The sequence below is a fragment of the Acartia tonsa genome, chromosome 4 (assembly GCF_053477335.1).
Source record: "Acartia tonsa isolate MP-2025a chromosome 4, ASM5347733v1, whole genome shotgun sequence".
In the NCBI taxonomy this organism is placed as follows: Eukaryota; Metazoa; Arthropoda; class Copepoda; order Calanoida; family Acartiidae; genus Acartia; species Acartia tonsa.
The window spans coordinates 44169107-44313285 of NC_137263.1; the positions used below are offsets into that span (position 1 = coordinate 44169107).

The 144179-nt window shown below is 33.8% G+C and overlaps 5 protein-coding genes and 2 long non-coding RNA genes across 9 annotated transcripts; 5 read left to right on the plus strand and 2 right to left on the minus strand.

The window, feature by feature from the left end:
* Positions 1-6242: 6242 nt before the first annotated feature.
* LOC145317365 (uncharacterized) lies at positions 6243-41487 on the plus strand. The gene is made up of 10 exons (XM_080158413.1): positions 6243-6430; positions 11525-11710; positions 12827-13612; positions 13807-13863; positions 24941-25065; positions 30476-30581; positions 32801-32967; positions 38589-38762; positions 39146-39284; positions 39665-41487. The coding sequence occupies exons 1-10, from the start codon at positions 6317-6319 to the stop codon at positions 39800-39802; spliced, it is 1992 nt and encodes a 663-aa protein (XP_080014539.1). The 5' UTR covers positions 6243-6316; the 3' UTR covers positions 39803-41487.
* Positions 41488-42389: 902 nt separating this feature from the next.
* LOC145317366 (uncharacterized) lies at positions 42390-46753 on the plus strand. Its single transcript, XM_080158414.1, has 9 exons — positions 42390-42568; positions 42947-43029; positions 43484-43552; positions 43781-43871; positions 44031-44162; positions 44814-44935; positions 45188-45354; positions 45747-46055; positions 46496-46753. The coding sequence occupies exons 1-9, from the start codon at positions 42422-42424 to the stop codon at positions 46705-46707; spliced, it is 1332 nt and encodes a 443-aa protein (XP_080014540.1). The 5' UTR covers positions 42390-42421; the 3' UTR covers positions 46708-46753.
* LOC145317367 (uncharacterized) lies at positions 46747-51162 on the plus strand. The gene is made up of 9 exons (XM_080158415.1): positions 46747-46780; positions 46977-47056; positions 48029-48129; positions 48352-48487; positions 48791-48831; positions 49289-49659; positions 49900-49980; positions 50528-50692; positions 50984-51162. The coding sequence occupies exons 1-9, from the start codon at positions 46750-46752 to the stop codon at positions 51145-51147; spliced, it is 1170 nt and encodes a 389-aa protein (XP_080014541.1). The 5' UTR covers positions 46747-46749; the 3' UTR covers positions 51148-51162.
* A 971-nt stretch (positions 51163-52133) lies between these two features.
* Positions 52134-53133, plus strand: LOC145317369 (uncharacterized). The gene is made up of 2 exons (XR_013878978.1): positions 52134-52269; positions 52710-53133. It is a non-coding gene; the product is annotated as an uncharacterized LOC145317369 (long non-coding RNA).
* Positions 53134-54882: 1749 nt separating this feature from the next.
* Haspin (haspin) lies at positions 54883-74232 on the plus strand. Of its 2 annotated transcripts, none has more exons than XM_080158416.1 (20): positions 54883-57976; positions 58900-58972; positions 59763-60003; positions 60263-60653; positions 61082-61145; positions 61724-61840; positions 62412-62545; positions 62848-62952; positions 63206-63313; positions 64519-64661; positions 65504-65666; positions 66599-66698; positions 67318-68044; positions 70113-70215; positions 70579-70743; positions 71297-71355; positions 71729-71809; positions 72177-72391; positions 73239-73347; positions 73905-74232. In XM_080158416.1, the coding sequence occupies exons 1-20, from the start codon at positions 57877-57879 to the stop codon at positions 74019-74021; spliced, it is 3315 nt and encodes a 1104-aa protein (XP_080014542.1). In that variant the 5' UTR covers positions 54883-57876; the 3' UTR covers positions 74022-74232. The 2 variants fall into 2 exon arrangements, with proteins under 2 accessions (XP_080014542.1, XP_080014543.1); XM_080158417.1 differs by having other exon boundaries at positions 54885-57976; positions 60263-60650.
* An 8185-nt stretch (positions 74233-82417) lies between these two features.
* Positions 82418-117246, minus strand: LOC145317371 (uncharacterized). Of its 2 annotated transcripts, XM_080158419.1 has the most exons (16): positions 117074-117246; positions 106745-106811; positions 106288-106368; positions 95655-95746; positions 95305-95381; positions 94478-94526; positions 94360-94401; positions 92817-92910; positions 92216-92306; positions 91717-91810; positions 91292-91359; positions 91013-91080; positions 84789-84893; positions 84070-84290; positions 83296-83418; positions 82459-82862 (listed from the first exon to the last, which is right to left on the minus strand). In XM_080158419.1, the coding sequence occupies exons 1-16, from the start codon at positions 117199-117201 to the stop codon at positions 82790-82792; spliced, it is 1473 nt and encodes a 490-aa protein (XP_080014545.1). In that variant the 5' UTR covers positions 117202-117246; the 3' UTR covers positions 82459-82789. The 2 variants fall into 2 exon arrangements, with proteins under 2 accessions (XP_080014544.1, XP_080014545.1); XM_080158418.1 differs by lacking the exon at positions 94478-94526 and having other exon boundaries at positions 82418-82862; positions 94360-94450.
* Positions 117247-134817: 17571 nt separating this feature from the next.
* Positions 134818-139536, minus strand: LOC145317372 (uncharacterized). Its single transcript, XR_013878979.1, has 3 exons — positions 139134-139536; positions 138287-138373; positions 134818-136535 (listed from the first exon to the last, which is right to left on the minus strand). It is a non-coding gene; the product is annotated as an uncharacterized LOC145317372 (long non-coding RNA).
* Between the last annotated feature and the right edge of the window lie 4643 nt (positions 139537-144179).

Below are 144179 nucleotides of genomic sequence, written 5' to 3' on the forward strand. Positions count from 1 at the left end.
TGGTTGACAAACTCCCCCCACCTCCTCCTCTCATTAAAATTTATTCCCTTTCTACCTCCGACCATCCATCAATTTGAGAAAGGGAAAGGAAGTATCAGGGGGGGGGGGGAGTTAGAGAGGAAGCGCTCTGAGGGATTTTTCTCCCTGAGATAGAAAACCACTCGAATCCCCCCTCCTCCTGCTACCACCTCCTAATTCTTTACCTTCTCTCTATTTAAGTGAATCAACCCATCCCCCCCCTCCCCTTCTCTATTGATTCCTTCTTACTCTACTCTCTTTGGTTTTTAGACTAACTCTACACCGTTTAGTTTAGTTTAGTTCAGTGAGTGTCGCAACGGAGAACGTCACATTTGTGAAAAAACGTTCTTTCTTTTAATTTTGTGAAAAAGCATTCTTTGTTAAATTTAATGTTCTTGATTTTTTATTAACAAGAAAAAAAATAAATGATTAATAAATAAGTTGTGGAAAGTTTTTTTTGTGATTTGAGTGAGAAAAAAAATATTTGGGGCACATCAGCATTTCTTATTGATGAAACTCTGAGAGGTTGCATTATGTTCCCATAATGATGCTTTTGCCTTAACATATATGTATCTTTATGTGTGTGTGTGTGTGTGTGTGTGTGTGTGTATGCCTCTAAAACTCATGGGCCAAGTTTGTATGATAAATTTTTGATAAAGTGAGAGGTTTAGGCTTGATCTTTTTTTCTCTTTTGAAAAAAAACATTTTCGCTTTAAACATATAGTTTAAAGGTTGAAGGAATTATAGTTTTTATTCATGAAGTTTTCTTGTAAGATATAGGTATTTTTGTTTTAAATTGAATTTAAATTAATAAATTTTAAAAAACCATGCTAAGACAAATATGAAACTTCCCAAGAAAGTACAATTCTGATACATAAAATGATGAAATTACACTTGTGTGTTATTGTTTTGAAACGTGGTGCATGATAAAATATTTCATTGATTTTTAACAGATGGCAATATTGCTACTTATTATTAAATATTAACAATATACAAATATATGTAATGTATTTTTACGTTTGTTTTACTTTAGTTTTATACTAGCGGCTTCGCCTCTATAAACTAGAGGAGCATGAAAACTAAAATTAAGGAAAATATAGTCTAAAACCATCCTGGGACCTATGTTAGGCCTTCCTAATATGAAGAATTCATTCAGTTCAGTGACTAGCGAGACATTAATGGACAAACAAAAAACCTTACTACTTTATATAACAGGTTTTTACTAGCGGCTGCATATCTAGGTTTTAGGAGCTCTGTGTTAAAAGGGGCAGGGAGATGGTAGAAAAAAAGCCAAAATTACTCAAGACCTAGACTTAAAATTAAGAACCATCCCGGGACCCTTGTGAAGCTTTTTCGTATTGGAGAACTTAATCAGTACATTTATGAGTATGACCCATCACTTTAACACAATTTAGAAAAATCTTTGCTAAGATAATACAAAACTTTAGGTAAGATTTAGATTTTTAAGGGACATACGGACAGACATTTTTGAACTTTTGGGTAGGTTTTATAGATATTTAAACCCCTTTTAATTTAGTTGTTATCCATATTAGCATGAAGATTATTTAATTGAGATAGATGTATATCAAGGCCTTTCTTTCAAATATAAGATATGGTTCATGCTTTCAATTTTGTAAAGCTTTTCTTTAGTTAAGTAAAGGTTTTGGCATTAGCTTTAAAGCCAATGTATGAACTTTATTGTCAGCTTTTTATTTACAAACTTGATAATAATTCCTCGGATTATTAGACAAACTATTTACAACTTTTTAATTCCACTAGAGGACAGTAGTATTTGATTTAAACGTTATTTAAATTAGTGCTTGTTAGTTTTTATGGATGTTGTCATCCTTGCTTGCTATGTATTTTTTTTATAATATTAATTTTTGCTTAGTCGTCAATTAATTTGTTTCAACTCGATTCAAAAAAATTTTTAAAATCAAAATTAATTTAAATTAAAATGTGAAACAAAGAGATAGTGTATGAGAAAAATGAGATAATTTTGTTTTATTAACAAGGATGCCAACATCCATAAGTTGCATAAGTTTTAATCTCTTTCGATGGATATAAACTTTGTGGATTTTCATTAGATCTTAATTGGTTGGATATATCTTATGTGTCTAATTTTTACATCAATTAATCGTTCATTGTCTTAACCTTTAAGATCCCAGTGAGAAGTTTGTCTGACTGAAGAGGATATAAACTGAGTTATAGAGTATCTACTCCACATTGAACAAAGGATTATATAAAGTTACAGTTAATACTCCTGTCTCCGTTTACTTAGTGCAAATATTTCAGACAAATTCATACTTTTTAAATAAACGACTACCGACTTAAATTTACATGATACGAATATGCATCAATTTTTAATTTTAAAAATTAAATTGCAAGGAGGAGGGGTATAAGAAATTAAGTTGGTCATCAATTGAATCGAGTTTTGATAATAAACTTTGATCAAAGGGACCAGCAGGGCAAAGATAACGCTCATTTTATAGGATAAAATGAAAATATAAGCAGCTACTTTAAACTGTTCAAAAAAGCATAAATGGTATTTTCTCACTATATAGAAAATCAGGGATCAAAGAGTATGTACATATTTGCAGAAAAACTCTATTTTGACTAGGTAAAAAAATTTCTTTCAAACTAAATAAATCTGTAAAATTCAATGAAAGTTGGTGTACTAAAGTTTTCTTTACAGATGAATTATCCCTTTTCCCTGATGGTTATAAACTGGTGCAGTGGTTAAACTTTGTATGCTTCTATGCTTCATCTGTTTGTTTGGTTTTAGTTTGCTGCATTAGGTTTGTTTTATTATATTGGTAGGTATTGTTCATAATTTACTTTTCTGTAAAATACAATGTCTTAGACGTTAGAGTCGTGTTTTGAGTGGGATGGCTCCCAGCTTCGGTACTAGCTTTTACTATTGCTGCGATTAGGGGTTAAGTGTTTTTCTCATGATTTAATTTAGAATTTCGACACCTAAATCTCTCCACAAAATAGCTTAAAACCGACTGAAGACTGAAGTTGTTTTGATGAATCATTTCTTGTTATCTTATAAGGAAACTTTACATATATACATACACAGGGCGACCACTGCATACTATATATACTATTTATACTATATAGGATGAGTTTGGATACTATATCATACTATATGACAAAAATTTACTATATATACTATATAATATTACCTTTATTTGACCAAAATTTACTATATATACTATATGATATTAAATTTAAATAACAATAAACGAATATTGTCAGTTTTGAGACAACGCCTCTGAAGGAGCGTTTTGTCTTATTTTTACAGTAGGTTTTCTCCTATTTCTAGCCCCTGCGGGGGGCTTTATCTCTGATGGGCAATAATTAACCTTTGACTTACCTAACCTAAAAATGCATAAAGCTCTACAGTAATTGAGAAAATCCTGAAAATATATTATTGTTTGTGATTATGTTTTCAATATCAGTTATTTTTCATAGAATTAACTTAACTGGGGAGGGAAAAGTTTTGCCACTTTCGCTTACTCCGTGATTAATATTAAGGTAGGTATTAATGTGAGACTGTAGGTTAGTTGGGATAAAAGTTTACTTTTGGGTATTAGTTCACTTTGATTTATTTATTTTTTGGATAGGTTTCCAGGTTCAGGTGATGCAGGCTGGAAGGTGGTTTTTGGACAGGTAAAAGAATTTAAAATTTTTGTTTGAAGATTAAGAGATCAACTTATATTAAACAAAATATGCACCTTTCAGGATGTTATTAACATCTGAAGAAAAAATTAAAATTAGCCTCCTTGGTCAAGTCCTGCAGGCCTCCAGGTTTACTCTGGACAGGTAAAAAATAATTTTTTTTATTTTAAGAGTTAGAGGTCAACTTTTAAAACAGAATATGTGTTTTTGTTCTTATTAACATATCTGAAGAAAATGTATAAATCTGCCTCCAAGTTTAGGTCTTGCAGGCCTCCAGGTCCACTCTGGACAGGTAAACAATCAAATTTCTTATATGAAGAGTTAGAGGTCAATTTATATAACAGAATATGCATTTATTTGGATAATATTAACATATTATATACTAACATAATATTTTACCTGTCCAGAGTCCATCTGGAGGCCTGCAGCACCTTAACCTACATGGAGGTCGATTGTCATTTTTTCTTTAAAACACATAAATAGTATCTAAAAAAGATGCTTATGTTGTTTACATGAACTATCAACTCTGGCCGCAGCGCTCAGCTCCCTAGCCTGCCTAGCCGCAGCGCTCGGCCCCCTTGCCTGCCTAGCCGCAGCGCTCGGCTCCCTAGCCTAAAACCTAACCAAACCTAAAATAGTTGTTTGTCTTTGTCAGGGGGGGGGGGGGGGTACTCAAATTTTCAAAATTGAAAAAAAAATTTCTAACGCCAACTAACCTTTAACCCCTTTAACTAACCTTTAACTCCGGTACCACCGTCATATTTTATTCAAATATTTTTTACTGACCTACCTAAAAAGATTTTGTTTCAATATCTTTAAAAGCTTAGAAGAGGCACTGAATGTAATTTATATCTTAATAAACAAAAATTTGAAGAAAATAATGACCAAGTCCCCCCGCAGGGTTGGTTATAAGGGAAAAAATTTTTGAAAAAAAATAACATGGTTTTTTTTAAAGATACCAAAACTTTGGGTAATTAGTGACCCAGCCCAAAAGATTTTACCCAATTATCTTTAAAACTAAGTGAGTAGCACCCAAAATAAAATTGGCGGTATGACGTGGCACGAGTCACCACATTCCCCCCCCCCCCCCTTTAAAATTTTGATGTTATACCTGTCCTGAGTCCACCTGGAGGCCTGAAGCACCTAAACCTGGAGGCTAATTTTATTTTTTCCTTAAAATATATAAATAATATCAAAATATAAGCTCATTTTGTTTAACATTAAATGTCATTTTTTTCTTCAAATGTGTAAAAAATATCCAAAAAGATGCATACTTTGTTTTATACGTTGACCTCTAACTCTTCAAACAAGAAATTTGAATTTTACCTGTCCAGAGTGGACCTGGAGGCCTGCAGAACCAGATCTTGGAGGTCGATTTTAATTTTTTCTTCAGTTATGTTAATAACATCCAAAAAGATGCATTTTCTGTTTTATAAGTTGACCCCTAACTATTCTAATAAGAAATTTGAATTTTTCACATGTCCAGAGTGAACCTGGATGCCTGCAGGACCATAAATTGGAGTCTGATTTTAATTTTTTTTCTTCAGATATGTTAATAACATAAAGATACATATTTTGTTTATTAAGTTGATCTCTAACTCTTCAAACAGAAATTTAAATTTTTTTTTACTTGTCCAGAAACCACCTTCCAGCTAGCCTGCAGCACCTAAACCTGGAAACCTATCCAAAAAATGATTAAATATACGTGAAGTTCTACCCAAAAGTAAACTTTTATCCCTAATGACCTATAGACGAATATTAATACCTAGCCTAATAATCAAAGAGTAAGCGAAAGTGGCAAAACTCCCCCCCCCCCCCCCTTATATGTGAAATTTCTTTGATAACAGCTTTGCCTTGTGTTATTATTGATGATTTATATACTATGTATTACTAAATAAAACAAAGTCCGATACTATATCATACTATATGAGTAAGAAAAAATATACTATATGTACTATATGGATTTTAAAAATATACTATAAAAATACTATATTTATTTGGTTTTGGAGTGGTCGCCCTGCATACAAATATTTTAGTATCTTAGTAATTTAATTATTGGTCTTATAGTTTCTATTTGCTGATTAAGATTGAATGATATCCTAGTACCTACCCAAGACTAGGACGAAACTTCTCTAAATGATACAACACGATTTGTTGCATCTTATTATATTCAGTGAAAACTATAATTATGTTCTTTAATTAATGATTATACTCTGGGTAAAACCTCTTTAATTTTCTAGTATTTTTCTTTGAATAAGGTAATTGAAATTTTAGCATAATAATATCTGTAAAGTTTATGTTTGCTAACCTTAAATTAGCATATACTGTAAACTTTTAATTATAGCTGGATTTATAATTTGAAATTTGTTAGAAATTACTTGCATTTGTCAAAACTGAAGTTTAAAAAATATTAATTTAATCAGGAAAGAATTGTATTAAATAAATGGTTATAGGAGTTAAAAAATAACCCATTTTTGTAAAGGCTTAGTAGTGTAGAAATTGAATCATTTATCTTAATTTTATTAATTAAAGCTTTTTTCAGACATCGTTATGATTAGGTTATAGACAATATCTTAACAATTTTTACCACAAAAAAAAACAATTGAAACAAAAAATGGATTCCCGCAAAGTGTCAAGCCTGTCTGTGAAGAGTGATGGTAGTGACAGCTCACTCCCGCGGGGCTCAAACCTAATCTTGGAGGAGATTGGCAGCATCCCCATTACAGAGGTAAGATGCCAGGAAAATAAGGCGAACATAAAACTTTTGCTAATAGATTTCAGACAGTTAACAAAAAAATTGAAATATTGATCATTACCTGAAATTTTATAGTGCCTATAAAAAATGGCCAATGAAAATGTATACTGGCCTGCTATTGGTAATTTAGTCTATGTATTTGTCTATCATTGGTCATTTGTATTGTATGACGTCATTTTTTAATAGGAACTATACTGAGCTTCTCATTGCCTAGCTAAAGGTTAGAGGACATCAGTATTTTCTTGTAATTCAATCACTACTGGTATAATTCTAGTATTTTAAGCCCTCTCCTGGGATCAAACCCTTGTTAAAGATAAGTAAAGCTGAATTTCATTCATACAATAAATGATTTAAATACAGAAAAAAGGGTCAATTGGCTGTTTATTACAAAAGTCCTGGAAGTTTTATGATAACCTTTTCTTATTTGTTGGCTTAACAACTTTGGGGACCCTAAAGGAATTTTGATTGCTTGGTTTTTAAGTTGAGTGTCCAAACGTTTTAACCACTTATTCTAATCTACAGATTTTGTGTAAGGGGTAATTTTGTGTTTCAGAATTGGATCAATTTATCAACCGTTGTCTTATCCCTTTTTTAAATAACTAAATTTCTATACCTTTTATCTTTTGAAAAATAGAACCTAATCTATCTCCATTTCCAAAAATGCAATTTCTCAGTTTTGTGCATTTTTTCTACCCTTCCATTCCCCACGCACACATTCAAATAAAAACCTTTTTAACTTAATTTCCCCCCCAAAGAATTGATTACAAATGAATGGGTTGTATAATGCATTATATATTAAGTGGCTTTCTTTTTAGTCACATGAAATAAAGGGATAAAAAAGTTAGTTAAAATTTTGTTTCCATTTAAAACATGCTGATTTTTTAACATTTTGACAACTTTTGTATGAAATAATTAGGTATCCTATTCATCTGATTTTAAAATAATAATTCATAGGACAACAAGGTACAGTATTATAAGCAAGGCATCTTTATAATCAAATCCTAAAAATGAAAGTATGTCCTTTTACAGTATCCTATATTTACGCAATTTTGCAACATAGCCATGAAAAATTTCGTTTAGACTTAGAAATTAATGTTCTGTTTAGTAACTTTTGACACTCTACAAGTGTTATTGTTCGCTTGTCTTTCCTTCTGATTTTAGCGCTTCGCTTATATGGATCCTTGCCTTTAAATATGCCTATCCCTATGTTTCTGTTACCATTTTTGCAGTTTATTTTATGTAGTTAGGTAAAAGTATACATACATATGTTACTTTTTTTAACAAAAATATTTGAAAAGGCAAAAGAAAAACACAAAACTGTGCTTTATATGATTTTAAAAGCATTATTGATGAAATAAAAAACGATATAATGATATTGTTGAAGGGCTGCCGTTTTACTACCTGCGGTACATTGTCTACTAACTTTAGATTTTAACCGTTTTGCAGCAGATACGGTGGAGGATTCCGTCCATGACACTCAAACATCAGGTCCAACAACCCAGGATAACCTTGGGGAGCCAAATATCTCCTTTTCTGTCCAAACACCCGGGGTATTAGATTAAGTAACACCCACCAGACCATCTCTTTGATGTAAACTGTGCATGGTATTGAATTGCACCTGTTTTGGTCCAAGGTATTCCCTCTACTCTAACTATTGATATCCCGCATCTGATAAAGCATCAGTAGGAACCATTTCTAAAGCCGAGATTCGAACCTTTCACCTCTCCGATGACGCGCGGATTCAATTTAGCCGATCTGAAGCCAAATTTCTATGAAACAAGTGGATAAATAAAGTTATATGAATTGGTTGCATGCCAGCCATACTTTGTTCTAAATAGTTGATAAATAGTCACACCGCAAATTATCCTCACACACACTTACACAGTTGCAATTCATTGGAAGAAGATATATAATATTGAATATAGTTTCTTTGTCCCTAAATTTGCCCCCAACAAACCAGGGATCTAAAGGGACAAGACAATGGCAGACTAATTGATGTACATCCCCAATGTTAATACACAAAATCACTCCTTCTGTAGATTACAATTGGCGGTTGAAACGTATGGACACTTAATTTAATAAACCAACCAAACAAAATTCATTAAAAGTCTCCAAAGTTGTTAAGCCAACGAATAAGAAAACGTTATTATAAAAACTTTGGGGAATTGTATTACACGAATAAAATCTAATATTACCTATCGATATTTAGTTTTTGAGTGATATGACCTAAGTAAAGCATTTGACGTGTCCCATTTATTCCATGTTTGGTTCTTTTCGGGGAGGTAGGTAACAGGAGGCTCAAAAACTTTTATTGAATTTCGATGGGTTGTTATAATTCCAGTCCATTGAGTGGTTAATTTTGGTCATCATCATTGGGGATGTATATCAATTTATCTTCCATTGTCTTATCCATAATACTTTGGTAAGATTTTCGTTTTAAGATTTTATGATTTCTTTTTCCAACTTGCCGAATTTTTTCTATAGTGTCTCATAGACTCATATTGGTATACATAATTATAAAGTTTCACCTTGAATTCACTATTCCCAGCCTACACTCCACAGTCAGGGAGGGAGGGATACACTACCCCCTAGACTACTTTTAAATAACGTTTTATTATTCGTTGGCTTAAAACTTCAGGGACTTTATTGAATTTTGATTGATTAGTTCATTATGTCGAGTGTCCAAACGTTTCAACAATTGATTGTAATACAAAGGGGGTAAATTTGTAAATCATCATTTGGAATGTACATCAGTTTATTGACCACTGTCCAATCCTTTAGATCCCTGCTCCACAGTGCACAACCACAATCAATTAGGTTATTCTTTAAATATTAATCAAGTACATTTTAACCTACTATTTAGAAATAACTTGCAATTTTGACAAATACAAGAATATAACTTTTAATCAACAACAGTTTACGGCAAAATATTTCTGGTAACGAATCTTTCTTCAAAACTAAGAACTTCCGAGTCTGCGAACTATTGAAACCGCATGGTAAATCCCCTTGTTAATACGACCATTAAAAAGTGTACTAAATTACTTTACCGCAAAAATGTAATTTTAGATTAAGTTTGGGTTAAAGTTAAAGTTATTTATTGGGCTGGGTGTAAGTCTAATTAAGTTATTTTTATGTTTCTGTAAGGGGTATATAACTTTTTAAAATACCAAGAAGAACCCAACAGACAAGGGTATAAAGTGAGTTACAGAATACAGGCTCATCAGTTTGGGGAATATTCACAATAAATTTTAATTTCTATCTTATATAAGTGCCTAGTAAATCCTAAATTAAGGTATGTTAGAACACAGAGAAGAAAAGGTTGTATTTAAAGATTTTCTTTCATTTTTTTATTGTTCGATTTTAGAAGTATTTCTTTTCATCAGGATTATTGAAAATCTATAAATAGATATAATCTCTTATATCTACTAATATTGATCTTTTTTGTTTTGTTTTGTAGAGTTAACTTCAATTAAGTAAAAGTCTTTTCCATTTCATTTGTAAGCATTTAAAACAGGCTTTATTATAACTTGTACATGAATATTAGAATTGATTAGAACCATTTGATGCCGTACGTAGGAAATATACAGTAAAAGGGGCTAAAAGATCTTTGGAAATCATCATGATAAGTCATAAATTAGTAAAATTAGCGCTTGTTATATTTTTATTAATTTTTATCTTCTGATCATTTTTAATTAACACAAAAATATAAATTTACATATTCTTACTATACTTCAATTTTTTTCTTTTGTTTTATATATATGTATAATGTATATATTTTGTAGCACAGCAACTTCACAAATTCTGGACCGACTAACAATCAAAGCTCAAGGTGTAGCTTCGCTCCTAAAAACTACCTACTCAAAATGTCTCACCAAATTTGATTATGGTGGGTTGAATAATAGAAACTAACATTATTATGACATCATCACAGAAAAAAAACAGAATTACACTGAAAAAATAAGCATTTACCCCTAAATCTTTTTAAACTTTTGAACTTTTTCAAAATTGAAAGGGTTTGAAAGTTAAAACAACCCCTGGACATATATGAAGATTCCTTGAAATTAAGAACTCAGTTGGTTCAGACGGACAATCAAAAAACCTTAGTACTCAGTTATTAGATTGTAGATTGGCTTTGCTGAAAATATTAATACAATATTTTTTCTTCATACCTTTACATATATATTTTTAGTATCAAATAATTCACTTTGTCTTTCCGTCCGTCCATAACGCGGGGGGGGGGGGGGCGGGGGGGATGTATTTAAGAAAAACTGATCAACATTGAATAACTACTTAGTAAGTTTGTCCGTTTCTACATTCATGATTTTTTTGTGCTTCGATACTTATGGATGTTGCCATCCTTGTTGGATATAAGTAAATATATTATTATGAATTATAATTGATTTTATGAATATATGTAGAATATTATGACATCCAATGGTCTTATCAATCATTTCCATCTCTTTCATTGTATTATATCAGTAATTATAAAGCAAAATAACAAATATTATTAATAATAATATTATATTCCCCTTTTCCTTAAATTTAATAATATAGCTTTTCTAATTAGGATTTTTCGAAAGTCAACTCAGTCTCTGTATATAAGTTGAAGAAATTTGTGATTTTTTTATTCTAATTGACGGATTTTTAAAACTAAAAAAAATGCTTACTGAAACCTTAACAAACAAACTAAAATAAAAAATATGGATTTATTTTAAATGCAATTTTACACGTTTTTGGAGAGGGGACATATGCTTAATCTATCCCATAACCTCTGCTTAAATAAGTTATATTTTTCTATATACTTGTTAATAATCAGGGATCGGAAGCCGCGCCTCAGCCGCGCATAAGCCTCAGTTTTAAACCTGCTTGTGAGCAGAAATAAAAATTTCAGAAAGAAGGATTGTCTGCTTCAGAGCGGTTTTATACATCCAGCTGAATTTTACTGTGATAAAATAACGATTTCACTGAGGCTTACACGCGGCTTACGCGCGGCTTCCGATCCCTGTTAATAATATTTGAAAATAATATGATAAAAAATGCTAAAGCTTTATCTTATTTTATTTTTAGGTTGCTTGTCTGAAATCAGTGACGTCAGCCGGTAACTTTGTATGCGCGCTCAGCGGCGAGACTTATGTGTTCATTGGCGAGCTTAAACTGCGCGCGGACAGTGATTGTGTGGTTGCGCGCAGAGGGGTCCTGGCTCTGCCAGGAATAAAGGAAGAAAAGCGCTACCTGGACGCAGCAATTTTTCAGGTATGAAAACCAAAAGGACTTTTCCTCAAAGTGCCTATCGAGCACTGATCCCTATCATCTCTAATTTTTAAAATAAAGTGAAAAATAAGGGGAGAGGTGAGGGGGGGGGGAATTCTTTTCCTGTTGGAGACCCTAACCTTGCAGGACAACCCTGTAACAATATAACCCCCGACCCCCCCCCCCCTTATGCTATTTATTTCAAAAAAAAAGGGGAAGAAGATTTTTGTGCTAGATTAGGAACGGTGAACCTAATTTTTGGGAAAAAAAGGTATTTTTCTTCAAACAAAATATTTCTCCTGATCTGTTCATAACAGAAGAAGGCAGATAATAGTATAATATTACTAGATTAGTAAAAAATCACTATTCCCATTCAATGTAAATCCCCAGTAATCTACAATCTACATATTACAAGATTTATTCTCTTTTGCATATAGATTTCTGATACAAAGTGGCACCAATGATATTGCAAAATCTTTTTCGTGATTTTTTCCGCTGCAATTGAAGAAAGTAGGCCAATTTTTTGTGTGAAGATTTACCATTCCAATGAGTTTAAAGTATACAACTCACTTACTGTCGGTAATGCACTGACATTCATTTTATTTTATAACTCACTTGGTCTGTTAGTCTGTCTGTAATCCTCTAGATATAAAATTACTATTGGGGAAATTTTGTTTCTTTTCATTGATTTATGATATAAAACTGATTAGGTATAGTAAAGGGTGACTCAAAAAAAATCTCGTAATTTCATGAATCTTAAAAGGTGATTTGTGCAGTCAAAAAAAAAAAAAAACATCTGAAAAGGAAGGATGAGAGGAAGGATGAAAAGGAAACCCCTAAAAAAGAGAAAAGTATTAGATTTATTTTAATGAAGTCACTTTTCGCTGTCTAATCTTAAAGTATAAAAAGTTTCTTTAAAAAAAAAAATTTCTGAATCATCCTGTACATAATACTTATTATGCAAAATCTGATAACGGATTCCAATATTCATTATCATATTAACTATTAGATATGCATATACCTTACATAATGACATATTTTCAAAATATTAGCTACATCTACATGTTACAGGACATCTTTAAACGCTTAAAACGTGCAATTAATATTTCAATTTTTCAGATTAACACCAACGAATATCGGCTGGCACTGTTGGGTGAGAGAAAGAACAAAGAAAGATTTGTTTCTGTCGTCGAGATTCAAACCTCGGGTCGAGTCCTGGCCCTGGGCGAGGAGCAGAGCAGCTATGACAAGGCCAGCATGCTGGGCAAGGGTATTAGCCACTTGGCACCCCTGGCCCCCGCCCCGGCCAACGCCAGAGGCGAGGCTGACCTGCTGGTCTTTAGCAATATAGTGAGAAAGTTACGTGTGGAGGACAATGGCGGCGTGATGAAACCGACCTCCGGTCGAGTTCAAATTCCGCCAGAATGCACCGACGGTACCATAACCGTTGCAGTGGCGGAAAACAAAAAAGGCTTCACGTTGATCTCAGCCTTCCGCACAAAATCGGCGGGAAAAAATAAGTTTCAAATTAATTGGTTTGTCGGCCGCAAGGATGAAATTACCGCGCCGTCCGGCAAAGCCTCACTCAAGCTAGGCGAGGAACAGGAGCCAACTGTCATACTCGCTGATCCCAGGGACTCGCGGTCGGCCTTTTTGATCACCGTCGGCTCTGGCGACAGCTGTACGTCGGTCCTGCACAAATTAATCCGCGGCCGCAAACTTGAAGAACCGATTGCTACCTTTCAATTTGCCGTGAAACAGGCCATTTTTATCACGGGTCCGGACAAGTCATTGTTTTTGCTGGTGCTGAACAGTCAGACGAATCAGTTCAGTGTTTTCCATTTGACTAAAACAGAGGGTTACAGAAGCATCCTGGCAACCTGGAACGGTGCTCCAGAATTCCAGGTAAGCTCAGGAACAGACACTAGTTCATCTTCTTGAACAATTCTTCACTCCTTCTTCACTTTAATAATTTAAAGCATCAGATTAAAGGAAGGGAAAAATATTACCTATGATGTAAGTATTATATTTCTTGCTTAGTTTTAGATTCACAATGGCCGTATTTGTTTCTTTTAATATTAATTACTTTTATTGACTAGGAAACGACACCAAGTTTCTACCATGCTATCTCTTGTGTTACCAACAAGTGGCAAATTCAGGAAAATTTTCAATTAACATTTTAAAGTAAAATCTAAAAAAATACCTACAATTATGAATAAGATGGATCTTTAGATTCAAGATTTATATCGAATGAAGATTAGAGGGTTATCCGTTGGACAATTTGTAGGTTTTATAGGTGATGATTCGTTTAGGTTAGGTCAAGTAAGATTAATGAAGATAGGTATTTATTACCTATGCCTTTTCCTCCAATTAAATTCTTTATTAAATGCTTTCTAGTAATGTGTGTGGTCCTAAGGGTCTTAAAAAGTTTGCCTTGTTTTTCGGCAGTAATCTTTCTTTTATTTTAAAAAAGAATATGTTTTACATTAAATCTAACATACGTCCTTTAATTAAAAAGATGAAAACATTTCCCCTCTTAAAGAGAGGGGTAGGTTTCTGGTAAAATCCGTAAAGGTTATGTGTTATAAGTTAACAAGGATGACAACATCCATAAGTAGCGAAGCACAAAAAATTGTGGATGGGAATACGTAGAAGAAGATTTAAAGTGTATTTATTAAAATCAAGAATAGATGTATTGGAGAAAATAAACACGAAACCTTGTTTTATTTTGTATGATGAAGACGGTTAAAGTAAATTACATACTAGATGCACATAACAATGGGGGAAAAAAATTTGAAACTGTTAATGCAAATAAGTTTTAAAATTGGACCAAAAATACCAAAGATATGGGGAAATATGTCAAACATATAAAAATAGCCTAAAACCTGCTAAAAGGCAGTTTGGCCGCCATTGCTTCTTTTCTTAAAACACCAGAAATTTAATGTTAATATCTTTAACTGAAAAATTTTTAAAAATTGGACTATAAACACCAAAGATGTGGGTAAAAATGTGATAAATACAAAAATAGCCAAAAACCTGCAAAAAGGCAGTCTGACAGTCATTGTTGTTTTCTTCAAATGACAGGAAATTTAATTTTGATATCTTTAACTGAAAAAATTTCGAAAATCGGACCATAAACACCAAAGATATGGGGAAAAATGTGAAAAATATAAAAATAGCCAAAAACCTGCAAAAAGGCAGTCTGACCGTCATTGTTGTTTTCTTCAAATGACGGGAAATTTAATTTTGATATCTTTAACTGAAAAAATTTTGAAATTCGGACCATAAACACCAAAGATATGGGGAAAATTTGCAAAGTATAAAAAATAGCCTAAAACCTGCTAAAAAGCAGTTTGACCGCCATTGATGTTTTATAGTTAATTGTGCTCCTTAATGATGGGAATGTTGTCAAAAAATTTCAGCTCTCTATCTTTTATAGGAGCCGAGAAAATCACGTTTCCCCCAATTCATTAATTACGGACGGACGGACGGACGGACGGACAGACGGACGGACAGACGGACGGACAGACGGACAGACGGACGGACGGACATTGTGAATTATAGAGTAGCTTCGCTACTAAAAACAGTAGTAGAACGACAAAAATTTATGTTAACTTAAAAAAAAAATTGTCTATAGTTCTTTTTAATAAGAAATACACATATTTAGTGAATATTATCGTTCTACTGTGGTATTCGGCAACCGTGAGCCATGCCTATGGCAACCCTGACCGGGGTTCGGGGAAGGGCCAAAGGCCCTCCCCCGAGTCCTGGGGAAGGGGTCTGCCGACCCCCTCCCTATGCCTAAAATTAATGATTGATTCTGACAGCCTTATTATGGTTAAGCTGTATTGTTAATTCCCCCCACCCTTTCCAGGGATGGGGGATCATTATTGCCCAAACTGACTATTGTATATGTATTATATTGCTTTTATTTATGATTATTTATTCCTATCTGTGTAGCTATTGTTTGTTGTATATAACGTTAGTAATCCTTAGACCTTCAATAAAGGAACAACTGAATAGACTGTTTATTATTTAGTGATTGCTAGAGAAGCGTAGCTTCTCTATAGTATAGGTGTCCATGTCTGTTCACACTGCCGTAGTCATTTGAACTCTGGTGTCTGCCATTTATCCTAGGCGGATACCACAACTTTTGGTGACAGCTGTGTGAGATTATGGCAAACCACAAGTGTAGAGCAGACGCGCAGCTGAGGCTAAGGTACTCCCAGCAGTGAAACTGGCAAAACTGACACAAGCAACCTGAATTACCCACCCTGGATAGCAAGGTCTAACTCTGCATCCGGCAGTTGTGGAAGCGAAATCTAGCAAGATCGGACGAGAGACTGCGGAGAGCAGCGAAACTTGACGGAGAACCGCGAGAAGCGCCGACATCTAACGGAGAATTGAGCGCTCAAGGGCTGAAACAGGCCTGCGGACGGGCTGAAACAGGCCAACTAAGTGTAAACAGCTGAAAATAGGCCAACATTTACTGCAAGAGATAGCAGGATTCGAACCAGCGGCGCTGCAGGACGGGACATTCCCTGCCGCCACCAGCCGGATTCGGATACACGGCGCTGCAGGACGGGACATTCCCTGCCGCCGACAGACTGAAACAAGCCAAGGATTCGAACCAGCGGCGCTGCAGGACGGGACATTCCCTGCCGCCACCAACTGGATTCGGATACACGGCGCTGCAGGACGGGACATTCCCTGCCGCCGACAGGCTGAAACAAGCCAAATAGCTGCGAGCGAACATACGAGTGTAGTGTACCAAGCAGAGGAAACTACGTCAACTCCAAGTATCCTGAGAGGCTACAGCGCAGCCACCCATCTAGAAAAGCAGATATTATATCACATTGTAGGGATTACCACCCTAGTGTGAAGGCTGAACAATAGATTTATGAGCAAGGATTGGTAAACAATTTGTTGTGTATTGTGATAAAACTAAAAATAGAACAGGCTTGGTAAGCAAATCTGTTGTGTATTGTGATAAGGCCAAAAATAGAACCTAGATGTAATATAACAATGCATTGATAAACAATCTAACCCCCCAAGCCTCCAGCATAACAAATACACCCCTTATTCCAGCGGAAAGGGAGGGGCCCACCATCCATTGAAGAAAATACAATCGAGGTGACATAACAACAAGCCCAGGATTAAGGAAAAGGGCACAATTACCTCACCACACAGTTACCTCAAACCCACAGCACTCCCCCTCTCCACAGGGGGAACGGACGGTTTTACCCCGTCCGCTCACGCGCTTCCCCCCTCCTACCCACACTTGACTAAGTCCGCCCACGGTGTGGAGATAGCGACCGGGAGAACAGAGCGCCATTTACGGGTCGCGCAGCAGAGTTCGGGACGCATAACAAAATTCAACGGACGAATAAGACAAAGCGGACCAATGAGAGAGCGGGTTGAGGGATAAGTGCGCGTTTTACCTGTGTGCGCGGATCTGACGGTGCGTAAGCGCGTTGCAAGAAAAGGATATTTCACGCACACACACACACACAGGAGCGGAGCTACTCCATAGCATCTAACAGAGATATTAGAAAACAAGACTGACAAGCTTCTCCCTCCTATCTATAGTGTGATAAAGGAAAACCCAATCAGTTCCTGACAGCAGTTCAGACCCTCAACAGCTACCTACCCCTACCAGCCTACTCTACAACTCAGAGAAAAAAAACTAGTGACAAGTACATCTAAGTTACATCTTTGTAGTTAAACTACCAACCTAGTGATAAACAGTGTTGGCTGCTAGGCTAGAAAGCCTCAAGTGTAAACCATTTATAGTATTGACTTAAAACTTCGTGTCCCGCCGCTGAACCGTTGACCCGATGGAGCAGCCGCAAGCGCCAGGAGGCGACCAAGCCCAAGGATGGCTCCAGGATGATCCCCAACCGGCTCCAGCCGAGTACCGCAAGCTGATGCTGAGTAACCTGCCGGAGTATAGAGGACCGCCCAAGCAATCCTGGAGTTCCCACATCCGGAGACTCGAGATGTCATGGGCGGCTTACCGTGTGCCTCCCCATGACACACTAAACCGCCGCAACGCCCTTTTACTGTCACTGGTGGGGCAAGCGGCCTCCGAGTGCAGAGCCGACTGGGACCAGGTAGCCGGCCGGAGGCGCACTGCGGACAAGGGCGCTCCCCCAGGAAAGCCCAGCAGAGTAGCCAACATGGAAGGGAGCGCGCCCCCAGCAACACCCCAGCAAGCAGCCGCCCCCAACGCAGCGGGCCGAGCCGACGGAATGCCGCAGTTTGGAACCGTCCCAGCTAGAATCAACGTACTGGGAGGAGCGGCTGAACCCAACCGGGCTGGCCTGGGCTTCAGCCTCAACCACCTGGGGCCGGAGTTTGTGCAGCCCAACAACATCGCCGAGCCAGAAGTCCTGAGGCCCCAGCCCTTCAGCCTCAACATGATGGGGCCTGCCCGACCGAGCCTACCCAGCAAGAGTGGAGGGGCGCTACCCAGCGTCACTGAGACGGTGTACGGAGAGGCCCTGGCGGCCGTTGAACGAGAGAGGCAGGAGGCGCTAGCCAGCGCAGCGGAGTCGATGTATGGGGCGCCATCCGGCGCCGCCACCTGCGATGACTGGGGGGTGCTATCCAGCGCCCCCATCCTGGTGCCTGGGGCGACAACCGTCGCCGCCACCGAGATACCTGGATCCTGGAACGAGCCAGCAGCCCCAGAGGAAGGGGTGACACCCGTCACCCCCAGTCAGCCAGCGCCACCAGCCCGTAGGGAGAGCCCAGCCATACACCATCCAGCGCCCACTGCCAGCCGAGGGAACCCAGCTGCCCATCACTTCCAGTCGAGCCAGGATTAGTTAAATTTGACAAATGTATTGTATCCAAAGTATTGTAACCCTCCAGCCTTGCCTGTGCCTCCTGCACCAGAGGCTGGGGAGATTGAAATTTGGGGATATAAGGACTTGCCTGTGCCACATGCACCTGAGTTCCTAGGGCAGGGGAGGGACGTAATTCAGGGCGAGCCTGTGCCACACGCACTTCAGCCCCATGCCACTGGGCATGCCATGGACAAGGGAAGGGACCCCTTGGGGCTAGGGGAGCCGACACCCAGGCAGGCGCCAGTCGCCTGTCAGTCTGTCATTGGGGAGGGTATCGGGATGCCCCGGGCACCCAAAGATAACGCTCAATGGAAATTTGTATCTAGCCAGGAGCAACCCAGCCGTGTCCAGCCCCAAGAAGCAGCCGTGGCCCGAGCCGAAGATCCCCAGCCGCGTGTGCGAGGTAGATGGCTGTCTGGTAGCTTCTCACACTGGTGGATGGTTCTGTGGGGACTACTGCTTGCAGCCGTGTGGCCTACAACTAGCTACGTCCTGGTAGGGTGGGACTGCGCCAACCCCACCCACGTCACAGCCTACAACAAGGAGAAGATGTGTAGCACGGAACCGCTACACCAGGAGGTGCCCCTGGGCCACGAGGTACATGTCCTGCAGCAAGTCAAGATTAGGGAATCAACAGGATATAGCTGTCAGCTCACCGAGTCCCAGTGGACATTTAGGTGTGGGGTATGGGGTCACCTCAAGGTGACCTCGGTCCCCACCCTCATGAGGCCAACCAAGATTGATCCAGAAACGTGCCGAGACCTGGCCAGGAACCGAGTCTACACGCTGCCAGGCAAGACCCAGCCACTGACGTTCCAGCTGAACCATCCCCTGTTCTTCACCCTCGACATGGTGGGCGCCTTGGTCAACAGCCCCGAGGGGGTGGGTTGTGAAGGGGAGGACGTCCATTTCGAGGGCCAGCTGTACCGCAATGAATTAGTGCTCCAGGAACGACGGCTGCTGGTCAAGGAAGAGACCTACGTAGTGGAGGATGGACGGGTGGAGTCCCAATCTGACCACCTGACCCTAGAATGTCCCCATTCTGAGCTGTCTTGCATTACTGGGGAGGCCACCTACGTGTGGGACCACCTGGGGAGAGATTGCCCCTTGAGGCTGATCCGCAGCCTCCAGCCTAGCCTAGTGATGGATGCGTTCCTGGTTGACCATCAAGCCCAGTTCTTCATCAACATGACCACCCCCACCTCAATAGTGAACTGCGACTTTGAGGCCCATGCCACCAACCACCCAGCATTGTTCGTGGCAGCTGACCCGGCCGCGGCAGCGCTGCCCAGAGTATCGGCCAGGGATGTGGATGTCCCCCTGCAGGCCCAGATACATGCAGGTTACATTGGATTTACCCTGGAGACACGCATGAAAAGCACAGCGGCAGAAGAAGTAGCGGCCAATTGCTGGAAGCTCCAGCAACTAGACCCGGCTCACCCGGTGCGTGTCCAGGGGAGCACGTTCTCTGTGCTGAGGGGAGATGTACTGCTCCAGCTTACCTGCCAACGCAACAAATATGTTGTCCGAGAGAGCAATGAATGTTGGGACAAAGTACCAGTGGAACCCACAGGATTCGTAGACGCCGTGACAAGGGTGTATAGCGGCCACGCCACCAAGATTCCCTGCTCCTCCACCTACCCCCTAACTGTGCACGCGGAGGAAGGCTGGATAGAGCTAACCCCCGCACCTAAGAAGAGGCCACCCCCGCTGGATACGCCCAAGCAGCTGCTGACAGAACCTTTGGATGACTTTAGTTCGGGAGGCTTGTATTCGCAGGCTGAGCTGAACGACTGGCAGCAGCTGCTAGCGTTCCCAGCGTATAAAGCCGCCATGCTGACCGGCCTGTCTTATGGCTCATGCGTTCAGCAAGGTAGCTGTTCGGCCACCGGAGACTATGGGATCGTGTCCTACAATATCGACCGACTGGCGGAGGAAGGAGAAGCCGCCCTGGATGTCTGGGCTGGGTTCAGACAAGCTATTCACGAGTGGGGAGATGGCGCAGCCATACTGTGTTTGCTGTTGTTGATCCTCAAACTGCTGGGGGATTTAACCATCATTTCCCTGGCAGCCGCACAAGAAGGTGTACGGGCCGCCATGAATGCGATGTCACAAGTGTTCCTGTACCATCCAACCTTGTACCGTAAGGCCTTGGCCAGAGCCAGACTCACCCATGCCAAGTCCCGGGACTTTTCAGTAGACTGGGATGCCATTCCTATCGGCCGGGAAGCAGCCAAGGAAATGGTGTCCATGCAATCAGCCGATAGCGGGCATGACCGCCCAGGCAGGCCTGGACCACCCTCTGGAAAGCCCCGCGGCCCCTCGGGAGGCCAGGCTGTCGCTCAGACGGTCAACTTGGTAGCCAGTGCCCCAGCCGCTGCCAACAACAACCAGAATGCCCTGTTACTGACCGGCCCCGCAGCGGCTGTGCCCCACGCCAACCTGACACCTGCTGGCGCCGAGCTACGTGTCCAACCAAAGCCAGCCTCTACCTTCTATCCCACGTTGGGAGCCCATCAGCCCTGAAAATCACCACTAGGATTCCATTGAATCATTATCATTTGTATATATCTTAGCCCTAAGGAGCGGGCCGAAGGCCTCAACCACTGTCGGAAGTCTGGCAGGGAGACCCCCTCCCAGCCTTCCGAGGGGAGAGTTGTGGTATTCGGCAACCGTGAGCCATGCCTATGGCAACCCTGACCGGGTTCGGGGAAGGGCCAAAGGCCCTCCCCCGAGTCCTGGGGAAGGGGTCTGCCGACCCCCTCCCTATGCCTAAAATTAATGATTGATTCTGACAGCCTTATTATGGTTAAGCTGTATTGTTAATTCCCCCCACCCTTTCCAGGGATGGGGGATCATTATTGCCCAAACTGACTATTGTACAGTATGACCCTCGAAAAAGTATTTTTAAGCATCTGCAGCCCTTATTTCTCAATGAATTATTAAAAAATGCATATGTCCTTGTTCTCCATAGTATTCCACGTAAGTAGATATAAAAATATTTTTTTTACCTCCATTAACACCGGAGATTTTTAGTGCTAAAGTTTTGAAAAAGTGACTGAGGAAAAAGTAACTTTTAACATGAAACGACTTTTTTAGCAAAATTAAGCTAGAAATCCTTTTATTTTTGTTACTAGCAGAAACTTTATACAAAAATGAAATAAAAAATTTAGTTTTTGAGTAAAGCATTTTTTTACACATATTTTTTGAGTCTTTTTAGTTTAATGATATTTTGAAAAACTTACTTATTAGGCAAAATTGTTTAAGATTAAAAAACCAAATAAATCTCTATGAATATAGCAGGAAAATTGTTTTTGTTTCACAATCCTAACTTTAATAACAAAAAAGTTATAAAGAAAATAAAAATAAAACATAATGATTTTTTAGTCTAAAAAGCTTAATTTACCCCCTATTAAATAATTGAGATGTCAGAAAAGTAGGCGGAGCAACTTTCATAATTAATCCTTTTCTATAAATAAGGGTTAATAAATAACCTAAAATTTGCAAATAATCAATTCATTCAGTAGTATTTTTTGCCATTAAAAATTTAAATTTTTTGGTGGAATAAAAAAGAAATATTTAGTTAACTATTTTTTTTGTGTCTCATTATTCAGTTGCCAGAAAAACATAATATAACCATCCAAATAATAAGAGAAACAAAAAAAAATCTTTTACTCAGTCACTTTTTCAAAACTTTAGCTCTAAAAATCTCCGGTGTTAATGGAGTTAAAAAAAATATTTTTATATCTACTTACGTGGAATACTATGGAGAACAAGGACATATGCATTTTTTAATAATTCATTGAGAAATAAGGGCTGCAGATGCTTAAAAATACTTTTTCGAGGGTCATACTGTATATGTATTATATTGCTTTTATTTATGATTATTTATTCCTATCTGTGTAGCTATTGTTTGTTGTATATAACGTTAGTAATCCTTAGACCTTCAATAAAGGAACAACTGAATAGACTCTGTTTATTATTTAGTGATTGCTAGAGAAGCGTAGCTTCTCTATAGTATAGGTGTCCACGTCTGTTCACACTGCCGTAGTCATTTGAACTCTGGTGTCTGCCATTTATCCTAGGCGGATACCACACTACTACTAATTTTAAGCCTTAAAACACACACCTTTACGGATTCTACCAGAAACTACCCCTCTCTTTATCATCAAACTAGCGGCTACGCCCCCTAGAGGCCTCTAGTAGCACTTTAAATGTGTTTTTTTTTATATTTGAAATATGTCTATGTTGCGTTTGACGTTTATGTTTGCGTTGAACTCTCCTTCTAAAATCGAGAACGTAAAAAAAATTCGATTTTTCATGATTTCTCTTGGAAGGGTGGTGGTACCCTCCCCCCAAATAGTTAAAAACCTTCCCGGGACATATGAGAATCTACCCTGTTAAGGAGAACCCGATCAGTTCAGCGGTTAGCGAGATCTTTCGGTACAGACACACAGACAAACAAACAGACAAACATTCTGTTACTTTAGAATAAGGATAAGAAATTGTACAACAAATATTATAAGTAAACGTGTGTTAAAAAGAACTTTCCTTGTATTTTGTTCTTGTAATTGTATAATGATGCAAATAGAAGAATGGTTTCTGTACAGTCATGTTACACAAGGATGCACTGTGGCACCGACAACACGCTTTCAAAATTTGTACAGTAACTGAAATTGAGCTTACGTTCTTTAAATTCTATTCTCAATAATTAAAAGCAGAATATTATGTATTAGGTAACTATTTGTTTGGGGGTAAATTTTCATTAGGAGAAATAAAAACCTTCTAAAAAGTTAGCCCAAGACATGCCCAGGACTTATTTCAAGTTAAACTAAAAGGCCGTAAACCTGCCGTATCCTACATCTTAATATATCTTAATAAACCTACAGACTCCAATTCCCCTATTAATTGAGATTGGACTTTATGGAAATAAAACATAAAATCAGATTTTAAGTTGTACATGTCTGGATAAATTCTTGTTGGCTTAGGTTTATGCTTTAAAGACTTTTATATATCATTGCATTGGATAAGGGATAATTTAAGATTTAAATTAGCTTTATTACTTTTATTTTGCTAATTTGAAAATATTTAAGTAACTTTGTTAACTCTCTTAGATTGTTAAAAAAATATGTCCTTGGTAATGTAAGTTTTTTTTATTTGTATTAACCAAAGTCCCCTAAACATAGAGATCCCCCAAAGTAGATATTTTGTTGTGTCTATTTTTTTCAATTAAAGTTTAAAATCGTAAAAAAAACTTAATTCGGTATGTATATGTATGTAAATATCTCCCTAACCCCTGTGTTAAGGGAGTTTTATTTTCCTGTAGAAATCCCTAGATAATTGGTACAGCTTTATAATCTCCTAATTACTTTTTAGTACTATTTTCTTTTTTATGCATAACATATTTTCAGCTCCTCTATAATTAACCTTATTAGTTATTTATGGCTAATACAGCGGATATTAATCGGTTTCGAAGCCATACTGGAAATGCTTTTCCAAATGCCTAATTGATATTTAATAATTTTACCTCTTTTGTGGTACATTTTACTACTAGATCATGTGTGTGACGGCTTTTTTAAAAGTAAAAGGCGGTTTCCTTACATTACAATTAAATTACAAATGCACTTTTAGAATAAACGTAAAAGTTAGAAGAGTCCCGCAGGGTTAAATCATATAACCCGGGATGGTTTTAAGCTATTTCTTACCCGCCCTACCGTAGTTGCTATAGGTGCAGCCGCATATTATTCTTGATAGTAGTTACACTTTCCCTTAATTTTGATGAAAGTTTAATAAATGGAGGGAAAATTTGATAGTGCTGGAATAAAATAAACTTTTATTAAGGTCAGTAAAAGGGAAAGTGGGGGTTTTCTTGAAAAGAAAAATAGAATCTAGACAAGAAAATCATTTTATTTGGTATCTGGGCAAAGTGTCTAAAAAATCAGCCTTGTGACGTCATAAAAATGAGGGATTATCGATCTCTTTTTAAGGGGTTCTCTTTACCACTTCTCCTCTCATCTCCCACATTTTATTTTTATTACGTCATATGGATAATTTTTGAGACACTTTGTCCAGCTACCTTATTTGAAGTCGCGATTACTAAGACGATAAGACACCATCGAATCAAAGTTTAAATGGAAATATATGCACTAAAATATGTTTTGTAAGATTTTGACTGAATTTTGGAACACAGTAATAGTGTCTGAATGATTATGACGTAAAAAAAATTAGCCAATGAGAGGCCACTATAAATTTTACCATTGGGCAATAACGGCCTCTCATTGGCTATTTTTTTTTTGTTACGTCATAATCAGTCCGACACTATTACTGTGTTCGAATTTTGTCCAGGCTTGTCCAAAAATAATAATTGAAAATATACCTAAACCAGAGTAAAATGGCGGACTATGTGACCTCGAGTAGGAGCGGGTACCAGATGGGTCTGGCCACTCTCCTCAACCAGAAGGGGGAAATTGCCACGGAACCGGAATCTGGAAATCCCTACAGGCTCAGGTAAGATCAGACAGAATGAAGTCGTAATGTATTAGGTAAAAGAAACAGGAAATAATTTTTCATTGTAGAAATAAGTTATGGTTACGTCTAGATAGAATACATAGCAACTCTTTAGGGCAATCATCTGGCCATTTTTAGTAAAAACAAAATGTCTGTATTACTCTGATGCATAATTTATGATAACAATTTCATGTTAATAACTTCTTAAGTAAAAATAAAATGTAAAGCATTATGATAATCTAATAATAAAAAAAAACTTTGTTTTTGTCGATGAACGTTCATATTATATGTTGTGTTTTTATGTTTTGCTGAGAGTGAAGCAAATCAAAACTTACTTTGTAAATTTGTAGATTTATACATCATTTGTGCAAGGTGATGCCAAAGGCGGATTAATCGAACGCCCCGCCCCCCAATCTCACATTTAGAAATGTAAACAATTACATATTATTATTTTTATATTTGTCTGACTTTCATTAGTTAGTTTTCCAGTAAAATTTTTTCAATTTTTACAATGCATAGCTGCGCTACTAAGAGACCACATTTGTCCTTGTTTTACCCTTTGCTTTGTGTATTTGTAGATAATATGTAAATATATTTGTTTATGGAAAACAAACATTTTTTTCTCCTCCATCTTTTTGCATTGATTCTCAAACATTTTCCCTTCTGTAGTTACTTTGAACCCTAATATTTCCCCTTTATTTTTAGTAGGAGTGAACCTGCTCTATAATTCAAAATTTAAGTCAGTCTGTCCGTTTGTCCAATTGTCTGTCTGTAAGGTGAAACATTACGGCTGATTTTGTATGTGGCGATTCTGCTGACCAAAGCTTAGCATAGATCACTTGGTCCATCAGCCTGTCTGTAATGCTCGGGATGAAAAATTAAAATTCAAAGTAATAACTACTATCTACTCCCCAAAATTTTATGATATCGTTTTATTATTCGTTGGATTAGAAACTTTTGGGACTTTTTCTAATTTTGATTGGTTGGTTAACTACGGTCCAATCGTTTCCACTACCAATTAATCGACATAAGGGGTAATTTTGTTTATCCTCATTTGTACATAATAAAAATTTCTACAAGTTAAGTTAAATAGAAAATGTTACTATTCTTTTACAATCCTAATACATGTTGATCTTTATATTTAACATTAAGCTAAATATTAATTTTCTCTCTTATAACATTTTTTAAAAAAGTTATACTTATAGATTGAAAAAGTATGATTAAAAAAACGTTAAAAGATTTCTCTAAAAAGCACAACTTACTGAAAAAGTACCTACTATTAAAAAAAAACGTTAAAAGATTTCTCTAAAAAGCACAACTTACTTTCACTTGCTTATGAGTAGTAGTTTTCGAAACAAAAAATACTTATTTATTATGACTAGCGGCTGCGCGCTTGGCTTTTTTTGAAGTTGGGGAAGGTCCAGTTGTCTTTTAGATTTTGCATTAGACAAATATCTGACCTACTTCTGTTTAATAAAGGATTAACATAAATTTAAAGACTTATTCAATTGTAATATTTTTCTTACAAGTATAAATATATGCAATATGCATGTACAACAAAAATTGCATAAATAATACATATATTCAAAATTCTAAAGTTCTTGTAAAACATCTTTGTCCTAAAAGGACACTTTGGGGGTTTCATTTTTTTACAACATGAACGACGAGGATAGGTTAATGAAAGATTTTAAAAGTTTCTAACATTTTTTAGACATAGAGCTAGGGCAAGGGATTAAAAACTATATTTTTACAATGAGATGGAGTTAACTTTATTTGCCACTACCCTTAACATAAATAGTGCGGTACACACAAAAAATGAAAAAGATTTAAATGCCTTTTAAAGCTACATGTAGTACAATGTACATACTTTGACAAATGAAACAAGGTATTATGCTGTCCTTTTATTGTGTCTATGAAACATATATTCCCTTTAACATACAAACATCTATAAACAAATAATGCATCAAAGCCAATACATTTTTTCTAATTTATGCCTTATCAAAGGCATGATATATATTTTATATAATATGAATTTTCTATTTTTAATAGTTTTGAATGATAACCCAATATGATGTCTAACGCACCTGTTCAAGTAATTTTAAAAGGTGCGTCACATGAAAACATAGATAGATAGACAAACAGGGAGGGAGGGGACATTGGACTGCAAATTTCACTGGTACCTAAAGTTTAAAACCATGATATCTAATTATTTGGCTCAAAAACTTTGGTTATTTGGTTTCAAACATTATTATTATAATGGGTTATTCATTTTGGGAATGAATTTGATTTATCGTCGATTGACTTATCCTTTAAGATCCCTAAATATGACGCATTCGCTAGTTGTCGGGAAGGTTGTAAGTTCTATTGATGGGTACAACTGCGTCATTATTAAATTATTAAAGATGTTAAAAAATTTACTTGTGACTTATATTTCAAGTAAAAAGAATGCCTTGTCAATTGCGCTAGTATGCGTAAAAGTTTTTAAATCATTAAGGACCTCAAGATAAATTAGGACAATCAAAGAATCCGACCCTGTGGGTCTTTGTGTCGACATTAACAGCAAACAAGCAATTGACGTTGCCAATGCCCATATAAGGTTAAGATAAGATACAGTTACAAAAAAAGGGACGTGAACATTTAAAATTCGGTTATAGTAGCTATTGTTCGCTTGACCTTCCTTCTTATTTTAGAGCTTTGCTTTTATGGATGTTATCATCCTTGTTTATGTAGAAGTATCAGGCAAAGCGCCGTTCCTTAGATCTTTTAGATAGAAAGATGGGTAAAATAAAACAATTAACGCTGCTACTTTTGCGGGTGTATTATTATGCGGAATTGAAAGCACACCCTTGTTAAATGCCTTAAAATATGGAAAAGGAATATTGTGTAAGGGCAGATTATATTTCATGCATTTAAGAGCTATTTATAATTGTGCGCAAGGGCGTATACTGAATACTGTTATGGGGGGGAGGGGGGTACTTCCTTTTTATAAGAACGAATTATTAAGTAATTTAACAATTTTGTACTAAATTGTAATTTCAAGTTTTAGGTTGACATCTTTTATGTTAGATAAACTATTTAGTCTGGAAAAAAAAAAGATAGCCCTCCACCCCCCCCCCCCCCCCCTAATTTTATCTGATAGTGGGTTAGCTGCATACAATCAGAGTTTGAAATGTATCTTTATTGTATTGTTTCAATACAAACAACGATGACAATATACCTAGAATCTTTAGTATAGTTGAGCGTCCATACCAGTTTTTGTTTTATTTCTGATTATGAAGTGTGTTTGTGATGCCTCTGTCAGGTTAGGCCAGGTTAAATTAGGGTTTTAAAGGGACCTGCGTATGGTTATTAACATTCCTTGAATGGCGGATGGTCCAAAAATGTACAAAAGCTGCTTTTGAAAAAAAATGTTCCAGATGTTTAGAAATCATAAAATGTGTTAATGATTAAATATGTTGCTCCACGTCACTTTGGCATAAAAGCTGTGTATTTTTAAAAGCGAAGCTTTTCTATAATTAGGGTTGGTCCGTCCGTCTATTTGCGTTTATTTATGCTAGTTACATGTCTTATCGATTTTAGATTTTGCCAGATGACTCCTATAACAGTTAGGTAAGATTCAGGAAGCGTGGCAACTCTATTTTCGTTACCATAAACTTTAAACAAAACTACTGATTTAAAAAAAACTTATTATTATTGTTTTTCGTTTTTCCTTCCTTTTCATTTTAGAGCTTTGCTTTTATCGATGTTGTCATCCCAGTTATAATAAACAATAATGATTATGTATTCTAGTAGAACAGCAAACTTAATAACAATATTGCAAAGAAAAGTGCATATTAGATGCTTTTCTTAAAAGAACAGGATCACTTTAAAAGTTTAAAATAAAAGACATAGCATTAATGATTTTCTCTTAAAATGTTTGAAGAATCTCTCATTCATTTTCGTATTAAATCAGCATAATATTTTTTAGTAATATATTCTATTCCTAAGAAATAGTATTTTTTGTATAGTTATGATTCTGAATGAATATTTTCAGTACAAAGCTAAAATGTTTGAATACTAATTAAATTAAAAATAAAAGTGTTTTTTTTTGCTTTAAGATGAATATAATGTTGCTTAAGAAATTGCACTTTTTAAAAACGAAGCTTTTCTTTAATTTACCACGTACAAGCTGGACAATAGCTTTATCTCTATTCACTAATCTCTGGAAAATATTAGGGGAAGGAGAATAGTTTTTTTCCAAGTGCCTAACCGCTACATGGGGTCCCTAACCTTATGGGCTAACCAGTATCCAATATAATCTAACCTATCCTTACTTAAAGAATAAACAAACAAATGAAAAACTACGCATCCACCCTTATTTTCAAATAATTGGGGAGGGGGGATTCTATGGACGATTGGGCAGTTTACTGGTTGTTGTCATCCTTGTTTCTCTATGCATTGAAATTCACATACATAAAGTTTGTTTATAATCAACGAGAGGATTATTTATCTTTAAGTTGGAGAATAGTACAAAAAATAGTTTTTTTGGTCTGGTTGCTTTTCAGAAAAGGTTTTGTTTTGTAATAACCAGGGAGGGAGGGGACATTGGGATGTTTATTACACTGGTCCCTAAAGTTTTATTGTAATGTTTTCTTATTAATTAGCTTGACAACGTTGGGGACTTTTATCGAATTTTGATTGGTTGGTTCAATAAGTTGAGTGTCCAAACGTTTGATCCACAAATTGTATTCTACATAAGGGTTGATTTTGTGCATTATTATTGGGGGTGTACATCAATTTAATAGCCATTGTCTTATCCCTTTAGAATTAAGAAACCCTATTTCTTAATTTCAACATTTTATAAAAGTGTTTTTAGCATTGGGCTCGATCCTTGTCTTGTTGAATCAACCCTTACTTACAATATATATTATTTCTTTACTTTTTGGAGAATTTTCCTTGTGCAACAGTGCATAATGCATTGCTAAAATTTGCACTTAAATTCACCACCTGTTTGTGTGTGTGGGTGGGATTCTAATGAGCTAGAGTGTGTGTGACTGTCTTTGTGTGTGTGTGTGACTGTCTTTGTTTTTGTGTGTGTGTGTTTTCTATAAATTAAGTGCTTGACCTTTACATTATTTAAAGAAGAATCTTTTATGCTAAGTTGTTCTTTTAAATTTATCGCTACTTTTAGAGAAATACTAGATGTAATGCATAGGTTACTTAGTGGAGACATCACCAATGATATTCTAGTAATATTTCTAGAAGATCTAAAGAGTAATAATGGAAATAATAATAAGGTTGCTTGGTGGAGACAACATCTTTGATGTAGAGAATTATAATGGATATGATAATAATGTTACTTGGTGGAAACAGCATAAATATTATTATTCTACTATATGATGTAGATAGTAATAATGGATATAATATTAAGGTTACTTGGCGGAGACAACATCAATGATATTCTGGTGATACTTCTGGATGATCTGGAACGAACATTCGAGTCTGAAGAAGAAGCCCTGGCTTCTATGGTTTTAAAGGTGAGACTTATAAGAAAACTGATAAATTAGTAAGGACCCCGGGAGGGAGAGCTGGGCTGTTTACTACACTAGTTCCCAAAGTTTTGTAACGTTTTCTTATTCGTTGACTCTACAACTTTGGGGACTCATATTGAATTTTGAACTTTGCAACCACTTATCGTAATTTACAGAAGGGGTAATTTTGTGTATCGTCATAGGGAATGTACATCAATTTATCGGCCATTGTCTTATCTTTTTAGATCCCTGGTAAAGACCTCTTCCCCCAAAAAGTGTTGAATAATATTTTTTCTCGTATTCATTCGAATCCAGTGGACAGGAACCGGTTCTCATCAATACGAAAAAACTATGTCTAGCCCCGAATTATATCCAGCTTTCTACGAATATAAAAATGTACAATCATAAGATTAAAACCAGTTTTTTTAGCCGGTGCCTTCGGCACCTCGGGGCTAAAAAATACTAGTTTTAATCTCATAATTATACATTCTATATCCGCGGAAAGCCGTTTATAATACGATGCGAGAAATAACTATTCTTTGATTTTGATTGTATTTTATAAGTTGAAATAAGCAATTTATGTAATCTGTTATGTGGCCTTGCAAATAATAAAATTGTACATGTTATCTTTAGTCTGATAAAATTTTTATTAAAACAAAATTTTATATTGAATTTACAAATTTAACAGGGTGTGTCATCGAAAGTTGTAAAGGGTAATAAAACGTGGATGATAACAGAAATGAAACGCTTTTCATTTTGTAAAATTTTTAAACATAGGCAACAAAGGTCCTTTCTCTAAATGTGCCAAGAGAGCACAGAAACACCTCTTGTTTTTATATTAATTTAAAATTATGGGGGGGTAGGGGTTTGTGCATGACCACCACTGCACTGCAAGGGCAATAATCCTGCGGGGCCTTACCTGCTGTGCCCTAAACATGCAGGACTACTCTATCCTATCCTAAACGAAGGTAAACACTAACACAAGAAAGACCTTCACTATGTTATTTTCAATTTATTTCAAAATAAGGGGAAGGGGGTGGTTGGGGTTCTGTGCTCGTGCGTCACTTTTAGGGAAACCGCCACCAAATATTTAATAACTATTTAAAGATAAAATTAACTTTATTAGCAGACAGATGGATAAAAAATACGCAAAACTTTAAACAGTTTCTCTGTCACCTTTTATAAGGGTATAAATTGTCTTCATTAATTTGGAATAACTGGAGATGATATCAAGATTTATAGGCTATTGATTAGCTATAACAAGATGAAACGAGGCGTGTGTTCAATATAACCAAATTGTATGGAGCAAGGAGGAAAATAAATGTGTAAATATAGATATATAATCCAGATAACTGTGTTGGGGACATTTTTCGTATGCTTTGCAAATTGCATGATGATCTTTTGTAGCGACATGTCTGTGTTAATATATAGGCTGATATTTAAAGACCCAATTGAAAGTCGGCACAGGGATCATGGAGTGGATACATATAAATATTTAACCCCTTCTCCCTGTATTGTTTTTCTCTGATGAGAGGATATAAATTAGAGGTCTGGTTAGTTTACAGACAACCATTTTATTGTATTTTGTTTGTCTAAGAGTTCCGACTGCAAATGCAAATGTGTAACCTATGTTTCTTTGAGGTCCAGAACTTTGTTTCTCTTATCATTAATGCCAATAACTAGGTAGTTCATCAAGACTTTTTAACGTTAAATCTCAGGCATGACGAAGTGCGGATCAGTCTTGAACATCTCTGATTATTGGCGGATTTTAAGTTTATTCATTTAGAATGGAAAATATCGCTAGAAATATCTGAGTTAGTGTTAGCAAGTTCTTAAATATTACTTCATTGTAAAAGCTCCACAACGTGATACGTAGGTGGTAATAACATCTCAGGGAACCAAGGGATAGGACAAAAGACAATAAATTAATTTTGACTAACTAAATTATCCTACATATAGATTTAGCTTATTGGTGGAAAAGTTTGTGCACTTTTACTTTTTGCAAAACAACAAAGTTTATAATATGCCTATTTTGGGCAAAGGCATTCCTCCCTACATATAGTTTTAAATGTCACATGCCAGACATGGCAAATCTAAGTACTCTTTTTAATGTCTTTAGTATTTTGCTGTGTTGTCGGTAGAAAGCAAACACTATTTGTGCTTATGCTGTTTTTTTTTTAAGTGTTTAATAATGGTAAAAATACAATGTTACCATTTTTCTCTAGGTTTGTCTGAATGGCAGTCCTGGCAAGGAGGGCCTGTCCCAGGTATCTGGCTGGTTGATGGCTGGCAGGCTGGCGGCTGTACAGATCTCCTGCACCAAGCTGACTGCTGACTGTCCTGGCGGCAGCGACAGGCTTGTCTTCCATAATATCAGCGGTGATCAATTAAAGTAAGATTATTTTTTAACAAGGACAATTTTGTCCATAAAAAGTTATTTTTGGTAAATTTTGTCATTGTAGCAATGAATATTTTTAATATTTAAACCATTTGTAATTGTATATATAGAAGATACATTCTTTGATCTAATAAACATAAATAAGTACGATGTAGGAATGTTAGAAACGTTTAAATGTGTTTAAACTTCACTTTCAAACGCTAATGACGATTTGTTCTGTTTCTTAAATAACCGCAACCTTATAGTTCTTGTAAAAGTTGTAAATTTTAGAATATTTTTAGTAAAATCTTTCTATGTATTAAAGGATACAAATAAACAAACAAAGCAATTTTTAAAAAGTTTGTTTAACCTATTAAAAATATTCAATTTAATGCATTATTAATTGAATTATATACATGTACACGTAACCAGATAACAAATAAATTGAAAGAATAGCTCAACTCTCGACAAGATTAAATTTCAAATTATGTGAAATTTTCGTAGTTTAAGTAGTTTAAATTTCAACGTAAGCGTTTAAAATTACATTAATTCCAAAACATGTTCCATCAAATTAAATCTTCATGCCAATTAATGTTTTGAGAAATATTACACTTATTATTTATTTTTCGGCACGCTTATCAATTTAATTGGCTAATAATAGCAGTACTGGTAAATTTCTATCCGTATATATACTTATATTAAATAGGGATCTATAGGGATAAGACAATGACTGATTAATTGAAGTACATTATACATCCACACTGATGATACACCAAATTACTCCTTCAGGAGATTACATTTAGTGGTTGAAACATTTGAACACCTAACTTAATAAATCAACCAACCAAATTCAAAAAAGTCCTCAATGTTAAGCCAACGAATAAGTAAAAGTTTCATAAAACTTCGATGAATATTGCAGTGTAATAAACATCTCTCTGTAAATATATACATTAGTCAGCTATGAATTGTTGAATTCTAATTTCTCAGAATAAAAAAAGCTTTTGAGAAATTATATCGTTGAAACACTTCGTCGCTCGTATTATTGGAATATATCGTATTAAAGTATATAAATAGACAAAAGGGTTCGTTTGCTTTGAAATTCCTTTTTTTAGTTTGACAGATTATGGTGCCAGATTGACCATCTAGATCTCTGACAAATAACGAAAATTATGAATGAAATCAGATTGTTTATTAATTTGACAGAAACAATCCTTTCCATAACAAGATAGAAGTTGTGTGAATTATTTTCAATATTGTTACATATAAACAGATGCAATTTTCCGTTTTCTGTTGTATTTAACTCGGTTGCATTATCCTGTCAAAATCTAAAACCGTCCCCCCCCCCCCCCTATATTTGTTACAAATGCAGGATTGGGTACCAAATAATGCCACGTCGTAGCGGCCATGCGTCTTACGTCATATTGGAAGGGTGACACAAATTTCAGATAAGTTTTCGCAATTTGATTTACTATTTTTCTCTACAAGATAAAATGATGCTTGCTAGATTATCTAATTCGATATAATATAAAGATAAATTTTTATCAAATCGCCAAATATGGGGTCTGAAATTTGCGTCACACTTTTAACCTGACGCAATACGCATAACCGCTACGACCGTGGCATTATTTTGTCCACTATCATATGCAGAACTTAGCATATAATGGGGATATGGGGAGGTGAAATCATTGTCCATTATCCTTTCCCTCTATCCCTGTTTCATATTGCTATTGTTTATAATTTTGTCAAGGAAACAAAAATTCCTTGCTTAAGGATATTCTCAGGGGTACAGGGAATAGTGAATAGAAGATAAATAAAAATTATCCCTTTCGTGACAACGCATCTTAAGGGGCGTTTGTTTTGTCGTATTTTCACAATGGCTTTTGGTTATTTTAGTTATGGTTATTTTAGATTAGGTTAGGTTAGGCTGCAGGGGCTAGAAATAGAAGAAAAGCTACTGTGAAAATACGAAGAAACGTCACGAATCATCTTCTACTTAATGTTGTTAATTGCCTAAACACTATGATGCTTCGTGATTAGGTCGTAGATTAATTTATATTCTTTTGACATTAACTTGTATCTTATGGACACTTAAGATTTTAAAGTTATTTTTCAATTTTATAGAATATCCTTTTAAAGAAGTAGCACAATGTGTGAGTAGGTTGCTTAAAATATATCCTAAATTTATTAAGGGATAAGACAATAGTCAATTAATCAATATACATTCTCAATGATGATTTTAAAAAATAATCTTTCTGTGGATTATAATTGTTGATTGATTACTTTGGACACTGCTAGTTTTGAATCAACCAATCAAGATTGAATGAAAATGCCCAAAAATTCAAATTAACCAATGGGAGAACTTTAGAGCATAATTTGTAGTCGAATGTCCCATCTCTCCCTTAATTTTCTATGTTATTGTAGGGACATACTTTTTCTAGATTTCACACGCTTTAAGCATTTTTTTTATACAATTACCATAATCCACATCATACAAACAACAAATTAAAAGTTTTTTTAAAATTGAAAAAAAATGACCAATTTGTATGCTTATTTTAAAATGTTATTAGTGGAAAGAGATGTTATAAGAAAAAAGTAAAATCTTATACTTACATCCATATTGGAGTACCTATTAACATATCTACCACTTAGGATAACTTATCTTAGGAGATAAGGATGGTTATACCTAACTTTTTGTGATTTCTGCCTAATGCATAGGTTTTAATAAAAAGTTTTGATACCAAATTAACATTATTAGATTAATTATAGAGTAGCTTCGCTTGTAAGTAAGTTATAAACATGAAATTAATTTTACTAACACAATGGATACAGGGATGGGGCAATTGGTATGATATTTTTTTAATTCTCTTTAAAATAAAAGGATGGTCTAAGTCTTATACTTCGAATATTACATTTTATATAAGGGATTATTTTGGGACAGCGGAAAGTGTCATGTGTGACGTCATGAAAATACCTTTATTATCACTCTCTTTTATAGTGATTTCCTTTCCCATTTACCTCTTATCCTTCCTTTTTAGACGTATTTTATGACGTCACACATGACACTTTCCGCTGTCCCATTATTTTCTATTGGCTTATCCTCACTTCCCTCACAATTAGAATTTATATACCACATTTTGGCTACAAAATAAATAACCACAATTTTAAAAAAATATAACTTCAACTAATATTAACAACAATTCTAGTAAATGCTAGTTTCACGGTTTTTAATGGCGTAATTACTCTATAAGTATAACTGAAGTCTTTGTAAAGCTCATTGAGTATAACCTAAAATTTCTTTAATTGGATGTGCACTATCAAAAATGTCTCTTGGTAATTAGATAATAATAATTGGCAGAAAATATTACCTTTTTTTTCTTTGATGCTATTTAAGATAGATATTGGGTTACATAGACGTCCAAGCTCTTTTTTTTTTTGGGGGGGGTAAAATGGCGCTTCGCGCGCCGCAAATTTCCCCCCCCCCCAAAAAAAAACATTTTTACCCCGGGGGTAAAATTTGCTTGGGGGGGGGGGTAATTACCCCACCTGAAATCTGTTGGCAGGGGTAAATTTAGTTTACCCCCCCAAAATTTACCCCCGGGGTAAAATTTTTTTGGGCGGGTAATTTAAATTTTATTAAAAATTTAGTATTAAAAATGCGCGCGAAGGGCGCAAAAATTTTTTTTATTCAAGATTTTTTATTTTGGGGGGGTATTTATCCCCCCAAAATTGTTTGGGGGGGGGGGTAAATACCCCCTCCTAAATGGTTGGGGGTGCCTACGGCACCCCCAGGATAGGGGTAAATTGTAAATGGGGGGGGGGGGTAATCGCCCCATTACCCCCCCCCTTGGACGTCTATGTTGGGTTAGTATGTCCTTTTTTCATTTTTTTCTAATCTCTTTTTTACTTAACATTTGGTCTATAAATCAATTTGTCCGGTTGTCAATCCATGTATTTTTGAGCTTCACAAAATAGATATCTACCTTTTAAAGCATATGAGAAAATTTATTTCATTTTTGTTTTTGTGAGAGTAGGTGTTAACGATGCGTTAGAATTGATTTTCTTCCATTCACATATCTCTGAATTCAAGTTCTTTACATGTTAAGTTGTTATGGAATGTAGAAAAGCCAGAGAGAGAGAGAGTGGGCTGTTAATTGCCTAGTCTCCAAAGTTTTCCTATTCGTTGGCTCAACAACATTGGGGAGTTGGACTTTAGTTCAAACCTTTCAACCAATAACTTTAATCTACTGTAGGGGTAATTTTGTGTATAATCATTAGGAATGTACATTAATTTATCAGCCATTGTCTTATCCCTTTAGATTCCTGATGTAAAGCTATTAAATGACTCACTATATAATACTCAGACATTACATATCTCATAACTCAATCTTTTTGAGAGATAAAGAAAAACCTTTGTTCGTCATTTTTATGATTATGGGTTGGAAGTTTATTTAAAGTCGCAATATTTGAATGAGAATTTAGCTATATTTTTATAGTTTCAAACAAACTTTTGTACAGAAAGGGCCATAGAAGGTTAATCGAAATATATTCCTAATTTTGAGGTGTTTTTTTTATGAATAGTCTCTTTTTAACACTAGTGCCGTGTATTTTTCTATTTTACTCTTATAAAATAAAAATAGTTCCTACTGCTGCTATGTCAGAAAAGTGAAAATAAGTTTAAGTATGGATAATGCTTTCCCCTAAATGAAAGCGTAACTCATTGTCATGTGTATTTGAGATTTCTAGACAACGGTCCTAACTTTTCCAAGTTTTATTTTAATATTAATGTCTGAACGCTCCTAGGCCTACCTAACTTTAATAATGTGTAGAATGTTTGGTATTTCCTAAATGATGTTTGCAAGATACAGAGAGAGGAACAACGTGTTATAATTTAACTTTTATACAAAAAGCCACGGATATAAGGATTGTTTTAAATGAAGAAAGCATATTTTTCATATAGACGTTTTATAATCACAGATAAAAAGTAGTCCAAAAATGTTCTCAATAAACCCTTTAATAGATATGGTAAACTCGTAAATAATAACAGCTGCGCCCCTAGATATAGATATAGATTATAGTAAACCTTCTATATAGAGACACATAAGATGAAAAAATAAAATCGGTTTAGTGGTCAGTACGATCTTTTGGAACAGACAGACAGATACCGACATTGAAATCTTATCTATTTTATGGAAGAACAAATCTATTTTCACTTTGACTTTAAACTTTAAGATTTGACAAAATTATAAAGAAATACTGATTATTATAAAAATATTGGTATACATAACCTTACAAGAGTATGCACTAAAGCTATAAAAAACAAACATTATTATCATTAAATTAGAAATAATGGCTAAAACAATTTTTCTTAAGATGCCAAATACCTTAATTCCATTTGAAAAAGTTGTTGGAATTTGCAAACTATAGATTAGCTTCTAAACTTTAAAGTTTGTGTTTTAGATAGAGTTATGGTTTATATATCATTTTCTATAGATTTCACACAAGTTTGTCTTTGCCCCTTGCCTCTAAGAGCTTAGTCCCCGGAGGAACGCCTAACTCTTCACCTTTAAGAAAAAATTTTAAAATCTGATCTTTAGTTGAATGTTATCATTCTTTTAATATAACAATTTTATTTTTAGATCCTATGTTGTTGAGCACGACTGGACCCAGACAAATAAGAAGGAGGGAACATTTGTGCTGGACTCAACAGCTGACAGTGGAGATGGTCACGATACTGTACACTCTGTACAAACTGTGAGTCGTACCAGTACACCAGCTGCTTCCTCCAGACCTTCCTCTACCAGATCTCATGGGTAAGGACAAAGAAAATAGGAATCATAATGCAAAGCTTAAAAGGATAATTCTAACATGTCTAAATTAACGAAAAGAGCTAACCGTTACGAATGGACGGACCGACTCTAATTATAAAAAAGCTTTGCTTTTAAGTTTTTAACAATGTTCAGCAAAAGCTGACACAAGTAGGATGAAAAAAATCTTCCTTCATCCTATTATATAAAAGTTAAAGGGTCTGTCTGTCCCGGCCGAAGGATCTTGCTTATCGCTGGTTCTCCTTTACAGTGTAGTTAATCATAGGTAAAAGGATGGTTTATAACTATTAAGGATATGTAAAAAGCTCCTTTATCACATGACCTATCTTCCTAATGATTTTAGAAAATAAACTATCTAAATATTTTAGGTCGCGGATACCATCTGCCAATCTAAACCGGCGGTCCATTAACCTGGATTACTCCAGCCATTCTTCCCTGTCCGCCTCAATGAATGGCGGCGGAAGTTTCATCCACAACAAGTCAGAACTTAGCGCCGTTATTTCACAGGTAAAGCATTATTTGTATGTTTGCACATTTTCATAAACCACTCTCCCCTAAGTTTCTAAAAACGTAATACATTTAATTGTTAAGTTTAGTCAAATATTATTTAAAAGTAATTTATGTATTTAGAAAACAAGCTTTCTTTACAACTTTTGATTATTGTGGGTTGCTTTGATTATTTAATGAAGTAATGAACCCAATAATAGGGTGTAAAAAGTCAAAACTTAACTTGAATTGAAAATTAAAGGGATTATAAACCGTGGCGATGCAGACCTAAATATTTTGGTGGCGTTCTGGTGTTCGTTTTTGAACGTCAATGTATCATCCATTTGGCTTTCCATAGCTTATGTTCATATTAGCTTCTTTCATTTGTATATATTTGTCAGGTTGAAGAGGACGTGGCACCGTTGGCGCGCGCAAATGCACAAATCCGAGAGAGCTTGGAACAATTGCAACAACACCTTATGCAGCTGAGATCTGTCTCCGCCATGGATGCCAGCTTGACTGACAGCTCACTTGACTAGATGTTAATCCGCACCTTAGTGCTTGTGTGAAAGCGTTCGCTATCTGTTGAGGTTATGGGTTCGAATCTTGGCAAAAATCGTGTCGTAACTGAAGACTTTAGGATCTTACTGCTTCTCTGTCAGACACATGACAATGAAATTGAGAGATTGGGGGAATGCCTAGCTTATTCTGTTCATCCAAAAATGATCTTAGGAGAAAGACAGATAATTTATGGATGATAGCTTTCTTGTATATATAAATAAACAGAGCTCATTCTATTTAACTCTTGCTCCCTTCTTAACTTTATTTTTCATCGAATTCTAAACACTCAACCTAAAAAAATCAATTCATCGCCTCCATTGTCTTATCCCTTAAAATCCCTGTAAACATCTATTTTCTATCCCTAATAACCAGACACTAGACAAAACAGGAAATATATTTATATATTTTATGTGACTAAAAGCATAAAAGACATTTAGTTGTATTAGTTGCTACAAAATTGAATCAATGCTCCGTTTAAGTTAATTAAAGTTAAAGTCATTGTTGTATTTAAAATCGTTGACAGTATTAACAAATTACTTCTTTGACTTTTTACTTTATTTTTATGTATATTTTTTATCCTGAAATATTGTAATTAGGTTTTTAATAATTTGTATATATTTATTTAAGACAATTTTTGTGTTATTCAGTCAAATTCACAAAATACTATTTTATGTTTTTGAAATGCTCCTAAATTCAGTTTAGTAATATATTTCAGTTTTTGTGAATATTTTGAAACCCAAAGAAAATTATATAAAGCTTAAAACCATGCAAATTAAAACATGAACTTATTCTTGACGTTTTTGTAATTATGAATAAAATTTTAAAGCTGTGATAATTTTGCTATTTGTCCTTATATAATGTATGTAGTTTTAAAAATGCTAATTTTTATTTGTATTTATTTATTTGATGTTTTTACTCACAAAACTGTTTAAATTTAGAAAAGGCGTGCATATTAGGAAGGTACCCTTCCTTGTCCAAATAAGGGTGGGTTTTTCCTAGGTGAAAATTTCCAGAATGGTTGGTGGTTTACTTACAACTTTATGCATGCCGCCACACAAGCACCTCCCCACAAAAAACAGTTCAGAAGGTTAGGGGGGTGTCTAAATTTTTATGGCACTTATTACCCCACCTTTCCATCAAAACTTGTGTACACGCCCTTTAAAATATAAGTTAACTGATAAAGTAAAATGAGATTTTAAAGTGGCACTTGACGTTAATATTTTTCCTCCAATTTTTCTGGATAATGTATTGTACAGTTGTTACATCCTCAAATACTTTACCCAACACAGTAAAGTGAACAGCAAGTTTCAACTAATTAAAGATTATGTCTGGACAGAGGAAAAGTTGGAGGCAAAATAGTTTTCTTTAAGTGCCTTTTTAATCCACGAACATTTGACTCAATTAAAAACTAAAAAATGTTGTTTAGATTGTTCTGTTTTTCTAATTTGACTAAAAAATTGTATAATGAAAATATTAGTTTTGTAAATTAACAATTAAAAACCAAAGATGTAAAATATAAAAATGTAAATAAACATTTGTATTTATAGTAACAGTATTAGTTTAATCAAAAATCATCTTTTTATGAAATGTAAAGTTGAAATTTTGCTGTGATTGTTTATCATTCAAATTAAATAAATGATGACAATTTGAATTTTAAAAAAAATGTATTTTTGTGTATGGATTACTTATTACTTAATACTAGCGAGTGCGCCCCTGGTTTTAGGGTAGGGAGCTTTGTAAAATAGCCAAAAACCATTTTAACACTTGCTATAAAAAGTCTTTATTGCGAATTAATGTAAATTGGCATTTGGAATTAGGTCTTCTTGTAGTGAAGTTTAGACTCCGCTAGTTTGTACAACCTAATCCAGAATTGATAAAATTCAACCAAGTTTTATGTCGGCGAATGAGAGAACATGTTTAATGTTTATATAAGACTTTGAAGAGTAGTTTAATTTGCAGTCTAAAATGTCGCGTCACTTTATAATTTGTTCTATCACTTCTCTGTAAAAACTCATGATATATTTAATTTTAGGCTAGCAGTAAGGAACAAGGTTATTTTGATCTTAAATAATATTCATTTCTATTTTTTTTCGGGCCAAATCACTCTGAAAGTATTAATTTCTGTTGGATTATCATTATTAGTACGGAAATAATGTCAAATGTCATCCTTATAATCTGGCACCTCTGTTTATTATTTTGAAATGCGCCGAACGCGGCATTCAATGTTTACATTTTCAAATTCCGGGTTGAAGTTTTATGAAGTCAAAATAAATAATTTCAGAAATTAATGAATTATTCTTTACTTGCGGCTACGCCTCAGCCTCTATATAGCTTAAAAACCACCTCAAGACCTATATATATAAATAAAATAACCTTAAACCATCACAGAAACAACTAGTGGAGCTTTACTAAAACTTGAGAACTCGATGTCTTAATTTGAAATCCTTTATTAATAAAATTACACTTAATTCCGAATACATAATATTTACCAAATATAAATTGTAAACGCCTCTTTTATCTAAGATATTAAAATTATTACCTTTAATTGAATCACAGAAGAATAGATAATTTCAGATTTTTAAAATTAATTTTATAAAATGGCTGAAGATAATTTTGGAAGTGGTGAATTATACAGTGCTAGTCATTATTACTGGAGTTGTTGTTACGTGTGCTCGAGGAAGAGTAGTCAGGGTAATGTCATGAAGAGATGCTCCAGATGTAGATGTGTGAGTTACTGTTCACAGGTCTATGATTAGATATTATTATTAACATGATCCTAAAATAGGTATAAAGTTGAAAGGATTTTGTTTTATCAGTCAAGATCTATCGAACCGTTTGAGTTCTCCATTTTAGGGAAGTTTCACGTACATAGGATGGTATGAGGCTGGTTTATTAATAGTTTCAAGTGTCATGGACGGGTAAAGGTTATTATCTATTTGACCATTCTTCCTATTATCAATAATTTAAGAGTTAATATAATATCTATATGTACTTGGTTAGATTTTGAAGTAAATTTTCCAAATAATTGTAAATCGTCTGGACAACAGAGGAATTATCATCAATTTCTTTTTTATAAATAATAAATCCAGTTTATACAAATAGTCATAAATATTAAATTTTAGGAACATCAGAAGCAAAACTGGAAAGAACACAAACATTTGTGTAAATATTTAGCCACGGCTGCCGCAAATGTAGAACAGTTCAAGTAAGATAGTTTTTCGCAGCAGAACGAATGAATTTTAGGATTGTTTTTTTCCTTGCACACAATATATATCTTCATCCAATACACATAAACACGATGGCATAAGAAATACTTAGATTACTTTACATATTGAGTAATAAGACTTTGCCTCTAGTCTCCAGAGGCTTTTCCCTACAAAAAAATGAAAGTTTAGAGAGATATTTTTTCTTTCTTGGGGGGTAGAAAGTGTCTCACACCCAATAATCTGTCGAAAACCACTTTTATTACAGTTTACAGTTGTTTTTCGGTCCATTATTATTATTGTCTGGGAAATAGGTATATTATTTTCAAAATATAATTAAAAATCAAAGAAAAATATCTGGGTTTAACCAATTCCTATCTACAATTTAGATTTTCACATATGTTTTAATGACTATAATGTTATTCCATTTAATAATTTTTACATATTGTGTTTCAGCTTTTTCTCTGGTTTTGATTCTAAAGAGATGGAAAGCTGGAAAACCTTTCGAATGAATGCTATCAAAACGTAAGTACTTTTAACTTAAGGTCTCTCCTGAAATAGAAGCTTTTGTTGTTATTCATATTTATCAGTTATTTATGCAAGGAATTTTTTTGATTGGGGAAGGGTGTAATATTCACAACCTTAAATTCTTTCTGGACTAACACAAAGCTCCCCTGAAAATTGAGGAACTATCAGACAGACGGAAATAATCCTGCTTTGTTAAAATATTGAATTTATTGTTGTAATATTTAGCTGTGAGATATTACTGTCCACAACATTGACCCTGGCAGAAAAAGAAATATTTTTGTTCCCCCGTGCCTGCAGAACCTGTAATTCTACCCAGGTAAGCATATGGAGACCTTATATTTAAAAGAATAAAGGGGTTTTACTTTTACCGGCTTCTTTTTAATTTTATAAAAACTTTCAGTATCTAAGACCTAGCTTATCAGCCATTTCATACGTAATAAAAGGAAATAATGAAAATAATGTTAATATATACAAGGAAACTATGTATGACTGCACAGAATGTTACTGTGTAAGTTACTGTAGCCAACAACACAAACAGGAGGACACAGACCAACATAAATCCATGTGTAGGAATCTAAGACTGGCCTTGGTTGCTGATACCTATGAGGTAAAATTACTTACCTTTCTAGTATTTGATTGTACATAAATAGTTTCATTGTATCCTAACAATTTGACCATAAAGACATATAGAGATCCAGAGATATAAACTTTTAAAAATTACTTACACTATCTATAATACAAAGTAGCTTGATGTCTGTCCGTCTGAAGCTTAAGATCTCGGTAATCACAGAACCGATCGGATTCTACTCTTCAGGGTATATACTTATTGGTCCTGTGGTGGTTTTATGGTATTTTCTGGGGGGGGGGGGGGGGTGGGACACCCCAACCCCCAAAAAATAAAAATCCCCCCCCCCCAAAAAAAAAATCTGGGGAAACTACTTCACATAAATTATGGACAGCAGCAACAGAATTTTTTTTTTTTTTTAAATTACCTCATGGGGCAAAGCCGCTAGTTATACATATAAAGTAGTGAACAGTTCATTCTTCTCCGTTAAGATATCGGTCACCACAAAAACCGATTGGGGTTCTCCTTTTTAAGATAGATTTTAAGGCTATGTTATTGTCCAATTTAGGTATTTTAATAATAGTGGGCCATTTCCCTGCCCCCTAGCTCACTTTCCCTTTAAATACTGAGTCTCAGATGCTAGGGGTGCAAACTCTATTGTTTTAATAATGTTTATAAAAGAATATTATTTAGAGTAAAGTTAGAATTAGTCTGCCTGCCATCCCCAGTAATGTGGATAAAAAGTATATGGGGTCAGCTCCGGATATTACACATTTCATACCAGAACCATTCAGGAGTAGCAATAATGAAATTAGGTAGGTAGCATTTTATTTTATTTGTTAAGAAAATTAAAAGTCAGTTGACAATCTTATGTCTAAAATATCTTTATATATTTAAAAGTATTAATGTAATTTTTTAACCAATAACATTTTTGTGAAAAAAATAAGAATTAACAAAAATTATTAAAAGAATGCCGTAAGCAAAGTCTATCAGTTGTTTTGTTTTATTTAAGCTAATGTATTAATTTAATTTGTTATTGTGTAACATAATTTCTTTTCTATTTTTAGTAAATCTGAGTTAGATCATTGTTTCCTGTCCTGCCATATTTCTGGAGCCCTAACCTTGTTGCATGCTATGGACAAGTTTAGGCCTGAACTTACAAACAAGAAAAATTTGAATATTCACATTGTTGGTGCTAATATGTATGAGATCCTTGGTCTTATTAAATGGGAATGTAAGTATTTTATCTATGAACTCATTTAAAAAAGAAAAACATTGAACGCATAGATTTACAAACAAGTATAAATAAAATGTTTCATCTCTCAGATATTAAAGATACAGAATATTTATCAGATATAAAAACAAAAACACAGACCACATCTCAAAATAATCGTACTAGGCATCATAAAGTAAAAAAAGAAAACTCTATAAAAGTACCTTTAAACTTTCATCTGCATTGATACATGTAATACCTCATAAAATTATCATGTTTTGGTGCTTTCTCTTTAAGTGCCTGTCGAGCATTGACCTAAAGTCATCTAACCGATATTATATCTACTTTTCCACTCTTTGTGCTCAGCACGATAGTCCAAACTGATCATTGATCACCATTCACCATGTTTTCAGACTTGCTGCACCGACTCCCAGAGGTGGAGAGCATCGGCTACCACTTTGTTGGACCTGACCTGGAAAATTCTGTGGAGGATGAGAATCAGCCCTGTGTTCCCTGTTGTGACCCTTGCACCGACAACAATAGATCAATATCCTACTCCCTGCACCCAACAAAATATGGGGAATTTAAGAAGCAGGACGATTACGAGGCGCCAGATTTGATTCTGGTGCAGAATGCCGGGTTCTCCGAGTATGCTGACAATGAGGAGACTATTGAATGGACGGAGGGATGGGCGGACTTGCCCAATCTTGTCCCACAAACAGGTAAAAGAAGGATACGCGAATAAAAATAACCCTGTCTTTAATTTCAAAATTAGAATATATTTAGCTCAGGTCAAAACTTTCGAATCATGGAAAAAAAGCCAGCATATGAAAAAAATATTTACTTTTCCTAACCCAAATAACCTATCAAAAAATACTGTGAAAATACGACGAAACCCGCTACTTCGTTTTCTTTCCATGATCCAAACTTTCTTCCAATCATAAATATAATGTTTTTTTTTCATAAGAAAAATAAACTTCAACTGTCATAAACCTTTTTCTGTGCCCTAGTTGAAATCAGAGATATATGCAATGCATGCATAGAGCAATTTTTGAAGTGGTAATTTTTGCATTAAGTCATTATTTCTTAATAAAGACTCAACAGAGGAGGATTTTCGTTATTTACTATTCAATTTACAATATTGAGGTTTGTTAATTTTAAGGTGGCTTGCTTGTATTTACATCTTATACTGGTGGCGAGGCCAAGAAAGACCTGGAACGTGTTCAGAAATACTGTGATGTCAACCTTCTGGTGAGCGAGGAGAATCCTATGCGTAGCCTCCGACCCTGCAGGGACTGGGAGAGAGATCTGAACAAGGATGTGTTCTATTCCAACCAGTATTATACTGTGGTCCAATTTAATTCTGATAAATAAGATTCTTATTTATTATTTTTACCGCTATTTTTCAGATAAAAAATGAGTTTAGAAGAGAGATTAATGGAACTAGGTATTTACATTATTTCTTCAATGGTTTATTTTTTGATGAGATGTTTTGTTTTGAGAGTTCTTAGCGGTTTATAAAAACTTTTGTCTTTTAGACCTTTATTTTTTGTCTCAAACCATTAATATTATGTCTTACTTCTTGTTAATTGGTCTGGAAAAAAAATCTAAATGTTAAATTAATAAGTTATTCTTTTTTTCAGCTGATGTAGCTGATTTAGGAGAGCCACCTCCAGAAATCCTGCAGGAACGGAAAAAAGATTGGGACAATCTTTTTGAAAAGGTATAAATGAATGATAGCATTGTTTTTAAGGTAGGTATATAAAAATCAACAATTTAAATACCATAAAATTTTTACAATTTTGGGACCTTAGGGGTTGAAAAAATAAGAAGACAAGAATATGAAATATGATAACCAAATATTATTTGTTAATACTGGTATATGTGACTGTCAGATTTATAGAGCTTCGCCTTTATGGATGATTCAATCCTTATTTATTTTTTCGGTGCTTCCCTCACCCTCCCTCTTTCATTTTTAAAATAAATTTTAGGATCTACTGCAGTTCACGGTAAAATATTGCTGGTAACGAATATTGCCAAAAATCTATGAATTTTAAAGGCTGCTAGCTGCCAAACGGCTGAACGTACAGATCATACCCGCACACCATTTTAAGCGGTATAAGAAGGCCTACAAACAATCTGGAATAGCCAAGATCCTATGATGCACAGGGAAAGCTTCACTGAAGAAAAAACGCGTAAAATAGGCCCTTTTCGCGCATTTCTCTAAACTGCGAGATAATTATGCATTATTAATTTATGACTATTCCAGATTATTTGTAGGCCTTCTTATGCTGCTTAAAACAGTGTGCGGGCATGATCTGTACGTTCAGCCGTTTGGCAGCTAGCAGCCTTTAAAATTAATAGATTTTTGGCAATATTCGTTACCAGCAATATTTTACCGTGTACTACAGTAGATCCAAATTTTAAATTAGGGTTGAGTATTTTTTTTCTTTATGTCTAATCCTTGCGCTGGCCTTACACCTGCAGGGCTTCCCTTGGTACCGAATATAACCAAACCTAACCCTACGGTAATAATAAATACCATGAAAACTTTACCTTCTTCCTCCCAAATTTTGAATTATTTTAAAACACCCCCTTGTTTTCGAGGGAGGGGGAGGTTTTTGTGTTCAACTAGGCACTTTGAGGGAAAACGCCTTTATTTTTTTGTTCATATTTCTTCAAATTGTAATTTTAGTATGCCAACGTTGAAGATGACGAAGAAGGATTAGGCTTGGAGGATTTGGAAAACTTCGCAAAAATGCCAGAAAAAGTTTCAACTAGAAACCATCTCAAAAGGTTGGTTTCTTTTTTTTCTGGGGAAAAGCTTAGGGGAGTCATTAGGAGGGGAGACACCTGTCATATTCAGGCCAGGGTGAAGTAATAATCTATATGCTATCAGGACTGGGAGTTCATTACAAAAACATTCTTTTATATCCTATGATTTAACTCATCCCAAAATAAATCAGCATCTTAAAAACGAAAAAAAAAAATTGTAAACAAATTGTCAACCTGTTGAAGGAGCGCCCTGTACCAAAAGTACCTGGATGGCAAGGGTGACCTGGCACTGGAGGTGGCCACACAGTATGGAAATATTGATCCTCATACAGACGAGGAGGATTTGGGGGAGGAGGAAGAAGAAGGGGAAGATGATCAGGTATAATTTACCTCCACCCCATGGTTAGTAGGAAAGGGGGGGGGGGCCGGGGGGGTTTTTGCCACTAATCCCATTAAATCCCAATAAATTGATTCTTACCTAGAAAACTATGTTTTTTTTTACACATTGATGATTTGAACAAGAATAACTACAAGAACATCAATAGTATGAAAATAGTAGGCAGTTTATCAATATTTATGATACTGCTCTTATTTATTATGATTTAGATTTTAATGAACAAGTAGGTAATTAATTAAAGTTTTCAATCTCACCCATGTACCTAATAATTTTTAATTTATATAGTATGAAAGTGATGAAGAAAGTGAAGTATATTTAACAGCCAGGTACTAATAATAGACATTTCTGAAAATATTTTTCCATTTTTCTTCTCCTTGGGGGGGAAAAACAAGTAAAATATATGGGAGGGGGAAAGGTGAATAAAATAAAGAGTAAAACATTTTTCTATTTTTTCCCTTCCTTTGGGAAAAAACTAGGGGGAAAAAAATTAAATATTTTGCACCGGGGAAGAAAAATCAATCTTGTGTACCCCTGGACAAATACTTAGTCTTCAATTACGGTTTTTATAGGTCAAATGTAGGATTTGGAGGTTTGTTCCAATTGAACTATTTAATACTCGTTTATAAGAAGCAATATATGATTTTTAGCTTTCTAGGATTTTTCTAAATAAATATGCATAACACTTTGTTTACGGGATCTCTGTATAGTTAGTTTCCCAATTAATAAAAAATCTTCATGGAATAACTGAATATTAACCAATCATAATTTACTTTCATTTTCTAGAGAGGAAGTTACTGAGAGTACGGCTCAATTTATCAGAAAAGTATTTGGACCTACAGAAAAAGATTATACTTCACCGCTCAAGAGAAATACTCCCATGAGAGAAGCAACTCCTTTGAAAACAATAACTAACACTGTATCAGCTAATTCCCCTAGTTCAGAAAGTTTAAAGAATTTTCTATCACATGTAGTATCCCCAAAAAGGAAAGCAGATGCTGTAAAGCACATAACTCCTATAAAAGTGTCAAAATCTCCCAAGAGGTTTGTCTTCAATTCTTCAAAGAAAAGTGAGCCAGGCAAAGAAAATATGGATGGAATGGACAAGACTTTAGAGATAAGTCCGAGGGTTTTTAAATCTTTGAACATTTCTACAGGTTAGTATTTTCATTTTTTATACATTTTTTTTTCTCATCTTACATATATAATTATCATAATTTACTAACAAGAAAGGGCGTTGGCATCAATTTTATCAAGGGGGGTTGGTGTGTCCAAACTTTTCAATCAAAAATTTAAATTTACAATTACATTTTATATTTGGGGATGTAACTTAATTTATCTTCCAATGTTATATACCTAAAGATTCCCGAGTTATTTTAATGTTTTTTTATATTTAGATGAAAATGTGCCAAAAGAGGAAAGTTTAATGGAGGAACAAAATTTGATTTCATCACAAAAAATGAGAACACATTTACCCGGTAATATTAACCAAATTCTGGTCTTATATTTTTCTTATATAAAGAAGTAAGGTTTTTTTGTCTTTAGCTTAAGATTCAAATAACTGGTGATCTATTTTAGGGGTGCTTTGCCTTTAAATAGCTATGATGATTTGATGATCAATTATTTTTAGATTTGGGTCTTGACTCTTGGGAATTTTCATCCTTAAAATACAGAGCTCCTAGATGCTAGTGGTTGGGGCATACATCTAACTCTTTCTATTAGTGTCATGCGCTAGATATAGCAGCAATAGATTGTTCTTTTAGTATGAAGCTACATACATAGTTCAAATTTGAACCTGAAGCCTCTTCGAAAGCAAAGAGGCTCGTTATGGTTCGTAAGATAACATTACTATAAAACTTTGGGTACTAGTATAATTTACAATTCGGGAAGAAACCAATCAAAATTCAATAAAAGCATCCAAAGTTCTTGAGCCGACAAAAAAGATAATTTAAAAAAAACTTTGAGTACCATTGTAATTTACAGTCCAATGTCTCCTCCTCCCTAATTTTAATGCTATGTGTTTAGTTGATGAAGAAGAGGATGATTTCTATTTCTACTCCCCAAGAACACCAACCAACACAAAAACTGACCGAAGTAAAAGAAAGTCAAATAACAACAAACTGTGTGGTAAAGAGCTGTTTGTGTCGCACAGTAAGACAACTGAAAATGAACATACACAAATTCTATCAGAGGAATGGATTAATAAATATATAAAAGTAAAATAAGAGTGTTGACAACCTTATTGAAATTTTGGTAAAAAAAGTCAACAAATTATATAGTCGTACAAACGAACTGTATACAAATAGAATGACGGTGCTTTTTTAAAGCCACGAGGCCCAATTTTCTCTTAATTTTAAACGTCTAAAGTGGGGGGGGGGGGGAGGTATGTGGGAAGGAATTTTTAAAAAAGTTTATCCGAAATTTTTCATGTACGTACTTTACCTAATTATAGAGTACTGCATTTATAAAATTCATAACTGTAGGATAATATCGACGAAGATTTTGAAACTTCTGAAGAAAATATTGAAATAGAAGATGATAACCAATCTGAAGTTGATGATTGCAGCGAAGCCTCGGATATTTTTAATACCTCAACAGATTCTAGGATTCAAGATGATATTAGGAATGGTTTTGTTCATATATAGGATTTTGCTGGCAAAAAGGAAAAAATGAAAAAATTCAAATAGTAGCTGTAAGTATTCAATTTTTAGTTGGCTTAAAGATTTGGGTACCTTTATTAAATCTTAATTGGTTAATACGAATCTTTCCTCGAATAATTATAATCTACTAAACAGGGGTTTATATTCTGCACAAGATTCATATTTATCTGCAAAAATATATTTGATCCCCCACCCCTTTGGAAGTCCTAACTGTGCATGGTAATGAGTTGCGCCAGTTTTTGGTCAAGAAATTCCCCATACTCTAATTATTTGTTTCATGCACCTGCCATAGCAGCACTAGGTACCATTTTTAACGTCTTTAGTTATGATACGGCATCGGATCGAGATTCGATCCTATCAACAGCAGATACGCTACATGTAACGTCAGAGTCGCGGTTGAACATAATTATTCATTAACATATTTTAACATATGAACAATGATAGGCCAGGGAATGAACTATCAAATGATGGAGAGAATGTCAGTTCTGATGATAATGATTCTTCGGAAATATCTGGAATCATTGTTAATCATGTGACAGCTCCAGCAATTGAAGACCGAGAGGAAAATTCTGAAAAGGAAGAATCATTTATTTCAGGAATAGTTTCATTTTTCATAATTTTTAATGGGAAGAGGGCGAGGGGGTGTAAAACATATTAAAGTTTTTTAAAGATGTTAATTTTTCTGATATTCATTTCTGGATCAATGGATAAACTTTCCTGAAATTTAAAACTCAAACAAGCTAAGGTAGTACAGAAAATAGCATTAACAGCTGAACTAACAACCTTTCCCCTCCATCCTCCATTTTGATAAAAGTAAAAAAAAACTAAATGTGGTTTACCAAAAAAATAAAAACCTGCACATGAACAATAGTTTTCTAAAACCTGTCGATCAATGAAAGAAGCCGTTTAAGAGATCTTAACAAATTTGATGATCTAATATTTCACAATACACATAGAAATGGAAATGATACTATTTTAGAAGAGGAAAGAGAAGAATACAGACATTGTATAGAATGCGAGCAGGAAACTATATTTCCTCTGAATTTAAGTCTGGAATATTCAGAGGAGTTTATTTGTGATAGCTGCATTCTTAATTCTCAACATCAGGTTAGTTTACATACAGTTAGAGTTAAGGGGGGGGGGGGTGGAAAGGGATGTATATTCTGCACAAGATTCATTTTTTACCCCGTCTTCAAAATGATTCCCCCCCCCCCCCCCTTAGTTTTTTTTTCAGTATTCTTTATTTTACTTATTTTATCCCCCACCCCCTTTATCAGGGGATCCCTTACAGAATATACACCCCTTGTGGTGGGTGGCTGATAATTATCGCCCATTGTTCTATTCCTGTGTCCCTGGATTTTTAAGATAAAAAAGATCACATTTAGCAAACTTTCATTTATTTTCTCTTTTGCTAGGTATGTTTAAATAGAAATTGACGTTTTCAAATATTTTAGACAAAAATCGACGTCAATTTATCTCTCAAAGACAAATTGTATACTGTGAATACGGGATCATCATATTAATTATGTTTCCCCTTTTAATTCTAGTATTGTGGTGAATGTGAAGCATGCCATGAAAATGTGAAGAAACTCAGCATCAGATGGAATATTTTAGATCAATACCTGAGTGGCCAGTTGACAGAAGACGAATAATTCCTAGACACTAGAATTTTCATTTTGAACCGAATTATCATATTCTATTAAAACTTTTGAATAATCACTACTCCAAGTACCTTACCTAGCTTAGCTAGTTAGATCCATTTTAATTAGCTAAATTAAAGTTAATTCTTTGTCCGGCAAATAATGTGTAGTTTATTTTAATACTGATAGGAATAGTTATTTATCGCATCTTATTATAGACAGCTTTTCGCGGACATAAAAATGAAAAATTATAAGATTAAAACCTGTTTTGTTAGCCCCGAGGGGCCGAAGTAATTTAAATAAAGTAGTGACAACTAAATAAAAAAATGAGGTTTAAAACTCCTTATAAACGGCCAGGGTGGCCATAATGTACGGATTTACGGAAATGTACGGAATTGTACGGATTTTCAAAAAAGTGCTAAACAAATGTTCGGATTGTACGGATTTTTTATTTTGGTGTACGGAAAATCCGTACATTCTATTTTCAAATAAAAAAATTGTAATTTTAGCTATTTGTCATACTGTAGTTACAAAGGTTTTAGAATGTGTTATAATTAGTGTTATGGTCTTAATGAATTAAGTAGGGTAAAGCGGGGCGATCTCGGTTTTGAGGTGAAGTCGGTATTTTTTTGACCACCTTCATTAAATGCCATTTTTCTCCATGTTCTAATCGACTGACAGAAAAAAACATTAAATCAAATTTGTTCCTTATTAAATTGCCTACAAAAAAGTATAAAATGAAATTTTTGTGAGTAAATAAATAATAAGAGCTAGAGCTTAGACGTCTTCAGGGGACTTATTAAGAATCTAATGGGCTATCCATTTCCGTTTAAAACTTTAAAAAAGCTTGTATAGTTTTTTCTTAAATCGACTAAAAGTGAAGCGGGGCGAATTCGGTTTTTTCACTTTTTATACTAACTTTTTCAATTTTATATAAAAAAGTGAAATTTTCGAGAGAAAAAAGTCAAATTTCTCGTACTTTGAAAAAAAGGGGGGGGGGGGCGAAAGTGACACTTTTTGAAACCAAAACTAAGAGTCAACAAAGGAACTCAACTAAAAAAAGGGTTACAGGTCTGAGATTTTGCATGGCAGTTGCTTTATAGGGGTACAATATGGAACTGTGAAGAAACGGCGGCGCAACCGCCGAAAACCGCCGTTTCCCGCCGTAATTTTTGTTGCCTTTTCTCGGCGGTTTTCGGCGGTTGCGCCGCCGTTTCTTCACATTTCCATATTGTACCCCTATAAAGCAACTGCCATGCAAAATGTCAGACCTGTAACTCTTTTTTTAGTTGAGTTCCTTTGACTTTTAGTTTTGGTTTCAAAAAGTGTCACTTTCGCCCCCCCCCTTTATTTTTTTGTAGAAAAAATTGTCCGATCTTCATAAATTTTTTTGTGAATGCTCTTTATTACATTTAGCAACTTTAACCTTTAGGGCATGCTGTAATTAAATCAATATGTCATAGGTTTTTTGAAGCTGGAAAATCGACCACAGATTTTGCCAAACTTTTTTTTTTTTCAACTTGATTTTTTTAGGAAATTTTGCTAATAGAACTAATTTTTTTGGCCAAATCTATTCAAGATTGCCTGAATTTTAAGGATCAGGCCTTAAAAGTCATAAAAAGTTATTTTTTCTAGTAGTATTTTTATGTTTTTTATCAAAAAAATTTCGAAAAAAAAAGTCAAATTTCGCGTACTTCGGAAAAATAATTTTTTTTGGTAGAAAAAATTGTCCTATCTTAATAAAAATTTTTGTGCATACTCTTTATTACATTTAGCAACTTTTACCTCTTGGGCATGCTGTAATAAAATCAATACGTCATCGATTTTTTGAAGCTTGAAAATGCCCTACCGACTTCGCCTCAAGGCGGGGCGAAGTCGGTGCCGTTTTAGAGATCAATTTTGACAAACTTCCCAAAGTCCTAGGTTTACGTCCTTTTAGGACCTGGTCGACTTTTCCGAGATCTTTCTACTGGTCTTGGTCCCATTTAAAAAAAATAATTTTTACGATTTGTAGGTTCAAAAAACCGAAAAAAACACAGAGTTCGCCCCGCTTTACCCTAAAATGTATCATTATTTGTAAGTTATATTTGGATTTCACGGGAACCAGAGAGGACTAGAATAGTGTACCAGAAGTTTAATTATTCTTCTCTTAAATATTCAATTAAGTTTATCAAAATCAGTCTTATTATAATTATAAGCAAAATTACTGCAAGCGACACCTGATTTCTTCAATACCTTTATCTTAATTCATAGTTCGTTTTTTAGATGAGAGGACTTTTCATGAATTTTGATTGGATGGTTTATTAAGTTGAGTGTATATATGTTACAACCACTACTTGTCATCTACAAAAGGGGCAATTTGGTGTGTTTACATTGAGGATTTACATCAATTTATCGGCCATTATCTTATCCCATTAGATAACTGTTAAGAATGCATTATGTACAAATTAGCGAATATTGTATGAACAATTCACTGATTCGCATGAACGTATGTTATTTTCATGAAAAAGGATGATTAGCTCCACCCCCCACCCCTCCACTTAAAAACATAATATTTTTTTGAAAGAATTGTTAAGATATAAAAATGATATCTGATTGATTGTATTTCTGTTTATTCTTATAGGTCCTGGGAAGGTTTACAGCTATTTTAGGAGAGGGTACCACTACCCTCCCAAGAGAAAACGAAAAACAATAAACTAACCCCATCAAGCGGCCGTAAATAATTTTTGTTGGTAAAACAGATGAAAAAAAATACATTACGTACCCTTAGAGGCCTCTAGGGGCATAGCCGTTAGTATTTTATAAAACAGTCATCCTTATATAAAAGTCTCATTTTGTGTCTGTCTGTCTGTACTAAAGGATCTCACTAACATATGACCTCCTATTGATAATTTTTATTGGTTCCAAACTAGAAGTGTCTAACATATTAGAAATTCATTTGTACAGAAGGGGTAATTTTGTTTATCATCATTTAGGATGTTTATCATTTTAATGTCTATTGCCTAATCCCTTTACATATTTAAATGATCTATTCGATTTCCAGTATATCCCTTCCCCCCCCCCCCCCAAAGAAAGGGTTACAAAAAAACAAGCATGAAAACATTCATAAAAGCAAAGCTCTAAAATCTAAGGAAGGATAAACAGACAAAAACTCTTGAAGATTTGCAAAATTGCTTAAATACAGGATACTGTATAATCAGATAAATAGGATAATTGTTTCATACAAAAGTTGTTGTCAAAAAGTTAAAAATCTTTTAAATGGACATGCAGACTTTCTTATAATGATTATAATGAATCAGCATGCAAAGTTTTAAATCGATGAGACAATTCTACCATGTACTAATGAACGAAAAGAGCTGACAGTCAAGGACAAACGGACGTCTTAAAAAAAAGCTTCGCTTTAAAAAGCATATCGCAATAAATATAAAAGAATCATATATACTAGAATGTATTTATGTATGTCTGTAGCTTACGATCGACAAATATTAATTAATATGTTACTAGTTACTTATATTAGACTAGCGTCTGCGCTCCTAACATCTAGTTACTATGTATTGTAAAGGAAATAAAAAGGCAGAAAAATGGCATAAAACCAAACCCAGACTTAATGAAAATACCAATAAAAATAGAATAGCCTAAAACTATTTAATTTCATATAAAGAGCTTCACTGTAAGAGAACTATATCGGTTCAGTGGTTAGCAAGATCCTTCGCTACAGACAAGATTGTTACTTTATTTAATAGGATTAATTGAGCTTCCCTTTTAAGGATGTTGTCATTCTTGAATTGAAGTAAAACACTTTTTTACTCCCTAGGTTATCGATTCTCCCCCACTTTAAATTTCAGTTATATCAAGAAAATTAAGGGGGGGGGGGAGCTATTTTCTAGTAGTGATTTCTCTTGGGAGGTTGGCGGTACTCTCCCCCAAAATAGCTAATAGCTATAAACCATCACAGGACCTTTGAGAAGCTCAACTGTAAAGGAGAACCATATTGGTTCAGCGGCTAGTGAGATCCTTCGGTAAAACTTATGTAAAGATAACAAACTCATCCTTACATATTCTACCTAATACTTTTTACCTAGGGAGGGGGGGAACATTGGACATATTATTACACTAGTCCAAAAAGCGTTCTTATTCGTTGGCTCAACAACTTTGGAACTTTTATAAATTTTTCCTGGTTGGTTCATTCAGTTAAGTGTCCAATCATTTCATCCACTAATTGTAATCAACAGAAGGGATAACTTTGTTTATCAGCAATGGGACTGTAAATCAATTTTTTGGCCATTGTATTATCACTTTAGATTCTTGCTTTTTGCCGGAGGAGGGTATATTAGTCCAAGTCTCTTAGGACAAAGGGTGTTCTATAGGCGATTATTAGTTAGTTTCTACCATTGATTTTTCACGTAAGGTGGCTGTTGAGCTCTGGTACCCCCTTCCTATGTTTTTACTATGACTATGGCGGGGTCTCTAACCCTACGGGGCCAATACCTGCGATGCCTAAACCCTGCAAGGCTACCCAGAACCAGATCAGTAGTAAGAAACCACAATGCATTGCTGAGACATTTTACTAAATAATATATTTACTAGTATAAAAATGTACGGAAATGTACGGAAAAATGTTCGGATTTTTTTTAACATGTACGGAATTGTACGGATTTTTAAAAAAAAACCGTATGGCCACCCTAAAACCTCCATAAAAAATATTCGGTTTGTTTTGTTTCACAAATGTGTGATAAAATTGATATATTTTCAATTTTGTAATCTTTTACCCTTAAAATTAGTGATACCTATAAATTATAAAGTCTAAGAAATTTCTTATAAATAAGTTAATTATTATTTTGTAAATTATTGTATTTCTTATGACTCAAACAGATGAAAACTTACCTTCTTTAAAAATATTAAATGATTGTACAAATACATATTTAAAAATCATAAAATGATCAATAATATATTTAGGATTATGTAATTAATTGTAAAAGAATTTATTTTTGTAAACTATGACTTACTAATTCAGAACTTTAATATTTCAGAGATAAAAAAACATGTTTGTTTGAGGTTCTTTGTAGGTTTGAGTATGCCTCGAACATATTTAAAACCCGGGACAGGGGGCAGTGGTGGGGTCAAATCAAACAATGAACCTACGTCAGATTTCGATAAATTGTCAATAAAACCAGGTAGGATAAGCAAGGACGTCCAAGCTTTTAATTTTAGATTGTTTTTGAGAGGGGGATTTGAGTAGGTGAGAAATACTTTTTTTTGGTAGGTATATGAGCGTAAGATATATATTTGGGAGTGAGGGTGTAAAAGTAAAACAACCCCTATTTTTTTTGTTTATCAGTGAGGGGTAACATCAAGGAAGTCTAATTGATATACGTTCCTAATGGTGATATACCTAGGAAAAACAAGGCTTTTTTTCAAATCAAGCGATTGTTTTATCTATAATACAAAGTAGAACGATGTCTGTTTGTTTGTTTGTCTGTCTGTCTGTTTGTAGCGAAGGATCTCACTAACCGCTGAACCTATCGGGTTCTCCTTTACAGGGTAGCTTCTCATAGGTCCCGGGAAGGTTTATGGGGTGGGACGCCCCCAACCCCCCAAAAAAATTAAAAATACCCCCCTCCCAACAAAAAAAAAAAATTTTCTTTTTAAAACTAAAATTAAAATAGTGAGGTCGACTATCCCCCCCCCTTCAAAAAAAAAAATTTCCCCCCCCCAATTTTTTTTTAAATTTTTCTTTTAAATCTAAAATACGAAAAATTGGTTTGATTAGAGGCTAGGGGCGAAGTCGCTAGTCTATAATACAAAGTAGAACGATGTCTGTCTGTTTGTCTGTCTTTTTGTTTGTTTGTCTGTCTGTTTGTTTGTAGCGAAGGATCTCGCTAACCGCTGAACCTAAAGGCTAGGGGCGAAGCCGCTAGTATTACATAAATTCATACACCAAAATTTGCCCCCCCCCCCCTTCCGTCCATCGAAAAAATATTATTTACCCCCTTAGAATTTTTTTCTTTTTTGGGGGGGGAGAGGGATGTTCTTAAAGATCTTTGGGGAAATCTCTACATGAGATGTATTATTTTGTATTCATTTAAAATATTTTTAGGTAAAAAGAAGGGGAAAGAAAACCGTTTATTTGATGCTTCGGATGATTCTATAGATTGTGACAGTGGAATAAGGTAATATTTAATTTTACATTATATAAAGGGATATGATTTTCAGAAAAGCTTAGCTTGGCTTTTTATGTTATTTTTTTGGTTGAATGTAAATTGGGAGAAGAGAAATGTTTAACCTTATTTCCGATAACAAAACTCAATTTGCACATGCACAGTCTCTAGTTAAAAAATCTAAACACACGAAGCCGTCTAATTTATATTGCACTAGCTACTACGCCCCTAGTATCTAGGGACTCTGAGGGACAGTGAGGGGCTAGAAAATAGTTTAAAACTATCCCAAAGGTTCAATCTGAAAATAAAATAGCCTGAAACCATCACAGGACATATATGAGCATATTTAAATTCGATTCAGTAGTTTTCGAGATATTAAGCTTCAGACAAAAAAGGCTTACTACTTTATATAATAGGACTAGCGGCTGTGCCCCTAGTATCTAGGGGCTCTTTAATCGTAGGGATTAGAAAGGACAGAAAAATAGCCTAAAACCATCCCTAGATTTTTTATTAAAAATGAAATAGCCTAAAACCATCCCGGGAACTATAAGAAGCTACACTTAAAGTAGGACCATATCGGTTCAGTGGTTAGTGAGACAAAAAAGGCTTACTACATTATATAATAGGACATGTTTCTAAACGATAAATAGTATAATTTAAGATCCTTCTTACAACTTATTCTTTTCTAGAGATTAAAATGTAAAAAATGCTGTTTACAAATACTAGTGGCTTCCGTTTACGAGATCTTAGAGGATAGACAACTTTTACATATAATTTAGGATTGTATTATCTGTTTTTTTAGTCGGGGTAAAATAAAGGCGACGAGAAATTTTACAAGACTTGGTGAAGATTCCCCGAGCAGCAACTCATTTGTTTATGAAAACAAGGATGATACATTTGACAAACTGTTTACCAACGTGGACAGTGCCAAGATTCGTGTGCCCAGTGTCCCTATGGATGATTCTGCTCAGCATGATTCTAACCAGGAGTCTGCAAATGATTCTGGAAATTGCTGGGGACTTTTCAAGTCTTTTCACGAAAAGGTCAGTTTACTTTCACCTTGGAATTATTAACTATGAGATAATGGATGATAAATTGATATTTAATCCCAATGATGACAGATAAAAATACCCCTTCTATTTTATTATAATTATTGGTTGAAAAGTTAGGACATTACTGTTGAGAAAAAACAATCAAAATTCAAGAAAGAATCCAAAGTTTTTGAACCAACGAATAGTTTACCAGTTTAATTTTTAGTCCAATGTTCCGGATAATGTTTCAAATCTATATTTTCCTATTCAGGATGTTGCCGAGGGTGAGAACGCTGCCACCAGCCAGAATCAATCAGAAAATCCAAAACTTCCAGACTTTATTCTTCAGCCATTGCCGGAAAACATTGACTATCCCGCCTTACCTGGGACAGCACCTAAACGCGGCAAAACTGCGCAACCTTTCTCTGAAATAAGCTCATTGGCAAACATTCCAGCAATATCGGAGCAAGTGTATCTCGATGTATTCCAGAGTCCTCTGGCGGGCGGAAATGAACATAGTTCTCGTGTACCTGACCCTGCTGGCAGCCTGTCGCCCAGTGTGCTGGTCATCAATGATGACAGTATCCAAAGAAACGCCGCAATGAATAAGAACAAAAAGAAAATATTTTCGCCGGCCACCTTTTTTAATCATACTCCAGGTAGTTGTAATTTATACGAAACAATGCTGCTTGTAAGGTGCAGGACTTAGAGGTAATGAATTACCCACTATTTCCTAATTTAAATTAATCACAATATTTGATTTTTAATTTAGGCAAGTTTTATTTTTGATAAAAATGTTGGTAAAAGGGACTCTAAGCACGTTATAACGTGTACTGGGTAGCCACGCAGGGTTAGGACACCTCAGTTTATTTTCAATTTATTCTTTAAAAAAGGTCTGAGGTTTAAAGTCCGTTTTTCAATTTGGGAACAACACGCAAATTCAGTTACCACGTTACTAAATTTTGTATTTTAAATATGTTGGGGGAAGGTCCAGAATTCTCCACCTCTTTAGAAAAAAAGCCCCTTTAGGTCCATACTTTATTTATTTTACCTTATCTTAAATAGGTATTTAAAAATGTATATTTTTAAGGGGCTACCAAGAGTAAGAAAACTGTATCCTGCCTAACTTCCACACCAGTTTTGTCTATTTCCAGGTATTATAATCAGTGTTGGAAAAACCCGGGTAAACTAAAATAACCCAACACAGTGTGGTTTTTTATTAAAACCCCGGGGAGTTTTTTTGTGGGTTATTTGTTTTTTTTAAAAGATATCGACTATCCTTAATTAAAAGTAATAATAAATAATCCGTCGTTCCATTCTTGATTACCTGACAAGAAATATTTATTCCTTTACAATTTAACCCAGATGTTATTAGAAATACTTCTTTAAAATCTCTGGCTAGACTTTAATTATCCTTTTTATAAATTACTAGCGGCTTCGACCCTAGCCTCTAGGGGCTTTGCCCCAAGAGGTTCTATCAAACTAATTTTTCATGTTTAAGATTTTTTTTTTTTGGGGGGGGGGTATTTTTCATTTTTTAAGAAAATAGTTATAAACCTGACAGGGACCTATGTGAAGCTACCCTGTAAAGGAGAACCCGATCGGTTCAGCGGTTAGCGAGATCCTTCGCTACAAACAGACAGACAGACAAACAAACAAACAGACAGACAGACAGACAGACAGACAAACAAACATCGTTCTATTTTGTATTATAGATCCCAATTATGTTTAGATATTCAGTTACCACTCCTCAAACTGGAGATGGTGGTGCAAGGGTGACAACTGCAGGAAGAAGCCAGGATGTACCTGAAAATCTAGAGGATGATGTTTTCATTAAAAGTAACACCAAAGGAAATTTTAAATAACTTCTGCCTCTAATTTGGGGTACTTATCCTCCCGATTGAATTTTAGAAAATAAATTTTTAAAATAACTTTGTTCTAAAAAGCTGTCCAATTTATTGTTGGAAGATGTCGGAATTTTTTAAGAGGGTGAAGGGGGGTGGTAAATGTCCCATCACTTAGGAATGTAGCTAGATAAAAGCAATTGGAGAATTCTCTAAAAGGAAAACCGAAAAAGTTTAAAAGAGTGAGATCTTACGGGCCAGATTAGCGGACAGACAACTCGTCGTTACACTTTGAATAAAAATAAAGAATGTTATTTTTTTCTGAGCTGGAGCTTTAAATCATTTTAGTGGTGAGCCAGATCGGGGTGAGCCTACTTTTCACCAATGAGAGCACAGCTTTTATGAAATGCCGCGCTGTGATTGGCTAAAATTTGGCTCACCCCGATCTGGCTCACCACTAAAATGATTTAAAGATCCAGCTCAGAGCTTGATATATGTAATAGGTATGTAAGTCACCAAATCATTTTAGAAATTTATTAAAATAATAAAAAATAAAGGTTATTTAATTGACTTATTAGGAAGCAATGAAAAAAGAAAGCTAGAAATTCCGGAAAGCAGTCGGCTGCAAGCTTTATCTTCGAATGAGATGATCCCAGCTACGCCAGAGTCATTTGTCAATCCCACAAGGGGCAGGAAGTATTATGGAACAGGTGCGTTTTTAATTTTAGTTTGTAAATATCATAATCTTGATTATCTAATCTTAAACGTAATATTTGAAGATATTAACTTTTATTTACATATTTTATATTATAAAATATTTACTACGCCCCTAGCATCTATAAGATCTGCATTGAAAGGGTAGGGTAAGCAAAAAATTAGCTTAAAACCAATCCAGGGCCTGTCTACTATAAAATAGAGAACTCAATCAGTTCATTAGATACAAAAATTTTAAGCTGCAGACAAGAAACAAAACATACTATATTTAATAGAACTATGCATTATGCATGTTTAGGTCCAGTATTAAGTGTGATGCAGCATTATAACTTTAAACCTTCTCTGGTCAGCCCCTGTCCCAATCTTAGCAGAAGTAAAGTCATTTGGAGCCCGGCTAGTTCAGGTATTTAAAACATCAGTTAATACACGAAGTTAATACCAACCTGGTAATAGTTTGAAACTCATATTTTTACATTGTACATGTACGCTTGTCTGCTAAAAGTTACTATTGCCATATATAAACAATATAAAAAACATTGGCACAAAAAATATTATTTTGAAAATTTTAAGAACCATCTTCATTCTTCACTACAAATAAGGCAATTAAAAAAATATTATTTATTCAAATTCAACAGTATTTAATAAATGTATTTTAGTGTTTAGTGCAAACAAATTGAAGAATACAACAAAAGGAAGCAACAGGACTGCCAGTAGCAGTAGCCAGGAGTGCCAGATTATTTCCCCAGATAGAACAGGAACTACAGGTAAACAAATAGGTAGAAACAGTACTACCAGTACCCTCAGCACCCTCAGCCAGGAGTGCCAGTTTTTTTACCTAGATAGAACAGGAATTACAGGTAAAGAAACAGGACTAACAGTAACAGTAGCCAGGAGTGTCAGATTATTTCCCCAGATAGAACAGGAATTACAGGTTATGAAACAGGCAGAAACAGGACTACCAGTAATAGCATCCAGGAGTGCCAGATTATTTCCCCAGATAGAACATGAACTACAGGTAAAAAAACAGGTAGAAACAGGACTACAAATAACAGCAGCCAGGAGTGCCAGATTATTTCCCCAGATAGAACAGGAACTACAGGTAAAAAAACAGGTAGAAGCAGGACTACAAATAACAGCAGCCAGGAGTGCCAGATTATTTCCCCAGATAGAACATGAACTACAGGTAAAAAAACAGGTAGAAACAGGACTACAAATAACAGCAGCCAGGAGTGCCAGATTATTTCCCCAGATAGAACAGGAACTACTGGTAAACAAATAGGTAGAAACAGTACTACCAGTACCCTCAGCACCCTCAGCCAGGAGTGCCAGATTTTTTCCCTAGATAGAACAGGAATTACAGGTAAAGAAACAGGACTAACAGTAACAGTAGCCAGGAGTGTCAGATTATTCCCCCAGACAGAACAGGAATTACAGGTTATGAAACAGGTAGAAACAGGACTACCAGTAATAGCATCCAGGAGTGCCAGATTATTTCCCCAGATAAAACAAGAACTACAGGTAAAAAAACAGGTAGGAACAGGACTACAAATAACAGCAACCAGGAGTGACAGATTATTTCCCCAGATAGAATAGGAACTACAGGTAAAAAAACAGGTAGAAACAGGACTACAAATAACAGCAGCCAGAAGTGCCAGATTATTTCCCCAGGTATAAGAGGAAGTACAGGTAAAGAAACAGGTAGAAACATGACTATCAGTAACAGTAGCCAGGAGTGCCAGATCATTTCCCCAGATAGAAAAGGAACAACAAGTAAAGAAAAAACCAGTAACAGTGGCCTGGGGTATCAGATAATTCCCCGAATACTCATAAATCTATAAATTTATTTAGGCTAAAAATATATTGATTTAATAATATTAGACATGTTTTAATATGCATTTTTGTAAGCTTTTTTTTATATAAAATTTGATTTTTTAAAAATTCTTTATTGTTTACTTTTACTGATTTTTAGAAAAGACGAGGTCATCTGGCCAAAAAGAGAACAAAAAGACTCCACCCAGATATGACGCTGAATTTTCCGTCCAAGAAGTTGACATTACAAAACAAAAACCAGAGATTGAAGAAATAGAAATTGATAATGATGAAAACAAGCAGGTAATTAAAATTACAATTGTTAGGGTAGAAAGAAATATTATTGTTATATCATGTTATTCTATATCTATATGAGCGACTACTTTTTCTGTTTTTTACTTTATGAATTATTTTCGACAGATTTTTTATAAAACGGCTTGCTTTATTGCATTAAGATCCATGACAGATCTAAATAGGAAATAAACGTCTATATATGAGCTCGAATCTTCCAATGGTAAAGTGTTTAATACTCAAAGTGGTCCAATAATCCATAATAAACTCTCACTGACCAGAGCATTATTACCCATTATTTTACTCTATGAAGAATAAATTCATTTCTTTTATTTCATATTGCTATTTGAATTATATTAAAGTATTAAATTTCTATTCATAGAATAGAAAATTTAAATTTCTAAAATAGTAAATCAAAGAAAACTTAGTTTTAAAATAATTTGATACTAGCGACGCGTTAAGATATTAAACTAAAATTTAACATTTAAATAAACATTTTAACCCTTTCAGGACGATAATTTGAAACAAAAAATACTAGGATCCCAAAATATTTTAAATAAAGAGAGACAAAATTATAAATATGGTTTTAAAATTTAAATAAAAATAATGAAATTTGAAAAAAGACGGAAGGAAAGGGAAGTGAGAGAGAGGGACATTTAATCTTTAAAAAATGATGAAAAAACGAATATTCAGGGATAGGACAATGGAAGAAAAAGATTAATATTCAATTTAGCCTATAGCGGTATTTTTTAACACGCCACCTCTAGTATTGTTATACCAACGGATATTCAATTTATATATCAAAATCTTATATATGTGGCTTTACTTTAATTACCTATCTGATTTATTTTAAGGAGGAAGATATTGTAGAAGTTGATGGTGATAACGAGGTAGTTGAGGGTGACGACAATGAGGGCGAAGACTTTGTCCTTGGTTGTGCTTGTGGAGAATATGACGTGGAGGATTGGTTGGTCATGTGTGATGGTTGTCTACAATATTTCCATGCTCTCTGCATAGGCATAACACTCTTTACAAATTATCATAGTAAACTAAATATAAATCTAAATAAGGGGGGGGGGGGAAGTTCTGACACTTTTGCGTAAACAATGATAATAGGCTTTGTCTTTGGACTGAGAGGATAGGTTATTAGGGATAAAATCATTCTTATATGATAAATTTCCCTCAGATTTAAGATTTTTTGGATAGGCCTCCAGGTTCCGGAGCTCCAGGCCTCCAGGTTGTCTCTCTACTGGTAAAAATGAAAAAAATAATTTTTAAAAAAAAGTTAGATGTCAGCTTATGAGACAAAATATGTATGTTTTTTCTTCAAATATGTGAATAACAATCAAAAAGAAGTATATTTTTTTTATAAGTTAACTTCTAACTCTTCAAAAAAAAATCTTATTTTTAATATTTACCTGTACAGAAACCACCTGGAGGCATGGAGCTCCGGAACCTGGAGGCCTATCCAAAAAATCTTAAATCTGGGGGAAATTCATCATATAAGAATGATTTTATCCCTAATAACCTATCCTCTCAGTCCAAAGACAAAGCCTATAATCACTGTTTACGCAAAAGTGTCAGAACTTCCCCCCCCCCCCTTAGACAAAATAATAAATATTTTTAATTTGTGGATAAATTAGTTTTCTTTTGTTTACCTCTCCAAATAAAAAATGTAGGCTAAAAAATGTAAAAAGAATTCGGTTTGTCCGTCATGCTACAAAAGAAATAAATTTTGATTTTCTTACAACTGAAGGTTTCATGATTTCTTTGATTTTCGCAATATCTCTCTTTTAATTTTTATTTTATGACAATTGAACATCTGCGCTATAAATCACTTTGCTCATTTATGTTTATTTAATGCTGCACCGCTTTTGGATTTTGTCATCCTTGTTTATAATTTCTGAGAACTGTGTAAAGAGTTTATGACCTCATACCCCCTTGTGCAGGAATGCCAGTATCCTATGTAGAATTGTTGGCCCAGCCCGACCCCCCGGAATGGTTTTGTAATCAGTGCACAGAGAATCATAAAGCTTATGAATCTGTTACAGGAAAGAATACACTTCTTGAGTACAATATTTGTAATAAAGAGGAATTTTGTTTGTTTATATTATAGTTATGCTTAAAGTACAGGGATCTTAAGGGAAAAAACAATGTACGAAAATTAAGTTATTAAGTATGCACCTCTGATAAACAAATTACCTTTTCTGTAAATCTAAATTATTGCTTGAAAAATCTGGACATTTCTAGTTTGAACCAACAAATCAAAGTGCAATTAAAGTACCCAAAGTTTTTTGGGGCAAAAATTCATATATCACGGTTTTTATACTTCTGGTAGCAGTGTAATTTATTTCCACTGTCCCCTCCATCCCTGTTAAAGCACTATTACAGGGCCAGCCAAGAATAATGGTCTACCTGTAGAGTTTCAAAGTCCTACCATCTTCCACTTTTATAGGCCATAAGTCCTAAAAAAATATAGTTTCTAGTATGCTAAAATATCTATTCAAGGTTTCGAACCCCCTTTTGATCTATTCATTTTTTTTGCGTTGTAGTTTAATGTCAATTTGGCAAAATCTAGATAACATTTACTTAAAACTAAAGTTCTTTATTTTTAAAACATTCTCTGAAAGAAAGAATATTTTATTTTTTAACTTGTATTCATTATCAAAGGACAATCATTTGTGAGTGAGAACAAAGACATGACCAAGGACAGCACTTACCATGATATTGATAATCTTAGCCTAATGTACCTCGAGGAGGAACCAGAAATTGTGGCAAGACCCGGCAAACGATGGAGAAAATCCATAGCTGTTGGCCTGCTGTCAAAAGACTTGGAAACCAGTGGTTTGCTCGGGAGAACCAGGGCAGACTTTACTAGCTTTGCAGTTCCCATGTTGCCAAAAACTGACAATAAACGGCGGACCAGAAAATCTACGAGAATATCAAAAATGCATGAAATATTGGATGACAATGACGCCTCAATTGTAGTACAGCCAAGAGCAAATAAATCCCTAAGACCAGTAAGCTCTGCACGACCTAGCTTTTATGTCGTACCAAATTCTAGGCTCAGTGATCTTAGCAGCAGAGAAAACAGCATAGTCCTTGAAACCAGACGGCTGACACGGCCTAGCTTTTATGTGTCCAAGAAACAGGATCAAACAACATTCCATGAAAAAACTATTCTTATCGAAGAAGATATATCAGATTTAGATAAATTATTATCACAATGTACAAAACAAAATGTGATTGCTTTTGACGAAGTTTACGGGCCTGATACCTTGGTTAATTCTAAAAAGGTCGGCGAGGGTGCCTTCGGCGAGGTATTCTTAATAAGTTCGGCGGACAGCGAGGAAAGGCCTGTACTCAAGGTTGTTCCCATTGGAGGAGAACTCAAGGTAATTTATAGTAGAATCTGTTTTTTTGCCATTTTAGTAGCAAGCGCATTGACGCAAACCCGCCAAATAAAGCATTCCATACTGAGACAACAAACCCTTTGATTTTACGAAACTTAACTGGATTGCTAAGTATGCTAAGGTGTATATTTTACTTTTGTCACGGGTCTAACATAGCAGCAGTAAGAACTTTTTTTAAAGTCTTCCAGTTAAATCAGTTTTTTTGATGAATAACAATATACCTAAGTGTACAAAACGTAGGGTAGTGCGGGGCTATTCCGGTCAATTTTTTGCTTCAACTTAAAAAAAACATACTTCCCAAAAAATTTTTCCGATTTTTAAGAGTGCAAATAAAAGATATGGCAATAACGAAGAAGCCTGTCTTGGTCCCGTTAAGATTTCGCAACTAGAAGTCGGTCAAAAATCGGTTTAAAGGGCGGCGGTTGGCCTATACCGGAATAACCCCACCGGTGGGGCTATTTCGGTCAGTTGACTTTGTGGGGGGGGGGGGGTGGAACACCCCCTTAAAATATTTTTTTTTAACATTGATTTAAAACTATGAGTAGAAAGCTGAGGTCATTATCTTTCTGACGGTACTAGTCGCATGCAGATCAGACAATTTTTTGACCACATTTTCCCCATTTGAAAAAAGTCGGTAAAATCGCAAAAAAAACATCAATTTTTTTCATGCAAACTTTTTTTTAAAAATCATACTTTTTATTATATGATTAGGTTTTTTTAAGCTTTATACATAAATTAGAGTCAATTTCTGATTCGCAGGTCTTGGAAATTCTTGAAAAAAGTGATTTTTTCCCAAAAAATTTTTAATTTTAAAAATCCTGCCAGTTTTGACAGCAGTTTTTGATACATTTTTTCTTGTCTCAAATTGGCTAGGATTGACCTACAAGGGTGGTTAAGGTGTCTAAAAATGTAAAATTACATGCCTGACAATTAACTCGAAATGATATGGGGTCTAACTCTAATATTTCAAAACATTTTATACAACAAGAATTTTGAAAATACAAATCTTGAATATGTACTCTAAATCTTGAAGATAGAACCCATATCCTTGGGAGTTTTTGTTAAGACATGCAAAGAGCTTTCTATAGACACCTTAGACACCTTTCTAGCTGAATCCTAGCCGATTTGACATAAAAAATCCAAACCGCGCAAAAATCGCGAACACCCTCTTATACGAAAAAGATGCAAGGGTTTCATATGGAATTTTAAATCTTCTAGCGGTCTTTCTAATAGACATACCCCTTCTTACATGAGCCAATGCAGCTGTTAGATCTTCAGGCAAATATTTAAGGCGTTCCTTTTGTTGATATACTCTTCCCATTACTATAAAAATGTGTCTGAAAAATTTTAAATGTCTTTACAAATTGAAAAGCTTAGGCAACAAAACATGACATAATACAAGCAGTAAAATGACTAGTAATGTACATCACACAACAGGCAAGGCAATGATTAAAGCTTAGGTCATGCATTTGGGTTGTTCATGCTTCCAGATCACCTGAAAAAAACATTAGGGTATTATACATTTATAAATACAGTAATAAAAAAAAGTAAAAAAAGTGACCGGAATAACAACATTTTTTTAGACGAAAAAAAATTATGAAAAAATCAAGTTAGAACAACGCCTCCAATTGCAAACGATAAATGAATGCCATATCTTTCATTTACAAAAACCCTGAGGTCGCTAGGACTTACCATTTTTTTCACAATTTTAGGTTGAACATGGCCTATTTTGAAATTTTTTTTTTTGCAAATTTTTGCAACTTTTTGAGGGCAAAAAAATCATAGAAGGAGTGATCTGACAAAAATTTGCTGAAGTAAGAAATGAAAGTATAGGCAATAAACTACAACTTCGCAAACGTTTAGAACACCGTTAAAAAACGGTTTTTAAAAAGTTGGTCGTTTGACCGGAATTGTACCCCCCGACCGCATTAGCCCCGCACTACCCTAGCATTTTATTTTATTTTACAGGAACAAAAAAAGTCCTTTTTGCAACAGGCTTATTTTTCACTGCAATTGCTCTATCCCTGTCAATAATAATAATATTATGAAGGTAAACGATGAGGACCAGACAAAAATAATGGACATGATGTCAGAGGTCGTCATCTCCAGGTCCCTGTCAAATCTCAGGAACGGCTCCTCAAATAAAACTGCAGGTAAAGTGTTAGTTCAATACATTTTCTAATTATATTGATTCCAAACCGATTATTATTATATCCCCTTGATTAGAACCGGTTTTGATCCATAGTGAAAAACCATTTATCGGTTCGTATTAAAGAGAATTTTTCTATTATTATAATTAAATTAAAGATTATAATATTAATTTTCGCTATACTTATACCGGTTCTCATCTAAGCCATACTAAAAAGCCTTGTATTGGTTCATATTACGAAAATTTCCACTAAAAATCAAAATCAATCAATCAATGTATTCCCATTTTTTAGCCCCGATGCATGCTATAAAAAACATTTTAATGAAAAAGGACAAATTAATTTTAATTTAACTGTTATTTAATTTAGGATTTGTGGAGGTACGGAACTGTACAGTCTTCCAGGGAAATTATCCAGACAAACTACTCAACTTGTGGGATGCTTTCGAGGAGGAAAAGGGATCAGAAAACACGAGGCCTGACTTTCTACCCTCGGATCAACTTTATATAGCTCTGGAGTTTAATAATGGCGGACAGGAACTGAGACATTAAGCCTAAATCTTTTTTTTACAAATTAATTAGATATTCGTTCGTTCGTTTACACCAATGATTGTCAGCAATGCTTCCCTAATATTCCATTTATAAGAGTTAGGGGACATTACATTAGTTAGCTTAAAAACTACTGAATCTTGATAGGGGTGTAGAAATTTACGATATCAAAACTTTTCTACAAATATTTTAAATCTGCACAATTACATGGAACATTTCTTGTTTTACATAATAATAATAATTCATTAATTAATGTTTATTGTCACAACCCACGATATCCGGGGATCTAAAGGGACAACGTAAATTACAATTATTGGTTAAAATGTTTGGAAACTCAATTTAATAAATCAACCAATCAAAATTCATTTTAAGTCCCCAAAGTTGTTAAGCCAACGAATAAGAAAACGTTAGTAAAAACTTTGGGGGCTATTGAAATAAACAGCCCATTGTTTCCTTCCTTCTTGCATAATATCCCATATTAAAGGTTAACAATAACCAACCAAAAAAAAAAGATTTTGGCCTAATGTACATATTCTATTAGGATCTGGAGAAGTTTGTTTTCCGCAATGCCAGCCAGGCTCTGGCTGCTTGGAAACAGGTACAATTTGGCAAAATTACACTAAACCTAACGGGTATAATAAAGAAAAGGGGACTATGCATGAATGAGAGCATAAGATGTTAAGCATCTTCCAGCTGTGATACAAGCATTTCTTTGGAAATATACTAGGCTTCAAAAGTTCAAATGGCCGTGGATGTTTTTTTTTGTGCTCGCCAGCCACTTTGAGGGAAAGCACCGTTATTAATAAAGAAGGGGTCTATGCATGAATGAGAGCAAGTGATGTTAAGGATCTTCTAGCTGTGATAAAGCATTTTTTTGTAAACTATGCTTCTAATGGTAGGGGTGGTTTTTTGTGCTCGTTGACACATTGATGGAAAACACTGATATTTTTGCTAACACCAATATTGTTCAGGTTGTTCATACACTTGCTGTAGCTGAGACAGAACTTGAGTTTGAACACAGAGATCTTCACTGGGGAAATATTCTTATTAAGGTAGGGTCTTGTCCTTTACAGGGTAATACCAAGTAATATTTTACGGTTGGTATTTTAAACCTTTTTGTTGTCAGGAGGGGAAGTATTTCTTCCCCTTAAGTAAATTTCACGGAGAAATATTGCTGGTGACGAATGCTTCCTGGTTCCTGGGATTGTTTTCAGGTCTCTAAATTTTAATATTCCCCACCCCCTACCCCTTACCACATATTTCTTATTTTTCCCCCTCCTTTAGCAGGGTCAACCATGCAGAATATACATCCTTGGTGTGATTTAAAGTCCACTGTCCCCTACCTCCCCTGGACCATAGGGGGATGGATGTCAACTATAATATTATTATCTACTTATTTTATTTTGTGTCATATTTAAGGAGACATCTGCTAAGAGTGTGGACTATATTATCGACGGCGTGGAGTACAAAGTTGAGACCAGCGGCATACAGACTACCATCATCGACTTCTCCCTGTCGAGGTTGACCAGCCTGACGGACAGCTGCACCATCTACAACAACCTGGCAGAGGACCCAACCCTGTTCACAGCTAAGGGTTTGGATAAGGGCGGAGATTATCAGTTTGATGTTTATAGGTAACAATAAATGGATAGGTATAGGTCTTAAATGATGATAACAAAACCTTTTGTATTTTACAATTATCGAGTGAAAAGCTTGGACACTACAAGTTTTGAACTAACCAATCAAAATGAACAAAAGCACTCAAAGTTTTTTTTTGTCAACGAATAAGATAACGTGGTTATAAAACTTTGGTTACCAGTGTAATTACCAGTCTAATGTCTCCTCCATCCCTGTCTTAAACCCCCCCCCCAAAAAAAAAAAAAAATTTCTTAACAAGACTAGTTCAACAAATTTTATCTTCTATTTGTTTACACATTTTTATGGACAGGCTGACGTTTGTACCTTTATATTTGTACTTTTTTGATAAAAAGTAAATGAGGTTAATGAACAATGAGAAAACTTAGTTGTTTTTATCTTAGTCTTCATGATGCACAGTAGTTTGTATGATTGCTTCTAAATAGTTTTCAGTAGATTTTCTTCAATGGTTATCTACCCATCTTTTTATGTAGAATTATTATTGGCTGCGCTCTTGCTACTAGGGGCGAAGTCCTTAGATGTGAAGTTATTCAATTATGTGTTTCGTCTGACTACTTCGTCCCTACAAAATAACGAAAGTTACAGCAGTTAATTAGCTTGACGCCCAACGGAATAAATATATTAAATCTAAAATGATATTTTGGGGGGCAGAATAACAAATCGTCTTTAAAACGATGTGTTGCCCCCAAAAATAACGAAAAATCTGCTGAAATTACCAAATATTTTTTTTACGAATTAATTAAGTTGTTGGTTACAGCTGATAAAAAGCTTGGACGTGCTTGATCGGCTTTGCTACATTGTTTTTAATAATCCTTGTTTATTTAGGCTAATGAAGAAAGATAATGAGAATGATTGGGAAAAGTTTTGTCCGAAAACGAATATTTTCTGGCTGCACTATATACTTGAGAAAATGATTACAGAAGTTTATTACAAGGTCAGTCAGATTTAGATGAACAATGAACATGGTCCTTCCCTCAAATGATCAATAAAGATATCTATTATTATTTTAAAAACCCCAAATTTATAGAGCCAACGTAAAGAGAACATGCTTAAAAACTTTGGGTACCAGTACAATCAGTAGTTCAATATTCCCACCCGCTATTGGCTTGAGAAAACCAAAGGGATAGAACAACGTTAGAAATAGAAATTAAAGTTCAGGTCTAGTCTTTATCAATGCATATATGTAGAATATACGTGGATATTATGACAGGGGAACAATTGTCGTCAATTTAGGTTGATAATATTAACATCATGTGTTTGTTAGTTCGTTCATCCAGTAGAGTAGGGGATGGGGTAAAATAAAAATAAAATAAAAATCAATCCATTTCTTTATCAAAGGATTTTTTATTGGGGAAGAGTGTATCGAAAGCAAGTGTCAATCACTCATTTAATATTGCCTCCTATTTCAAGATTTACTTCACTCCCTTTCTGGAAAAACACTGTGCACGCCAATATATATAGTACTAAAAAATTAAGAATATTTTCTTTCAGGGGAAAACAAGTTCTAAAATTCACAAGTCAGGATTAGCCCTGTTGAAAAATCTGAAGAAGAATTTACTAGAATATTCATCAGCTAAAGAATGGGTTGTCAAAGAAGGCAGTGAGTAGCTACACATATTTAATTAGTGTTTATTAGTAATAAAAAGATAAATATTACTATTATATTGTTTAGTAAAGCATCAACAGGCCATAACCATTCTCAATAGTAAATTTTTTTTGAAAATAGTTGATTTTTTTTTATTGTTTCTATCAGTGGTGTAATAATATATTTAGGTAATAATAGATGTATATGTATGTTAAAATAAATCAATAATATTAAGGTGTTATTTGTTTCTTGTTTTAAATTAAGTTCACCCATACTATTCTGAGAGAGAGGGGACAATGGGCTGTTTACTACACTAGTCCACAAAATTTTATAATATTATTTTCTTATTCGTTGGATTAACATCTTTGGGGACGTAAGTCAATTTTAATTTTTGTTGATTCATTTGGTTGAGTGTTTTACCGTTTCAACCACTGATTGTATTCTACAGAAGGGTTAATTTTGTGTTTCATCATTGGAGATGTACATGGAGTTTTCGGCCATTCTCATCCCCACGCACTATTACTATTCAGTTTTTACAAACCAATCAAGAATTGACCAGGACCCCAAATGTATAAAGTCAAGGAATAAGAGAACGTGTTTATAAAAAGTTGGGTACCAGTATTATTTATAATCTAACATCTCCTTCCTCTAACAACAGCTCAACAACAATTTCTTATTTAAACCAAGCCAGGTATAAGGTATAACCAACAAGCGAAATAGGTAATATCCTCTTAGAAATATTTTTTTCAATTTTGAAAATTTTAGTAAACACTCCCCCCCCCCCCTCCCGACAGAACTATGAACTGGCCGCAGCGCTCGGCGCCCTTGCCTGCCTAGCCGCAGTGCTCGGCTCCCTAGCCTGCCTAGCCGCAGCGCTCGGCTCCCTAGCCTAAAACCTAACCTAAAATAGTTGTTCCCTTTTTGTATTAACAAATTAAATGTTTTGGTCGTTTAAGGGATCTAAATGGACAATCTATTCTTATTTTTCCACGTTCTTTTTTTTTATAACCCATAGTGTCCAATAGGAGGATAGGGGATCCCCCTTATTTAGTTTTTTTTGTTTTGGGGGGAAATTTTTCTAGGGGCCAAAACATAAATGTGGGTTTTGTACCTCTTCCAAATAGCCCAAAACCTTTCCTAAACTAATAATAATTTTTAAAATAAAATTTAAGACCAACTGCAAGTCGAACTTTTTTCGAGATATTCGCAGACAACATAAAGAAAGACATCCTGTTTATCCTAATATATAAAGTAGTAAGCGTTTTTTGTCTGTAGCGAAGGACCTCGCTAACCGCTGAGCCGATATGGTTCTCCTATACAGTGAGCTTCTTATTGGACCTGGAATGATTTTATGCTATTTCTTAAAAGTCTCGGTAAGGATTAAGGCTAATTTTTCTTCCCTTCGATATTCCTTCGAATATAGAGCCCCTAGATGCTAGGGTCGCAGCCGTTAGTTTAGTATATCGGATTAACATATTTATTTGTTGGTATTAGTTCTTGTTTTAATTAGAAAAAAGATAATTAACGTTTTGTCTTCAAGACAATTAACTGTTCAAGTCCATTTAGTTTGAAATTAATTAATTTTATGTCGCGGTCATTAATCATGTGCTTTTTAGGGCACTCTTTCCTTCGTATAAATGATACAAACATAAGTGATTCAAAATAAAAAAAAATATGACGTACTACGTAGTAGAAAAGAAAGTTATAGTAGTGCATTTGTCATAAAATTTATTATATAACTGCACGTCTAATAATTAAACCACATTTTTCCATTTGTAGTATATATTTGGCCGTAGAAAATTGTATTGGAAAAATTTAAGGTGTGTTATTACTTTCCTCCATTTTTCAAACTAATGTCAAAATATACCGTTATCAATCTCATTTGCTTAAGTAACATGATATTCATCTGTATGTAGGTCCGCTGATATATCCTACAAACAATAATAAATAACATCCCACAGACAACCATCACTTTGATGCACCATACTTGTCTTTAAGGCCTAGCTGTGCTTTGTAATAAATTGCGCCTGTTTACGGACGAAGGCAATACTCCTACTGTCACCATTTGTTTCACCCGCAAGACATACCAGCAGTAGTTGCTATTACGCATGACGTAGGGGCACCGTGGCTCAGTGGTAACACACTGAACTACGGTGGTGAGAGTTCGAGTTCAATTCTCCGTGTGTTGACTCGAATTATTCATTCGCAATAATAATCACGCAACTTCCCCTGGTTGTGTTAGAAGGGGATTATTGGGTAAGTTTGGATACTTAATAGTCACGTACATAATATCAGTACTACCCTTATCCCAAGCTCCTCTGAGGAGAGCGTCATTTATTACGGTGACTTAAATTGGGACACCTGCCATACTCGGCAAGGGTGGGGTAATAATGAGTAGCTCTCATGAGATAGCGGGTCAAGTCATAATGTGCTTGAACATGGAGCTTGATAGCCCTAGTGGCTAGACAAAAGTGTCTCAGCCTACTCCATGACTACTTAGGCCCAAACCCTAAGATACTATGGCTAATCAATCAATCAATTACGTATGACGTAGTAAATTCCATACTCGAACCCGACACCCACCCAAAAGAAAGGACGGACGCCAAAACCGCGGACCAGCCATAACCATAAAGCGGAAAGGATTTCATGTACACAGAAAAATAGATTGGACGACGTAATTTGTTCACTCTCCACAAATGTTATAAAATATTTGTTGACTCGGTTCTCAGGGAAAAAAGGAATAGTCAATCCCTTTAAATTGAATTTTTAAAACTAAGGCTAGGCAGCCGCAAGTAGCTTAATGTACTGCCGCGGTGATATAAACTGCGAACCAAAAAAATAGGCAAATCCGAATTTTCAAAATGTCAGCTTCATTATTCATTTGGGACGAATTTACTGTAAATATAATATGTAGATGCATCTTTTTGTTACAAGTTTCCACCGTTGACTTTTTATAATTCAGCACCAATGAAGCACAAGATCTCAAAAACAGCATTTTGGGTAAAAACTGGTGAACCAAAAAGATATGCAAATCCAAAACAAATCAATGGAAAAACGATTTTTTTGCACTTTTCTTCTGTTTTAAAGATTGATTCTGATCAATTCACAATTTTTTAAGGGGTTTATGCATTAATTATTATGACATGTAGTATAAGGTAGAAATTAATGATTTTTTAAATAAGAAATATTAGAAAAAAAAGAAATTCAACCCTTATCACTTTAGAGGACAGCTGCTGACCCCCAGTCTTATGGAAGAACCTAAATACATGTTAAAGATAAAAATTACCCTGAAAAGTATACAAAAATGTTTTTTTATGTGTTAAAAAAATTCATTTTAAAATCTTGATTTTGAGGATGATGACCTTTCAGATGCTCCTATTGGTGATGATGGTGAGCCAAATGTTATCTAAGTACATGCCCATTACAACAACTTGAATATCAACCTATGTACCATTTTTTGTATTCATAGCAATCTCCAATGGAGCCTCAAGACAAGAAATATAAACATCTTCTAAAAACGACAGTATTTACCTTATGCATTGGAGTAATTAAAATTGCAATTTTTTTCTTTTTTAATACTGCTTGGCTGGAGGCTGCTATGAATACAAAAATTGGACCATAGTTCAATATATAAGTTGTCATCATAGTCATGCACTTTGATAACATTTGGCTCACCATCACTACCCATAGGAGCATCTTAAAGGCCATCATCCTCAAAATCAAGGTTTTAAAATGAATTTTTTAAACACATTAAAAATCATTTTTGTATACTTTTGGGAGTAATTATTATTTTTAATATGTATTTAGCTTCATCCATAAGACTGGAGGTCCGCAACTGTCCTCTAAAGTGATAGGGCTCGAATTTATTTTTTTCTAATATTTCTTATTTTAAAAAATCATTAATTTCTACCTCATACTACATTTCATAATAATTAATGCATAAATCCCTTTAAAAATTGTTAATTTATCAGAATCAATCTTTAAAACAGAAGAAAAGTGCAAAAAAATCGTTTTTGCATTGATTTGTTTTGGATTTGCATATCTTTTTGGTTCACCAGTTTTTACCCAAAATGCTGTTTTTAAGATCTTGTGCTTCATTGGTGCTGATTAATAAAAAATTAATGGTGGAAACTTGTAACCAAAAGATGCATCTACATTTATATTAACAGTAAAATCATTCTAAATGAATATTAAAGCTGCTATTCTGCAAATTCAGATTTGCCTTTTTTTTTGGTTCGCAGTTTAGTTGCTAAATGATTAAATTTACTCCCAAGTTGGGGTTGTCATGGTTGAAAGCACTGGAATTTTTAAAATCATGTAAATTTTTCCCAGTATGGCTTCGAAATCGATTGATATCCACTAGATTAGAACCGGTTCTCAGCCATTCTGAAAAATAATTCAAAGCATCATGTCTTTTAGACAATTTTTCATTTTAATATCAACGGAAAGCTGTCTATAATACGATGCAATAAATAACTAATACATTGAGAAATGGAAAGCTTGATAAATTTTGAGTTTAAAATTCTTTTTATTTATTTCTTTGTGATATTTCATTGTTTATTCAAATTTCAAAATTACCTAAAATATCAATCTACATTCCTATGGCAGTGTTTATTAGGATATATAAGTTGGAAGGAATTTTAATGTTAGGGGGAGATTTAAAATCTGCATCAAATTTTAAGGATTTTTTATATAATTCGTTTTGTTGTATAATTCTTTATCTAAAAGCGGAAACACAATTTAAGTTCATAAATTTTGACCAATAGGATAGGTGGATTGGAAACTACCTGCGCTCTAATTGGTTGAATGATGTGCGACACTTAAGCTTCTCCAATCAGAGCGCAGATAATTTTCAATCCACCAATCACAGATGTCAAAATTAATTAACTTAAATTGTATTTCCGCTTTTAGATAAAGAATTATACAAAAAACGAATTTTATAAAAAAAATCTTAAAATTTGATGCTGATTTCAAATCTCCCACTAACATTAAAATTCTTTCCAACTTATATATGTTGGTGTTTATCCATGTAAAATATATTTCAAATAGTTTCCAAGAAAGGATTAAGAATAATCCAAAATTTACGTTTTTGTAGCTAAAAATCAATTTGAGTCTTCAGTACTAGGAAAACATGATATAGCTAGGTTTTAGGAAGTATATAGAATTAGGGTATATCCAGGAAGGGTGGGGACATTCCACGAGTACCCAACGTTTTAGTTTTAGTTGTCTTAACAATTTAGGAGGCCTTTATTGAATTTAGATGGATTGGTTTGGTCAGTTGATTAAATCACTAATCTTAAGAAGAGGTAATTTTGTGTATCATCATTGGGAATATACATCAATTTATCGGCCATTGTCTTATTCCCTTAGATACCTGGGTATATCTATAGATTAGATGGGTGTACCAAAATGATACTCTACAGATTTTTAACAAAAGACTGTAGTACTAATATCATTGGAGTGCTGTCCGTCTGTCCAGTGTCCATGTTATAAATTTGTCAGTTATGGCCACTTTTATTCAAAACAATATAGTCGTAATCAAGGGCGTCCAAGCTTTTTAAATTTTTTTTTGCGGAGGGGTAAACATTTAAAATTTTTAGGGAGGGTAATTTTTATATCATATAGGCAAGGACGTCCAAGCTTTTTTTTGGGGGGGGGGGAGTGGGAGTAAAAATTCAAATTTGGTTGTCATCAATCTACATTTTTGTTGTACTAAATTTTAAACTAGTGATTTTTCTAGCCTTATATGTCTTTTCAAATTTTTTGTTTCATAAAAAAGCAAATTTTTTAAATTCTATGGGTCAAATTTCTTAAAATTTTTATTAAATAGAGACTAAAACTTGACCTGTATTAGTATGACCTTCCTGAAAATTGTGGAACCATTGTCAAGCAGTTTACGAGATCTTGCTGGACCTACAGACTGATCGACAAACATCTTGGTAATCAAGTATATATGATTTAAACTATTTTTTTTCATAGAAAAGAAAATCTTACGTAAAAGAATTCGCATTATCCCATATGAATTCAACCAGTAAACATACAAACACTATCCTCTATTCCAAATAGATTAGTAGATTGTATTTCCCGCGAAGACATTGCATTGTTAATCTAAGCGTTATAGACAGACAGAAGGACAACGTGAGTTGTAGAGTAAAAGCTTATTGACTAGAAGAATATCATGTCGACCTCTCCATTTTATTTTTAACGAAGAATTTTATTTACAAAGGGGTAGGATTTTTAGAAAGGGCGATTTCTTTATGAAGTGTGTAGATACCCTCCATCTAAAACAGTTCCAAGATCTTCTAGGAGAGCTATATCGGCTCTGCTGCTGGAGAGAACCTTTGCTACATCCTCTTACTTTTATATAAAGATTGCCGTCCAAAGCTTAATCAGAATTTCAACGATTTTCATATTGGTGGTGGTTCAAAATTTGTTGTGTGTATAATCGCTCCTCCTCTCCTTGGACGTCACTACAGAATTGCCAACTATATGTACCAAATAAATAAATATGTATACTGTATAGTACCAAACTCGGTCAAATTAAACAATGAAGAAACTGTCAAAAAATCTTTCTCTCTTTTAAAAGATATCTTGTTATTTTTACATAGGATTTGCTTTTCTTGTTAGCACAAAAGGATTTTTCATTCGAAATGTAAAAATAGAATTTAGAGATAAAACTTTTAAAACATTTATTTATGTAAATGTTGAAAAAAATGTAACACTCACATATAATATACCTAAGTTAGGGGCGCGAAGGGATATTGCGGGGAAGTGCATTGATGGGAAAGTGAAGGGCCATTACAGACAAAACACTTAAAGAGTCCACACTCATTGACAGGTGTCTCCACCAGTTAATACATCCAAGAGAGTGTCACTGTCAAGTTCATAAACTTCCCCCCCCCCCCTCCTTAAAATTAACTTAGATGTAAAAAAAACTATTTGCGCTTCGCGCACAAATTTGCATCTAAATTTCAAAAAGCTTTGACGTTAATTTATTGTTCCCCAAAAACTTTATGTATTATGTAGGAAATAAATCCCTATAATGCAGTTGGTATATCATATGATGTTCAGTGTATATGTACTTTTTTGTGTATGTTCCCCTAACCAAAGAAATTATTTCATCCATTAACATCTAAGCACCCTACACTGATTTTAAACCAGTAATGTCCTATTTTTTTAACCAAGGTCTTATCCCTTAAGATCCCTTGTGTGTATAAATGACAGAGTTTCTGTTTAACCGATCAACTGAAAATTGATTGCCTATTTCTTCCCTGATTTCCGAAGTTGTACAGCAGATAGAAAAGGCTATTTTCAGCTACTCCGGTCGAAGGGAAAAGCGATATACAATTTACATTCAAAATTTTATTTTTAAAATTTAGTTTTAAAAAAAAAGCTTTTTTAGTTAGTAGTAAATATTGAGATAGGACGAGGGTGCTATGTTCACAATCAGAAACTAGAATTTAGCTGACCCGTTTAACCAGCATATGTATGTATGTTGTTTGCTTGTACTTATCCATTAAAATTAGAATAAAGGATTAATTTGAAATTTTAAAATTAATGTAACAATAATGAAATATATCAGAAACACAAGTACCAAAATGAAAATAAATTTATTTTCAACTACACAACAATGCATGAATTTTGAAATTTAACTTATAGGGGGGTGTTCCTTTAATTTAGTGACTGATAAACTTTTTTTCTTTTCCTATAATATAAAGTAGTAAAGTTTTTTTGTCCATTATGATCACGCTAACCACTAATCCGATTGAGTTCATCATTATTCATTATAGATTTACATTGATACTTTTGAAATTTTATTTTATTTTAAAATGTAATTGGGGTTGTTTCTATGCCCTCCTTTCCCCATCGAATCACAAGCCCGTAATTGAAGCAGTGTCGCCATTAAAATTTATAAGGCATAATTGCAATAAGAATAAAGTCTTATAGGGTAGTATGGCACTCATGACCACTTTTATTTAATACAATAGAGTCGACATAAACCAATAAAATTGTGTGTTAACACACAGTTTTCGGTTTTAATAGTGGTTAAAACGTTTGAACACTCAACTTAATGAGTAGACCAATCAAAATTTACTAAAGTCCCGAAAGTTGTTAAGCCAAAGAAAAAGAAAATGTTATTTTATAACTTTGGGGACTAGTGTAATAAACAGCTCATAGAAATAGTAGTGAAAAATACGAAGAATCGGCCCTTACGGTGCGTTGCCACGAAAGGGACTATACCCGAAAATTTCACTAAACTGAAAGTGAACCACGAATAAATTTGTAGAAAATTATAGAAATCTTGGGTTTGTTATGATATAAAATATATTTTTTTTGCTTTAATTGTTTTTTAATCCCTATGATCATATGTACACACATATGTATTTGTTTTTGACAAATTGAAAACAGCGCAATTATGGTCACCATGGTTTAGGTTCATTATTAGAAGATTTCATTTAATAGAAAAATTATAAATTTATTAGAATGTAATAATAAAATAAAAAATTATTAACACACAAAAAAAAACATTTTTTTTATTAAAATTTATTACTACTTAAATTTCAGCAATTTGTTCAGGTTAAGTAGATCAGAATTTGTCAGCCTCAGCAAAGCTGCCAAAAAAGCCGCCATTAATCAGCCACAAAACTGCTTTTGATTAGTATGAAATTGATGGATTAAAATAAAAAGAGTTAGTTAGAGTTATAAAAGGCAGCATTAATGATGGCTTTTAGGCATTAAATGGCGGTTCTATAGAGGCTGAAATATTGAATTCTGAAGCCGTCGAACAACTTCAGTTCTTTCTTGTGAGCTTGGGGGAGCCTGTGGCCCATTCACGCTCCAGGTTCTTGCGCAACATGTAGAACCTAAACATTAAGATAAGGGATAAGACAATGTATGATAAATTGTTACACATCCTCGATTCGAATATCAGTAAAAACCACGTCATAACCAAAGACATTGAAAGTACCTACTACTACTATGTCAGATGCGACATTAATAGTAAGAGTAGGTAAAATACCTTGGTCTAAAACAGACGCAACACATTTAGAACTTACAGTCAAAGTCGTGCAATCAAAGATTTAGTTGTTTGTCCATTTCAGGGATCTGAAGGGAGAGGATAAAGGCAAATAAGTTAATGATTCACAAATTACCCCTTCTAACATTTACAATTAATGGTTAGAACGTTTGGACACTCAACACAGCCCAATGTCCCCCAGTGTCATATGACATACTAAAAAGGTGTGACTCTAAGTTGTTATCAATCGTCTGCATAGGTATATACGCTAAGGTTCTGACCTGCCAGGTACGAACTTGTCTCCAGGTTCCTGCATGTACTTCAGGAAGACGATGGGTCCAACCACCAGGGTCGCCTTCTGGTCCTTCACCAAGTCTCCGATTATCTGGTCCATCATGGCGAACCTACAACGTAAAAACAAGGATGACAACATCTATAAAAGCCAAGACTAACAATTGATAAAATAGGACAAAGTAACATTAACAAATATAGAGGGATATGATACTGCTATTAACATTGAAGAACCGATTTATGAAAAAAAAGTCGCAATATCTTAAAGATGCAGGTCCAATTTTTAGGAATACTTTGTTTCCATAATAGTATTATAAAAGCAACTTGTTTAACTGACGCTCTTCCCTCCAATGGAAAAAGGACCACATAAAAACTGCTGTGAAATTAAATAGTTAATTCTTACTTTAGGTTAGGTTAGTTTGGGTTAAGAAAGGTTTAATACAACGTTTAACTTCTTTGCAGTGATGCATTAAATGCTTAGAAAAATAGTGTTTTCACTCAAAGTGCCTATTCAGCACAGAACCCTCATCCCTTATTTTTGAAATAAAATGAAAATAAGGGGGGGGGGGGGATAATTTGGTCCTCCTATGCATATCTCACCTTGTGAGGCTAACCAGAAGTAAATTAATAAAGAAACAAAAGCTATCTTTCCCCCTTTATTTTTAAATTTTCGTTTTAAAACAAAGGTAAGGGTGAGGACTTTCTGTGCTCGAGAGAACCAAAAACCTTTTCCTTCAGGACACTAAAATCCGCGTAAAGCTTACCTAGGACTAGTGGTCTGGTATCCATCCTTCATGGTCCAGAGGAAGTACCCGCCAGGCTTCAACACGCGCAGCAACTCTGGCAGCGAGTCTGGGTAGATCTGACCGGGCGCGAACCCGTTAGACATGAGCAACACGTCATAGGCCTCGTTGTTGACGGGGATGGAGCCAAGCTTGTCGACGTGGCCGTGGATGTAGTTCTTGTAGATATTCTGTTTTTTAGCCTACAAATATTTTTCTTTAGAATGTATAAACAATTATCATAAACGTCGTCGTGTTTATTTCTTTAAAAGTCTGTTTATCATCCTATAAACTTACATGGTAACTGGACAAAGTGTCTCAAAAATCAGCCATGTGACGTCATAAAAATGAGGAATTATCCATACCAACGTGTGGACCTTAGAAATCTACCTTTCTTTTTCAAACTTATTTAAAACCCTGTCTCATATACCAAGGCTTGGCAGTGTGCGTCAGCTCCTGTAAGCCTCAGGGAATTCAACCTTTATTATCTTACAACTCAGCTCGAAGTCTAACCTAACCAAAATTTCGCAATCCGTCATTTAAAAAAAATATTCAAAGCATCCAAATGTGTTTGAATTGAAGGCTTCTTCACGGCTGCCGAGCCCTGATTAATACTATCCCTTCGGGCTCACAATGCACCTTACTTGTGATTCGTGAAAATTATCAACTTTGCTTTAATGCAAAAAATGAAAAAAATGTACCTGTTTCAGCATACCCAAGCTGGAGTCTAAACTGTCGATATTCTCGAACCCATGTTTCGTAACTTCAGCACCCAGGAGACCCGTGCCGGCAGCCACATCCAGAATCTTATAATAATCTGTATTATAAACAGTTTTCCGCGGATATAAAGATGTACAATTATAAGATTCACTGAATTATCATTTTTATTTATTGTGCTTGTGCGAGGCCTATAACAGCGTTGCTTTAACCCTGCTTGGCTACCTAGTTCCCAAAATAACATTACCGTACATATAATAAAAACAAGCAAATGAAAATATACACCGGCCTCTCCCCCGTTATCTTTTATTTTAAAAATAGGGGGGGAGCTCTGTTCTCAACAAGGTCATTTGAGGAAAAACACCTGGGTTCTTTACATCACCTACTGTGGCGAACCATCTAGAGGCTAAGGACCAAACCATCGTTATATGTAGAAATAGATTCTTTAAAATTTTAGATTATTCTAAAACTAAACAATATATTCTAGTATATAAAATAAAATTGTATAATATTAAAGTATGTTAACTCAAACTGAATAATATCACGACATCTTATAATATATTCTATCCCTTCAAAACTGCCAGGACAAGAAATTATTTGTTATTTCACATACCTCCTCATTTAAAGCTGGAATTTTTTAGTAACCTTTTTCCGTTTCATAGGCTTGCAAACTGTTTTAGAAGACAGAAACTTTCTTATGTCTCTGTTTTAATAGCTCATGCTAATCTTCCACAAGGGTCGGTCCGTCCATCCATCTGAATAACTTTTAAAACAGATTTTCTTGAACGTTGTAAAAGATAGGGATCTAATTTTTTCTAGTGTAAATTTTTTTAACCATAGTGCATATTTGACCATTTATTAATATTTGCAGCCAGACTGCTTCTTCCCTGCTTTAGTCCTTTTTATATTCGTTTTTTTTTGTATTTTTGTGTGATTTTCCTGAAATATCCCCGCCCTCCCATAGAGGCTAGGGGAGGGCGGCTAGGGGAAGCAACTATAGTTATTATATTCTAACAATAAGTTTTTAAGTAGGTCAATGAAGGGATGTAATATTTAGTATAGGGATGGAAAACCAAATTCCCTGTACTGTAATACGTTTAAAGTAAAGTTTGCGATGCTATTTGCAGAATTTATGTTGTTAAATATTGTATTTTATACAAGAACAAACTTATTCATACCATTCTTTTCACCAACAAAGAAAGAGGAAGTTTGTTTGTCCAAGTAATGGATATAATTATTGAATAAGAGGATATTGTGATAGACTTTTGCAAACTCTAATAAATTTTTTTCCCAGCTGGCTAACATATTGATACCTACCTCCCCCCTCCCCTTATTTCTTATTTGTCACAGATATAGAATCTCAACGACAAAGATTTTTTTATCCAATCTTGACAAGTGAGGTATTTTTGGAAAGATGAATATATATAGAAAACGCCTATGAAAATTAGAAAATCCGCAGAAATCATATTTGCAAGTTATTTGCAAAAATCTGCAATGCTAATTTGCAAAATTAATTTCATGCCTTAAATGACTTATTTAGAAAAAATCTTTTTATGAAATGTGTTTATTTATAAGTTTAGAACATACTTAGGGCAAGAAAAATTTCTTTAGTGTTACTTTTTTCACCTTATATATGAAAAAAGCAGTTTCTCACATTTTATGATAAAAAAAGGTATAGAAACAATAAATATGATTTTTTCTTGATGTAAACACAATAATTGGCATAAAATCTATCATCCTAAATGTAAAAATCAGATATAGAATCCTTTTTAGAGCTAATATAGTGCAAAAAGTAACCAAGACATTTTTGCAAAGTATGAAAATCTGAAGAAAATAGTTCTTTTTGCTTTTGATATACATATCAGATAAATGTATATAAAATTAGTGATTAAAAACTATAAAACATGTTATAAGTTTCTTCAACACTGTCATTGATTAAATTGCACTTTTAGGTTTAAGAATTACTGAAGTAGTGCATAAAAACTCTTTTAATGATGTAATTAAACAAAATAAATGCCAAAAAACCAACTACAAAATGGTCTACTGCATTATAAAAAACGCCTAATTGTTGATTTGAATTTATTTTGTTTAATAACTTAATAAAAAGAGTTTTTATGTGCTGCTTTGGTAATAAGTAAACCTAAAAGTGCATTTTAATTAATGATGGGGTTGAAAAAGTTATAACTTGTTTTATAGTTTTTGATCACTAATTTTATATACATTTATCTGATATGTATATCAAAATCAAAAAGAACTATTTTCTTCAGATTTTCATACTTTGCAAAAATGTCTTGGTTACTTTTTGCACTATTTTTGCTCTAAAAAGGATTCTATATCTGATTTTTACATTTAGGATGATAGATTTTATGCCAATTATTGTGTTTACATCAAGAAAAAACATATTTTTTGTTCCTGTACCTTTTTTTATCATAAAATGTGAGAAACTGCTTTTTTCATATATAAGGTGAAAAAAGTAACACTAAAGAATTTTTTTTTGCCTTAAGTATGTTCTAAACTTATAGATAAACACATTTCATAAAAAGATTTCTTTTTAAATGAGTCATTTAAGGCATGAAATTAATTTTGCAAATTAATATTGCAGATTTTTGCAAATAACTTGCAAATATGATTTCTGCGGATTTTCTAATTTTCATAGGCGTTTTCTATATATATTCCTCTTTCCAAAAACACCTCACTTGTCAAGATTGGATAAAAAAATCTTTGTCGTCGAGATTCCATAACTGTGAATTGTGAGAGAGCTAAAAATGGATTTAGAATTTTAAGATTAAAATAGATAGAAATTACTGCATCCGTTTATTTAAAAATAAATCTAAGAAGTGCTTTGCTTCTCTCAAATAAGAATTAAATTCTTCCCTCGTTTACTTAAAGATAGATAGACAAAGTGATATATAGATAGTAGATAAATGGATAGATAAATAGATGGAAAGAATTATTTATATATGAGATATGAGAGGAGGGTTAATAAGGCGGGTGGAAGGATGAATTAATTAAAGAATTAATTCATTGATTGGTTTAATCGATAAAAAGATAGATAGATATATATATAGGCAAATAGATAGAAAGATACTTTTATAGACACATAGATAAATGCACAAATATATGTAAATAGAGAAATTTATAAACTGAGAGATGATTTTTAGGATAGATGGATTGATACAAGATAAATATAATAACGACTAGATTAAGATAGATAGATTAATAGCTGGATAGATAGAAAGAAATACAAAGATTAAAATAGATGGATAGATAGATAATATTGGAAACAAAGAATCTCAACTTAGGAAAACACTTTAACAAATTTATCTTGTGCTATTTCAAACAAAGGGAAATTTATTCTACAAAACAGAATAAGTCACTTTTTCATACGCGTTATCATCCTATAAATTAATTAGTAATTAAGAAAAAAATTGGATATGCAACAACTTATTTCGAACATATTTAAAAAAAAAACATATTTTGATGCTGCGAACCATATTTTTATGGGTTATCCATAACGCTTTCTTTTCAATTTTTTAATCAATTTTTTGTTGGGGGGGGGGGGGGGGTGTTGGGGGTGTCCCACCCCCCAAGAAAATAATTTCAAACCACCACAGGACCAGTAGGTATATTCCCTGAAGAGTAGAGCCCATTCAGTTCAGCGGTTACCGAGATCTTAAGCTTCAGACGGACAGACAGACATCGTTAACCTTTGTATTATAGATAGCAGCTTCGCCCCAGGGCCAGTGTTTGGCGTAAAACAATATTCCTTACTACTTTAACTAACATCATCATTTGTTTTTTATAAGGTCATTTTTAAGAAGATAACAATTTTGAATTTAAAAAAATAACAAACTAGAGTATCAAATTCAATATTTCATTAAGGGTTTTATCAAATTAGTCCTCGTATATAATAATACATATAATACAACTTCGCTTTTATGGATGTTGAAATCTTCTATTGATTATATATACCCCTTACCAGTTTAATCAAATGCATTGTTTATGTCTAGTTAGCCAAACTTTCAAACTTTAGAACAAAATATAATTTAGAGTAGCTATTAACAAAAGTAATTCAATTAATCTCTTTAGTATTTTTTTTCCAAGGGCCATTTCTTTTCGGGAAGGTGACGAACACCCCCTGGCAAATAGCATAAAACTTTTCTAGACCAAACACAATTCTTTTATGGAAAATATAGTACCATCTGAACAGCCGTTTACAAGAACTTTAAGGACACACAAATACAAAAAAAATTTAGTACTACTGGAGCTGCCACCACTAATTTCAAATATTTTTTCTTTAAATTGGGGGGTTGGGGGTGTCATACCCCCCAAGAAAATAGCCTAAAACCACCACAAAACCAGTAGGTATATTCCCTGAAGAATAGAATCCGATCGGTTCAGTGGTTACCGAGATCTTAAGGGACGGTTAGACAGACAGATAAGAAAATCGACGGTAAATTCATTTACGTCCCTAATGATGTTAAAGAATTACACCCTCTGAAGATTCTAATTATTGGTTAAAAGTTTAGGCACTTCAAGTCTGGAACAATCCAATCAAAATTCAATAAAGTAAAGTCAATAAAGGTTTTAGAGCCAATGAATAAGAAAAACTTTGGGTAGCAGTATAATTTATAGCCCAATGAACCCACCCTCACTGATTTTTATCACTCTATATTAATCTCTAATATACTGCAAACCAAATCTTAGTTAATTAAGGTTATGCAAGTTAATACTGTATATAATCTATACTTTATGTATATAAGCTTAAGATACAATAAATGCTTGGTTTATCATAATCCTATGTAAACTGTTTCTTTATTATCAACCCTTTGAAGAATCTACTTCTTATTTATCTACTAGAGTTGCTAGTTCTGATATAAAGTGCTCATCAAATTTTAAATAAAATTGAAAAAGCTTCACTGAAAAGCACAAACCTTGTATTATTTATTTCTACGACCAAAGACTTGTTTAAGACATTTCCTATAGAAAACCTTGAAATTAAATTCTATATCCAAAATTAGCTAAAATGCCAAAAATAGAAACAATATCACATAGCCATAGGTTTTTTAATGATAAGGTAAAGATTTTGAGATGATTTGTGCATTGAGCTAGAAGGAATATTGTAGATAGATTTACATTCTTCATTTCAACAAAACAACCTTTTTCCAAACCCTGCTTAAAAAAGATAAATGAAAATTATAAAGAAAAATGAAATATACTTGTTTCATAATTATCTATTTTAAACTTTATTGTCTAGTAGTGACTGGGTTTAAGTGATCTTGGTCTGCTAGAATTATAAATAGATTGCTGCATTCATGAGCATTCTCCTCAGAAGCTAAAAAAAGAGGCTAAAATAAGAAAAGTTGCGTTAGTTCTTCCCCCAAATAGCAAAACAATATTTTTTTATATTCCTACTTTTAAGAGCTGAAGTTTAGGGTGGGGGGTGGGAGTAATGGAGAAAAATTAATTCTAGAAGGAAACTACCAAATATTCGTTTACTGTTGATAATTTGGTTAATTTGAAACTTTAATAGAGACAGAACCAATAATTAATATTACAAACTTTGATCAATCTTGTCATTACAAACTTTAAACACAAACAAGGGGCTGGCCTCATGGGGGGGGGGATATTACAAGGAATCTAGACACCACCTGATGAAAATAAGGGGGGTCTAGTTACCATCGAACTAGATATTTCAACTTTTCAAGGTTGGATTATACACATCTTAATTTAGCATTCTGTTTGCAATATATCTTATCAATATTAAACCATCTACATTATATACATAACTAGACATTTATAACACATTCTCCATGAATTTAAATTTAATGGGGAGGGTTACTTACTCTTAGTACAGATGCAAAAAGACAAATAAATGGATAGATAGAGAGAAAGTGTATCTGAATGTTATGGTTATTGTCAAGCTCTTGGACAAGCTTCAGGTATATAGCTAGTTAATAAGATAGACAGATAGGTAATTAGATAGATAGATAGAAAGTATACCTTGATGTTATGGGTAAGGTCTAGCTCTTGGACAAGCTTCAGGAATATAGCTAGTTAATAAGATAGACAGATAGATAATTAGATAGAAAGATAGAAAGTATACCTGGATGTTATGGGTAAGGTCAAGCTCTTTGAATAGCTTCAGGAATATAGCTAGTTGATAAGATAGACAGATATATGATTAGATAGATAGATAGAAATATACCTGGATGTTATGGGTAAGGTCAAGCTCTTTGACAAGCTTCAGGAAGGCCTCTACACATTTGATATGACCTAAACAAAAACATTATTGTAGAAATGGACTCGAAGATTTTAATGAAAAAATAATTATCCTACCAATCTTTGTTTAATGGAAGAACTTATGTTTAAATCTCTGTTTTTTGTAAGAACAATGAGAAGTCAAGAACTTCAAAACAAATGATGTTTAATTAAGTAAATTTTTAGAGTAACACAGCAACTCTACAACTTATTATGTCTGTTGTACCTGTATAATGACCAATGACAACAAGGTCCTCTTCATACTTCTCACTCCAGGAGTCATAGAACTTCACCCTAACAAATTAATATGTAATTGAAGCATATTGTGTGCTCATTAAGATATCGAAAACGATATCACTCCACAATTTTATGGGAAGTTTTAGTCCTTGGCATACATTATTATGAAAAGTCTCATGTTATCCTTATATAAAAGTAATAAGATCTGTCTGTCTGTGTACCGAATAATAATATATCCATCCGCTGAACCGCTATGGTTCTCCTTTACAGTGTACCTTCGCAAAGGTCCTCGAAAGGTTTATAAATTAGTGTTTTTTTCGGCATTTATTTGTATAATACCTCGCTGTAATTAACAGGAATAAAAACAGCACAATTTTTGACAGGAGATAACAAAAGATTTTCAATAGTGTTTACCTGGTGGCGTAGTCGACAGTATCGACAAGGATGTCAGTGACGGCCTCCTCAAGGGCTTTCGACACAGGTTTGTTCAGGTAGGAAGCTAGCTCTCCTGAATATACAAATCAATTAGAAAAATGCTACTTCTGACCAACAATATCCCCCCTTATTTATATTATAATAATAAAAGGATGAATAAGAGGGGGGTGGGTGGGTAGGTTAGGTTATATTGCTTACGCTCGATGGGTTAGGGCACCCTTAAGGCGTTAGTCATAAAGAAACAAACTGCAAGGCACTATTTTACATTGCTTACCATTACAGGCATCCAGAACAGTAATCTCCAAAAAGTTTGTCTGTTTTTTGAAATCCACTAAAATTTATTTATTATTGCACATATGACAAAATATCATACCAGTGATAATGTCCAGGAACCTACCTGGAACCTGGAAATCCTGATTACCAGGAAGAGACCTAACAATTTTCAGAAACCTATCTCGAACCTGGAAATCCTGATTACCTGGAAGAGACCTAACAATGTAGAAGTCTCCAACAGGAAGAGAGCCGGAGTCAACAAATCTCTCCTTCTTAATCACCTCACATTTTCCCTCCTAAAATAGAATAAACTAGAATGATAACATCCAAAGGTAGCAAAGCACAAAAAGTTATGGATGACAAACGTAATAAGTCAGTTATAAAGTAAGTGTACACTGTGCACCTGTACAGTAACATAAGAATTATACATTTATAACTAAAAATAAAAAATTCACGAAAGTTTTTTGCATAAAATAAGTATTTGTCTGTTGAGCATGAACGACCTTCTGACTTATTAAGTAAATCATATTCTTTGAAAAAAACCTACACAAAAAGTTTAGCCGATTTTTACAGATGGACGGACGGAAAGATAATTCGAATTATAGAGTAGTTTCGCAACTAAAAACACCAAATTGATTAAAGAAAGTAAGAGTAATGTGTAAACATTTTACTTAGATATTAAGGAATCTTCAAGCCAAATTAATGATTTGAACATACCTAAATTTACGATCATAGCTATCCCGACTGACTGATGTATGGATGGACCAACCATAATGTAGAAAGCTTCGCTATTAACAAGTAAAAACCTTTTCAAAGCAAGACAGGTTGACATCAAATAGTCCGACATCCACAGAAGTAGAGTACATGGTGAAGAACAGATGTCCTCCTGGCTTCAGGATCCTGTGGAAATAAAACAATAATTAGTAGCTCAGCTACTCTTTAACTTAGGCAAGTCCGTACGTAAAGCCTTCCGTCTTTATTTCAAAGTTACGTATTTTCTCTATTAGTATTTAAAGTTTTTTAATCTACACTATTTTCTTAATTTTACAAACGTAATGTTTTTTTTAGTAGCGAAGCTACTCTATAATTCACTTTGTCCGTCCGTCAGTCCGTCAGTCAGTCCGTAACGCTATGGGGGAAATGGGATTTACTCAGCTCCTATAAAAGATAGAATGCTGAAATTTTTTGACAACATTCCCATCATTAAGGAGCACAATTGACTATAAAACATCATTGGCGTTCGGACCGATTTTTAGCAGGTTTTAGGATATTTTTATATTTTTCACATTTTTCTCCATATCTTCAGTGTTTATGGTCCGATTTTCAAAATTTTTTCAGTTACAGATATCAAAATTAAATTTCCCGTCGTTTAAAGGAACAACCATGAAGGCCAGACTGCCTTTTTAGCAGGTTTTAGGCTATTTTTATTTTTTTTCACATTTTTCTCCATATCTTCAGTGTTTATGGTCCGATTTTCAAAAATTTTTCAGTTATAGATATCAAAATTAAATTTCCTGTCTTTTAAAGAAAACAATCATGACGGCCAGACTGCCTTTTTAGCAGGTTTTAGGCTGTTTTTTATATATTTAACATATTTCTCCATATCTTCAGTGTTTATAGTCCGATTTTCAAAATTTTTCAGTTATAGATATCAAAATTAAATTTCCCGTCTTTTAAACAAAATAACCATGACGGCCAGACTGCCTTTTTGGCAGGTTTTAGGCTATTTTTATATATTTAACACTTTTTTCCATATCTTCAGTGTATATGGTCCGATTTTCCAAATTTTTAAGTTAAGGATTTAAAAATTAAATTTTTTGTCGTTTTAATAAAGCAACCATGACGGCAAGACTGCCTTTTATCAGGTTTTTGGCTATTTTTATATGTTTTACATAGTTCCCCATATCTTTGTTTATTTTGATGCAATTTTCAAACTTTTAAATAATTTTTCCCATTGTTATGAGCATCTTTAATATAATTTACTTTGACCATCGTCATCATGCAAAATAAAACAAGGTTTCATTTCTATTTTATCCAATAAATTTATTCTTGATTTTAGTAAAAACCTTTTAAATCTACCTGTACGTATTCCCATCGACGATTTTTTGTGCTTCGCTACTTATGGATGTTGTCATCCTTGTTTTAAATAACAAAATCAGCTAACCTAATGTTAATTCGAGGATTAAAACCATCAAAAAATGGCCTTAATCTTAGGTTAGCTGCAAGTTTATTTGGGTTTTTGCTTCTAGGGGTTTGGTTTAGGGCAAGATTAAAAACTTAATTATTTGGAATGTATTATATTTAAATAAAATAATATAAAGAAAATGAACAAAATGTAAAAACAATTACCTAAGAAGTTCAGTAATGTTGGTTGGGTTGATAGTATGGGATGAGATACCACAGGATGTCACAATAACATCATAAGTATCCTCACGCAACCCTGCAAAATATATTGATAGTATGGGAGGAGATACCACAGGATGTCACAATAACATCATAAGTATCTTCACGTAGACCTGCAAAATATATTGATAGTATGGAATGAGATACCACAGTATGTCACAATAACATCATAAGTATCCTCACGCAACTCTGCAAAATATATTGATAGTATGGGAGGAGATACCACAGGATGTCACAATAATATCATAAGTATCTTCACGCAACCCTACAAAATATATTGATAGTATGGGATGAGATACCACAGTATGTCACAATAACATCAGAAGTATCCTCACGCACCCCTGCAAAATATATTGATAGTATGGGATGAGATACCACAGGATGTCACAATAACATCAGAAGTATCCTCACGCACCCCTGCAAAATATATTGATAGTATGGGATGAGATACCACAGGATGTCACAATAACATCATAAGTATCTTGACGTAAACCTGCAAATATTTTAAATTAATCTATCTAATAAAATATAAAATAATATAATGGGATAAGATACTAAATAATTGTTTTTCGCAGAGGACATAAATATCAATTTGTGTTCTGAAGAGTTTTGTCCAGCTAGTCCCCGGTAGATGGTGTTCTTGTGTAACCCCAAGGCAATCAGCTGATTCAGATGTATCTATCTATCAATATTTCTACCTGTAGAGTCCCTGGCAGATGGTGTTCCTGTACAACCTCTCGGCACTCAGATGATTCAGATGAATCTATCTATCTATCAATGTTTCTTACCTGTAGAGTTTAGTCCAGCTAGTCCCCGGCAGATGGTGTTTCTTTACAACCTCAAGGCACTCAGCTGATTCAGATGTATCTATCTATCTATCAATATTTGAACCTGTAGAGTTTAGTCCAGTAAGTCCCCGGCAGATGGTGTTCCTGTACAACCTCAAGGCACTCAGCTGGTTCAAAGCTCTGGTTTGTCATTAATGTTGATGAAAATTATTAATTGAATAGTAGTGAAGATACTCTATGTACTCACCTGGTCGTCCCTACATTCTTAAGTATATATGATTAGAAATACATGAAAGTTTCATAAAGAAGACTCTAACATAGGAGAATCTTATCTAATACGAACTATTTTGTTCGTCCATCTACTCGACTTTCCTTAGTTTTACTTTTAAGAACCTATAATCCTGGTTTTAAAAGATTTATCTATCAAATTGTCAGTGTTTTCAATGGACATTCCTGAGATCTTCATCCATGGCATCAATGTTGGTAAATCCATGAGTCTGCAGGCTGGCAGATAATACTCCAGTTCCTGCTCCAACATCCAGGATCTAGAATAATTCAGTTTTTAATTTTGACTATATGCGACTGGAGGCTGGCAGATTCTACAATACAAACCTTATTTTAAAATAGATTAAATTCAACTTAAAACAAGGATGACAACATCCAGAAAAGCGATGCTCTGAAACGGTAGGACAAACGAACATTAACACTAGTAGAGTATCAGAACTGAATAATCATAATATAGATGTATAAAATCGAAACAAATTGTAAGTAAATTTGTTGAATAACTGCTTAAATACAGGATATTGTTTAAGGACATACTTACATTTTTAGGACTTTATTATAGAGATGCTTCGCTTATAACATTGTACTTTGTTGTCCTAGGAGTCAGTATTCCAAAAATCAGATAAATCGGATAATTTTAACATAAAAAATTATCCGATTTATCATACAGGAATCACCATGAAAAGTTTGGAATCGATAGGGCAATTCTAACCTGTTTAAATTAACGAAAAGAGCTAACTGTCTGTAACGTACGTACGGACGGACCGACCCTAATTATATAAAAGCTTCGCTTTTAAAAACACCTATAGATAGTTTTATATTATAAGGGAAAAAATATGAAATATTAATACGAAGTTACTGAATTTGAAAGTTTATTCTTTTTGAACCAATCTCTTTTTCCCTGATTCTCAGAAATATTTTTTTTTGCAAAAACCAAGGAGGGAGGGGACATTGGGCTGTTTATTAAACTAGTCCCAAAAGTAATATAATAACGTTTTCGTATTCGTTGACTTAACAACCTTGGGGACTTTTATTGATTTTTGATTTGTTGGTTCATTTAGTTGAGTTTACAAACGTTTCAACCACTAATTGTAATCTACAGAAGAGGTAATTTTGTGTATTATCATTAGGGATGTACATCAATTTATCGGCTATTGTCTTATCCATTTAGATCCCTGGCAAAAACTCTGTTGTTACATGCACTAAATGAATGATATTTACTATTCATGTATACAAAAAATATAAGAAGGAACTTGTTTTGTAATTAAAACTACTCCACAAAACAAATGCGTGATACTTATTTTGGAAGATTTTTCTTCTTCACATTTAATTGTTTTATGTTTAGAATTTTTGATTACTTGGTCAGACTTCTAAAGTGCGCTGTTTTCTATGTAGGTATTAAGAGATATAAGTTTTCCGGAATTGTAATGTAGGGAGTAGATTTGAAATCTGCATCAAATTTTAAGGATTTTTTATAAAATTCGTTTTTTGTAAAATTCTTTATCTAAAAGCGAAAATACATTTTAAGTTAATTAATTTTGACCAATAGGATAGGTGGATTTTAAACTACCTGCGCTCTAATTGGTTGAATGATGTACGACATCCAATCAGAGCGCAGATTTTTTAAATCCACCAATCACAGATGCCAAAATTAATTAACTTAATTTGTATTTCCGCTTTTAGATAAAGAATTATACAAAAAACGAATTTTATAAAAAATCCTTAAAATTTGATGCAGATTTCAAATCTACTCCCTACATTACAATTCCGGAAAACTTATATCTCTTAGTAGGTATATCCAGTAAATTCTTGTCAAATCAGTTCACATGACGAAGCTCAATCTGTAAAACTTTTGATTCCTGTGACGTCACAAAAATGATGGATTCTCCATCTATTTTTTAGGGGTTTTCTTTCCTCTATCTTCTCTCATCTCCCTCATTTTTATGACGTCACCGGAATCAAAAGTGGTACAAAAGTTGTGCAGATTGGGCTTCGTCAGTTCACATTTTTAACTAATAGTCCAAAATAGGTTATTTTGTGGGCTGACGAGCCTCTATATTGCCTAAATAAATATCATCCTAAAAAAAGAAGTTTTCTATCTAAATAAAATAGAAAATCCATATTGATCTAAACTTTACCCTCTCCTGGTCATTATCACTTAAAGTAACGATCGAATCAAGGGCTCGGCAACTGCGTCTAAGCCTGAAATTTAAACCCGCTTGTGTGCATAAAAAAATACTTGTAAAAAGATTGTCTGTTTAGGTTTTGATATCCCACTGATTTTCAAAGTTATAATATGATGATTTCAACGAGGCTTACACGCGGCTTACTCGCAGCTGCCGAGCCCTGTGCGAATCTTCTAGAATATTATGATTTACAGCCTATTCTTCATTTGTATATGTATAATTGCATAATTTGTTGTCTGTTAATTAATTCAGAAAATATTTTTCTCATAGTAAATTAAAACAAGAATAACACACTTAATATTAAGAAGCGCAGTTCAATTTTACACTGTACTCCCTCCTTGGATGAAAAATTTTACCGGTCCCCAAAGATTTATAACACTATCTCCTATTCGTTGTTTCAAAAGCTTAAGAAACTTTGGGTATAGTGCTTTTCGTGGCAACGCTCCTTAAGGGGCGATTCTTCATATTTTTCACAGTAGCTATTCATCATTTCTAGCCCCTGCGGGGGGCTCTAATTATGCGAGGCCAACTGCTTAATCCTGCGAGCAATCACCTAAACCAATATAGCCTAACCTAACCTAAAATAACCTATTAAAAGCCATTTTAAAATACAACGAACCGCCCCTTAAGGTGCGTTGCCACGAAAGGGACTATACCCGAAACTTTTATTAAATTTTTACAAATGGTTTACTAGAAGATAAGCAGCAAAAAGATTTCAAAACAAAATATCAAATTAACATTTGGTATTTTTTGATATTTTATTATTTATGTATAATCTACGAAGGGTAAGTTTATTTATAATAATTGGTATAATTTAGAAGCTTGGAAGAAACCTAATTCTAAAAGAATTCTTTAATTAGAACCATATTAACTAATCAGCCTTTTAAAGAAGAGATTTTTTGTACAGTTTGCTCAAAAAAAATCATCGTTTGTTCGTCTGTTACTTGTACATAGATCCAAGGTACAATGGAGTTCTATGATTTAAATTGAAAGCTCATTTTGGTCCTTGTTTTGGTAAAACCGTTATTCGGTCTGTTATTCTGTTATGTTCTATGCTGCTATACAAGACAGACGACTGATTTCTTGTCTAAATATCCATCACTAAAGAGAATATTTTATAGTATAAAACAATCCATAGCAGACTGCCTTAAAGTGATTTTTGTTTCCCCCTTTCTCTTAATTTGTGACTTAAATATTTTCCTTACAAGTTCCTTTGTTGTTATTTGTGTTAAGACTATTTTGATCCCGATTATTCTTGATGATTATAATTAAAACATTAATTACTTAATTATGTATACAGAATGGTCACTTACCATTCTTATTCATTTGTTTATTTTTCTTTTTTATTATCAAAAGAGAAGTTTTTCTACATTTAGGTTTTGTATGTCTGTTCTTAAAGGATTACTAGGCATGTAAAAATCATTCTATCAATTTTAAAACCTTGCATTCAGATTTTGCTATTAACTAATTTATGAAATAGTGACTCATAGGACACTTAAGCACAATGCAATATTGTTAAAGAAATAAATTTTTAAATACAGAATACTCGGAGGTAGAATTGTTTTTATTCATATACCATTTCCCTGTGCTTAATATTTGTAATGTTGTAAATGTTACATGTGTAAACAAAGACATTCAAGTTGTATTTTTATTTGAAGGGTGAATATTACACCCCTCCACCCTCATTGGAGGGCTTTTATATCATAGTATAAAGAAGTAAGCTTTTTTTTTGTCTAAACCGATACAGTTCTCCTCTATAGTGATACTTCTTATAGGTACAGAGAAGGATATTAACTGTTTTGGCGGAGGGTAGGTATCTTTACCCTCCCAATAAAAGATGACCCCAAAAAATCTATTGTTAAATTTTCTTTTTAAACTCAAATTGAAAATTGGGTCGTGGGGGTGACTTTTCCCCCTCTTACCCTATGTCCTCCTAGAGGCTTCTAGGTTCGTAGCCGCTAGTAAACATAAAAAGCAAGGAGGGAAAAAGAAGGCAGTTTTAATAATTAACTACCAATCTCTTAGTTGAAAGGTTTTTTGCTACCAAAGTCAGAAGTTTAATCAAATATTGAAAGAAAAATTTCCCGTCCATTGTGACATACTGCATCCCTGATAAAAAGTAAAAAGGTTTGTTTATGTAGTTTACAATGTAGTTAATTCAGGCACCAGGGAATGGTAGAACAATTTTGATTAGTTTGTTGTTTGCTTGATAACAAAATACTAAAAATATTGGTTTGGTATTATCCTCTTAGAAATTTGTTTTTCAATATTGAAAAAGAGTGGTAGCACAGTGGGATCTTTTGCCAAAAAACGGGACATTAAGAGTAGACAAAAGTAAACTTCAATAAATAAGCTTGTATTTGAAGAAATGATGTATTTTTTTTTTGCTTTAGCCAGGAAATAACTTAAATTTTGCCTCTGTTAACTTCTAATGTGCATTTAGTAAGTACGTCTGGCGGTTTTGGAGGAGCGAAGCTACCCTATTTTTAAAAAATCTATAAACCTTAATAACTTTAGTTACGATTTGAATATTTTAACAAAATAAACGTCTATGTAAATATTTCTTCAATGCAAACAATGTTTGTGAACATGAATATAGCGTCAGGTGCACCCAGTTCGAGTCCCGGAATTTTTAGGTAGGTCCAGTATAAGTAAAATAGAACACTTTTAAGGCATGTTTTCTAATGTTTTTTTTACAGATATAAACAACAATAACATAATTTTCAAAACACTTTTGATTTTGTGTTAATACCTTTATTCTAAGTCTAGCTATCTTCATTTAAAGTTTGTATAAGAATATAAACAAAATTGCTTATATTATATTCTCTCTCAAACGTATATTTCCCTCTCTCTCTCAGACGCATATATAATGTTTTTGCAATATTATAATTAATTTCCAAATTTGAATTTCTGCTGGACCAAAACCAGTTAGAAATACAAATTTTTTCAGAACACATGAAATTTAGCAAATTTAATTGCTAAAATAAAAGTATTTATAAGTCATCTTTTTTTAAGGACTCCTTTATCCCTTAAATGTCCATTAAAACCGCGAGAACGGCAAAAATCGTTAAAAATCACGCCAACGGCGCCAAATAACGGCGTTACGGTTGGCCGGAGGCAAATAATGCATAAGTAAAGAAAGTTCCGCCTTAAAAAAATAGAAAACATTGCAGAGATGACTTTGGGCTCTAAAATGACTCCTTCCCCCTCTAACGAGGGAAAATTTCAAATTAACAAGAACGAAATTGTTCAAACCATGCAATGTAAAATGCTCAATTACTCAAAAACGGCCGGGAGGCCCCAGGTTATGAAAACTGTTTTATACACAATGCATGTTGCATATTAATATTATTATTGCAAAACCCGGGGCCTCCTGGCCGTTTTTGGGTAAAATGGAGAAAACTGATTTTTGGGGGTTAAAAATCTTAATATTTTTGGTGAAATTTTCTCACAAAATGTCAATTTACACCACCAAAAAAATATTTTTTTAAAATTTTTCTTTAATTAGACATTGGTACAGGTATCTGAAAAGTACCTCAATCAAAAATTATTTGCATAAGCTGAACATAAATGTATTTTTTGTTGCTTTGAAAAAATTGTGTAAATAAATCTGGAAAATCATCAAAACTGAAAATAAATTTTCCACTACCTTTTATAAAAATGGCATAAATCCGCCAAAAATTAATATTTTTTAAAAATTTCTTTTCTAGTTGTCTACTTACAGCCATTATTAATTCCTAGGATAGATAAAAGTCAATTTTAAATTTTTTGGATGTCCCACTGGATCCCACTGTGGGTAGAAGTAGACCTTCCCTTAAAAAATAAGGTAGGTGTGCAAATTGTTCACATTGAATTTCTTTCAGTGAAATATCATCTATATACAATTTAAAAGATTTAAGGAAAATAATCTTATGTAATCTCTTTTTTTTATACCAACAAACTTTATTTATTTTATTGTTCACAATTGCTCACAATATAACCATTATTTTGATTTATACAATGAGCCTGTATCACTTAAAAGTCTAAAGGCATAATTTTTACCACAAAGATGTACTTTTTTACTTTACTTTTCTTCTAAAATTTTGTATTATTCATTAGCGAGTAAATCTTTTTATATTTGTACTTTATTCTTTTTAATTGCGTTCTTTGATAAAACTCTTAGATTAATTTACAATATGGACCTGCTTAATGAATATAATAACAATGGATAAAACTTGAATACCTTTCCTAGAATAGATGAAAAAAAGAAGGTTTCCAGACTGTAGGGAATATTGAATGTCCCAAACTCTAAGGGCTTTTTAAAGTTTTCCTTATGAGCACTGAAACCCTTCTTGCTATTTTTGAAATAAATTGAAAAATGGGAACTAAATTTCTTTTCTATGCCAATCCCTGCGGGGGTCATAACTTTGCAGGGCTTTTACCTGCGGTACCTTAACCCAACGAGGCTACCATGTTCCTAATATAACTATATGCCTATTGACCAAAAGTAAGAAACAAGCAACTAGGCACTTTTTACCACTTTTTTTGCTCACACAAATATTTGTTTCCGAAGGGATCTATATAGTAGAGCGTAAGCTCATCATTTATTCCAAAAGGGCCCGAACTCTTCTTGTAAATATAATCTAAACACTTTATCCATTAACATTATATGGAATATTGTTGAAGATTGAGGAAACTTGTAAGTAATTATGAAAGTAGAATGTAAACAAAGGGATGCATTGTTGCTATACAATGGTAATAAACAATATCATTTATAATGTACATCCACAATCTACATACACACAGATAAAGGGATTTGATGATTTGAAAAAAAAATATTCCGTTTGATAAATCTTTAAGGCTAAGAACTCATAGCTTACTCTTAGTCCCATTGTAATTCTAGTTTCATTAAAGCTTCAAAACAATCAAAATACAACGAACATTTACAACATATTCCCCAAATTTCAAGCTAAATAAAAATCTATGCAAGGCTCAACTTATAATTTTGTCTTTATTAGAAAAGCATTCTTATTATAAAGTAATGTTTCAGGCTGTTGTATGGCAAAGGCATTCCCAAAAAGACCAACAGTGAAATTTTGTTATTTTCTTTCGCTTCCCATATTCCTATATTGTTGATGTAGTTTGCTCTGACCATCTGCCCTCCAGCTAAATCTTCCTCTAATTAGGGTTGCACCGATTATAATTAAAAACCTTTTGATATTTATGATTTTATTATGTTTTATCTCTTTTATAGATTAAAATCATTGGTGGCAAAGCTTGGAACCTAATATTTGTGAACCAACCAATTAAAATTCAATAATAATATTAAAAGTTTTTTAGCCAACGAATAAGATAATATGGTTGTAAAAGCGTTGGTACCAGTATAATATACAGTCCATTATTCCTTCCCTCTCTGGAAAATACATAAAAAGGTTGGGTTAATATTTTCTTCACTTTTTCCCTCTTTATTTCATACACAAGCATAGAAAATTAGGAAAGGAATATACCTACTCTATGTATAGGATATGTTTATCATAATTGGGGAGGAAAATTACTTTTTCTAAACTAGTTCTATCTCTGTATTCCTGGTTCAGATTAAAACAACTTCTTAAGGACCAGGAACAATGATATGACTACAGAATTAATCTAATTTACCTCTTAAATTTTTGCCAGTCAAGATATTAGCCCCCCTGTGAAAATTCTTGTTCAACACTAAAGGATCAGGGGGACAAAAACACCCACCGTTCCGTTCTTTCTATCTCACTTTTTGTGTAAAAAAGAAAAAAGGCTATAAAGAGCAGACTTATAAAATATGGAAATTAGACCCAAGTGGGAATTTCGACGTTTGAATACGCCCATCCTGGCAGGAACAGGATGCCAGCAAACTTTGTTGGGTCATCAAAGTACAGAGGATTTTTTATGCCATAAAAATGCATTTAACCCGATCTATTAGGGTTAATATTTATTGTAGCATTGAATTTTTGAGACATTATTAAAAAAGAATTAATACATGCAAAATAGTTCTACTTAAGAGAAATATTCATTTTCTTTATCTAACTATAAAGTTTAAAATTAAATTTTCGCCATAAGCCTAGAGAAACAAATACCCCTAATTTATGAAAACAATATTTGTCAATTATACATCAACTTTTAATTTAAGCAAGAACAATATATTTAGTAACTGTAGCTTTAAACTAACCATAGCTAAAGTTAAATATGAAAAGTGTAAGGTGCATATATTTCTAAGGACGTCCAAGTGGGGTTGGGGATAGTTAATGGGGGAATCACACCCTCCCTCACATAAAAATACCTTCAAACCTACCAAAACCATATTTAGTTTTCCAAAAAAGGTATAAATTTTGCATAAATCTTGGTCGTCCTTGGCGCACTGGGTATCCAAATGTAAATAAACCTGCCTACTAACTGATAAAATGAATTGAAGAGTAGCCCAACCAAAAAATATTTTTCACATACGCGAACTAACATATTTTTTTTGCATCAAGTTAATTACTAACATGGAAATCATAGATTACTAACAATTAGAATCTAGGGTATGTAATGTATCTTGTAGGGGTAAACTACTATTTAACCACCTTTTTCAGACAACCAAATTTTCTTAACTATTACAACTACCATTTCACAGATTTTTTTTACATATGTAAATTGTGATTGCAAAATGTCGAGTCCTTAGTTACAAAAGTTTCTTATTGAAACACGGAAGCTCTAAAAGGGGCCGAAAAAAATTAGCCGTGTGACGTCATAGATACATCTCTTTTTAAGGAGTTTCCTTTCACACTTCTCCTCTCATCCCACATTTTTATGATGTCACACGGCTAATTTTTACGGACACTTTGTAGAGCTTCTGAAACACGCAGCTGGTTAAAATATCAATTTACCCCATCACCTTCCCTCCTACTCAATAAACGACCTGATCAATAGATGAGTTCAACGTTAGCAAGGTAAATTGGCAGAAAAATTTCCCTGTCATAATAAAAATCCTAATCTTAAAATACTTTATTCTATTATTTTCTATTCTATGAAAGAAAATAATTTTTCTCAGGCCGAAGCAAATATTATTTTTTACCTAATCAAATCCATTAATTTACTTTGTAAGTAAACATAGTATAACGAATAGAAATATAGATGAAAACCCAATTATTTAAACATTATTTTACATTTGAAATCGGGGCCAATGGATAACAGCATAACAGATTTTACCATAGGACCTAAGACATGAATGGATTGATATACATCCCCAATGATGATAATCATAATTATATCTCCTGTAGATAAAAATTATTGGTTAAAAAGTTTGTAAACAATCAACCAAAATTAAATAATATTTATTTCTCGCATCGTATTATAAACAGCTTTCCGCGGATATAGAATGTACATTATGAGATTAAAACTATTTTTTTAGCCCCGAGGTGCCGAAGGCACGGGCTAAAAAACTCAAACTGGTTTTAATCTCATGATTGTACATTTTTATATTCGTAGAAAGCTGGATATAATTAGAGGCTAGACATAGTTTTTTCGTATGGATGAAAACCGGTTCCTATCCACCGGATTCGAATGAATACGAGAAAAGTAACTACTTGTTTTTCCAACACAATCATGCTTTAATCAGTGTAATTTACAGTCAAATGTCTTCAATAAGCTATTATGATACTTGCTATTTAATTTTAAGGTGACTTACTGAAAAAATCTACTTTTAATTCAATTAATATATAAAAATTTTACTGTATGATTTCGCCATACTGATATATTATATAGTTTTTACATATATTGCAAAAAAATAAAATTCTAACAGTTAAACAAAACAAAAAAATCTCAAATAGAAAAATAAACAACAATTAAACCAACACTATTTTTCTGTTAAAAACGTTATGGCAGTTTTACTGAATTTAAAAAATAGCTAATGAGTATATGGGAAAATGGAAGGAAAAACAACTCTAAATCATCTGTCGATAATTCTTAAATGTGGCAAATGCCACAATAGCTAAAAGTATTTAATGATCAAAATCAAATTTAATAGATAACTAATTTATTTTAAAGCAAGTTTTATTTTAAAATATTTCAATCAACAAGAATGTTATAATAGTCTTGGGTTTGCAGAAGGTAGATGTCGGGGTTGTCATCACCTCCCCCCCCCCCCCCCTATAAACCAGAAGAACGCCTCTGGTTTAATCAGCTCTCAACAACTGACATATATGGACAATGTACATAAATGTAAATCAAAAAAGTAAATCATCACAAACATTAGTTTTATTTTCTTTTTTCTTTTTTTCCGAAATATACAAAAAATGCAAAAAAAATATTTGACCAGAAAATTTCTTTTGACATTTTCTCTTAAAGATTGAAATGTGCATAGCGAACATAGAAAAATTTAAACAGAAATCTTAGCAGGTTTAATAAGGATATTACTAAAAATAGCATACAGCCACGCAGCCATCCTTCCATTTTACATCTTATTTGGTAGGTTTAGTTTGTAAACAATCTTGCATACGTTTTTAGATTTAAACAACAGACATACAGACAGACTTTCAACTCCTTTTTTTCATTAACAGACAGACATCCTAGTTCTCTACACAAAAGTAATAATTCCTCAGATTGGTTTTATGACCATTTTGTTAAATTACCTCAGATTGGACGGGTAGATTTAGTTTATGAACTTCCTTGCAGACCTTTTCGGTTCCAATCAACAGATCAGGACGTTTTTCCTGAAAAGGTAAAAATATCAAACTTTGAAATTCAATGTTTTGAATGCCTTAACTATATTACCATTATATATTAAAACCACTCTTTCCAATTCCTAATTGTAGTGAAAATTTTAAGTTATAATAAATCAAGTCTAATTTAAATCTAACACTCGTCTAAACTGAGCTGGATCTTTAAATCATTTCAATGGTGCGCCAATTCGGGGAGAGCCAACTTTCCACCAATGAGAGCACAGCATTTTACGAAATGCCGCGCTGTGATTGGATGAAATTCGGCGCACCCCGATTTGGCGCACCATTGAAATGATTAAAAGATCCAGCTCTGAAGTACATACCAGCAAGAGGTAATAATAAAGTAGCTGCGCTACCAACTTCTTACCTTAAGGTCCAGCTTCAAGGTTCTAAGTTGCTGGGCGACTTGGTCAGCAGTCATAGAAGTCGGCATCCTAAATTTTAACAAAAATCTGATTTTTAAAAAAGCTATGTTCTTTGATATACTAAAGTAATTTTGGTTCATAATTCTATCAAATTATTCTATTAGAACACCGTAGAGTTAGCCTCCCCTACTAGTTAAGCATAAGAAAATCACGACGAATCTTTTTTAAGTGAAGCAATTAAAATTTTATTTAAAAAAAAAATTATGTTTTAAGTTCTTGGTTTTCGTGCATGTCCACTTTTTTTGTTAACACGCCCCCCCCACCTCTTTCCTCTAGATTCTAGTGGCTATGACTATAGTAGTTTACGGTTTTTTATGCAAGTTTACAGTCACTTCCCCTAGGTTAGCACTCAAAGATTAAAAGTAATTTATAACATTTTATGGATGTAATATTTGTCGTGTGACCAAAAGTTTTGTAATGTATGTACTGTAAAATATACATATATATTTTTTGTAGGATCAAAATTTGGTATTTTAGATTAGATGTTATTTTGTACTTTAAGTTAAGTTTATCAAAATTATGACTTGATTTCGCTTTCTGACATACGATTTTTGGATCTAGTGCAGTTTACGGTAAACTGTTCCTGGTAACGAATACCTACAAAAATGTATAAACTTTGAAGGTTGCAAGCTGCAAAACGTACATGTCATTCCTACACACCGTTTTAAATGGTATAGGTATTCATAAAAAATAATACAGATTAGCAAGATCAAATGATGCACAGGGAAAGATTCGCTGAAGAAAAACGTGTAAAATAATTCTTTTCGCGCATGTATGTGCAATATTTGAACAGCTAAAGCATGTTCAATAAAGTTTAGCTTCCCTAAATTTCTGTAAATTGTACTGCGAGATAACTGTGCATTATTGAGTAGTAACATTTCATAATATTTGTAGGCCTTCTTTTGAAGGTTAACATATTGTACGAGCATAATCTATATGTTTAAACGTTTGGTCTTTAGCAGCCTTTGAAGATTTTAGATTTTTGAAGATAATCGTTAGTGATACCAGGAACATTTTACCGTGAACTGCACTAGATGCATTTTTTTAAAATACAGATAATTGACAGAAATATTGGTGGTTTTCTTTGAAAAGCCATTTTTGAATAAAGAACAAATTGGGAGATTTCTCAATAATCTGTTTCTATTAACTTGCTTATCAAGATGAAAAATTTGCTATGCAATAAATCTTACATTATACTTACCCATACAAGAAAACTTTTTATGTATGTCCTTGACACTTGGTTTTTTAATAGTCTTAGTAATTATACGCAAGTAATTCTTGTTTATTAATGATGATTAATTTTCTTTATCAGATACATTAAGATTTATTTTAAATTAGGTTAGTTAAAGGAACACAGTAATAGTGTCTGACTGATTATGACGTAACCAAAAAAATTAGCCAATGAGAGGCCACTATAAATTTTACCATTGGTCAATAACGGCCTCTCATTGGCTATTTTTTTTTGTTACGTCATAATCAGTCAGACACTATTACAGTGTTCTAGTTAAAGGGGTTGAAGCCATAGATTAGCCCATGTACAGCCTTTTTCTCTATATATTTCCACACCAATATAAGAAAAACATTGACTTTAGAACTAAAGATTCAACTATATACCAGAAAGAAGTTGTATCAACTTTTTTTTTTTATAGCTAGCCGGTTCTTTTAGTAAGTAGTAGATGTAAAATTTTTCATAGAATTCAGATATGCAATCGGTTTTTTTGTAGACCTCTTATTTTTTAAGTAATTTAAGTTTTTTAAAAAAATAATTAAGTCGGTTTTAAGGTACTAAAACGCAACAAAATAAAAGAAGAAAATGGCCAGTAAGAACAAAAATAGTAAGATCTTTAATTTGACACCTTACTTTTAAAATTCTGTTGAGTAATTATTGAAAAAATCTATTTTTTTAACCTCGGTTTAATAAAAACTTTAGACCTAAATATTTTCTCAAACAGACATAAAAAACATGGGTTCATATATACCTTTAGAATCAGAAAAATATTACGAATCCATTGTAAGCAAAATTGAAAAAAAGTAAAAAAATTAAAAATTAAACAAATGGCCAATTGTATTTTTTGTTCAGGCAACACTATCGTCTTCCCTTTTTTACCCCCTCTTTACCCCCTTCCCATTTTTATACTCAATTGAAGAATTAAGACGTTGCCTGTACAATATAATATGATATTTTCATATAATTCCTTTTATTGTAGTTTATATACTATATTGTAAACTTTTTTTTTCAATTTTGCTTACAATGAATTCGTAATATTTTTCTGATTCTAAAGGTATATATGAACCCATATTTTTTTACCTGTGAAATAATAAAATTAATGTCAAAGTTTTTATTCTCGTGGGTTTAAAAAAATCGATTTTTTCAATAATTACCTGACAGAATTGAAAAAGTAAGGTGTCAAATTAAAGATCTTACTATTTTTGTTCATAATGGCCATTTTTTTTGTTGCATTTTAGTACCTTAAAATCGACTTAATTTTTTTTTTTTAAAACTTAAATTACTTAAAAAATAAGAGGTCTACAAAAAAACCGATTGCATATCTGAATTCTATGAGAAATTTTACATCTACTACTTACTAAAAGAACCGGCTAGCTATAAAAAAAAAGTTGATACACCTTCTTTAGCTTAAATGAGATTATACATCCATAGTTTTGAATATATCTAACAAATAAAAAGACTCACATCACATTTTGTAAGATTTCAAATCTTTAACATCAAGTATGAACATTTTTCTGTTTAGCGATTTGACATAGAAAAAGACAAACAAAAAGACCAACATAAAAACAGACACATGCTTACAGACAGACAGATAAACATACAGACAGTCAGACAGACTTATTTTCAGACATAAAGATATACAGAAAGATATTCAGATAGATAAACATACAGGCAAACAGACATACATAATTACAGATAGTCAGACAGACATATTTTAACACATAAAGATATACAGACAGATATTCAGACAGACCTACAGTCACAAATACAGAATGAGGGAAACAAAGCTTTATTGAACACGCTTAAAAGTTCTTATTATGAGTTAATTAGTTATTTTTGTTTAAGGTTTATTCAATGAATTATTTCTTATGTTGCTTTATTATTTTTGTGTCTTAAAAAAAGAATTTATTGTACTAAAAGATTTTAATTAGCTAATCAAAAAGCAATTACAACCAAGTTTTCCGCATTTTAATCAAATTATTTAATTAATAGTATGCTATTGTAACTAGAATGTTAACATCCATAAAAGCGAAGCTCTAAAATCATACAGTAAAACAAAAGCCTGGGCGTCCTTGACAGTAAGCGAAATGACAAAATATATGTAAGTCAAAAAACAAGAGAATTGGTCTAAAAAGATAGAAAGACAGATGCTTATCCAAATCCATACAGCAAATGTGTTTTCAAAAACTAGGAAAAATATCTGTGAATCAGAGAGATTAAATAGTGTAAAAATAGCTGCCTGGCCATTCATTACTATTCAGTTATGCTTGTTAAACAATGGAAAATTAAACAAGGATTTTTATTTTCATAGATAGGACAGCAGAAACAAAAAATAATGGTACATATGTAGAATTCTTGCAGCTTCACCCCTATCATCTTGGTTTTAGAGGCCAAATTGTTACAGATTTAAGGATGGGAAGCCGCGTGTAAGCAATATTATAGTAAAATCGTCATATTATAACTTTGAAATTCAACTGGATGTGTAAAACTGCCAAACAGACAAACCATTTTTTCGTAAACTTTTGCACAAAAATGGATTTCAATTTGAGGCCTATGCACGACGACCGAGCCCTGATCTTAACGGGGTTTCGGTAAGTCAGTATACTCTAATTATAGAGTAGCTTTGCTGTTTACAAAATCAGCAAGCATTCTTTTAAGATCCCACGAACTGCCACTTAATTAATTTTATATTTCAATTTCTAATTAAATAAGATAATTAATTTAATTGTTTTTGTTTCATTACACTTTATTATTCAGTATACTTTTATGAAAATTTTATAATAGACAAATTATTGATTGATTGATCATGACGTGATGAACAAGAAATTTCTGATATAATTGTTAAAAAGAACAATAAACTTTAATAAAAAGTAATGGGTACAAGTATTAAAAGTGTAAAGAAATAATTTTGGGACCCAAAAAAACTTTTTGTATTATCTCTCTATTTGAGAAGACCATAAAATCCCCCAAAATTATTTTAATTTTCTAGCCCCCGCAGTGAGATGATACGGAAAGTGCCATATGTGACGCTATAAAAATACGTCTAAATCCATCTCTTTGTTAGGGGTATTATTTCCCACTTCTCCTCTCATACTTCATTTTCAGACGGATTTTTATGACGTCACACATAACACTTTTCTTATCTCCGAGCAGGAACCCTTACCCTGGGGAGCCCTAGTCTTCTGTTGCTCTCCTAATCTATACTTAACCTAACCTAAACTAAGCATCGTGCTGGCTACTAAAAAAAACATTTTAAAGAACACTCTAAAAAAACTCGATTATGAGTGTAAATATTCCGTTAATGTTTAATTAAAGATCTGTTTAATATTGTATTCATAAATCTCTCTTGGTTTTCCTTCACAGGGCTGGCGGACATTTAGTCAACAATTTTATTTATGTATTGTTTGTGTGTGCTAATAATAAGGGATCTAAGACATTGGGCGATAATGTGATGTACATTCCCAATGATGATACATAAATTTAGCCCTTTTGTAGATTGCAATTAGTGGTTGAATCGTTTAGAAACTCAACTTAATGAACCAACTTAATTATAATTTAATAAAAGTCCCCAAAGCTGTTGAGCTAACTAATATTAATTTGTTGGTTCAAACTAGCAGTGTCCAAGCTTTTCTCCATTTTCTAATCCCCTAAGATCCCCGAGACTAAAGAAATTTTGTTTTACAGCAATTTTCCCAAATTGATTTGAATTGGTAAATATCTGTATCTTTCTTTGATTTTGTGGTTTGTCTGTTTGTCTGTCAGTATGTTTGTTTCATAATGACGTATTTGCAAAAATTTCATTAGTAGTAGCGAAGCTACTCTATAAGAAACTTAAACATATCTCCCAATAACATTTCAAAAGCCAAAGGCTTCTTTTAAAAAGTTGATTAGATGTAGCTGTTTCAGAGATTTTAAGTAATATATTTAGTTTGTCATACATATATCAAAATGGTCTTACTTTGATCAGATTAACATTTATTCTAATATTGTGAAACTTGTAGCTAAATAAAAAAAACGTTTTAAACGAACACAGTAATAGTGTCTGGCTGATTATGACGTAACAAAAAAAATTAGCCAATGAGAGGCCGTTATTGACCAATGGTAAAATTTATAGTGGCCTCTCATTGGCTATTTTTTTTTGTTACGTCATAATCAGTCAGACACTATTACTGTGTTCGTTTTAAACGTTTGGCAATCAACCAATCAAAATTCCCTAAAGTTATTTAGCCAACGAAAAAGAAATCGGTATTATAAAACTTTGGGGACTAGTGTACTAAACAGCGCATGTCCCCTTCCTCTCTGCAATTTTACCCTCTCTCCCTGAAAAAAACTAGTCCATAGCTTTATTACTAAGTTGCTTTTTTTAGATAGTCATTTTTAAAAACGAAAACAATTCACTTGAGTATCAAGTTTTACTAGAGCGTCATTTCATAACAACATATAACATTGCGAGAATAATTATTTACAGCATCGTATTATACGCAGCTTTCCGTGCATTGTAATATGAAAAATATTAAAATAATTATATTTTGTTGACCCCCGAAAGACCGAAGGCCCTGGCCAACAAAACTGGCATCTATATTAGGACTTGTATTTATTATTCGTATAAAAATGTCTGTAATACGATACGATACATGATTTTTTAGTATAGTTTAGAGCCAACGGATCCACCGGATATTAATCGGTTTGGAAGTTGTTCTGAAAAATATTTTTTCCACTCGAAGCAAACCAGTTGTAAATATAATATAATAATGATGTATCTTTTATAACAGTATAATCTATATCTTTGGGCCTATTACTATAGTCTACTCTACTGGTTTTTATGAACGTTAAAATCATGCGCTTGAAATTATTTTCTTAGTCAACTTTTCAAGCCATAACATGAGATAAAGTTTACAAACAAGAAACCGATAAATACCAGATTTTAGATTTACTACACTACTACGAGTAATACAGTAGGGAACATGAAACTTAGTATGAGCTTAAACGACGTAATACAGTTCTGGACATGCAACTAAGTCAATAGAACGCATGATACGGTAAGGAACATAAACCTTATCTTTACTACGACCTTGAACATTTGTGGGCATGAAACTTAGTCCTTAGTACAAGATAATACATGTATTTGACAAGTATGTAAGGACGTTAAACCATATCTTTACAACGAAAGTTGTGAGCTTGAAACTTGAACCATTTAGTCGAGCTAATACAGTAGGGAACATGAAACTATGTCTTCATAATAAAGTTGTGGGCATGAAACTGAGTCCCTAGTGATAGCTGATTATACAGTAAGAAACACGAAACCATATCTTTACTACGACGTAATAAAATTGTGGGAATGAAACTTAGACCCTATAGTCCGAGATAATACAGTAAGGACTATGAAACCATATCTTCACTACTACGTAATACAGTTGTGTGTATGAAACTTAGTCCATATAGTTGAGCTAAAAGAGTATTGAACCTGAAACCCTAATTTCACTACAACGTAATACAGTTGTGAGCATGAAACTCGGTCCCTATAGTACAAGCTAAAGCAGATACTTTTTGACAACCATTACTTACATGATATAAATATTCTATTCAGCTGGAAAATGATTCCTAGGAAAATTAGGCACTATGTTACTACGTCCATATTTTTGAGATATATTGAAGGCAAATTTGTTTAGATTTTTAGTATTAACCCATTAGTGCCGAGCGCCACTTTTATGGGCCGATCGAGCTGTAAGTTTCAGGGAAGCTTTATAATGGTCAAAACGGAATTCGTATTTTTTTGTTTTGCTCTAGTGGCGTGCACAGGAAAGTTGCAAAAAAACCCGGTTCGGCTTGGCCATAAATACCAACCAGGCATTAACACCCGTTTTTGGTGCTTTCCCCCAGTTTTAAAACCCGGTTGACCTGTATAAACCCGGTTATTTTGACCAAAAATCGAAAAATGTAATTTTTGAACGCCAAAAGTGAGATGAACACTTTTTAGAACTTTGATACGATCCGTAATTGAAAACTACACAACCTCATGTAATCTAAAGAGCTACAAGTATAATACGAAGCGATTTATTTCAAATTTAGTGTTTCGGCTATAGGTGCCGCCGTTTTCGGGTAAAAAAACCCGTTGCTCGAAGTTTTAAAAGACACACACTACAAAAAAAGAACATATAAAATTTGGGTGTTACATATCAGAAAACGATCATAAAACTATTGGGTGACACCTATAGAGATTACTAGGGTTATTATGGTGGCTCAAACCCTTACTAATGACGTTAATTGTTATTTTTATTGGTTGAAAAGTTAAAACCGGGTAATAAAAACCGAAACCGAGCCGGGTTTTAAAATTTTCGGGTATGTATGGCCAAGCCGAACCGGGTCATAATAGGGCGTAAAAAAACGATAAAAAAATCATATAAAAAATAATAATTTGAATAAAACGAATTCACATATAGATGTACTTGTCAATAAACATTAGATTTCACGAAAAAAATCAGCGACTTTACTATAAAAACAAAAAAGTTAGATGGGGTATTTTGAATTGTCATGATTTTCAAACTTTGTTGATCTATACCAGCAAACGGAAGTAAGCTAAACTGCCTGCTCCAGGGGGAAATGAAAGCCAGGGTAGTAGAGGGGGGATTCATACTGAGAATGATGCAATTATGAAGCCGGAAACCGGTTTTTTTTCCATTTTCTGGCACCGGGTTTTAAAACCCGGTTCGGCACTAATGGGTTAATTACAATCTATGTATATTTGTCAATATTTAATTATATGTGTGATTTGTTAAAATTGACTTTTGGAAGGTTGGAATCCTTGTTTATAGTATGCTTTTATGAAACTGAATATTCACACATAAAAATAAACATTAAAATAACATTAAATGAGTAGCTGCGATATTTCTAAAAAAATATGAATAACTAATTATTTAATTGAGTATGTACAATTGAGGTTAATATGCTATTATTAGAGCTCCCTAAGGACTATTAACTAAATATGTTTGACTTTGCCAGTGTTTCTAACATCTGTAAAAATTCACAAAATAGCAAATGAATTCCTTTATTATTTTCTTGAAAATTGATAAAAATGGAATTGTATGAGAGTCAGATAGGGACTGTAAATCATACTTTTATAAGCAGCTTTTTTCTAAAATGTTGGCCTAAAAATTTTGGTAGATCTTATCAAATCTTCCTTGGTTGTTTCAAATTGAGACAGTGTCAAACGTCAAACCAATAATTTACATCTACTGAAAGGGTAATTTTGTTTATCATTATTGTGTATGTACATCAATTATTCGTTCATTGTCTTATCCCTTAAAACCCCTGATGAATATATTGATTAACCAGACACTTTTTTCAAACCTTGCATATTCTTTTTTAAAACAAGGATGACAACACCCATTAAAGCGAAGCTCTGAAACGATATGACAGACGAACATTAACTTTAGTTGAGTGTCAGAACTGAATATACAAAATATGAAAATATAAGGTTTGACAAAATTATACGTAAATTTGTTGCAAATCTTCTTAAATACAGAATTCTGTTTAAGGACATGCTGACATTTTAATACTTGATTATAGAGATGCTTCGCTCATTATTGTACATTATTGTAATAGTAATCAGTAATCAAAAAATCAGATAAATCGGATGATTTTATCACATAAAAAATTGTTAGTAAAAAAGTAAAAAAATTAACATGTTTAAAATGGATGTACGGACATTCTGGTAACGATTATAGAGTTGCTACGCTTTCTAAATCGTACCTAACCACTACAGGAATCACCATGCAAAGTTTGAAATCGATAGGACAATTCTAACACGCCTAGATTAATGAATAAAAGCTATCTATCTCGGACGGACGGACGTACGGACGGACAGACGGACCTACCTTAATTATAGAAAAGCTTCGCTTTTAATAATTATAGAAAAACTTCGCTTTTAAAAAAGGTTAACTATTTTGGTACTTAGGTATTCCTAGGCAATCCCAAAATTATAAATATTCTTTGTTACTTATAAAGACCTGAGTTAATAAAATTGATATTCATCATTTGATTTTTATTCACGTTTCTGCAGTCAATTTCGACAAATAAAACATAATTTGTTTCTTATTTAATAACCGGTTTATATCCAGAGAAATTATAAGAATTCTGATTCTTTATGGTTATACGGGAACTCTAAAAGAGAATTTGTGTTACTAATTGATATTAGAAAAAATTTAAAATAAAAACTATCTCATGATTTTATTAACCTTATCCATTTCAGCAATGCAACTATATAGCTATTACTTATCTGTTGAATTGAAAACAATTTGTTTACTTATGCGATTCGTTTACGTATCAATTAACGTTTAAGCTTTTTATATTGCCTGTACAAAATGACGTCATACTGGCCTGCCATTGGTAATATAGCCTGTGTATTGGCCTATCATTGTTCATATGTATTGTATGACGTCTTCTTTTATAGACACTATAAAGAGCTTCATTTACGTTTCCATAATCTTACATAAAAGTAATTAAATGTCTCCCTATTTTAGCAATAGATCTCGGTAACTGCTTAATTGAAGTGGTTACCCTTTACTCTAGAGAAGCACAATAATGATATATTATGAAATGCATAGCAAAAAAAAGTACGGCTTTGATTAGATTTATCTATAGACTTGCAGCTGCGCCCCCTAGCCTCCAAAGGTTTATAAAATTTAAAGATCTTATTTTATTCTGAGCTGTCGTTAGTAGTATTATCTTACAATCATATGATGCTGTCTAAAATGGTGCAAAAAATGGGGACAAATTTCAAATTGTTTTGGCGTGTGACGTCATACCCCATCTCTTTTCTAGGGGGTTTCTTTCCTCCTTCCCTTTTCTTTCCCCTCACTTGTGACATGAATAAACAGCCCCGTCAAATCAATTTGAAATTTGTCCCCATTTTTTGCTCCATTTTAGACAGCATCCTTTTGTGTAAGCTATTCAATTTTAATAAAATTTGCTAAATAATAAGTAGCTGTGCTAAATAAAATAACAATATAAAATTTTGAAAGTCGAAAAAAATAATTATACTTACTTGTTTGTTGTTAAGCGCCTTTGAAAAGACGAGAAAAAGTTGTCGTTGTTAACTAGTTGAACATTTTTAGAACAGTGAAACTTTTTTATATTTCTGGGTAGAAACACATTTGATTCCAGTTCTGTCATATGATACAATAGATAGTTTACATTAGAGCTTTATTGTAACAATTATGGCCATTTGCAGTGCATTTGAAAATGATTTTAGTAATGCAGCTTCTCTATAGTTAGGTTATCGTTTTCCCGATAGTCTGTCTATCTGTACCTCTTTCTGCAAGTACGTACTAAGTATGTAAAATTATATCAGATGTAATGTTTTCAATATACTATATTTTTATTTAATACTTATGCAATGTTTCTTTGATAAAAGAACCAAGCAATTTTGTAGCTTTCAAATTTTTTAGAGATTCCCAGCTAAACAACCGCAAAATCATTTTACCAATTAAAATGTATACTGGCCTATCATTGGTCATTTGTATTGCATGACATGACATCATTTTTTATAAGCTGCTTCAGTGTTTCTATTCTATTCATGAAAAGAGGCTCTTGAAATTTTTGTTTCATTTTAGTTAGGTAAGGTGGTTAGACCCACAAGGACCCCTGCAGGTGCTTGTCAGATGGTTAAATCCCTTGTGGGTGGTGTTGTTTCAATAAAACCATGAATGTATCCCTCTACAACTGTACCTCAATTGTTGATAGACAAGTTTTAAAACTCAAGTTATGAATTCTTGCAATCGTCCTAAAACATGATTGTTGCTTGTTTTGGTTTATTCAGGAAATTAGCAAATTAAAATAAACATAAAACACAAAAAAAACATTTATTCAGTGACAGATTACGTCTTATAGATTAAATATAGATAGATTAATGGTTTAAAGACAATATCTACCAACACTTAGAGTCTAATAATTCAAATTAAAGGTTTTAAAGCGTATAAAATAAATGATAGGTTTCGTCTTATGGAAAATTTTAAAAACATTTCAATCTTTCTGGTAACCCATGAAGGAAAAACTTATATATTACCAGGGATAGGATAATGGAGGTAAATTAATGCGTACCCAAATAATGTAGAATTGAGTTATTGGTAAATGCGTTTGCAATCGATTTTTAGTACAACCCAATCAAGCTTTAAAAGCTTAATTCGTCGACAAATAATTCACAGATTTATACGTTTTTGTGTTTACTAGGGCCTTCAGTAGACAGATGTAAAGTAAACAAGGATGACAACATCCATAAAAGTGAAGCTCTAAAACGGTAGGACAAACGAACATTTACACTTGTATAGTGTCAAAACTGAATAATCCGAATGTAAATGTATAACAGTCGAAACAAAATTGTAAGTAAATTTGTTGCAAAACTGCTTAAATACAGGATAATGTTTAAGGACATACTTACTTGTTTATTACTTGATTATAGAGATGCTTTGCTTATAAGAATGTACTTTGTTGACCTAGGAATCAGTAATCCAAAAATCAGATAAATCGGATTATCATAGCACATAAAAATTTATTTTTAAAAAAGTTAAAAATCAACATGTTTAAAATGGACGAACGGACATTCTGGTAACGATTGTAGAGTTGCTACGCTTTCTAAATCGTACCTAACTATTACAGGAATCACCAGATGGACGGACGAACGAACCGCTTTTAAAACATATACAAAGGGGGAGGTCATTTTCTAGTAAATTCCGTAAAGGTGTGTGTGTTATAAGGCCTAAAAATAGTAGTAGAACGATAAGGTGCTCTATATATTTGTATTCCCTAATGAATAGAACAATAGGGAGCACCTTATCGTTCTACTACTATTTTTAGGCCTTATAACACACACACCTTTACGGAATTTACTAGAAAATGACCTCCCCCTTTAATCTATTATGGATATATTCGCTAAAAATACACCGTTCACAAAAGCATTCGTTTGTCTGTCGGTGATGCTCCAAAAGACATCTGCTCTATAACATCACTTTGCCTGTTTCATCATTAATCTTTTTTTGAGCTTCGCAACTTATTGATGTTATGATCCTAGTTCACGTTATTAATCCATTAACGTAATAAATCTTTTACAAAAGAATCCATTAACATTATCATGAACTTAATAATAAACAATAAAATTAATCCCATAGGTGTTTTAATATATTATGAATTGTTTACTAAAAGCAAAACTTTTTTTTGTTTTAGCTTTTTTTATAAAAGGAATCTTGTATAAAAATATTTATCATCTTATTTGCCCGTTATGATCTCGCCAACTACTGAACTGATAATGTTCTCTATTTTATGAATTCTTCACATAAGTGTCGGGATATGGGTTTAGGCTCTTTTTCTGTCCCTCACTACCTTTGAAATAAAGCCTTGAGATGTTATATAAAGTAGTAAGGTAGTTTGATTGTCTGTTAATATCTCTAAATCTATTGAGTTTTTCAATTTAGGGAAGCTTTACCTTGCACTTGGTAAATTGACAAAATAACATCTACCAATCATTTAACTGAACAACCTTTGCCTAAAATTCCATTAACATAATTTTTAAAAAGTCTGAATGAAACTTTCCATGGAAGATCTATAAATGTCTTGGGGTGGTTTTATGCTATTTCTGACCTCCCCTACCACCCCAAAATTCTAGGGGCGAAGCAACTAGTGTCAAATAAACCAAAAAGAAAAGTTTCCCTTGTAATATAAAAGTTGTTCTGTGAGTGATAATGTTGAATAAATCAGAGTTGGGGGCTGAAAGGAAGATAAATTACTTCAATTCATCAATATTCTTACCATCATTATTCTTCATATTTTTCATATCTAGGAGTGTAGTATCTCTCTAATTCATATTAATTCTTACCATTATTATTCTTCATATCTAGGAGTGTAGTAACTCTATAATTCATAAATATTCTTACCATTATTATTCTTCATATCTAGGAGTGTAGTATCTCTATAATTCATAAATATTCTTACCATTATTATTCTTCATATTCTTCATATCTAGGAGTGTAGTATCTCTATAATTCATAAATATTCTTACCATCATTATTCTTCATATTCTAGAAGTGAAGTATCTCTATAATTCATAAATATTCTTACTATCATTATTCTTCATATTCTTCATATCTAGGAGTGTAGTATCTCTATAATTCATAAATATTCTTACTATCATTATTCTTCATATCTAGGAGTGTAGTATCTCTATAATTCATAAATATTCTTACCATTATTATTCTTCATATTCTTCATATCTAGGAGTGTAGTATCTCTATAATTCATAAATATTCTTACCATCATTATTCTTCATATTCTAGGAGTGAAGTATCTCTATAATTCATAAATATTCTTACCATTATTATTCTTCATATCTAGGAGTGTAGTATCTCTATAATTCATAAATATTCTTACCATTATTATTCTTCATATTCTTCATATCTATAATTCATAAATATTCTTACCATTATTATTCTTCATATCTAGGAGTGTAGTATCTCTATAATTCATAAATACACATTGAATTAAATCTTGGTTGTCTGTCAGAGGCAAGGACGTATAAGCCTATTTTTAAGTACAAAATCTCATGAGGAGGGGGGTTAATTTAACTCTGGATTGGGTAAAATAGCACACGACAAGAGTTTAATTACATTGAAAGAGATGAAAATAATTACTTTCTTTTTTTTTGTTGGGAGGGAAGCGGGGGGGGGGGGTAATCCACATTTTTATGTGAAATTTAGTTCGAGGTTTTTTTTATAATATTTTGAGATAATAGTTTTTCTTTTCAATTCATATGTTGTTGTTGTTGCTGTTGAAAATCCTGATAATCTATTAAAACTATTTGAAAATTTTAATTTTGAGCTACGCTGGCTTTGAGTTTTTTCTTCTTCTATCATTTCTGTCTTTTCCATAAACATTTATTAATCTTTAAATATTTTTTAACCCCTAATTAATTACTTTTTACGTTTTTCATCTAATTGAATTATTAAAAATATGATAACTATAGTTTTTCCTGATTTAATACGTTTGTCAATTTATATGTTACTAGTGAACGCACCCCTAGTATCTAGGAGATCGGAATTCAAAGGGGTATAATATTGGCAGAAAAATAGACAAAAACCATCTCACGAATGAAATTTAAAGACATACCAGCCTAAAACCATCATGGGACCTTATTTAAAGGAGAAGTCAATCAGTTAAGTAGTTACTGAGATCTTAAGCTTCACATATTAAAAACTCTACTACTTTATATAATTGGATTAAAGAACAGGTAATCTAGAACTAGGGTCTGTCCATAAGTCCGTTCGGTAACTTTACAAAGTGTCTCAAAAATCGGCCATTTGACGTCATAAAAATGAAGGAGATGAGAGGAAAAGTGGAAAAGAAAACCCCTAAAAAGTTGAGGGATAATCCCTCATTTTTATAACGTCACATGGCTGATTTTTTTTGACACTTTGTAAAGTTACGTCCGTCCGTCCTTATCACTTTCTTTAAAAAAAATATGTTAATTACGTGATTAAATAAGAAACTAATGGAAATATCAAATACTGCGATTTATATTTATATTGAAGTTTTTTGTTTTCATGTTATTTCTACGCAAGTTTTGGACACTGTTGTTCTATCAAATCTATTTAAAAAAAAACAATTAAAATGACCCCTTTTACAATTTACCACTAGGCTAACCGCGCGAATTAAAGTAATAAAAGAAAAATTATCGCAAAAACTTGACAAAATTTCCCACAAAAATATAACAACTACTTATTTAGTCAAATATATTAAGGAAGAATCCCTTCAATTTATGCTGGAACACAAATAATCCTCTCTCCCCATCTCTTCCAGATTCTTAAAATGATATTCAATAAGGATGGTTAATTCAATGGACGATAAATTTATGTCCAGCATTAACCAGGGATCTAAAGGGTTAAGACAAAATGGCCGATAAATTGGTGTACATCCCCAATGATGACACATAAAGTTACCTCTTATGTAGATTAAAACTATTTGTTGAAACGTTTGGACACTTAACCAAATGAATCAACAAATCAAAATTTACTAAAGTTCCCATAGTTATTAAGCAACCGAATAAGAACAAGTTATTATAAAACTTTGGGGACTAGTGTAATAATCAGCCCATTTTTCCCTCCCTCTATAAAATTATAAACCCTATATTATGACAGAAATTTATGCTTCTCTGTAGATTTAATCATTAATGGGATAGTTAAGACACTGTTAGTTTGTACTACCCAATCAATAAACCCAAAAGTAAAGACAAATCTAGAGATGGATTTTGAGACAAAACAAGCCTTTTTGTAAAAAATAGATTAATGAAAATATCCCCAAATAAAATTAGAAAAATTGTTGCTGATATATATTCGTACGCCCCAAGTATAAAAAAAGACGGAAAAAACCAAAAACCAACCCAAAGCTTAAATCTAAAAATTAAAAGATTGCCTAAAACCATCCCGGGACCTAAATGAAGCGTCCCTATAAAGATAAACTTGATCAGTTAAGTATTTATGGAGATCTTGAACTTTAGACAAAAAAACCTTACTACTTAATATAATACTAGAAAAAAAAAATTGGATCTGCCCTAGTATCAAATTAAAAACTAAAAAAAAAAAATGGGGGGGGATTTTTTTTGTTTTTTTGGGGGTTAGGGGTGTCCCACCCCCCATGAAAATAGCTTAAAATCACCACAGGACCAATAGGTATTTACCCTGAAGAGTAGAATCCGATCGGTTCAGCGGTTACCAAGATCTTAAGGGACAGACGGGCGGACGGACAGACAGACAGACGGACGGACAGACATCAAGCTAATTTGTATTATAGATTATATATACCTTTACTTAAAATTTATTGAAAATACTAGAAAGGGGAGGTTGGGTTTCAGAATGTTTAACTTGAGGGATACTGATAGCCACCATTTATATACACAAACACAGTTATATTTTATTTAGTTTTATTCATTATTTATTTCTCAATGTTTTAGACATATAAATAACATTAGTGTTTATTTACTCTAAATTGTAATACAAATCTTTAATTTGTGAAAATTGAAAAGGAATTATATTTTACTAGTGGCTTCGCCCCTATCCTCTAGGGGCTTTGCCCCAAAAGGCAATTTAAATTTTTTTTGTACCTACCTAAAAAAATGGGGGGTGGGTATTTTTTGTTTTTTTGGGGGGTGGAGGGTCCCACCCCCCAAGAAAATATCTTAAAACCACCACAGGAACAGTAGATATACTCACTGAAGAGTAGAATCCAATCGGTTCAGTGGTTACCGAAATCTTTAGGGACAGACAGACAGACGGACAGACATCAAGCTACTTTGTATTATGGATATCCAAGTTATGGTTAAACATAATAGAATTAGAAACATAGTCATTTTATTATCAATCAACTATATGACATAATCAGTATAGTGCCTGTGTTTGGCCAATCTCATTAGAAATAGCTTGAAACCTGCCATAACAAAAACTAAACCATATTCTTCTTAATAAAATAGCAACACTATTTTGTAGCTGCGATACTTGTTAACAGAACACAGTAATAGTGTCTGACTGATTATGACGTAACAAAAAAAAATTAGCCAATGAGAGGCCGTTATTGACCAATGGTAAAATTTATAGTGGCCTCTCATTGGCTAATTTTTTTTGTTACGTCATAATCAGTCAGACACTATTACTGTGTTCTTGTTTACATAATTGCTCTTGTTTTAACAGGAAAAATACGGTTGCAAATTATATATTCTTAATATTATTCTCATTATCGTGAATTGTCATTTTTTAATGTTTTTGCAAATAAGGATGATAGCGTCCTAACACAGCGAAGTTTTTACATAGAGTCAAGAAAAGAAGTTGAGGGATGTGTCTGTGTGTGTTTAATTTGTCATACATATACTTACAACATATAAAACCACAATTAACAGGGAGTGAGGGGACATTGGGCTGTTAATTACTCTAGTCCCCAAAGTTTTATAATAACGTTTCCTATTCGTTGGACAACTTTGGGGAGTTTTATTGAATTTTTATCGGTTGGTTCATTGAGTCGAGTGTCCAAACGTTTTAACCACTAATTGTAATCTACAGAAGAGGTGAATTTGTGTATCATCAATGGGGAAGCACATCAATTTATCGGCCATTGTCTTATCCCTTTTGAATCCTGACAATTAAGGGCAATCGTAGCAGGAGGGGTTTTACAGTTTACACAGAATTTAGTCACTACCTCTGTAAACTGTGGGGAGTGGGGTTAGCTTCAATGAGGTTGTCAATTTTTTCTAAGCGAAGTTTTTGAAGAAAGAAAAAGTCCCTCCACAGATTATGACGTTATACGATAGAATAGCCAATGAGAGGCCAGTATACAATTTATGCCGGCCTCTCATTGGTTATTCTATCGTATGACGTCATAATCTGTGGAGTGACTTTAATATTCTTCGAAGTTTTTTTTACAAGTTATGATCAATATGTCTGGCTCTACATGATACACAATCCATTTGCATATCACATATCATCAAATAATGTAATCTGCATATTATTACAAACTAACTCTTTCTCTATGTTTTCATAAACTCATTCTTATTTATTAGCTATTTTCTCTTTTTACAATTATTAAATTATTATTAATTAATGCATTGGAAAATGAAATGTCTGTACTAAGCTGTGTATTTATTCATTGCCTTATTAGTTCTTTCTTGTTAGAACAGAATTGTTGACCAATCTTTCTTGGATTTGGCACGATCAGAGGCATCGCTGAAAGATGGCATTTTCTTTTCTTTCAGTTATCCAACCTATACTTTGTTTCCGAGACCAAATTTAAATTGGTCATTACTTTTTCTAGGGAAGGATTGTTAGCACCACCCAAACCCCCTTTGAGCTGGGGGAAGCGGCCAAAACTCAGTCAGGCATCTCCTCTAAATCCTTTCCAGAACAATAGATCTCTTCTAGTGTTGCTTCTAGGATCATAGATGCACGGTGTAGGATCGACGGAGAGCATGTCTCTGGTCTCCCATCCCTTTCAGTCTAGATTGCTTCAATTCTGATTTACATAATAGATGATTTTTATCATAATTCTGGAGTAAATTAATTGTCATCCATTGTTCCATCGAATTATAAAAGCAGCATTATTTACAAACGTTTTCCGTCAAACGTGTTACACTTTATTTCATCATACAAACTGTTTAGAGATCTTAAGCAACAGCATGACAGAGAAGCAGGAAACTGACCACTACTGAGTCACAGCAAATAATAATAATACACCTGTTTCTTTTCAGGTGTTCTAAAATTCATACAAATTTGTGTCTCTTAAGTAGCGAATATATTCTATAATTCTAAATTCTACCTGTCATTCAGTCCATCTTAAACTTTCATGTGTAAACGTAAATTTCTCGCCTGAATATCTTCAAATGATCGATGAGGCAAATTTGATTACAGTACAGAGGTTAAATAATTGTATGTCAACGGTGTGGGGACATTGTTTTCAATTAAGTCTTTGAATATCTGCCATACAAGTCGCCACAAAAGAGCAGAAAGCAATTTGCTAGCAGACGGAAAAGTCCTCCCTTATGTAATCAGGTAGTTGTCTGGGTTAAACATCTATGTACAGGGTGCGCCACATAAATCCGGACTTTTTTAAAACGACCATAGCGCCAAAACTACTTGACCAATCAGGACGTTTGACCCCACTGTAAAAAGCTTAGGTAATGACCTTTTTGCCCATGAAAATATTTAGACTATGGAGGACGTGTACGCCGAGCTGGCCGCGCATATGTTCAACAAGGAAGATTCGAATTGCGCAGTTAGTCTACCGTGGATTTATGACTTGGGCCTACTAAATCTGACCTCAGCCCATCTGTAGGTGAGATGGACTTATGAAACTTGCTACAGATAAAATATTTTTTATCAGCTGTCCTTCTATTGTGTTACAGATGTAATCCAAATGGGAATGATACCATTTTGCACTGCCTATACTTTACTATACTATTTTTCTAAATACTATTTCTTCGCTGTTGAGAAGTTAGAATTATTTATTTACAGACAGACCTAAAGACCAACATAATCTTTTTAAGATCATAAATAACCAGGTAGAATGTAGTAACCAAATGAATCAACAAATCAAAATTTACTAAAGTTCCCATAGTTATTAAGCAACCGAATAAGAACAAGTTATTATAAAACTTTGGGGACTAGTGTAATAATCAGCCCATTTTTCCCTCCCTCTATAAAATTATAAACCCTATATTATGACAGAAATTTATGCTTCTCTGTAGATTTAATCATTAATGGGATAGTTAAGACACTGTTAGTTTGTACTACCCAATCAATAAACCCAAAAGTAAAGACAAATCTAGAGATGGATTTTGAGACAAAACAAGCCTTTTTGTAAAAAATAGATTAATGAAAATATCCCCAAATAAAATTAGAAAAATTGTTGCTGATATATATTCGTACGCCCCAAGTATAAAAAAAGACGGAAAAAACCAAAAACCAACCCAAAGCTTAAATCTAAAAATTAAAAGATTGCCTAAAACCATCCCGGGACCTAAATGAAGCGTCCCTATAAAGATAAACTTGATCAGTTAAGTATTTATGGAGATCTTGAACTTTAGACAAAAAAACCTTACTACTTAATATAATACTAGAAAAAAAAAATTGGATCTGCCCTAGTATCAAATTAAAAACTAAAAAAAAAAAATGGGGGGGGATTTTTTTTGTTTTTTTGGGGGTTAGGGGTGTCCCACCCCCCATGAAAATAGCTTAAAATCACCACAGGACCAATAGGTATTTACCCTGAAGAGTAGAATCCGATCGGTTCAGCGGTTACCAAGATCTTAAGGGACAGACGGGCGGACGGACAGACAGACAGACGGACGGACAGACATCAAGCTAATTTGTATTATAGATTATATATACCTTTACTTAAAATTTATTGAAAATACTAGAAAGGGGAGGTTGGGTTTCAGAATGTTTAACTTGAGGGATACTGATAGCCACCATTTATATACACAAACACAGTTATATTTTATTTAGTTTTATTCATTATTTATTTCTCAATGTTTTAGACATATAAATAACATTAGTGTTTATTTACTCTAAATTGTAATACAAATCTTTAATTTGTGAAAATTGAAAAGGAATTATATTTTACTAGTGGCTTCGCCCCTATCCTCTAGGGGCTTTGCCCCAAAAGGCAATTTAAATTTTTTTTGTACCTACCTAAAAAAATGGGGGGTGGGTATTTTTTGTTTTTTTGGGGGGTGGAGGGTCCCACCCCCCAAGAAAATATCTTAAAACCACCACAGGAACAGTAGATATACTCACTGAAGAGTAGAATCCAATCGGTTCAGTGGTTACCGAAATCTTTAGGGACAGACAGACAGACGGACAGACATCAAGCTACTTTGTATTATGGATATCCAAGTTATGGTTAAACATAATAGAATTAGAAACATAGTCATTTTATTATCAATCAACTATATGACATAATCAGTATAGTGCCTGTGTTTGGCCAATCTCATTAGAAATAGCTTGAAACCTGCCATAACAAAAACTAAACCATATTCTTCTTAATAAAATAGCAACACTATTTTGTAGCTGCGATACTTGTTAACAGAACACAGTAATAGTGTCTGACTGATTATGACGTAACAAAAAAAAATTAGCCAATGAGAGGCCGTTATTGACCAATGGTAAAATTTATAGTGGCCTCTCATTGGCTAATTTTTTTTGTTACGTCATAATCAGTCAGACACTATTACTGTGTTCTTGTTTACATAATTGCTCTTGTTTTAACAGGAAAAATACGGTTGCAAATTATATATTCTTAATATTATTCTCATTATCGTGAATTGTCATTTTTTAATGTTTTTGCAAATAAGGATGATAGCGTCCTAACACAGCGAAGTTTTTACATAGAGTCAAGAAAAGAAGTTGAGGGATGTGTCTGTGTGTGTTTAATTTGTCATACATATACTTACAACATATAAAACCACAATTAACAGGGAGTGAGGGGACATTGGGCTGTTAATTACTCTAGTCCCCAAAGTTTTATAATAACGTTTCCTATTCGTTGGACAACTTTGGGGAGTTTTATTGAATTTTTATCGGTTGGTTCATTGAGTCGAGTGTCCAAACGTTTTAACCACTAATTGTAATCTACAGAAGAGGTGAATTTGTGTATCATCAATGGGGAAGCACATCAATTTATCGGCCATTGTCTTATCCCTTTTGAATCCTGACAATTAAGGGCAATCGTAGCAGGAGGGGTTTTACAGTTTACACAGAATTTAGTCACTACCTCTGTAAACTGTGGGGAGTGGGGTTAGCTTCAATGAGGTTGTCAATTTTTTCTAAGCGAAGTTTTTGAAGAAAGAAAAAGTCCCTCCACAGATTATGACGTTATACGATAGAATAGCCAATGAGAGGCCAGTATACAATTTATGCCGGCCTCTCATTGGTTATTCTATCGTATGACGTCATAATCTGTGGAGTGACTTTAATATTCTTCGAAGTTTTTTTTACAAGTTATGATCAATATGTCTGGCTCTACATGATACACAATCCATTTGCATATCACATATCATCAAATAATGTAATCTGCATATTATTACAAACTAACTCTTTCTCTATGTTTTCATAAACTCATTCTTATTTATTAGCTATTTTCTCTTTTTACAATTATTAAATTATTATTAATTAATGCATTGGAAAATGAAATGTCTGTACTAAGCTGTGTATTTATTCATTGCCTTATTAGTTCTTTCTTGTTAGAACAGAATTGTTGACCAATCTTTCTTGGATTTGGCACGATCAGAGGCATCGCTGAAAGATGGCATTTTCTTTTCTTTCAGTTATCCAACCTATACTTTGTTTCCGAGACCAAATTTAAATTGGTCATTACTTTTTCTAGGGAAGGATTGTTAGCACCACCCAAACCCCCTTTGAGCTGGGGGAAGCGGCCAAAACTCAGTCAGGCATCTCCTCTAAATCCTTTCCAGAACAATAGATCTCTTCTAGTGTTGCTTCTAGGATCATAGATGCACGGTGTAGGATCGACGGAGAGCATGTCTCTGGTCTCCCATCCCTTTCAGTCTAGATTGCTTCAATTCTGATTTACATAATAGATGATTTTTATCATAATTCTGGAGTAAATTAATTGTCATCCATTGTTCCATCGAATTATAAAAGCAGCATTATTTACAAACGTTTTCCGTCAAACGTGTTACACTTTATTTCATCATACAAACTGTTTAGAGATCTTAAGCAACAGCATGACAGAGAAGCAGGAAACTGACCACTACTGAGTCACAGCAAATAATAATAATACACCTGTTTCTTTTCAGGTGTTCTAAAATTCATACAAATTTGTGTCTCTTAAGTAGCGAATATATTCTATAATTCTAAATTCTACCTGTCATTCAGTCCATCTTAAACTTTCATGTGTAAACGTAAATTTCTCGCCTGAATATCTTCAAATGATCGATGAGGCAAATTTGATTACAGTACAGAGGTTAAATAATTGTATGTCAACGGTGTGGGGACATTGTTTTCAATTAAGTCTTTGAATATCTGCCATACAAGTCGCCACAAAAGAGCAGAAAGCAATTTGCTAGCAGACGGAAAAGTCCTCCCTTATGTAATCAGGTAGTTGTCTGGGTTAAACATCTATGTACAGGGTGCGCCACATAAATCCGGACTTTTTTAAAACGACCATAGCGCCAAAACTACTTGACCAATCAGGACGTTTGACCCCACTGTAAAAAGCTTAGGTAATGACCTTTTTGCCCATGAAAATATTTAGACTATGGAGGACGTGTACGCCGAGCTGGCCGCGCATATGTTCAACAAGGAAGATTCGAATTGCGCAGTTAGTCTACCGTGGATTTATGACTTGGGCCTACTAAATCTGACCTCAGCCCATCTGTAGGTGAGATGGACTTATGAAACTTGCTACAGATATAATCAGATGCCTAGTGAAAATACTAGAAAATACTCTCTATCTCAGAGGACTTGGCTGAAGTACTCCAACAAAGTGGATCGTTTTAGATTTTAAGATGTCAAAAACGTCAAAAATCTTGAAAATTTCTCGGTTCTTGACTTCAGGGGCCCATATGGAACCTTGAAACTCGTTTTAGACTATGTATTGCGCTGATAACCCTATCCTAATCTTCGTGCCATTTTTAAAAAGGTATAAAACGTTGTTCTAGCCTAACTGTGGCCCAAATGAGAGCCGCCGTGTCAAAGGGAAGCTTTAAAGATGGGTTAATTTGGATCCTGCGGTTACTCAAGTCCTTAAGGAGATGTGGCCTCCCAGCAGCCCCGATCTAATCCAATGGACTTTATGGCCTGGAGCGCCATTAAAGCATGAACCAATAGACGCGCCCATACCCAAAAGACCTCTCTCATTGCTTCTATCATGGAGAACTTCGCCTGCTTGAACAGGGACATGGTGACCAGGGTCGGTGGGCGGTTCAGGGGGCGGGTAGAGGCGGTGTTTGAGGCTGGCGGTGATTTTATTAAATAATCTAATAGTCATATACCTAGGTTGCTTCCCAGTGTTTAAAATTCAATAAAATCTTTAAAAATGACGATTTTATGTTTATTTTTTTAAAAATAAGAAAAAGTCCGGATTTATGTGGTGCACCCTGTATACTTATACATTTATCATTTAATTTACATTTACCGAGCTGCTAAATAAAGGAGGCTGTTTTTTCCTGGCCCTATAGCATCTACTATAAAAATATTTTTTATCAGCTGTCCTTCTATTGTGTTACAGATGTAATCCAAATGGGAATGATACCATTTTGCACTGCCTATACTTTACTATACTATTTTTCTAAATACTATTTCTTCGCTGTTGAGAAGTTAGAATTATTTATTTACAGACAGACCTAAAGACCAACATAATCTTTTTAAGATCATAAATAACCAGGTAGAATGTAGTGGTGCAAAAACAAGCATTTATTTGACTGCAATGTAAAAGCACCACCTACGGCGAATCTTCTAAACAGTAAACCACAGATCCGCTTCCTTATTAACACAGAAAAAAAATATTAGAATTGATATTATGCAGAATCTTATAAACAGCAAACCACAGATCCGCCTCCTTATAAACACAGAATAAATAATTAGAATTGATATTATGTAGAAACTTCTAACAGTAAACCACAGATCTGCTTCCTTATAAACACAGAAGAAATAATTAGAATTGATATTATGTAGAATCTTCTAAACAGTAAACCACAGATCTGCTTCCTTATAAACACAGAATAAATAATTAGAATTGATATTATGTAGAATTTATACCAGTACAGGTTCGCTTCTAACTTTACACAGAATGAAATAAATAGAATTGTTATTATGCAGAAATTTCTAAACAGTAAACCACAGATCCGCTTCCTTATAAACACAGAATAAATAATTAGAATTGATATCATGTAGAATCTATACCAGTATAGGTTCACTTCTAACTTTACACAGAATGAGATATAGAATTGATATTATGTAGAATCCTCTAACAATTGACCTGCAGATCCGATTCTTTCTTCTCACAGAATAAAAAAAGTAAAGTTCATACTATCATAATCTAACATTAAGTAGTATTGTATTTTTTGGTCACTTAAGATCTCGATAACCACTGTATTAATTAAATTTTTGATTTTAGGGAATCTCCATATAGGGCGCTGATGGTATCAGACTATTTTGGTTGCATGGTAGGACTATATTAACACGTTGAAGAACCTGGTCACCAATCTCTAGTATTTTATTCTTTGCATAATTCACGAAAATTTATTATCAAGTAAATCGTCGGTCTTTTATTTCTGACATAGAGATTATTAAATAATTCTATTGTGTTGTTTTATGTGTCATGCATCTGGTATGTAGACTTTTATTTTTTGGTGCAAATATAAATCAATTTAGGCATATGTCCATAAAAGAATAAGCTTTAAAGGAACCATGCAAGAAATATACCGCTTGAACTGCTGAAAGACTGCCAAGAGTAGAACCAATATCCAAAATTTGAAGACTCCAGCTTCAAAAACAAAAAAGTTATAGACATTTCAAATCACATTTTTAGTACTATGAAAATTTTGAAAGTTTTTGATTGCTAATAATAGAATTTTCATTATTAAAATACGTCGCCTAGAAAGCAAATTATAAGCTTATTTTTGGCAAAAACTTAGGATACCAGTAACTGATAACGTTTATCCAATAAAAACACTCTTCTTTATAGTCAAAATCATTCAAAAAAATTCAGTTTATATTGCATGGTATTGAGAGTACTGTAGCGTGAGAATGCCAGCCTCTAGGATTTCCAGCCAATAAGAAGCCTGAGTGTACGCTAAGTCTGCTGAACAACCAATCACAGCTGAGCATCTGTATTACTTACATTAGTTTAATTTTTTCCTGCTATGATTTTACGCTTTCAAACGCAATTCAAACCGAATTTTTAAAAGACATTTTGACTATAAAAAGGGGCGTTTTATTGCAATAATGTTATCAGTTACTGGCAGTCTAAAATTCTGACAAAGATAAGCTTTTAATTTTGCATCCAGACGGCGTAATTTAATATTGAAATTTTCTTTTAGTACATTGAAAATCTTTCAAAATTTCCATTGTACTAAAAGAATCATTTTGAAATGTCTGTAACTTTTTTGTTATTGAAGCTTGAGGCTTCAAATTTTGGGTATTGGGTCTACTCGTGGCAGGCTTTAAGCAGTTAAAGCTCGGTATTTCTTGCAGGGTTCCTTTAAAATCACTAGCTGTTGCTCTAAAAGCTTTTATGGCAATGCTCTAAAGGAAGGTTTAGTTTTTATTTACAAATTTGGCCTAAAACATGCCCTGGATCATGAAATACCCAATTAATCATGCAATTTGCCAGGAACAGACACATCCACATACACACCCTATTACTTTTATAACTAAGGAGAACTTTCTATTATCTGGCGAATATGACATTATAATATGTTTTAGTGTCAGATGGATGGTATGTCCGGGCAACTGATTTCATTTTAAATATTATAACAATTTTTTTTATATATTATCACAGTCATTTTAAATAGCGAAAATTCTTTATTATTACAAATATTATTCATATGTACATATGTCGTTTGAACGTTATGGGAAAACGTAAATTTATCGTTTGCTATTGAAGACATACGGATAGGGATCATTGGATCGATATAGAAAATAAGTAGATATTATGACAGGGATGAGATATTGAGATTGGTAACATGGAAATCGTTTAATGGTCAGTCCGTTAACCAAGTAGGAAGGGAGAGGATGGGGAAAGGAGATAAGCATTATCTTAGCCCAGTGCGAATTTCACTTTATTAGAGACCATGAAATTCTGGTGGAAGGTCTAAGAAAGAATATATCTATTCATACAGCTGATTATGGTGACCTCTGACATATAGCTTTGTAGTTAATAATCGGGGAGCCAATAATATGACCGGATTGTTTCTTCGCTGTGTTCCTATTGGTCCAATTTACATTTAAGTGGTGATCTAGTGAAACTAGGTTTTGTTAAAGTTAAGATTTAAAATGAATCTGACTACTAAAATTAAGTGTTAAAATCAAAAATGACCGTACATAATTCCACACATGCGAGTAAAAGAAAACACAGGAGCGAAACTACACTAAAATTAAAGTCTGTCCTTAAAAAAACATACCAGACTTTAAGTTGATTCGCATTTAACACATATTTTTAAAAACAATCTTAATTGTTAGATTTTAATTTTTACCGATTTTATATTGTTGTCTGATTTTGAAATTTTAAAGAGATTTGTGTAGTCATTTGTTTCTATGAATGTTTTTATTCTTGCACTTTGCATTGCTGCTTATAAATAAAGGGTGTTCATCTGAACGTTGCTTTCAATTGTGGTATTCACCATCCAAGTTTATGCATCTCCATCCCTGTCCACATTCCTATACTTCTCTGGCTGAGTCAGACCTCCACTTGTAACCGCCACTATACTCCATCCTGCTGTGTTGAGGAGTTAGTTGATTTTATGCAGGCCTTGTGAGAACATCTCTCCATCAGCTTGCACTTGGTAGACTGTATACCTATATGCTAGGTTGTCGACAGTCTTAGTCCTATATTCCTGTGCACGTGGTTTTCTGTCCTTTACAGAAAACGAGACGTCCAAGCCTTTAATTGATATCATATTAAATATATCCTATAATAATAATCCCATTAATCTGCCTATTCTAACCAGTTTAATTGCTTAATAAATATTGTATTTTTTAGAAATACCTTTGTTATATTATTGATATTTAATTGTATCGAAGCTACTCTATACTCGTATTCCGGTCTGTCTGTACATCCCCTCATACGTCATTTTGGCGCAGTCTTGTCTACCACTCAATTTTTGAGGGGGGAAGGTATAGATAATTATTAACGTACAGACAAAATTAAATTGTAAAGTAGCTTCGATTGCAAAGTGAAATTAATATTTTCCTGATAACTAAGTTTATTCACGGAAGCAGTTTATAGTAACAATTTGTTACAGAATATTTCTAATAATTATTTCGTGGCAAACTGCCAAATAAAGATAAAAAGGAACCCGCCTTTTATTTTCACACTAGTATTTAATTTCACACATTTCCATATTTTCTCCCTAAAACAGGAAGAAAGGGATATTTCCAAGTTCTTAAAAAAGTTCGTAGTAGACAAAGCAGTGTTAACGAACACTACACTCCAGCACCATGACCGATAATGCCAAGAAAGGGGATGATAAAACCAAAAATCCGCCGCCTCCGCCGGCTCCGGCCGTCCCTCGCAGCAGCAGTCAGACCCGCTTTCCCCTGAAAAAATCAAAGAACTCATAACGGAAGCGTTAAATGTTAAGTTAAACGAATACTCGTCACATTATAGAGATATAATAAAACAAGAATCCGAGATTATGAAGCTCGAAATAGAAACAAAATGGGCAGGGTTTAAGGACACGGAATCACATCGCAGATTATTAGCCGACACCGACATCTTAGACCTAAAACGTAGAGTATCAAAACTCCCAGCGGACGGAAATCTTGGCCCATTGTTTGCGGAAAAAACGTTAAACGAAAGTCTTAACACGACTCATTTTAACACCATAGGTGATGATTCAATTAATGCCACTTTTTATGACCGACTATCGGTCCAACAAAAGATAAACGTGATCGAATGGGTCGCCAAGGATAGAATTACAGCCCCAGGTTGTATGGCCTATTCAATTGTAGGCTTTGTAGGTCCGGCGGATAATGATAATTGGATGAATGTAAGAGAAACTTCTCTAACGGAATACGAAAAAACCTTATTAGAAAGGTTTCCCTTTATCCCTGATAGGATTAAGTCGTTAGAGCCCCTCCGTAGACCTACACGGTCTGCACCCAATGTAGCAACAAGACCCTCTACAAGAAACACACCAGGCACAGGCACATCCGCGACGGCAACAACTAGCGCCGCCGACGATGATTTTATTAAAGAATGCTTTATTAAGGGACAAAAATGGGATTCCGATTTTGCGAGGGATGCCCCTAGGTGGGACGGCAGGGCCGACTTTGATAATTTCTTTTCTAATTTGTGGAGGGTTGCAAAGACATACAGAATCTGTGACCCAATCCTTTTTAAGGATATTTTATACCAGCGAATTTATGACTCTAGAGGGGAACGATTAGGAGACCTAATTACGCCTGAAAGAAATCAGGCCTTATCTGCCTTAAGTTATTACCTGATGATTAGGAGGCTGGTCACTCCCTTCTCGGATCCAGAAGTAGCCTCGCAGTACTTCTACAACCTAAAACAGGAGACTAATCAACCCCTTGACACCTATTTTGAAAACAAACTTAGGGTGTTCAAACTCATGAATCCTGGCCTCATACCTAAAAAGAAGTGGAAAGAATTCTATCTTAACGTTAGCAAAAATCTGCTGTATACCAACCTTGCCATGGACATGGCCAATTACGTTGAGAGTATGCAATTTTTGGACGATTACAACGCTTACTTAAATAAACTTATTAACCTCGGACAAAGATACGTTAATTGGGATGGGTCTGGCCATATTAGCAAGGAAAACCTTTCGGCTTGCTATTCCCAAGCCATGGAAATGTTCCTACCTAAAAATTCTGCGGAAACGAAAAAACAACCCATAATCAGCATTATCGAAGATAATACCCCCACTAACACGGCAATGTATAAGGAAAACTTAACCGAAGAACCTGACGAGGTTCCCTCTTGGGTAGATCATGAGGATGATCCTATTGCTTGGGATCAAATCGAGGGCGTTATAGGAGCCTTTAATGGGAGGAGTAAAAATATTAAATGCTGGCATTGTAATATCCCTGGCCATGTAGTGCAGAATTGCAACAAAAAGAAAGCTGGGGAGCCCCCACATCCTGAGTCCCGCTTTGGTAAAACACGGAGTAAATTCACACCACCTAGAAAAGCTCCAGGTAATAGTAATAAAATACCTGAGCAGTATGCGCGTAAAACTATCAACCAAATGGATCAGGAAGCCAGCGAGGAATCTGAAATAGATAAATATGTACAAGCGATTGTTAAAAATCACGTCCATTAGATGTAGAAAATAAGTGGATATATGCGATATTAATTGTCCCTATCCCAGAAAATAAAAATTTGCTGAATGAATTTCATATTTTGATATGAAAGATAAACAAAATATCCCATGTCAAGCTAAACTTGCAAATTCCTTAATATCAAATATCCCTTGCCAAGCAATGCTTTGGCGCGAAAAAATAAAACAAATTGTTATTATTAAGTCTGACTAAGCAACACAAAATAAACTCCTTCCCCTCCTTTCCCTATCCAAATGTAGCTGATACAGGAAATTGGGGGAAATAGGGAGGTAACCTGAGGAGCATTTCACATGCACTTAATATTTCCATTTTTTAAAATCTAATAGTCTTTATAAAGAAGCCAACAAGTGAATACCTATTTTCTATTTAGTAGTATTTATTTTTAATATCGCATGATCTATCTAAAATGTAAATATCGTATATTTTGAGTGTATATATATAAGAATCTAAAACATTCTAGTTCAATTTTTAACCGCTAGGGGACCTTAAGCGAATTATCTGTATATAAACAATGATTTTTGAGTTAAATCCTCAGTATCAATTTTATCTGAGAGTTGCACACTCTTAGCCTCTGATTTTTGTAGCTGAAATATTTCAGCAATTATGTATAATAACTTATTCATATGGATAAATATTATTGCATTTTGTACAGTGACAATAATAGAACTATATTTAATTTATTATGTATCCGAAAGATGTCGCCTAGAATGCTATCGCGGTCCATATAAGTAAATAATAAGAAGGGGGGGGGGTCTACTGGAAAATCTGTATAAATACGAGCGAATTTCCAAATCTAATTCAGTTGTTCAGGAAGATTTTTAATTATCTTTTCCTCTCTGATTTTTTGAGCTGCAATCAAGCAGCAGTTAAAAATTAAAAACTTTAATCACTTAAAACGTGATTAATAAAATTTTAAAACATTTTGATTAAATTATTTTCCGCTAGGATTACTGGCAGAATAAAATAAACTTAGTTCTATTAGCTTCCGCTAGGATTACCAGCGGAATAAAAGGTCACTATATAAAAGTGAATGTATATTATTAATCAAGGCCAGTTACTATCAAAGCAGTTACTACAAACCACTTCTTATTTTTGAAGCTGACTTCAGCATTAATTATACTTTAGTAAATACATAAACTCGTTCTACCCCATAGGTGGAAAAATTAAGTATAAATACTTACAATATCAGAATAATAAATCAGTCATGATTGATCCTCTTTATTATATTAGCCATATCTAATATTTTTTGAGCTGTAATTCAGCGCTAACTTTATATTATCTAATATTGTGAATCAAATACTAACTAGTAAAACTATATTTTGTATAAATACAGATATAAGTCAAAAAATAAGTCAGTCTGTTTTTAATGTCTTGTTAGTTACAAGCTGAACACTTATTTTTAAGCTACTTTGTAGCCTTTCAATCTTTCGAAAACTTTTTAGTTCAATTTTATTCCGATAGGTTTTTATCATATATCCAAGTATATAAATAAGGACCCGTATTAAAGTTTAGTAGTTTCTTTAGAACTATCAACATTCTCATGCTTATTAAGAAATTTCTGGAGCTGAAAAGCGCTTAATAAAAACTTAATGAAACCCAGAAAGTTATATAAAATTATTTTAACAATTAACCATATTGTTAAAACATTTCATTATTTAAAAAGATTCGACAGACAACTATACCTGGAACACAGGAAATCTCTGTGTGAGGATTACCATCGTCTAACCGCTGAGGTGGGGATCTTGGAAAATATGCATCTTAGGCTTCGACTAAAAATATAATTTGTTTTATAATGCCTATCTGTGCAAAACTAAAAGTTCTTAATCCCGTGGGGGGGGAATTCCTGCAACACGCTTTAGTGGATACAGGAAACAACTTTAGGTCCCTTATTTCTAAAGAAATCTTAGATGATAATAAAATCACATTCACCCCTGCCAATCTTAGCGCTCTGTCTGTAGATTTAAAACCAGTAAATATCATAGGACACGTAAGTTTAAAATTCAGCTTTGATGGGTCAGATAAAATATTCGAAGAAACGTTTTACATCCCTGAAACGACGTCTAAAATTATAAATCTAGGATATGAATTTCTCAAAGTTAATCGAATTAATTTGTTACTAGATAAGTTTTCATTCGAGCTCCCCACTGGCGAGCAAATCCCAATAGAAAATTCGACAATTAACATAGTTGAAGAAAGTAAAAACATACCCTTGATTCCTACAAATAATGTTCATACGGAACAAAACTCCCTTATCCCAGGAATAAATTGGAGTAACCAGGGGGGGACTGGGACATTAAAACAAAATAAAACATGCGTAAAATTAGCAAAGAAAACAACATTCTTGCCGGGGGGGAATACAACGGTGATAACAATACCTATCCACCAAAAAAATAGGAAGCTGTATATATCCCCAAATAATTCTAAAATGACAAGCCATAACGGCTTGATGCTTATGGAGGGTATTTATAATGTAAATGAGAAGGGAGAATGTTGGGTAAATTTTGTTAATTTAGCAGGAAAAAATATTACCTTATTGAATAACGTTAAAGTTGGATATTGCTTTGAATTTGAATCGGATTCCCCAAATTCCTGCAATGAAAATATTAATCAAATAAATGAATTGTCAGGAACTACACTTCTTAAAAGAATTAAATTCATTAAAGAAAAATTAGACTTAGAAAATAGTGATCTTATCAAAAATAACCCAGGGATGAAGGAAAAGGTAGTAAAATTATGCCTTGATCATTTCGATATATTTTCGGTTGACGATGCCGATATCGGTAACTGCGATCTCTTACAGTATAAAATAGACTTGATCCCCGGGGCTAAACCTATTAAGGCTAGAAACATTCAATTAAACCCATTATACGAAGCCAAATTAAAAGAACAAATTGAAAACTGGCTAAGGGGGGGCGTCATTGAGGAGGGCTACAGCGAGTGGTCCTCCCCAATCTTTGCAGTAAAGAAAAAACCAACGGCTGGGGGGGAAGGCAAACTTAGGTTCGTTATCGATTTTCGTGCGCTTAATAGTGTAACACCAAAAATTAACTGGCCCCTTCCCTTGATTTCTAGTAATTTAGAAAAATTAGGCACTGGCAATGTATTTACCACCCTCGACTTGACTAGCGCCTTCCATGCGCTAGCCATTTCAGAGGAAAGTAAACACTTGACAGCGTTCACAGCCCTTAACAGGCAGTATCTTTTCAAGAAACTGCTGTTCGGACTGTGTAACGCGCCAAGTGTTTTCTGCCATTTGATGGACAGAGTCCTAACCCTTATCCCTGGCTTATACGAATTTATAATTTCTTACCTTGATGATCTTATTATATTCTCAAAGAATGTTGAGGAACATCTGAAGCATCTCAGGAAACTCTTCGGAGTCCTAAAAATAGCAAAACTTAAGTTAAATCTAGCCAAATGTAAATTTTTCACATCCGAATGTACATATTTAGGTCATATAGTCAGTTCCCAAGGACTTAAAATGAACCCCGCATATTTAGAACAAATTAAAAATTGGAGCAGGCCCAGGACAGGCAAGGAACTCCAGCGTTTCCTGGGCTTCTCCAATTATTATAGGGCCTATTTCCCATCCTATGCAAAAAATTCTTGTACCCTAGATGAACACAGAAACGATAAAGTTATCGAATGGACCGATTCCCTATCAAAAGATTGGGAAAATTTCATAAATATGTTCTCAAATTCTATAAGTAAAGGCTATCCCCAGTGGGATAATCCAAACCCCTTTATAGTAGATGTAGATTTTTCTACAAGTTATTTCGCTGGAATTCTCAGCCAAAAACAGGGGGGGGAAGAAAGAATTATTGGAATATGTTCCAAAAAATGTAACGGGGCAGAGAAAAATTATCCAAGTTATAAAGGCGAATTAGCATGTCTAGTATTTGTTCTTAAAACCTTTCTTCATTATTTAAGATTTAGAAACTTTATTGTACGTACAGATTCGATTTCCTTAGTTCATTACAAAAAATGGCAAAAAGGAACAATAAATGGTGTAACTCTGAGATGGATTTTCTTTATCCAAAGTTTTGACTTTACAGTAATTCATAGGAAGGGTAGGGACCATTGCAATGCCGACAATCTATCTAGAGGGCAATTTTTATGCAAAGAACATAAGGAAACCGATTGTGAAAAATGTACTAGCTCATTTACCTTGGATCCTTATGAACAGGATTGCCCCTACCAAGACCAGATTTTTGAGTTACATGCGGCTTCGGAAGTCGGTGTGCACAATGTTTGGCAATCTGAAACACAAAAAGATCAAGTATTATCTGACATTCGTAGGTGGATATTCGAAAAAAAGAAGTTGTCGAGTTTTGAAAGAGCTGAACTAACCGGCCGGAAAGAGGTCCTTTTTAAATTAATAGAACATTTATACGTTATGGAAGGACTTCTAATATTTAGACAACCTCTTAGCAATGGAACATTCATTGAAAGACCCGTCGTACCCATTGGATTATATAATAAAGTTTTTGAATTAGCACATAATAATATTATAGGTCACAAGGGGGTTAACGAAACAATACGCAAGATAAATGAAAGATTCTTCCTTATAGGAATTAATAAGTTTGTTGAATCACGCATCAAAAATTGTATCACCTGCCTAAGAAAAATAGGACAGGTACCTAAACATAAACAACCTATCACCCATTCAGCCATTAGTCACGAGATTTTTGGCCAGGTATCAGTAGACCTTATCGGTCCTTTAACCCCTAACTATTTCCAAGGACAACATGTCCGCTACATATTTATCCTAGTTGACCTATTCTCTAGGTACATAATCGCCCACCCCATCAAGGACGCCACCGTGGAAAGCACGGTGAAGGTTATCCTTGAACAGGTGGTACCCACCTACGGCTTATTTCGGTCATTGAGGAGTGACAGGGGAACAAATTTTACTGGGGAAGTTTTCAAAAAAGTTATGGATGAATTAGGTATCGAAACTAAACTTATTCCCCCAAGAAACCCTAATAGTAACCCATGTGAAAGGCATAATCAAAGCATTTATGCAGGTCTAAGATCTGATGACCGATTCGAAAGTAAAGACTGGGCAAGAAAATTAGCTTTGACCACTTTTGTAATTAACTCTAGTACGTCTAGAAGAACGGGGTATACGCCATATTACCTTATGTTCGGCAGACAACCAACTCTCAATCTCGATTTCTTTTCTCCAATCCTGCAGAAAAGGCAAGACATTGATTGCAGGTCTTACTTAAACTACCTAAAAAATTTGGAAGAAATTATTGCACAGGTTTCCAAAAAATCTAAAATCTATTTAGAGTTTCAAAATAAATCTAGAAAGGCTTCATCTCCCCTTTTCGTTAACGACGTATGCTTTGCTTTTTTTAACCTAGTCAAGATAGGGGTCAGTAAAAAATTGCAATCTTTCTATGGGGGTCCTTTTATTGTAACAAAAAAATTCTCAGAGGCCCTTTTTGAACTCAGTCCCTTTGGATCAAATCCAATAAAAACTAACCAAGTTGTTAGTAGAGATAAAATACGAAAAATAGATTCTAAAGTAGAATTATTGGGGGAAACACTTTCCTTTAACGTCTTTCCAATTGAGGAAATTGTCCCGTCTGAGGAAATAACCTTGACCATAGATAATACCGGACAAACCGAAATAAACGATAATAAAGGTATGGAAAATGACGATTTTACCTACCTAGATAACGATGGTGACGATTTTATAGAAGAAAACCCTGAAACTAGTCAGGACTTACCCCAGGGGGAGGTGGATTGTGATGGGGGAGGGGATATAATGGAAAAAAACTCACCATTTGAGCCACAGCCCAAAGACCAAGAATCCCCTGGCGCAGATCGGTCATCCGGTCCTAACATCCACGTCGAAAATAGTTTCTTGGAAGAAACCGTCCCGTCCGAGGCTTCTTTCTTCGCACAAAGACCCAAACAATCCAGCCCTGAAAAGGTTATTAATGTTAACAAACAAAGCATAGTACCCAAATATATATTAGAAGAAGAAAGAAAAACTAGGTCACAAGGGGGGGATAACCGCATACATGTCCAAATCGGACTGCATAACCCAATTAAAAGGAAGAAATAAAATGTATATAAAATGTATAATTATATAAAACCAAGGTGGCAAATGTATATAGCTTAATCTACGTATGTATAATAACGAAAATAAACAAAAAATATATGTTAAAACTAACTAATTAACATATTTCAGAGAAAAACAAGAAGCACAAAAATAAAATGCAGCATCATTTGGCAAAGGCACCAGGAGCTCGAGGTAAATTTATTTTGGGATTCTTGGGGCTTTTTATTATTTTGGCAAAATCAAATGCGTCCGAAATAATACAAATAGATGCGACTCAATGTGTAGCAAACGAAAATCCGCGTTTGAAAATCTCTGAATGCGCTGCGTTTCTTAATATTACCAATATTGAACAAAAACAATTTCACCTACTTCAAAAGGTTGAAAGAAAAATTATACCTGGAATCCGTTGCCACCTCCGAACCAGTACTCATTACTGGTATTGTGGCAGATATAGCCACATCCACCTCGCTGCTCCAGCACTCGTGGAGATACCGAGCCTCGTAACTTATGAAGACTGTTACACCATGTCCAAAACTAAAATATTTAACTTTGAAGGAAAATCAGTCTCAGTGTATGAACACCAGATGTCATACACGCGTTTCCTGGTAAACGGGACGCTTACTTACCCCAACGACCTCCTTAACGGCATCGACCCCGCCTGCGAGGGAAACGGCGTAACCATTAACGGCATTTTTATCCCTGGGACATTTGAGGAAAAACAAATAGGGGTCCAGGCTGAGCCTGTTGAATTATTACAAACAAAAGCGGGCTGTTACCTGGGCAGTCACTGGGTGGGAAACAATTGTTTAGATCACAATCTTAGAATAGGCTACGATAGAATTATCTCAGATGATAAATCTGATAACGCACAAAAATTCACTTCTCCTTGGCGAACGGTAGACATCTTTAATATTTCATTGTTTACATTTGAAGGAGAACAGGGTGCCCAAAAATATCTAGTGATCGATCCCCAAATTACGCTAGCGTTAGAACTTAAAGATAAAAAACATTTTGAAAATCTAATTCCCGAATTATCTTACTACAAAACTAATATTGATAACTTAATGGTATGGTTCACAAACTCTGTAAAACCATATTTCCCACTTTTAAACGCTAAGGAAAAGGATGACATGTTACCACTAGAGATTTTCTATTCCTACCAACAATATAGTAAATTAATTGTCCCCGAAACTCGCTGTTTACAGAACCATTTTCTGTCTAAAAGTAGTATTCAGACTCATCGTAAAAAACTAGTTAGGGCGCTCGGTGAACTGGATTTGGTAATACAGTGCGATAGTCTTAAAATCAATGTTTCTTTGGGAGAAAATTTACCCTGTTTTGTGGATCATTTCTCGGTTTCAATCAATAATAAGACTATGGGAATATCACCATTTTCACGCAGATTGGTTAACACCACCCATTTAACTCCGACTAAATGTTCCGAAAATCCAATTTTCTTACATTTGTACCAAGGAAAATTCCTTGGGAATCAAGGGCAG

Bases quoted from the DNA above. Each gene is read 5' to 3' on its own strand.
- Haspin (XM_080158416.1), top strand. From the start codon at position 57,877: ATGCCTCGAACATATTTAAAACCCGGGACAGGGGGCAGTGGTGGGGTC. The intron at 61,146-61,723 runs GTATTATAATCA...AATTATGTTTAG, and splicing joins CCAGTTTTGTCTATTTCCAG to ATATTCAGTTACCACTCCTC. The intron at 62,953-63,205 runs GTATTTAAAACA...AATGTATTTTAG, and splicing joins TTGGAGCCCGGCTAGTTCAG to TGTTTAGTGCAAACAAATTG.
- LOC145317365 (XM_080158413.1), top strand. From the start codon at position 6,317: ATGGATTCCCGCAAAGTGTCAAGCCTGTCTGTGAAGAGTGATGGTAGT. The intron at 11,711-12,826 runs GTATGAAAACCA...TCAATTTTTCAG, and splicing joins TGGACGCAGCAATTTTTCAG to ATTAACACCAACGAATATCG. The intron at 13,864-24,940 runs CAGGAAAATTTT...ATATACCTAAAC, and splicing joins TTACCAACAAGTGGCAAATT to CAGAGTAAAATGGCGGACTA.
- LOC145317367 (XM_080158415.1), top strand. From the start codon at position 46,750: ATGAGTTTAGAAGAGAGATTAATGGAACTAG. The intron at 49,660-49,899 runs GTTAGTATTTTC...TTTTATATTTAG, and splicing joins ATCTTTGAACATTTCTACAG to ATGAAAATGTGCCAAAAGAG. The intron at 49,981-50,527 runs GTAATATTAACC...CTATGTGTTTAG, and splicing joins AATGAGAACACATTTACCCG to TTGATGAAGAAGAGGATGAT.
- LOC145317366 (XM_080158414.1), top strand. From the start codon at position 42,422: ATGGCTGAAGATAATTTTGGAAGTGGTGAATTATACAGTGCTAGTCAT. The intron at 43,030-43,483 runs GTAAGATAGTTT...ATTGTGTTTCAG, and splicing joins GCAAATGTAGAACAGTTCAA to CTTTTTCTCTGGTTTTGATT. The intron at 43,553-43,780 runs GTAAGTACTTTT...TGTAATATTTAG, and splicing joins CGAATGAATGCTATCAAAAC to CTGTGAGATATTACTGTCCA.
- LOC145317371 (XM_080158418.1), bottom strand. From the start codon at position 117,201: ATGACAGAACTGGAATCAAATGTGTTTCTACCCAGAAATATAAAAAAG. The intron at 92,307-92,816 runs GTTTTTACTTGT...ATTCTATTTTAG, and splicing joins ACCTGTCTTGCTTTGAAAAG to GAGGGAAAATGTGAGGTGAT. The intron at 84,291-84,788 runs GTACATTTTTTT...AAATATTTGTAG, and splicing joins GCTTGGGTATGCTGAAACAG to GCTAAAAAACAGAATATCTA.